Genomic DNA, 144,179 nt, shown 5'->3' with positions numbered 1-144,179 from the left:
GTTAAAAATACTACAATTTTTGTTTTATAAGCCTATATTCTCTTATTCTATGTACAGAGAAGATGAAGACTAATATTTTTATGTTATTTCATATGACCAGCCTTCATATATTTGAAGACAAGTTTGGAAGCAAATCTGCACTCAAGTTAGCTCTCCAAGCCAGCTGTCTTAGAAGAGGGAGAAGATAGAAAGTTGGAGTCACTGAAGGAGGAGAAGGAAAGACAGAATCAATATTCCCCCTTCTTCCCATCTCTTCTTCCCCCTCTCCTGCTCCTTTCATTCTACCTTTAGGACCCTCAGCAACAACAATAAACAATGTTAGTAAAAAAGCAACTCTATTTTTTAGACATTTGACCTGACCGTCTTTTTCTTTTCACAGTGTTTTAGTTAGCTGTTACTGCATAACAAATCACCCCCAAAACTTAGCTTCTTTTTTGTGTGTGTTTTTGGGGGTGTTGTGTGTGTGTAAGAGAGAGAGAGACAAGACCTTGCTCTGTAGTTGTCATCATTATAGCTCACTATAACCTCAAACTCCTGGGTTCAAGTGATCCTCCTGCCTCAGCCTCCTAAGAGGCTGATAGTATAGGCACAGGCCACAACGCCCAGTTAATTTTTCTACTTTTTGTAGAGATGGGTCTCACTTTAGCTCAGGCTGGTCTCAAATTCCTGGCCTCAAGCAATACACCTGCTTCGGGTCCTCAAAGTGCTATGATTATAGGCATGAGCCGGAGCATTCAGCCAAAACTTAACTATTTAATACAATTAACAATTATTATCTCATAGCTTCTGTGGTTTAGGAATCTAGGTGTGGTTTAGCTGGGTTCCTCTGAATCAAACTGTCTCTAGCTATCAGCTGAGGATATGGGCATCCCAAGACAAGTAGAGCTGTAGAGTCGGTATTTAAGTGTGTTCACGTTATTGTTGCCAGGCTGAAGATCTTTCTGAGCTGTTGGACTAAGATCTTCAGTTTCTCACATGCCACATGGATCTGTCCACAGGACTGCCCACAACGTGGCAGCTTGCCTCTCCTAGGACAAGTGATCCAAGAGTGTAGGAGAGAGTACCACTAAGAAAGGCACAGTCTTTTATAACCTAACCTCCAAAATGTCATGCCATTTCTCTTGCTATTTTTGTTCATTAGAAGCAGCTCACTAAGTCCAACCCACACTCAAAGGCATGAATACTTGGAGGCAGAAATAATTAGAGATGCTCTCAAAGCCTGTCTACCATCATCATATAGCACCACATATCAGACTTAGATCACCCAAGAGATGCAAAACAATAACAGGTGAATTTATTTTGGATGAGAATAAAACAAAATTAACATGATTCAGATGACTAGCTCCACTCATACAAGACCTCTGATGGATCCATTGTCTTTCAAAAATAATCTAATTCAATTATTTTCAAAATTGTTTTCCATCAAAATCCTAAACCCTAGAGAGTGCCTAAGATGTGCCAAAGCACTCAACTATCAATATATCACTAAACCTTAGACTTCCTAAATAAATAGATGGAGAATGAGTTTACAGTTTCACAGACTAATATGTAAAAGAATTAAATTGTCTGTCCAAAGCCACAGGCAAGAACAGATAATGGAATAAAAGAATCCATCTTACCTGAGCGTCTATCCAGTTTCCTATTCATGAGGTGTTACCACACTGCTCTGAGCACAATAAGCCAGCCCATGCAGAATCATCATCAATTTCACAAACCTACTTACGTGTAGTTCATTCTATCTCTTTAACCTCTTTATCCCTTGATTTACTGTAATCACAGAAGTGCTTGTACGCTGCAACTCTATTTGTCAGCAATAACCCATTGAGCTTTTCTCTGCCTTAAGCATTTAACTATGGCACCACCTAACTGTTCTATACCTCCTGTCTTCTACGCCAAACACAACATGTGTTTCCACAAACTGTTGAGCCCACCTTCAAAAAGCCACGTCTGGTATGTTTTTGTTCATTGGAATTCTGGTTCTTTAAGGGGACTTGTAATCTGTTCAGCTTTGATTAAGTCTGTCTTGGTTAACAGTGGTCTAAATGACCATTTCTATCCTGAAGGACTTTGAGCTTCATCTTTAGGTATCAAACCAAATTGTGCCTATTCCAAAGATTCACGTTAGAATTTCCTGTATCACCACAGTTTGTCTCCCTTTCTGAAATCAGATAAAGGGATAGTCTAAAGACAAAATAACAGAAAGGCAAGACACCCAAGTCGTAATTGATAGTTGGCTCTTTATTTAAAATAATGTAAGGACAATTATTGTATAAATAGTATATGTTAATAGTCAATTCTGTTTTATGTCGCATATTTAGTATGATGAGGTGAAGGTTATACCAAATATTTTAAGAGTACTGATCTATTAGTTAATCTATTTCTAATCTATTGCTATTGATTGCTAATCTATTACTATTGATTCAACATTCCCATGGCAAAATAAAATGCCATGCAGTATACATGTATGGCATTTCATACCACATCTGCTTATGCCTGTAATATTGCATATGAATTCATATGAATAATCAGGCATAATAATTCACATGACTTTCAGGGATCTGGAACTCTGAAAAACTTTAAAGAGAAAAACATTTCTAAAAAAAGGGTTATAAAATGAAGATAGATACTCACACAACTAAATTGCATAAACATCACTGGATCCATGGGTTGAGACAATAAAATCTAAATGTATGTAGCTGTGAGTGGTCATAGGAGCATAAATTGTTGTCACTGACAATTAGGCAGTCTGGGACCTGTAGGGAAACTAAATGTGTTCATAGTTTCTATTGTGGTTAGTAATACACAGTAAAGAGCAAAACTGGGCCTCCAGAGGGATTCTGCAAAAGGTTGTAGACAGATGTTCTGAATCTTACAGTCCAACAAGAGTGTATTTAGGTCAAGGAAAAAGGTTGAACGAGGAAAGAAAAAGCAGAAACAGAATTTGTTGTGTGACCCTTGAAGCAGTTTCAATAGAAAATTGTCTTTTCTAGAAAAGAAATGGAATTAGCTCTGAACTACCGTTAAACTAACATCAGAAATCTGCATCTAATTGGAGTGAAATAAAAAATACCACAGCATTTGAGGGTGCTATATGTTGTCCACGGAAAATGAATTCTTTTTAAAAACAGGATTCAATACACCAAAGAGCAGTGTGATTTTCTTAAACTAGGCTTGTTTTATATCTGTTCAGGTAAATTAAGCTTTCTTATAAAAGTCATTTGACTTCTCCTTAATCTTCCTCTTAGTAAAAACCATATAATGATATAGAGATCGAAGTATTAAATAAAAACACAAGTCATTGGATTTATGAAATTTTCTTATATATACAGGGTGTACATAAATTAGTTTACTATTTAAATTGCACACAAACTTTATGTCCACCCTGTATATATTCAAAATTGTTTGTTTCTTCAGTGAGAATAAGAAATATAAAAAAAAGAATCCTATGTAAACTCAGCCTGTATCATGGATGTAATCTTGCAACTCTTGTGTAAAAGGAAACCATCTGGTATTACAGGTATCTTTAGATAGAATTATTTAACCAAATATGTTAGTTAGCAAATATGTTACCAAATTTTTATCTCCTTGCCCCATACCCCAACTTATCACTCTTTTTGCCCCCACTACTCTCCCAGTTCTAGCTTTAAATGTGTGCAAACCTCTCATTCCAAATCAGATCACTATCCTAGACTGTGATTGGCCTCTAAAAATCCTTCAAGGGCTTCTAAGATGGACAGTATTTCTAAAGTCGACATGACCCTTGCCCCTAACTCCCTCCTATCATGAAAAGAATGGGAAAATGGGGCAGCGCCTGTGGCTCAGTGAGTAGGGCGTCGGCCCCATATGCCGAGGGTGGCGGGTTCGGACCCAGCCCCGGCCAAACTGCAACAAAAAAATAGCCGGGCGTTGTGGCGGGCGCCTGTAGTTCCAGCTGCTCGGGAGGCTGAGGCAGGAGAATCACGTAAGCCCAAGAGTTAGAGGTTGCTGTGAGCCGTGTGATGTGTGACGCCACGGCACTCTACCGGAGGGCGGTACAGTGAGACTCTGTCTCTACCAAAAAAAAGAAAAGAATGGGAAAATGACATCAGTTGTGCCCACATAGGAAAGGATCCATGCAGCTCCATAGTAACAGACAAAGAGGCCCAACTCCTACTTGAACCTACTCCCTCATCCATTTAGATCAGTGGACCCAGTGAAGAGTGGTTTTCTATTTCTTAGGTATTACTTCCATGGGATTTGGCCTCTTATAAAAGGAAACTCACATACTCGTCTCAGCCAGAATTATTTCTTCCTATTTCTGAAAGGCACACCAAAGAGTAGCCTCAGAGTATCAAAAGGCTACCACCATGGTCCAAGTGGTCTATTCTTAGAATAATCAAAATATGCTACACATGCAAACTATATTTCTATGAGCCATGGAATTTAGAAAAACTAGGAATCACTTAATATACCTTTAAAATAGAGAAATGATAATCAAGAAAGCCTTTTTATAGCGCTTTGTTATAATGGAGGTAACAACTTAGTTCTTGTTTGAAATTTTTTTGAAAGTGGTGATGAATAAATACATCATATAATGTTAAACAAGTTTAAAGTAAGGAATTTTTGCAATCGATACATAAAGCTAAGGACTGTAAAACCCTCAAATAATTGAGGAAAAAATGAAAGGAAAAGAAAGAAATGACTCCTACCAAACACCACAGTTATTTTTTCAACTTTTATTTTAATTCCCTTGTATGGTCCTACTTTACACATCTTATTGACCAAATTTACAAATTCTTTTCTTTGATAGTAAGAAGAAAGCCCAAGACAAAATCATAGGTAACTGGGCACTACATTGCCTGCACAGTGACAGTATTTGTAAGCTATGGGCAAAAGCTTCTAAGCCTCTGAAATAAACAGTTGTGTGGCTGTTCATTTTTCTGTTGACTTCTGTCTCAGGCTTGGAAATACTCTTAAGACTGAGAACTGTCTAAAAGGACTCATACTCTTCTTGGTCTAAATAACTCTCAGACTGACATTCATGGTGAATTTCTCTTGCCACTTAGCATATCAAAAGAGATATTTTAATATAATTGGTATGATCAATCTATAAGAAGTGGTTAAATGCCTCTTTGTGCCTGGCTCTCTTGCTCTCTTGGCACGACCGGGGAAGGCAAAGACAACAAGGCATGGCTCCTATTTTCCATTTTTTCATATATAAACTAAGCAAATATACAAAAGCACACATGGCAAATACATAAAGCTTCCTCTAGATAAGCATTTGCAGCTTGGCAGTGCACTGAATGTTTTGATATTAATCCATTAATTTCTCCCAACACCCAAGAGGTAGAATATGTATTATCTCAACTGTACTAATGGGGAAAGTGAAGCATAAAGAATTTATATAATTTTGTTCAAGGTTACATGGCTAACAAATGTAAAGCCAAGATTCAAACCCAGGCATTCTGATTCCCCAGATGTGGTCTTACCCAACATGTTATACTGATACTCAAAATAGTTGAGGGTTATATTAACTTACTGAAAAAAGAAGACAAATTAGGGCTAGAGAGATTGCAATAAGTTCCATAAAGAAGGTCAAATAGACTTGGAACTTGGCAAATGAAAAGACCATGGCCAGGCAAGGAATCCTGGCAAGAAGAACCATGAGCATGGAGTGTCCATGGGGGAGTGAAGGAGCCACTCTCACTAGAATGGACAGGAACAAGGAGAAATTAAATGAGATAATTATGTATTTAATAGAATGGAGAAGACTGTGAAAATCCTGGAAAATCATAGTTGAATTCCTCAGAGGGTGAGATTAAAACTGGGTTAAAAGACAATATCTCAAAAATGTATTTGGTCACATTACAACAGAAACGAAGCTTCTTGAGACATGTAGCGATCATTAAATGATCATTTTACTTTTGGCAAAATTGAACGAAGGGAAGGAAATACTGACTTTGGGTTCAAGATAAGTGTATGTTCATCTTTCCTCACCAAACAACAGTTCATTTTTATTTGTACTCAGTCTTCATGAACTCTGTTCACTAGCGATGTATCAAACTTGTATCTAAACTGAAATGTGGTTAGAGCCATGGGGCCTGCCTGGAGGAAAAGCAGGCTGAGGAAACTTTTCTTAATACCACCTCTCTTTGGGAAATCATTCTTAAAGGAAAAGGAGCTGAGAGACAAAGAGAAATTGTGTCCTACTGGCAAAAGGGAGGAGAGAAAGCAGGGGAAGGAAAATGGAAAGACAGCTAAATCCTCTCTGGGAAAAAGGCAATACTAAATATGACCTGGCCAAAACCATAGTGAATCCGAAGATGGCATGAGTGTCTAAATCCATCAACAGAAAAGAAAGAGGGCAAAGGAAGCTGGCTCAAGAACATTGACAGAATATTGGAAGGAGAACAGGGAGCAATTTCATAACCTCTCAATCGTTTCCAACTTCTTAGAGTGTCCCAGAAAAGAAAAAATGTTCTTGATAAGAATGATTTATTGAGCAATTATCTCTTTCTGCCCTGAGCTCTCTGGAACTGGACAACAGACAAGGCTGGTGAATTATAATTGAGGAGTTCTCTGGAAGAACTTCTTCTGAAGGATGCACAAGTTTCCAGTTAGTCACAAGGCAGCAACACAAGCAAACCTGGGCCCCCTCTTTGTTGAATAGGGCCTGTGTCCTAGAGAGTGTCTGCAATTTCAGCTTTCTCTTCTCAGTATCTTTCTCTGTCCAGTCACAAGCCCTACTTATTTAGGATTTTTTTACCATACACCCATACACCATATAATCACTATACTTATCCTCTGCCCCCAAACACCTTGTGCCCTTGTCACATTTTCCAGCCATACTGGTCCTACACCTGACTGTTTGCTCCCCAAACAAATCAGACCTCTACATGTGTGGTTCCATCTTCCCTCCCCTCTCCTGCGGCCATGCTTTCTATTTCCCCATCTTCCTCTTGGCGAACTCCCTATAGAAAGAAGATTTCTGGCTTCAGCTCCCCTAGTAGATCTGTTCGTACCTCAGTATCTTGAGTTTCTTATTCCCATTTCCTCCTACTTCTTGTGATTGCTACTGCTGACAGACACAGGAGGAAGGATTTGGATAGTGAAAAATGCCCCAAAGTCTGTTTCAATCTACCATCCCAAATGGGGTAAGCTTCATTCTTCACCTGCTGTCATGGTTAACTGGCAGCTTTCAGGCACAGGGTGCTTGTCTGGCATCTTAGGCACTCACAGGAAGACAATTTCATGAAGCATGCCTGCAGATTACAAACCATTCAGCTGTATTTTTAGCTGAATCCTTCTGGTGGGGAATAGGTACCAGCATCTTAGATCAGTTCTGACACTGTTTATTTTAAAAGTTTTATTCCTGAGCTGCTTGGTACCTGATTATTCCAGCATTTTCTGCATTCCAAAATTGGAAAAAATGGGTTAGGGGCTGAGTATTTTCAATCACCAGTAATAGGTACCAAATTCATTTCACTAAGATTATAGATTGAATTCAAACTGGAGTCCCTGAAGAAAAAGACTAGTCTTTTATCAAGCACGTTAAAGAAAGCATTTCTTATTTCTGTTAAACAACCAGGAAAGGAAAGATCGTGCATCAGCTGGAAGAGCACTGCAAATATCAGGGTTACCAAGAGTCACCCAGAAACCTTTAAAATAATTTAAAGTGGTGATAGAACAAGTAACACACTGCACATCTATTGATGCAGTAATCCTTCACCCTTGAACCTAACTTGTACTTGCACTAAGAAGTCAGAAGAACTGTTTCTAGTTGATCTACTAAGGCAATTTCCCATGCTTTGTTTGGGAATAGAACTGATGGCTTTCTCATTTAAATTATCCAAAAGCACCCAAAAATGTGATTCTTTGCTGAAATTATCCTCCTTAGAAAAAAAATGGAAATTTTTTAAAGAAATTATTTGTGACTAATAAATGGGTCAAGGTAACATTACCCTGTGAGATCTAAATATATCAACAGTATGTCAAGATACCAAAGTGATGATTTCCTTAATTCTCTTCGAGGTAACCAAGACAATTCTAAGATGTCTTATATTTTATTAGAAATCAAATTTATTAACTATTACCTATCCAAGATCATATTGAACAGATAACTACCTTAGAAACAGGGTTAAGAAAGGTTTGGAAGTGAGTAAAAAAAAAAAAAGTGGGAGGTTTTGAATCATTAACACGTGCACACTGAGATACAAAAACAGCTAAAAAGGCAAAGACAAAATTAAACAGTAATGATGATTTATAGTGAGATACTCTGAGACATGACAGAAGTCTCAGTACACCAAAAGGAAAATCTTGTTTGCTCAAATTATTTGTTTCTTCTGTCTAATGAATGTAATTCTAATATACAAGCGATAACACTGGCATTTCTTTGAAATGTTGATTCAGTTTAATTATGAAAATCACCAAGGTATTTTCTAGCTGCTGCATCACTCCCTGTACTAAGATTAATCACATCAACATCATTCATTTAATCTTCAAAGAGGAAGCAGTTGTCCACAAAAGCCTTCAAATAGCTTCATTAGTGCAATTTTTCAGTCTCAAACACTTAGCTAGCAGCATATGATTGAGAGTAAGGTTGGTCATTATATTCATCTATTTCCTAATCTAATTTTTTTTAATGTTTCTACATTTAATGCAGAAATGTATTTAAGTGTGGTATTTTTACCTTCTCTTTGTTTGGCAAGCTCCTCGTAACATGAAGAAAATATAGATTTTGATTAACAAATTATTTGGTCACTATGGATTCAAGTCATGAAATTTAATGTTTCATTCCCCCTTTTGGGGTTTGTTTAATGTGAAAAGGATTGGACTAAGAAACATTGTGTTTTCTTGTCTCTCATAGACAAAGAAAAACTTAGAACAGGAGAGACATTCCCTCAGTTCAGAAACTAGAATTACTACACTCATTTCAAATAATATTTTTGGTGTTTTTAAATGCAAAATGGATTTTGTATTTTAAAAAAAAGGAATGATCAACCTCACTTATGTTTCTCCATGAAGACTCACTTTTAGCACCATTTCCTTTGTTAAGAGTATTATTAATCCCTTTCCTTATTGGAAACCAATAGATATCAAACTCCTATAAATGACACTGCATTTTTGATGCACAAATCAAATTACAGTATCAATCATTAAAAATTATTCAGTTTCAATCAAAAACATTCTCAGAAAGACTTAAGAGCAGAGCCTGACACCAACAGGGTGTGGTGGCAGTTATTTATAATTATTGTACCTACTCTGAAGGGTTATGAAATGTGTCAGAAAGTAAAATTTGCTAAACCCCATTACCAAGAAGCAAAACTTGCTAACTGGTGCTTTAAACTTTGAATCTTATAAAGGAATGATTTATTTGACTTTTGACTGGTCCACTTGCAGAAATCATTACATTGCAATATTCAGTGACTGTGAAAAGGGGAAAGAAAGGATAAATCATGCAGAGACGTTTTCAAGTTAATATCTGGCAACCACATAATACCAAATTTGTAAGGCAAGATCTCCCCTGCTAGTGTTAATAATGGGGTGCATTTGTAGCTTAGGCAAAGAGTTTGAGGCTTTTGGTCACGAAAACAGTTGATAATCAACTACAATGATAAGATGAAACTGCACAAATTTTGTGTCCACAAATTATATTAAGAAAAGATAATATTTATAATATTGACCTCTTTTAAATTGCTTTAAAATAAAGCTATAAAAAGATTTTATGAAACCGAATTCTAATTGACCCAACATAATGTCAACATAAAATATAAATATAAGATTCAGTACTCATTTCAGTTGGCATTTTTGAAAATGAGCCTAAAGTATCCATTTTAATGGCTAATGCCAGACACTGAATCCACATAATTCAAAAGTTCAGGATTAGGAGAAAGAAAATTAAATTTTACACTTTAAAATATTTTATCTATTCTTCCCAATACATATGTATGTGTGTTTACTGCAGGAAAAAAATAAAAGCCCTTTCGTTTTCAGAGGGGTCAAAAGAACTTTTTATTAAAACAAAAAAAATAAATTCTAGAAGACTCAGCACTCATTTCAGCTGGCATTTCTGAAAGTGAGCCTAAAATATCCATTTGAATTGTTCATGCCAGACACTGAATCTACGTAATCCAAAGTGAGATAAAAATAACAATTATAAATTTGAACAAATGCACATAGTCATATTCTGAAAAAAAGACCTCTTTTTCAAATAATAAAACAAATTTGCTTCTATTTATGTAAAATCTGGCTGGAAATAAAAAAAAATCATAATTTAGAAAAAAATGTTAAACACTCTGAATAACACAGTTTTGTGGACTTTTTATTGTTTCTTTCTTTCTCTTTCTCTCTCTCTGTATATTTTTCAGTATTTACCTAGGGTTGGAGGTGGAAATTTAGGGATGGATAAAAGAGAATCTCATCAAAACACATTATTACTCTATTAACAGTAGTAATATAGAAAATTAAATATTATTTAATAAAGGTATAAAATAAAACAAATAACAGAGCTTACTGAATTAATCTAGATAAGCGCTTGTGATATGTTTCTGGTAATTTCAATTATCATCTTAGAAAGACCTCTCTTGCAATACAAGATAATATTGGGAAATCAACAAACTAAAATAGTCCCAAGGAATAATGAATGTTTATTCCTGTTTGCAAGTATATAAAGAATAAATACAGGTACCTTAACAAAATATGAAGAGTTCAGGAAACAAAAATGATCTTATACAAACTAATACCTAATCTGGTTCCTATTTTGAGCCTCTCAAATTGGTCTTGCTAATGTAAGAATATGCAGTGGCTCTTTTAACTCTGCGAGTAACTGAGAAGCTTCCTTACTCTAAGGAGCTTAGAATCACCTTTCTGACCATCTTTCCTGTCTTCTATATATCCTCATAAAATATTTACTGTTCTTCTGAATGACCACTCTGATTATCCTTAGACTCCTTTCAGATTCCCTGATGATGTCATGGAAATGTTAAACCCATTATGCTAAGTTAGGACCTCCATCTGCAGTGACCTCTTGGCACAAGCTTCGAGGACAGCATGATATTTTTACATAAAAGTTAGTCTTCATTCAAATCCTTGAGGTCTGATCCTGAAAAAACACTGACAGCTCAATCAACCCTAATAAATACTTAACTAGGTCCATGAAAAATAATAATAATACAGTTCCCACCCCCCAAAATCCATTACACATTTACAAGTGAGTCATAAAAATGCCTATTAAACGTACAATTATTTTACCACATTTTTATTGGAAAATAAGCATTTATCCTAATTTACAGGGTTAACCCAAAGGTGCTACATGACATTCCTTTTCATTAAACTATTAGGGGAGTGACAGTGACGGGTCCCAGTTCTAATTATCTTTAATGTAGTGCTTCAGATTGATCATGCATAATGCAATTACAAATCATAATTAAATTAATTTATATTGATTTAAGATTTTATAAGTTGTTAATAACTACGGTGCAGTACATCTATTTCCACAAGCTAATGTTAATATTTTCAAACTGCCAAAGCACTTCTTCCTTCTTAACTCTAATTTCTTTCTCATTAAAAAGTTCACAAACTTGTAACTACTTTATGTTGGTGAAGGCTAACTTCAAAATCCTAAGGGTGGGAGTTTTGAGTATTTATGGAAGGTTTCTCCAAGAAATGGTGACTAATACATTAGTACATTTTTGGTCATCTGCGTTTAAAAGTATATTTATCTCAGAGACACTTTGCCGTGCTCCGTTGGTGCCTTCATGGCTGACTAGTACCGTCCTTGAACTTAACACCAGTTTCTCACTAGGAAGCGTGACTGACTGGCTCAGAAAAACCAAAGAAACCAACCTCAATGCAAAAGTCCTTTCCTCAACATTACGGAGGGGTGGAGGCCAAGGGGAGGCCCAGGTAACAAAGCCCAAGAGTTGGTCCTGCCCAAATTCATTCTTTTTCTTTTCACCCTATCCATATTCAAGCAAAATAATTCCTTCTGAAATCTTTACATCAAAGGGCAAAGTGAATAACCAGGGAGTGGACAATCCACAAAATCCAAAAACATCTCATCCCCCTGGTTTCTTTCTCACAGAAGGAGAGAGGTTGAGAGAAGGAGGGAAGTTAGGCAAGACAGCAGGATAGGTTAACAACTCCAAGTTCCATCCGTGTGATTTTGTAACAGAAAACATTGAACAAATTTGTCGATTCATTCTGACCGGTTCTGTCCTATACTAAAGAAGTTATTCCTTCTCCTAACACTGCAACTGAACGTCCAGCCAGACTCATGGCAAGTCCCCCCCAAAAACACCTTCTGGCCCTTCCTCGCTCTACAAGCCTTGGAGAGTACCATTGTGTGAATTGTTGCTCTCACCAGGAAGGGTGAGCCTACAGCGGAGGATTCTTTTTTTATTCTTCGGTGATTTTCTCTGAATATATTAAGTGCCTTAAGGTCCTACGAGAGGAAAACAAAAATGAAGTAATCAGATTTAGAAGGACTGGCTTGGAATGAAAGTGACATGTTTATGAGAAAGGTTCAAGAATGAGTATTGTAGGTACAGCAGCCTCCCCAAGACCGGTCAGTAACAAACACCTACTAAGCTCCAGGCACACAGGCTGAAAGCAAGTGGAGGCAGAAGTCTGCAGAACGCCCCTGACAGCTCCTGCTGCGCAAAGTTTGCTGCTCACTAGCGACCCCTATAGGTATTAAATGGAAGTGAGCCGACGCAGGAAAGCACCGGGACTGTAGTCCAGCGCAGAGAGCCCATCAGGTGGACAACTCCTTCCGGGAGTGCCGGGAGCGAGGGTGCTACAGCTTTTCCGCCGCCATTCAGCCCAGCCCGCGAAAACGTGGCCACAGATCCCGGAGCAGGGAAGCGCCGAGATGTGCAGTCATCACACGACTGCAAAACAGAGGTCTTAGGGACTCAAAGCGGAATCTGAGCAGGAGAGAAAGGTCTAAGGGAAAACTTAGGAACACTCAAACTCCGCTGGGGTTGGCCCTGGACTTTGAGGGGCGCGGAAAACACCCTCGCACAGCTAGGGCGGCGGCAGCCAGGGTCAGGGGCCCTCCGCCTTGATTGGCCACCTTGGGCATGCAAACTCTGGTACGAGGGGGTGGAATCCTCGTGTTTCAGATCCAGACGAGCTAGAGCAACGCTTCTTCTACTTATCCCCCAGTTACCGAAGGGTACTCACGCCCGGGAGAGTGCCCTCCGCCCGCAGTAAAAAAAGCAAAGGGGCAACCAAAACTTAAGAGAGTAGCCAGGGTCTCATCAGCCCAAGTGTGCCCAATGTACGGCTACCCGACCCTCCTCCAGGCAAGCCTGGCACGCTAGCGAGACTGGATCCATAGGAAACGCCTGGGGATACTGCAGCAAGCGCTCGGTTGTTCCACGTTCCCGCGACCCAAGTTATCCCAGTGTCATCACCAATTGGCAAAGTCAGTTTTCCAGTCTAACTTCTGAAGAGTCTTTTTTATTCAGGCATGTTTTCCACAACTTGTGAGTAGTGGCTTATTCTCCCCAACACTACAAGAGAAACCCTGGAGTGGATTGCTTTTGCCTTGGCCAAAGATTTCTTCAGAAGGACTCTTGAGTTGGAAGAGGTCATTGCCCCAGAGGTTTTCGACAAAAGGGGAGAAGAGAGACAATTGAATATTTTCAAGCAATTTCCAAGCACATTGCTAGACTGGAGTGTACAATTAATTCAATCAAACATGAAATATTATTTTCCTTTACTAATAATATTCACAGGTGGTGATGAGGATTTCCTTGGACTCAAGTTACAGTTTGGCAGTAGACTCAACACTACATGGATTCTGGCTGCTCTGTCTCCGTGATCGGGGGTAATGAAGCCTTAACCTCCAGGAAGTAAAACATTTTCGGGAGAGGAGGAGAATTCATTAATTAAAGAACTATTTTAAGATTTTTTTTTTTAGACTTTAATAAAGTCTTCCAACTTAGGCTAAATTTTAGTGTTTGTTCAAGAAAAGTGGGTTTGCCTTTTTGTGAGTTTTTTATTTTTTCTTGGTTTTATTTTATTTTATTTATTGCATTGGTTTCAGGTTGTTAACTTTCCAAGCAGGAATCACCTTAACATGCATGGATTCTATCATATGTACAATTTAATCACAAGGTATTTAAAATAGACATTTCCATCTAAAATCCAATCAGAAATCAACACAGTTCCTCTAGGCATTAGATGATCATCTCGATTTTGCATTTGTAAACTGGGAGGAATAAATGTGACTTGTGGATACCAAGAGGTCAAGTACGGCTGCTCAAATATTTTTCTTACAAAATGACGGATTTATTAGACAAATAAGTAGCCCGGCTGATGCAAAACCCCCAGTGATTGAATTTTGACGCTAAGTCAACAACAACTCGAACTACATCAGTGCTTCAAGATTTAGTTATGATGGTAGAGATTACTGAACAAATAAGAGCCAGAAATGAATACAGATTTCTGAGGATCTGCCCCTGGCACCCTCTTCTTGACATTCTCCTTCATATGCTCCCCCATTCATACTGTATTATAATTAAAGAACTTGCCTGTGCCTTGAGATCAGGAAAGAACTTTAAAATAATTAGGCATATTTTCCTGTTAAAAAAATAGTAATAAAAAAAGAACAGGCTCAGGGAGAAAGCCAATTGAGTTCCACAATAAATTCCTTCTTGGCCTGAAAGTCACCCAGCATTAGAAGGGAGGGAGCTTGCAAGAGTGGGTGCCTGTCTGTCTTTCATTCCCTCTGTGTGTGTGTGTTTATCTCCCTCCCTCCGCCACTCCCTCTCTCCCTCCCTTCCTTCCTTCCTTTCTTTTCTTTCTTTCCTCTTATTTTCTTTAAGAGATTTCATAACCTACTCTTTTCCTGCCCCAGTTCCCGCAATGATGTTCCCAATCCTCCTCCTCACTTTCCTAGAAAACATTGCTTTCTAGAAGATTTTAGTACTTGGGCCTTAGTATCACACTGAAGATCTGAATCCATGGCTAAATAATTAAATAGCCTGTAGAATTTTAGTAGTACTTACTGTATTTAGATTTCACCCCTCCTGGGTCAGGGGCTGCCCTCACACCTGCCTCTCTTATCCCCGCCTCCTTGCAGCTGGCCAGGGTGCTGAAACTCTTGCTTGAATTTTGTGGGGAGGAAGAGCAACATTTGTGGGGACTTTGGAGGAATTATTTATCTTTGCTCTTCATGAAAAGAGACTGAAATAATCGAGATTACATTGAAACATAAGGCAGTTCATTTCTCATCTTTTCATATGGAAAGGGACAAATCTGATCCTAGTGTCAAAAATCTACCTTTTAGTTATTCTTTGTGTGACTGCCTTATCATAGTGGAATGGTGACTCCATTTCCCCTTGAGCCTTACTAAGCCAACCAAGAATCCCTACACCTTTTCCTTCTTTCAGTCTTCAACTTTCAGCTACAGACTGATTCCCTTTAGTTTATGGAACTGCTTATTTTTCAGGGGCAAATCTATATTTGATTTTAAGGATTTATCTGATCAAGGGCTTGAGACAATTTCTCTTTGTAGTTAGAAATTTGCTTTCTGTATATCCAGGCACAAAGTGCCAGAGGCAAGAACAAGTAGCATGTCTTTAGCCCAGGTTTTCTTTAAATACAGTAATAATTCCACTGTAAATAAGTTTCCCATCTGGGTTTCCCAACCTGTTTGTCATATGCCCTTCCAGTGTATGCATGTACTCCTCATATGTACAAATGTTTTCATTATATCGGGTTTTTCAATCCTCTATTGTATAAGTTGTTTTCCTGGTAAATGAACCTGGAAATCCAAAATTGCTAATCCTAAAATGGCAATAGCATTCACTAAATAGAAAGGAATGTTTCCTAATTATTTTGCCACTTGCCAGGATTAAATAATATGTCCTGCAAATGAAGCTCTTCTACTTGGGAGAGAGGTGTAGTTCTCTTTTCATCTTCTTTGTAAAATACTGACTAGGACCTCTAGTCCAACAATACATCCGTTTACAGTTTGCCTGAACTTGTCTCTGGATTTATATTTCAATATGCTCTTTAGGATGCAAAATTCCTGTCAAATTAAAGAGGGCTCATGTCTTGCCCGCTTCTAGCAAATCACTTGCAGCACCTAATAAATCCAGCTGGGGTTCCTTCCATAGCCTGATGCTGCCGAAATCATTATTGTCCTGCCTTGTTTCATGTCAGAGGCCTCTTCGCCTCATCTGTCATGAAACCAATTTCACTTTATTTACATCCATTTGCTAGTTTAATTACTGTGCTGATGAATAGCCTGAAGGAATTAAGTTACGAGTCTTTGGAAACCCAAAGCGACAGATATATGGGCTACCTTTTAACTACAGGGAAAGAAATGAAGGCTAGTGGCATGCACCAAAATTTAAAAATAATAAGTGCTTCTCCCTACCTAGGTACTCTTGAAATTCAGAATGATTCTTTCTTTATGTATTCATCATCTCCTGGAGGAAATATGGTGTTTTAGAATCCCTCATATTTACAGATAGACTGTAGCTCTCTTCAATGCAATACAATTTTCTACTTTTAAAAAATGTTCTTTTTATGGAAAGAGTCACAGATGATTTTCCAGCCAAACCAAATGATCTTAAGTAGTAATGTTTTTAATTAAAGATGCCTATCAATATTAACCTTTCCCTATAACTGAGCACTTACTTCTATATAAAGACAGATAGGCGCCTTTGTGAAAGTAAAGAATATTTAATACCGCCAATCTAATACACAATACAAAGTACTCCAATTTTGCCACCAATATATTGTAACAGATCTCACTATATAGGCTTTTATTTCTTATCATTGAGTACAATTTGATAATTAACTTCTTTAATGTATATTTAAATCATAAATAAGAACATTCTGCTTTCTCCCTCCTTTACATGTCCAATAATGAGCACTTTGAGTGTATGTTAGTGACAGAAGGCTTGGGGTGCAAGTGAATACTCTGTGCTCTCAAATATATATAAGTAGTCAATCATTTGCATACATATGTTTTTTTAAAACCTAAGATCAAAAAGCTTTTCAGTCATTACATTATCTTACACATTAACTACTGCAGCATAAGCCTACTGATCAAGAATTTAAAAAATTTTAAAAACATTTTCAAGAAAATCATTTCCTAAATTCTATCCTTAATTATAGATTTTAAAACTTAAAATTTTTAATTCAGAAATTAAGTCTTCATGTGGTCCATCATTACTGACTGCTAATTAAACAATAAGTAAATATGCCTGGGTTGACTTTGATTTTATGTTTTCTCAAGGCCCAGATAGCAATGCACAGGAAAAGAATCTAACTTTTAAACCCAAGTACCTACAAGCGTTCCTTTCATTGCTGTTTCTGGTATAATTTCTGACATTTTAAGTTCTGTTTGATTTCCCTAAAAATGATAAGTGTAAGGCACAAGACCAATATATGTATCATTTCGAGAAAGAATTTAAATATTTTTCTGATAGATTTCATACACTAACTCATTTCTACCACCTCTGTGCTGAGCACATAAATACTTCAAAGGTTGTGCAAACTTTGTAAACTCGTTATTCAACTGAAAATTATTTTAAACATTCAAAAGCAGGAATACTTCTGAACAACAGAGAATGAAAGAGGTGGGGATGAGAAATGCTTTCTCATTTCCTTTCCTCCTAAAAGAATTAAACACTCATTTGCCATCCTGTATATTCTGAAGTTTCATTCATCATAAAGCCAGAATAAAGGAAGAAGAAAAAAATGTAAAAATATTGCATTTACTCGCAGAAGAACTGAAGGTGGTGAAAACTCCACTGTCAGTGTAGACGCATATTAGTAAATTATATATTCATTACAAATCCCCCAGGCACTTCCCTTTATACCCTCCTTACATCCCCTAAGCACACAATTTTCCTATTCTCCCTCTACTACTTTTAACAAAACTCCAACATACACACACACACACACACAAATACATAACAAAAGTAACTTTTGGTATCAAGAGAGTCTCGCCTGTAAAAGTTTTGCAATGAGGAAAACTAAACAGTACTTTCCAGGTAAAATTTCCTTCTATTCTATTCAGGAGAACCAGACCGTATGCTAATTCTTTGGTGGACATTTATGAACAGACTATCACTTGAGAGAAAGGAAATCTGTATTGGTTGTCTTTTTCAGACATTTTTATTCTATTTTAATGAAAGAAATGAGAATGTGGGGGGACTGAATGCTTTTTATTTCCTGCTCCCCCTCCCCCATCTCTCATTCTCCCCCTTTCCAAGACCCTCTCCTCCCTTTCCAGCTCTTTTTGATTAATAGATCCATGTGGCTAACGGCCTGACATATGGTGTGCGAAGCAGCTTGAGATAGTACCTTAGGCATCCCCTACGGCCATTAACATATTAGGGGCTTATGTGCAGTCAGACAGTCAGACCTCATCGAGAGCCAGCGTTTTCAGAAAGGCAGCACCCCAGAGCTGTTTGATAGAGAGTTTCAATAATGCACCATTCTTCAATTTTTAGGAAGTTGCTTCTGGTGCTGAAACACTGGGACAAAACCCGGAATAAAGTTTAGCAATAAGATGCAGTTATAGTCAACAGCAACAGTAAAAAATGTGCTTGCATCTGTTTGTATATGGATATACACATGAAGTCACAGCTTCAAGCTCACAAACACCCAGCAGCTCCTGAGTATTATCAGTAAACAGGCAACGTCAGCTGTCTGGGTTTATTTTGTTTAAAGATTTATTTTGCTTAAAGTCTTCTTTATACCCAGAATACTAACAGCACAGTAATAGTACAGTTACTGATAGACATGACTCAATAACAAAAACAAAAAAGACAGCGGAATGTTTAAGAAAGACACTGTTTTGAATCATGTTATTTGATTTTTTTTCCCAGTGAAGTGCATTTTTTTTACATCTGAAAACAAGAAAAACATGAAGGAAACAATGAAATTTAAATTTAAAGAATGCAGAATGTATTTTAAATATATTTGCAAATCAAATCCCTAGAGAAATAATGGATCTTACTCTACAAAATCTGAAAGTTTACAAACAAACAAAAAGTGTTAACAATAACTCTGAAAGATGAGGAAAGCCTCTAAGATGTATGTGGATTTTTCGATATAAAAAATTATGTATACAAATTTTGGGCCAGGGTCATAATATTCAAAATCAAAACGTATGTTCTGATCGAAGCTTGTTTAATTCACTTTAACCTCGGAACAGAAGCTTGAAATTCGAAGCTTGGAATTTTCATTGCACACGTTCTTCTCCTTCCAGCTCCTGCTGACAAACCACTGTACCCCTTTTGAACTGTACTCTAGCTGTTTGCTTGGCAAATAAATGATGTTCCGCCCTATTAAACCATTTAGGTAGTTTCATCTTCGGATTTCTCAAATACAGAGCTAATAAGGAGGTGCTTTGATGCTGTTTTACTTTCAAACTATAGCCCCGAGGCGTTAAAACACGCAAAAGGTAACTGGAAAAGTAAATTGCCACGAGCAAGGTGCACCCTCCCTTTAAAAACCGCTCCTACCCTCTGCAGTGAGCTGCGTGGCAGCCGAAAATCGCACTGTTCTGCGCAGAACTGCGTCCCGTTGGCAGCCCCTAGGGTTCTGTGCCACCATTACCAGGAGGGTGAAGACAGAGGAGGCACTTTAAAGTTTAAAAGCCCTAGAATCCCTGGAGAGAGGGGAAAACAGGAGGTAGAGACCAAAAAGCTTTACAGAAGTTGATTCTAGACAAAAAAAAAAAAAAATCAGGTGGGAGGTGAAGATTAGGAAAGGGCAACGTGCCTCAGTAGCCAGTAACAAAACTTTTGCATTAGGCATGGCGGGTGGTGCGCAGAGCAAGTTCGCAGGCGCTAAGGCTGATTTCAAACCTCGGGTTTAGATTACACTTTGGAGAGAAGACCGTGGCGCTCCTGTTGTAAATACACTTGATCCCTCCCCGGTCCAAACACACACACACACACACACACACACACTTCCTTAGTTTAATATAAGCAAATGAAATAGAAACATATGTTTTATTTAAAACTTATTTGAAAGCATCTGCCTCTCAAAGGCGTCCCACTCCCGTCATATTTAGATACATTTTCCGAAGAAATGCAAGCCCTCGGGAAATACCTCTGTCCAGAGTCAAATGATCCTACCTGCTTTTTTAAATGCCTGCATTTCCATTACTAACTCGCATAACACAGTTGAGCCCCAACGTCAGCTTCAGAGCTCCTGGTCACATTCACCTTTCTCTCTCTCTTTCATCACCACACTTTGGTACAGTCGCATAAGTGATCAAAATTTACATAAATCATTATTAGTTATTAGGATTTGCTTTAAATTACACTGTGACTATCGCACCAGCCCCATCTGCCACCCCTGCTCTCGCAGCAATAGATTGCAGATAAAATAAATGTCCTTACCCCATTAGAAGGTTCCTGTCTCTGTAGCCAAAAGCCAAACAAAAGCAATAAATACCGGGCTTTTTCTCTCCACTATTCAGCTGTGACTCTTTTCATCAGCTCTTCCTCTAGAAAAGCTCAATAGCTGCCTGAAAATATTGCATTTTATACCACCAAAGGGCGATTAATATTGCATTAACTGTATTTAACATTTTTTTTTAAGCGCGAGTAATCTACAATGAGTTAGTTTCTGTTAGTCAGTAAAGGGGTTCCAAACTACTGCAGACCACTTAAGATATTGGTGAAAACGTGTTATTTGTCTCACACGCAGTATTTTTATACACATACATATATATAATGTTAGTGTACCGCGCGATGTTTGAAGTGGAAGAAGCCGTGCTAATGGCCTGCTTAAAGTATTCTGACACTGCCTGGAGACAGCTAGGTCTCTGCCTTCATTAAATGTTTATTGTCAACACTTGGCGGGGGCGGAGAGTGGGAGAATGAGGCTGTTGTAAGTGAATTTCCATGGCTGGAAGTGTCAACACTTTATTTTATTCTAATCTGTGTCTACAAAAGTTTGTATATATCATGTTGCCCTGAGACCAGGCGTCAGAGTTATCAAACAAACTTTGGTTTGTAATTCGTTTTACCTAACCAATGCACTGAGTCTCTCTTCCCCCTCCATTCCCTCTGCCAACTCTCCATCTAGGCTCTCTCTCAGCCCCTTGCATTTCATTTCTCCTGTTCCTGTCCCCTTGGCTTTCTATAACTTAAAGGAGCGACCTCCCGCAGATGAGAGCTTGGGGCACAGTCTGGGACATCCACGCTTTACCGCCCCACCCCGAGTTCGCAGAAGCAGGACGCTGGGCTCAATACTAGTACTTCGCCGGCTTCTCTCAGACCCGAGATTTTCAACCTCAGGTTTACAATTCAAGATTTCACCGAATACCCCGGGACGAAAGCCCAGCAGCCAGTCTTTCTTTTGCTCCGGGTATACTATAAATCCTTGCTGATAAACTCGAATCTGTAGCAGGGCTTTCGTAATGTGTACTTTAGCCGCAAAACAAAAGCCAAGATCGTATATCTACCAATCATATTCAAAATATGTAAACCAATTGTGAAACTTCTGTGGTGTTTAAGAAGACTGTTGACTTAGGCAAGCTGTGCGGAGGGAGTATTTTCAAGCTCTGTGAGATGTTGGTCCGTTCCCTTTTCTCTCTGAATGTCTTCCTCGGCACTTAGGAGTCGGAGCAGACTCGGGAAGCTCCCAATCTGCAGCGGCTGGACTCCTGCCAGCTCACCTAGCGGAGGGTACAAGGCGCGCGCAACACGCATGTGCGGCTCGGCGCGCTCCCGGCGCGCTGAGTGCGCGCCCAGTCGGCCCAGCTCCCTGTGATCCGCACCCGCCGGCCATCCCTGCGCACGCGCGTCCGTAGCCCGGGCCTCCGGACCTTCACCTGCTCTGGTACTCCGAGTCTAGAAGCATCCCGGCGAGGGCACTAGAGTGTGTGGCTATCCCTGCATCCGAGCGGAACTGTGACATCGGGCAGCTAGAAACTCCAGGCCGCGAGTCTCCGGGCAGACGGCGGACGGGCGCTGCTGCAGATCCCAGAGCTCAGCGGCGCACTTGAAGGCGCCGGGACTCCGGGGTTGTTGGGTACGGTGGTGGGAGAATCCCGCGCGGGTGAGGGGTGGGCGGGTCCTCTCCTGGCTGCAAATTCGACCCAATCAGCTCCGCCTGCGGTTTGAAAGGGCACACGCCAACCCACCCACCCCGATGTCCGAAGTTAAGCCGGGAAGACTAGCGAGAAGCAAAAGGCAGCTACATAGGAGAGAGCAGCCCCACGGGGCCGCCTGCAAATTAAATTCCGGAGTCCAAAGAGCCCCGTGCTGCTTAACTTTCGTGGCCCTTCAGGACCTGCGCTGCGCCGCCTGAACAGGGAGTCAGGCAGGGCTTCCTGCCTATCCAGCTGACTTGACAACAATTGCTAAAGTTTTTAATTAGCTTCTTGTTGTCATTTATTTTATTAATTTCCAGAACTCTCAGCCCATGAATTATTCAAAGGGCAAGCCAACCAGAGTGGGGCGGCCGTTTGCCTTCGCCCCAAGTACCGTGCCCGGCTCTGGCCTGCGCCGTTTGCCCGCTGCCCTGTGAGCCAGCCCGGCGCAGGAAGCCACCGTGGCGCGAAGGTTTGATCAAACATTAAATAACGTAATTATTGCGACAAGGCTTATCTCGCAAAGTGGAAAAGAGGCCCTCGTGAGAATTAGAATTCACTGCTATTTTAAAAAAATCAATTAAGCTTGTGGTGTTCTTTGAAACAGCCGGAGAGGACCGTGTGGCTCTCACCGTGGGGCTAAGACTGCTGCAGCAATAACACCGATGGCAGAATGGTACCAATAATAATTGTGGTCATCACCTTTATCGCTCTTAAACAAGGCCGTTTAACAGAGAATGCTAGTTTTAGCCAGGATCAGACGCCCCACTCTCAACTTCACCGACGAAAATACGGAAGCCTATCAACGTGAAAGATGAATCTCAAGTGCGATCAGGAGAGACCAGAGCTACCGGGCAGGGGCCAAAGGCGGGGATAAGGCCAAATGAATCGCCCAAACTCAGGGCGCCCAGTCCTCTCCCTGTGTGGCTACATGTAGGAACCGGACCAAGTCGTCTTAGTATCAAAGAAAGTAAAAAAATCGATAAAATCACGGCAGTGGGTGAAGTTGACAGCAGTTTCAGAACACGAATTAAAAATCTTTTCAGCATTTAGGTGTTGGATCTTGAAGACATATTTGACCTACCAAGGAACAGGACCCCGAGCTAGCACCCGGAAAAGAGAAAATTTAAATAGATGGCATAAATGTGGCAGATGCATTTAATGCTTATTTTTCTTTTGCCTTTCTTACATCACCATCGCCTGGATTTCCTGAGAACCTGAAATGCAAACGCAGCCCAGTTCTCCTTCTCTAACTTATTTCGAGATTATTCTTTTTTAAAAATCCAAGCCACACATTTCTATAATTTCCACCCATTGACTGGTGCTGGAATCCACTAAGAGTGAAGTTCCACTCATCAGAACCAGAAAACTTTCAAAGGCCAAACTATCGCTGAGTGGCGAGCCTTTGCATTCTCTTCAGGAGGACATTCCGTTGTCGTTGTTTATTCTTTCATGAGTTGACAGTTAAAAGCATTTTAGCCTAGTCGTTATTTCTTCCACCCGTATACAGATTCATTCACCAGAGAGTAAAAGCACGTTGTTTTGCACAGTTTCCTACTACATAAAATAGGAAACTCTGCAAAGCATGTATTTTCATGATCTGCTTTATTAGCATAATAGTTATCTTTATTTGGTAAAGATTTTACTTAATATAAAACAATGCTTAAGTTCTTAATACATACATTGATCATCATTATATAATACAAATGTATTTGCCTACAACATTTCCTTTGGGGGCAGACTTTAGAAAAAAAACAAAAAAACCTTTGTACATTTTTTTCATTTGTTCATTCCTGGTTCTCCAACAATGAAATCCTGGTTATAGTTTTCTATAAAATAACGTGATTTTTTTTACAAATGCATTTTATTTAAAACTTTGATGATATTGCAAGTCAATAACAACAGAAACAAATCGATTTAATGGAAGAGATCTATTTTTAAAAATACCTCTAGTGCTTTTTTAAAACATTAACAACTGTTTAAAATCACAGCTTTTTAAATGTACTATTCTTTTTTCAACATCAAGGGTTTGGTTTCACAGATTTGCCGGTGAAATTAAAAAGATTTGGCTAAAATAAGATGATTTCAGAAGATATAATTACAGCTATTAAGAAACTTTGTACATTTGGCATCTGATCTAGTCCCAAGTCACCAAGAAATAGAGAATCTCTGGTCACTCTGGATCAGTAGGTGGCACACTAAATGTTCCAAATGAACAGAAGTATTTGATAAGGTATTTGGATAGATCAGTGGATATCTTCAAAAATTAATTTCCAAGGACAAGTCATTTAATTACAGTATTTTAGAACTGTTTTTAGGCTAGAACGTCACATACACATCTCCAAATGCCCCTGTTCCTGACCCTCAGTTTAAATATTTTGGGGGTGCCTGGATATGTATTTGTTACCTTTCACCACTCTGAATCAAGTGCTGTGGTTTAATAGTTTCTGTAGTTAAAAAAGAAAACACAACCAACTTTTATAAACACAGATAGACAATGTAGAATTCATTTTATTCAGAGCACCACTTTTCACATCAGTAATTTGAAAGTGAATTCTGATTCAGCAAAAAAAAAAAAAAATACATCATTTTCTCGCTTTTTCCTTTGTTCATCCCCCTTTCCAATCCTTCCCCATTTTTTTGTTTGCTTGGGGTTTTTTGTTGTTGTTAAATTATGTTTCATTTGTTGAAGGGCTCTACCAGGATTTGGCCCAGTATAAACACAAAATGCACCCAAATCATAAAACTGCTCTTCTTTCAGTTATGTTTTATTCGTAAGTGTACTGGGACACATCCCTCTATTGTATTTTGGCGCACAGAAATGGTTCTGATAGAAGTGGGAGGGGAGGGAGAAGGTTAAAAAGACATAACCAAGGGGAAAGCTCAGCAGACATACATGAACGTATAGATCAATTTGTGAGACATTTCAGGATTAACACTAGCAGTTTGTAACCACTGTGTGAGTGTGTGTGTTAAATAAAATATTTACAATAATCTTCCTTTTTCTCTAAATACAAGAATATGACAAAAAATGTTGTGTTTTCAGTGGAAACAGGCAGTAGACTGTGAAATCACACTATCCACAAAACGGTCTACCAGAAAGCTAGTCCAGTTTAGTAGTGCTCAGTTTCAAATGCATAGAATGTTTGCCCTGCAAACAATGATATACAATGTAATTAAATAAATAATGCCTAACCAGAGTGAGACCTAGTTGTGTTTCTTTCCACACTTTCAGATCATGCATGATTTCAGTCTTGTTAAACAAGTTTTTTTTTCTTTTCTCATTTGTTCTGTTTTCTATGTTTAGTTATAATTAAAAGATGGTAACAAACCATCTCCACTTGAGAGCCAAAGAGTTATCTTGTATACGAAGCAGGCATTGTACCTAACCACCTTCAACTATCTTCCTCATTTATTTTAATCCATCAGCAGCTTGTAAGGTACCTTGATTATTACTATGAAATGCTATACATGATTTTCTATTTGGGAGACTGATAGTGCAAATTAAAGTTCTTGCTACCCAACATTTATTTGCAGTAATAAATAACTCTTGAATAATAACAACAATAAAAAGGAAATAGTTGTTCTGCTTTTCCCCCCAACATGCAGACCTCTGAAACAAATGGGAGGAGGGAGTGCTTTGAATCTATCTTCCTCTCTTCTGGGATTTAGATAATTTTCTCACAGCTAAGTCCTGCCCAAACATAAAAGAGAAACTTCTCAACACATCAATAATTTCATGTTCTCCAAGAGAGGAGGAAAGGGGACCTAGAAGAGCAAGATGAGTCTTGTTCACTGAAGAAAAATGGGAGGGAGTATCTATCCTAATACCTTTCAACCCACCAGTCTGTTTGAATCAAGGGGGGGGGGTGAGGAACAGTAGGGAGTTTAAAATAACTCACTCTAAAAAATAAATAAAAGGACAACCTAAGGTAAAGTATCTGAGTGGAAGAAAAAGGCTCATTTTAAACATCTGTTTTCTAGATCTTAGATATACCAAAAATAAAATAAAATAAAAATAATAAAAATAAAAAGGAAAACCTGAAGACTGTTTTCCTAAAATATTTTCAAGCCCCTAAATTATACCTTTTAGTCAGCTCAAAGACTGCGCAGGTCTCTTTCTAAAGACCCTCACCCCACGAGGACCAAACCACAGGCATGTAAGATGGCCACTGAAAAACTTTGATTCCATCTAAACCAGCAGTTGGCTCTCCACCCATCCCCTGCACAGTTGTGCCCCCACTAAATTCCCAGGGTTAGAGAGCACCCATTGGAGTCTCACTGGGCTGGTGGAAACAAACAATCAAAGAGGATATGAATAGGGTGGAGGTGAGATTTAGAGGGAATTATTAACTACACAGAACAACTAGCTTCCCTACCTAGAATTTGCCTTCAGGCTCATTGGTTTTCTTTTTCTTTCTTTTTTCTTTTCTTTTCTTTTCTTTCTTTCTTTTTTTTTTTTTTGTGACTCAGTTTGTGTGTGAGGTTGGGGGGGTGGTAATAATGGTAGTGCTCTTTTTTCACTTCCTTGGGGGAAGTGAAGCTGCAGATTATGGCTCACCAGAGTTAAATTTCTAAAGCACTTTCTTTGCTTTTGTTCTGCCTTAGTTTGTCTTGATTTGTCTAGTTTTTGGTGGTTGGTAGGTTTTTGTACATAGTTCCTTGGTCCCCAGGAGATTTTGGTAAGTGTCTCTGGTCAAAAAGTCCATCTCCCTACCCTCCCCGCTTCTCCCCCCTCCCTACCCCCAGAACCATCCTGCTCCTTGAAACCCCTGCTCCAGACTCTGCTTTCCTTCCCCCAACTCCCTGCTCACCCAAATGCTCCCCTCTTCTCCTCCACCCGGTCCTCTCCTTTCTCCCTACCCAGCACCCTGGTCCTCTGGGCTGGGGGACAGTACAGGAAGGGAGAGCAGAGAGGGAACGAAGGAAAGCGCTCGAGGAGGGACTCCCCAAATGCAAGCAGGTAACGGACACTCCAAATCCTAGGAGAGGCAGGCAGAAGAAAGCCTCCTCCCAGGCTCCCCGCTCCTCTTTCTGCCCCACCCGGCACCTCCTACCCCCCTCAGTAAGTGGCGGAGAATTTCATCCGCTTCTGCTTCTGTCTCTGGTTGCAAAACCACACCCGCACCACGTTCTTTTTGAGGTCCAGTTTCTCAGCGATGGCGGCGATCTTCTCAGACGAGGGCCGTGGTTGTACAGCAAAGTAGGCCTCGAGGGAGCGCTTCTCCGGCGCCGCGATGGAAGTCCGCTTGCGCTTCTTCTCGCCGCCGTTGAAGAGCTCTGGCTTGTTCATTTTCTCGCGCTGCGCGCCCTCGGCCTCCTCGAGCCACGCCTGCAGGATGGGCTTGAGCGCTATCATGTTGTTGTGCGAGAGCGTGAGCGACTCGAACCTGCAGATGGTGCTCTGGCTGAGCGAGCCCACTCCCGGGATCTTAAGGTTGGCCAGCGCCGAGCCCACGTCGGCCTGCGTCACGCCCAGCTTGATGCGCCGCTGCTTGAAGCGTTCAGCAAACGCCTCGAGCTCGCGCGGGTCCGTGTCCGAGTCGCAGATGGACGCCAGGCCCGCCGCGCCCACCACCGCTGCCGCCGCCGACGCCGCAGCCACTTGTCCGGCCGCCGCTGCCGCGGCCGCCGCAGCCGCGCCATGGTGCGCTGCGGCTGCCACCAGCCCCGGGTGCGGCAGCCCGGACGGCATGTTCATGGCGGCTGCCGCCGCCGGGTGCGACAGGTGGCCCAGGCCGTGCATGTGTGGATGCGGGTGCGCCGAGCCGCCTAACAACCCGCCGCCTGGGCCGCCGCCCCCGCCCCCCGGGCCACCACCACCGCCGCCCCCTGGGCCACCGCCGCCCGGGCCGCCACCGCCCCCCGGGCCGCCGCCGCCCCCGGGGCCATCGTGGGCGCCACCGCCGCCTCCCGCCGCGCCCGCGCCGCCCGCGCCGGCCATGAGCGCGAGCGACGGCGACGAGATGTGGTCCAGCAGATCGCCGGGCTCGAGGGCTTGGTGGTGATGGTGATGGTGGTGGTGGTGGGCCAGCGGCACGGTGGACGTGGACGTGCACGGCACGCTGTTCATCGTGTGGTAAGTGGCGTCCGGCTTGAAAGGATGGCTCTTGCCCTGGGACACGGCGATGTCCACGGCCGCCAGCGCCTCGGCCCTTGCCAGCAGCGTCTCGTCCAGGCTGGCGAAGAGGTTGCTCTGCAGCTGCAGGCGACACAAACCAAACAAAAACCCACAAAACCAAAAGAGCAAAAACAAAACAACAAAAAAGCACACACAAGCCGGAAAGCACAACATGCAAAGGGCAAACACAAAGCAACCAAAATAACAACAGGGGTGAGGGCAATGGAGAGCGGGAAAGACAGAATTGGGGAATACATTGGCGACAAGGTGGGGGGCAGACGAAAAGGGACGGAAACGTGGAGAGGGGGCAAAAGTAGGGAGAAAAGGGGACACAGGGACACATTCCGGGAACCGGGTTGGGAGACGAAAAAGGAGAGGGGAAAGAAGAAGAAATGGAAATGTAACTCGCAGCTGGGGACCCGTGTCACACACCCGAACACGCAGAGACCGAGGCGTGAAATTAACAGAGAAAGTGGAAGGAAGTCGAGAGTCCTGGCCCCAGCGCTCCCCACTCTGGTTGCAGGCGCCCGACACGGAGGCAGAGGCAGACCGGAACACATTAAGCGCCGCTGTACGAAACGTGCCTCGCAGCGGGATTCCTCTAAAACCCCCTGCTCGCAAATCCCTGCACCGGGACCTGCACACACCAGCACCCGACATGCAGCGTCTCGGAGACAGGGAGGGGGCAGGCGCGCGGGCCGGGGCCGCGGACGTGGGTCGCTTACCGGCGGCGTGGGCAGGCAGGCCCGCCGGATGGCCTCGGAGCTGGAGTGCAGCGACGGGTACTTGTGTTCAGGGAGGGTGGGATGCATGGCAAAGTGAGGCTGCTTGCTGTTCATGGACATCATCTTGACGGCTTGGCATGTATATCCACAAACACTCCGAAAGTCCGAGGGAAAGTGCGCACGCCGGTTCCCCCGGCCTTCCTTTGGAGGCTGCAACCGCAGCGGTGGAGGCGGCTGGCGGCGATCGCGCCGCGGGCTGCTGCTGCTCCAGCTGCTGCCCCGCGCTCCCTTTGACCGCGCAGAGCGCCGCGCGCCGGCCTCGCAGTCCCGCTTCTCCGAGAGCTCTAGCCCCGCGCGCCAACGGGATGTACTTCTCTTACACCTGAGCCCCACTTCTCGCGACCGGCTCGGGGAGCTCTCGCGAGAGCTCGCGGCCCCGCCGCGCTGACAGGCATCAGCTGTCTCCGTCTGTCTGGCGCGCGCCCTCCCTGTCCGCGGAGCCGTGCGTCTGCGCGCGCGCGCGCTCGTCCAGCCGGGACCTGCGCGTGGGAGAAGCTCCTATAGTGACCACCTGCAAGGACAGCGCAGGTGATGCACCTGTAGCTGCCCGGGCATGCGCACTGCACGCCTCACCTTTCCCATCCCGGTCTGGCAAGATCAGAAGGATCAGCTATTGTCTAAGGGTAGGCACTTTAGAGAAAGAAAGACAAGATGCACGTACGCCCCTAAGTATTTTATTTTTTCCCCTCCTGGTCGCAAGCCCTGAATATATAAGCATTACTTGGGCACACCTCCTCTCTGGGATGCCTAACAAGCTGTTATATAATGTATACAGCTGGGCATTTGTATGTTAAATTATGCCCGCGCATTCCTCTGTATACTGTATAAATAACAACACAGAAATGCAGAAGGTGCTGTCTTTTGCTGCAAGAACCTGTTTCTTTTAAGGTTTATAAATAGGTTCCTGGAGAATAATCGCGGTGACAGACATTCGTTTGAAGCAGTCAGACGCTATTGATTTCCATATAATTTAATTTCCTCCGCATACTTTTTTGTTGTTGTGAATATAACTGTGTCAGGCACCGCCAGTGACAGCCACTTAGGAGCCACAAGGAGCGTGTGCTTTCTACTCGGGAAAGGCTGTTGAAATGAAATTGTGCATTTCTCTTATTGTTTGTCTCCTTTAACTGTGTACAAACCCACGTTTCAAACGAGCTCCGGGTGATCTGAGGCTTCCAGTAATCAAAAGAAAAAAATAGTTAACAGGGTGTAGTTGGGATCCTTCCCTCATCTCAGTGTTCTCTCTCTCTCTCTCTCTTTCTTCTGGAAACGCTAGGAAAAAATCCGCTTCAGAGAAAAGAGAATAAGATGTTAAGAAGCAAACTTTTTTCTTTTCTTTCCTTATTTTGGCTTTTTGCCTCTAATCCCTGCTTGCTGATATATTGTTTCTTCATAAGATACAGGATCAAGCTAATATGTAGGAAAACTTGATTCAAAACACGGATTCGAAACTGTTTGAAAGAATAGGTGCAAGCTCAGGTCTGGTCTTTAACTTTTTTTAAATTTTTTTTTTTTTTACTTATTGTGAAATCAAGACATGAGAAGACATCAATAGCTAACCTGTTAGATGGCCCTAATGTAGCAGGAAGATCAAGAGCCTCCCCAGTTAACTGTGGTTCAGGTGCTCAGTCCCCAGGGATGCAGTCCTTGCCCCTGGGTGATAATAACAGCCCAGATGTTATCACATCTGTGGCAGAAGAGCTGGAGAGTGGCAAAGCACTGTTTATTGGCAGCAGAGATCAGATAAACAATCCTTCTGGTCTCACCCACACCAAGGAGGGTCTGTATTTCACCAAAGAACGGATCTCATTTCTATAAACCTAAATTCGTGTTCCCATGGATTTTATCTTTCCTCTGCACCAACACATGTGTATTGAGTATACCCAGTCAGATACTCAGATTCCAAGGAGATCCCACAGGCGTCACCATGGCTTTTTCTTTCTTTTCTTTTCTGTCCCTTGACTCCCTCCCTTTCTTCTAGCTGGAGAGGGAAGTGAGAAGAATGTTCACTTGCTGGTGAGAGAAGGAGCTGAGCCCTGTCTCCATCCATTATGTGGTCCTGTGGGAGCACTAAATGCAACTTTATCTCAACAGGGAATGGACTGACGAGCTAGACACTGCTGGAGGGAAAGAGTGAGTTCTATGGTAGTCATCTCACCAGAGTCCAAGCTTAACCTAATCCTTCCTACACCCACTGCAGTGGTTCCCTGTGCTCTCCCTTGGGAGGTAGGGAAGAAGAGCCCACAGCAGAGGGTTAGGGGCTGGAGCTTACTTTCCACCTTGAGAAAACTGGCCTTTGGGGACCTTATGGGTGTAGGACAGAGAGAAAAATAGTATGCAGGTTTGTGGCCAAGTGGACATGCAGAGACTGAGTGGAGCTCCTGTTATCTTAGGGCACCTCCGTTTATCCTTGGACCCAGTGAAGTAGTCAGCCAAGCCAGAAGTCGGGAGTTTACCATTCCACAAATACTTCCTCCCCAGCTCGCTTTTCTTTGGACACAGGAGTACCTTACCTCCGGGTGAAGGCAAAGCCCAGAATATATGGCTGTTTGCTAGGGCTAGAAATACAAGGGGTGTAGGTATAGAATTTTTCCTCAACCCATGGATTGGCAGCTTATCTAGGGCACATCTATCTTACATGACAGCACCAGCAGAATGCTTGTCATGTAATAAAAGTGCCCCCAACAAATAATACATGCGTGCAGAAAGGAAGAAAGGCCAGTTGGGGAGGGTCAGGAGAAAAAGGCCGAGGGGGTTCAACAAGCCAGGGCTGACTGGGGATTGCAGGAAGATCCCTGAAGTGCTCTCCTCTCTCCTTGGGAATTGGGCAGAGTGTCCTGTGTTTTCCCCCAAGAAGAGCTGTATCTTGATTCCAGCCTGTTCTTTTACAGAAGCCAATTACTTCACCCTGCCCTTATATATTTGTTACCTTATATTCCTTCTTCAAATTCTGGGTAGACAATGGAGGTGAAGTAGGTGGAAAATATGAGTACTTGCCTTCTAGGAGGTGACAATCTATGTGGATGGGGTACCCTCAAGTAAAAGGCATTTATGGTGCAAGTATACCAGGGGTGATTAGAGTTGTACAGAAATGTGGGGGTGGGGTGATGCTCAGAGAGTTGTCCTGCCATATCCCTGCTGGGCCTCAACCCCAGGCTAAACAGTGGGGCACACCAGATCTGCAGGCAGTTACTTGGACAATCAAGCCTCTGCCCACTTACCTCATGACGGGTAAAGGGTGGTGGAACTGAGCTTAGCTCACCCATATGTCACTGCTTTGTTTTCCTGGTTTGGCAACCGCTGTAACTAGTTGGCCCCTGCCTGTGCTAATGATGCCCACATGGGGTATGAGCCTTGGCATAGATTCCTGGGCAATTCTTTTTTCTTTTTATTTAATGACCACCACAGACTACGCCCCCTCCCCCCAATCTCATAGCTTAGTATTTTATCAAGAGAGGAATAATGAATGCACAGCTATTGATTTCCAAGGAATTTCCGCCCCCAGGGACAGGGAGTCTATCATCTGAATCAGAAGACACATTTCTTTCCCTCATTAATTAATTTTCTCCTCCTCTTTGGCAGGCCTCGCTTCACATTTCCTCTGGCAGAGCCCCTTTCCTGAGCTAAGGGAGCACACTTTCATTGGTTGGAGTGAGGATCAGCGGGAGAGGCTCTGTGTTGGGGCCCAGGCTGTCGGGGTGAACTCTCCTCCCCTTTGACCTGTCCTCCCACCCTGCCGCTCGGCAGCTAGGGGAGCGCGTCTGACAGCTGCTGCGCATTTGGGCAAAGTCTTCCTCCTTCCAACCGGGCGTCGGGAACTCAGCAGCCTCTTTTTCAGGGTTGAACCCAAGAGGTTGGTTCCGTTTCGGGGACAGAGGATGGCCCCGAGGAACGCGAGTGTAAATGTGTGGAAGCTGTGCGTACAGGGAGGAGGAGTAGGGGTCGGACCCCACCTGCAGGCTTGGCTGCCTCCAATCCTGGAGGCCGAAGTCGGAGCTCTGCCCTACGAAGACGTTCCTCTCAGGCAGCCGCCCAGTTTGAAAGGAGGGACATTTCACCCAGCAGCCAGCGCCCTGACAGCAGGAGTAGCCTGGGGCTCTGAGTCTGCGGGCTTCAGAGGTCTCTTAGGTTGTTTTTAAGCACAGTGTGAAGGAGGAGGCAGGGGAGGGGCAGGCCCAGGGGAGGAGTTTCCGGTCGCCGAACTCCGGCAACACCCGGGCGGTCCCTGCGCCGTCCGGCTGCACGCTGTCGGTAAAGCAAAATGGAGGAAGGAATAGAAAAGGGAAAGCCACACTTTGGGTCACCTTCCCAGGGCCCTGCCTGGGCTGCTTTGATCTCCAGTCTCTCTCATTGCTGCTCATTACATCTCGGTCCCGAATCTTTGTGACTGCTACTGGGCTCCTGGTCAGTCTCACTGGGGACCCTGAGACCTCCTCGCACACCGTGGAAGCCGCGAAGCTGACCCCTTCCAGCCCTGGACAGCGGTCCTCCGCGGCCTGCAGGGCCCGGCCCAGCCTTAGAGCAAGCTTCCTGGCCATGCCCTCCCTCGCCAGGGCTCTGAGATTTCCCGGAGTCCCCGGTCCTCCCTCCCTCCCCTGTACTGCCTAACCCCAGCAGCAGCTCACTGGCCTCCGCACCCAAGGTCCGGGTGGTGAGATAGTGGGACTGTGGTGACTGAACTCCTGTAAGGCTCCCAAGTTCTTCATTCAGACTGGGCTCCCGCTGGGACCAGCAGAGTTGGTTCTCGAGTAAACCAGTCAAATACAGTTTTCTTTCTTTTGGTCGTTTAATTTAAATGCAATTTCCCTTGGGGACATTTTCCTGGACGTTAACCGCCCCACCCTGAGGTGTCGCTGATGACTTATCGACCCAGAAGAGTCCCAGCAAAGTTCACTGCTGGTTATTCTCACTTTTGGCATTACATCTGTAAATATAGTTCTAAGTACATATCTGCACCCCAGCCTCTCTGTGGACACAAAACTCACCTACCTATGAAAGCCCTATGGGTGGTGCGTGACCACTACGTCTCTGTCCTAATAGTGCCTCGGCCTCCCCTGTCTGCTAGTTGCCAGAACCAGTTTTCCAGCCTACGTGAACAATGTCAGACGGTTTATCACAGCCACAGCCCTTGTGATTTCAGTTCCAACAGGAGCAGAGGCGCCCGCGTCCCGCCTAGGCCCACCCCTCCAAAGCTGGAGGAGCGCTCTGATCAGAGAAGGGGTTTCCAAATCCTGGGTTAAAACAACAGCAGCAGCAACAAAAACAACAAAAAAGGAATGAAACTCTTTAACAGTCACGCCTGCCCAAGACCCCATGAGACGAGATGGAAAGTTGGTCTCTCTCCCTCTCCCGGGCCAGCTGCCTGCTGCCGCTCTGGCCCAATCACACTCACTCCCAGGTTGGAGGGGGCGCTGCTGGCATAAATGGGCAGCACCAGAGCACCCCAGACACTCCAGGCGTGCGGTTCCAACGCCCGAGAGGCAGGAGCCGTTGTCTTCCGCTGGCTCTGCTCTTCCTCCAGGAGCAGGATCCCCCAAAGGGACGGTCCGACAGCCGGGGAGGAAACCGCGAGTCCGCGACACCAAAACCGAGCGTGCGGAGCTGGGTCCTGTCGCTTGGCTCCAACGCTCGCCGGCGCCGCCGGGAGCCGCCCCTCCTCCCCGCCGCCCGCACAAATCAAAGCCCCTTGCGAGGGACTGGGAAATAGTTGCCTTGTCATGTAACACATTGCCCTGATTTATTATAAAATTTTAACGAAATCATGCATATTTTAACAGCCTTTAATCACTGCATGAAAATTTAATTCATGGACTGTAGCGCGTTTAAATAAATGAAGTGTTAATTCATTAGGATTAATTAATTTGTTAAAGGATTGTGTGCAAGGTTAAGGTGGAAAGAAAACTCTTTGTTGGTTTCGCTCCTTAATCGCCAGGTTTCACCAGTGGTAATAAAATGAAAGGAAACCGCAGAGCTGGCTGTTCGCGTGGGGCCTGGGCGGAACCCGCCGAGAACACCCAGAAGAACCAGGGAACTCCCACTGGAAGGGCAAGGGTGGGGCTGGGCTCCTGGGACACTGGAGTCGGGGCATGGTGCGTGGAAGGGGCTGCGGAGAGCCCGCACTGGTGGCGGGAATCCTGGAAGACCGAGTTCGCTGGAATGCGAGGGAGGTAAGGGTGCTCAGAGCCCAGGCTGGCGGGCCAGATTCCCACCTCGCCACCCCGAACACAATATGACCAGGTGGGTGAGGCGAGGTCGCCCCTGCTTATCCTCAGAGGGTCACGCCTCATCTTAATGGACAGATGAGGGGCCATCCCCGCCATCTCCTAAGCCTTCCAGCGCCCAGGGAATCGCTGTCTCGCCATCAGGCCGCCGGACCAGGAGGCTAGGGCAAGCCCCAGAGCCTCTGGGGACTCTGAGAGGAGGCGGAGCAAAATCAAATTTGTAAACTCAGGGGCAGCAATCCGGGAAATCTTTTTTTAAATCAGTAACCCTGACGTTAGGGAATGGTTTCTTCAGCTCCTCTTCTGAGGAAGCAGCTAAATAGGAGTCCCCCTGCAGCATAACCCCTGCTCACAGAAGAAATGTCCTCGCTCCAAACTCTTATTCATCCTTCAAGACCCAGTACGATTAAACACCTTGGTGAAGCTGCCAGACGTCCTTACTGCTCCGTGTTATCCCAACACCGACACGTTTCAACTCATAAACGTAGTAAGAATCAACATGGACAAGAATTACCTCTTTCCTCCTCACAGAAAGTCTCAATAAATGAGAACTTATCCTGGGAAAAGGATATTTACATCCTCAAATTACGAGGGTCAGATAAAGCCCACGCTTCTACACACTGGTTTATTGCGACTCTCATTTATTAGAGGAGGGGGTCTGCTTCCTCTCAGACACGGCAGACTTAGGAATCTACCTTGTTTCAAGAGGTGGAGCTGTAACTGGAGCAATTCTAGACTGCTTCAATCATGCAAAACTGAAGGTCGCCCTAGCTTGAGCTCCAGATAGGTTCTTAAAAGAAATCTGCATCTTAATAGATGCTTCCTCACTCAGAGTGGGGTTCCGAGAATTAAGCAATAAATGTTCACTGTGCATTCTGAGATCATTACTTAAAAGGTTTTCTCTCTGCCAAGGGAGAAAGGGATCAGGTTACATCGTGATAGGCAAAGCCTGTGTGATAGGATTCCTACAAATAGGGATGAAAGACCTTCTTTACGAAGCTATGGAGAACTCTTCTAATCTAATAACGCACCTAACATAAAGTTAATCTCAGTTTGATGGCTTCACAGGTATAAAAGCAAGGGGGGAAAATCTAGTGTATGTATCTCACATTGACTGTTTGAAAATCATACAAGCATATGGAAACAAGAGGTTCCGGAAACATCATGGTTCAAGGCCAAGGTCTTCTCTGGTTGTTTCAAACCAATGTAGACAACAAAAAGGTGTTAGGAAAATGAAACGGATTTGAAATTAAGGGACTGTAAACCTTAGTCTACCATTTTCAGTTTTTACATCAGCTGACTCAACAGAAAAAAAGACTTGCCATTTTTTTATGGAATGAAGATTTTAAAAATTAAAAGTACTAAAGGTCATGATTTAAAAAAAAAAAATAACTAGCTTCCTGTCACATTTCTGTAGCCATAGCACTTCAGAAAGATGAGCAGTCAAAAGTTGTCTTTCTAAAAATATGAACCAAGTGTCTGCTTCCTTATCATGAGTGCATCTTTTCCTAACTAGCCTCAGTGTAATTAACCAATAGGTTAAAATAATCTAAAAGTTAGAGTTAATGTGAGCTCTGTGGCATACATAACGACTCCCACCACTGAGCTTCTGTTTAGTAAATTGAGACCCAGTAACACAGGCAGGAATTAAATGATACTCAAAAAGTGACATGCTAATACTTCCTATATGAAAGCACACTATTTCAAAAAGAAACTTAGGAAAATTTCAAAGCCATTCATTCTTAGGTTTATAAATGTGAACTCTCACATGTAGGAGAGGAAGATCACAAGCCCTGGAGTCACAGAACTGGCTCCAAGATAGGGTTCTACTCAATTTCAGCTGTGAGATCACTAATCTTCAGTTTGTTTTTTTGTAAATTGAAGGTAACAGTTCCTGGTTTGCAGGGCTTTAAAAGGGGACTAGATGAGACAGAAATCAGTTTAGTAAAATAGTTGCTCTCAATGAGAGGTTTTTGTTTTTTTTTTTTGTTTTTTTGAGACAGTCTCACTATGTTGCCCTGGGTAGAGTGCTCTGGCATCACAGCTCACAGCAACCTCAAAGTCTTGGGCTCAAGTGATTCTCCTGCCTCAGTCTCCCAAGTAGCTGGAACTACAGGCACCAGCCACACCGGTTATTTTTTGTTGCAGTTGTCATTGCTGGTTAGCTGGCCCAGGCTGGGTTTGAACCTGCCAACTTTGGTGTATGTGGCTGGCGCCATACTGTGCTATGGGTGCCAAGCTGACTGTCTGTATTGTTAACAGGTATACTTAAAAACCTATGATACCACAGTTGTCATGACACTTGATTATGGTAATATGGTAAAGAGAACACATGAAAGAAAGTATGCATAAAATTAAATCCTGCTCAGATTATTACCTTCAAATGAATAATGGTACAGGTACAGTTAATGTATGAAATACTGTTTTAGGGAGGATGGAGGGATTGTTTCTTTAGATAAGCAGCTGGGAAATATTTTGGTCCAATATTGATGTTCTGTCTGTTGTTAGTAAATCAGGTCATATACTCCAGATATCCACATCACAATGTCAGGATTTATTTGGATTAAAAAGACACATCCTTGTGTACAGACAAAACTAGACAGACAACTTGTGTACAGACAACTGTCTTGGTCCATTTGGGCTACTATAATACCTTAGACTGAATAATTTTTAATTTCTCAGTTTTGGAGGCTGGGAAGACCATTATCAAGGTGGCAGCAGATTCAGTGTCTGGTGAGGGCCTCTTTCTGCTGTAAAGATGGTGCCTTCTAGCTGTGTCCTTGAATAGCAGAAGGAGCAAGGAAGCTCTTCAGGGTTTTTATAAGGGCATTAATCCTAGAAAGAGGGCAGCGCCCTCATGACCTAATCACCTCCCAAAGGTCCCACCTCTTTATACCATTATTTTTTGTCAATATATGAACCTGGGGGGGAGACACACATATAGACCACAGCACCCCTAAATTTACTTTGTAACAGAAATGTTTAAGATTTTCTGCATTCCAATGAGTTTCTAATGTATAATTATCAAAAATATTTATGAAGTGCTAATAGTTTTGAAACTATCCATTAGTTTCAACACATCTGAAAGATAAACAAATGAACAAGTAACTATTGGAAAATATAAAACAAAAATTATGCTTTAAATTAGCTTTTTCTAGTTATTCCTTCCAAAAGTGGAGGGCATGATTCCCCAAATCATGAAAGTGATTCATTATACTTTTATGGTTTCATTGAATCCTCAGTCTATTATAACAAGGGTCAGTCAATTTTTCTGTAAAAGGCCAGCTAGTATTTTAGACTTTGTAGATAACACATAAAAAAATGAATGTAGCAGTGTTCCAGTAAGACTTTATTTAGAAAACACTGAAATCTGAATTTCATATTAATTTTCCTGTGTCATGAAATACTCTTCTTTGAATTAAAAAAAAAAAATTTTAAATCTAAAAACTATTTTTTACTCAAAATCTTTCAAAAACAGGTATAGGTTAGATTTGGTCCACAGACCATAGTTTGCTAACTTCTGTATAAAATCAATTAAAAATAGTAGGTTTTCCTAGTCTTTATAGGATAATTCAATATCTGAGATAAGGAATCATCATCAAAATCAAGGAATACAGTGTTTATGACATCTTTTATTCAATTCACATAGAAAAGCATGCAGTATTAATGTAAAACAGTATGGTATTAATGTAAAATGTTCAGTGCACATTAGATAAACAAGTCATTAGCATACAAACCCATTTTTCAAGGATTATATAGGCATAACAGACATGGTTAGAATAATACACTTTTCCAGAGCCTAAATGAAAAATTGTGCTTAACTCTTACCTATCCTCATCTTCTCAATATTCTCCATAAAGAAAAAAAATTTTCTTGTTGTACATAAAAGATATTAGCCAACTGAAACTGTTTAAAGTACGGATAACACAGCAAGCAAAAATGCTATCATGCATACAGTTTCCACAAAGAACGGTAACATGCAGTTAAAAACAAAAAAAAACACTCCCCTGTGTTATAAGTAGTGATCAAGAACTTGGCTCTGAGTACTTCTGCACCTCTACATTTTGAAAAATTAAGCTAGGATGTTCAGGCTCCTCTAAACCCAATTGTTTCATGCCTTCTTTCCAAGTTATGCTCAATTTCCGATTTTAAACACATATAAAGATGAACAAATCTAAGGTACCTGACATAAAATGTGTATTTTCATACAGTAAAAGTATTCTTTCATACTAGAGAATGTTTTCACAAAAAGCAAAGCACAATTTAGAAAAAAAATGCAAACATATACATAAAACCTAAAAAAAAGTGAATCAACACTGTACTAAGGTTAGAGTGCTATTTTTGCATCATGGCCTTGAATAAAAGTTAAGCCATTACTAATCATAAATAAAAAAGGCAGATGAAATAATTTCCACCCTAGGAAAAGATTTTATTAAAGAGACTCAAATGTTTTATGAGCAGTATGTAGACAACATTAAAAGTTTTCTTTAAGAAATCCAAATTCTGCAGACAACTGAGACTTAGCAACAAGTATTTAACACTTAAATACTGTATTTAAGAGTTAAAAATTAACTGTATTTAACAATTAAAAATCATTGAAAAAAAAAATGTACCCAACCCAGATACATATAACTCATTACAAAAAAAAAAAAAAAAATTCCTCTTCCTAACTTCTCTGGTTAAAAAGACCCCTGCTCCAAGAAGTCTTTTATTTTTTTCTTGGAGTCTTTCCAAAGTAAACAAAATTATTCTGGGTATAGGTTAATCTACAATTCTGACTTGACACTTGACTAAAGATTATCAATTCAAAATTGTATAGAACTTTTATGAGAGGAAAAAAGTAACTTTAAAAACTTTTATTTCTCTCAGAACAAAACCACAAATGACACCTTTCTAATGAGTCAACTTTTAGTTGCTTTTGATGGGCTGGCATTGGAAAGGCTGCTCTGGATTTTTCTTTTTGTTGACTGACTCACATTTTTATTCCTTTTTTCAGGCACAAAGGAAGTAGACCAAGGAGACTGAAGGTGGTTATGAAGACCATGCATCTCTGAGGACATCTTAAACAAGGAAGACCCAAACCTTTGATCTTCAAATAGTCGATGTGAACTACTTAACAAAATACCCTGGGAAAACTCTGTCTGAAACAAACAGCTTGGGGGTTTGGTTTCATTAGTTCCTGGATTAGAACTGGGATGGAGTGAAAAATCTTCATTCATTTCTTGGTCAGATGGAGAAAGGAGAAAAAAAGAAGTGGGTTTCCACTCATTTCCATTTTCTAAGTGATCAGCAGTAGTTAGAGAACTTTTGGAAAGGCTTAGCTTAGTTCTTTCTTCCAATTTGTCAGATTCCCCAAGAAATTCACTGCCTTGAGATGACTTTGACAACCCATCCAAATCCACAGACTTAAAACCGTTATTACATGGGCTCTTGCTGTTGTCTGACTCTGACATCATTGAATCCAACTCAGAGATTTTGTCAAGGTAAGCAGCATCCATTGATGCTTCACTAGATGTTCTTGTCCGATTCATTTCAAAAGAGCGAATAGAATTCAACCTTTTGGATAAACATGAGCCTGGTTTCTCACCTAATTTTGAAGATATTTCTCCAACAGAATTTGCTATTGTGTTCCCCTCTGAATTTTCAAAATCCAAGCTTTGGGCATAGCTTGTAGAACAACAGTCCCAAAATCCTGTCTTTGGGGAAGTAAAACATTCTGATTTGTTTTCATTTTCATTTCTATTTGTATCATCTTCTGAAGAATCTTTGATAGAAACACTTGAAGATTCACAAAAGTCATCAAACACCAATTTTCTGAGATGACTGGAGTGCTTTATGGAACCTCCGGCTTTGACGGAGGAGCTCTCTCTATTTTCTGGAGTACTAAGCTGAAGGCAACTAAGGGACAAAGGAGTACAGGGAGCTGGAAGATCATAAAGTTCTTCGTCTTTGTAGGGTACACAATCACTTGGTTTATTACCCCACTCTCTTTCCAAATAAGTATCCATATGTGTATCTGTCACATCTAACATGATTTCTACCCGTTTCTGATATAGGTCTTTGTTCTTAGAACAGTTTAGCTCTGTATTGCTGGTGCTTTCCTGCCTAGCAGACCCGGTGTCAGAGAGTTTGCTGCTAGAAGCCTTTGCCAGGTGAGAAGAACTCAATGTAGATGAGCCAGACTGCTTATTGGCACTATCACCTGGATTCTTTGATGCCACATCCTCCTCACTACCTTTGCCACCCATGCCATCTGCAGAAAGTGATCTCTGGCAAATGGAATTCATAGCTTCCTTCTCTTTGCCTGACTTTTTCAGCTGTACAACTTGAGATTCTAGTTCCTCTATGTACTTATCACTTCGTTCTAGAGCTTTCTTGAGGCGACTGGTTTCACGTTCATACTGTTCTACTTTGGACTGAAGAGCTGCAACTGTAAACCTTCCAAACCTATAAAGAATGAAAGAATAGTTAATCTTAGAGTTCAAGTTTTCTTCTTTTCAAAACTTAAAAGTACAAATTATTCTACCCCATTCTAATTCCACGTAACAGTGACATTTCAGACTACTCAGTAACTAGGGCAATTGCCATACGATACCTTAAGAAAAAGGTTTTCTCACTTATGTAATAATAAGCATGTGATAGTAATGGCAAAAATCTAATAGGATATTTTTGTGGTTGAATCAGATTAGTGGTAGAAAGACAGAAACACATAGACGATTTTTCTTTGAAGAGCTAGCTCTACAATTCAGCTCATATATGCATGAGAGTTACCCCCTAAAACAATGGCAAAGATTTATGATAACATTTAAACAGTGGTCTACAATCTTGAAATATTTACATTCAATCATTTTCCTATCGTACAGCAATGTTTTACAATACATTTCTTACACAATGTCACCTTGTCAAACATAAAATGCCACTTTGAAATTCAGAAATCTTCGCAGTCCCAGGAGGAGTGGTTTTAAATACTTATTTGGACCCTTTCAATTATAGCCACCCTTGGTCTGAAGCTTTTCCTTGGCCTTTCTGAGCACTGCGCTTTAATTCATTTCAGCTCTACTTATTTTTGGCATTTTACAACTGTATGGGACATCAATCTCATTTCTTCTAACTTTGAAATACAAAGTCAGTGCTTGTGGTTTCAATATACTGCACATAAAAACATGTTTATATTTTCTGAAAGGGAAGATTTTGAAGAGTGACTTAGAACACATCAAAAATTCACTCCTTTTACCTGGGATTACATTGTTTTCATTATTCTGTCATGAATGGGTACTAGGTTCAGCTCAGAAAACAACTTTTGAGTATCTAATACAGGTGAGGTGGTATACTTGGAGCTGGAAACACAAAGATAAAAAGGACTGTCCTAGCTCCAAGAGACATAAAATACCTACCTCAAATTCTGTCTTATCCCCAAGGAAAATTCTATCTTTCAAGAAACTTCTTATGAGGCAATAAACATAAGCCCAACATTCTAAACCCCTGCCCCAATACTTCTTCTCCTTCAAAGTTCTTTTCAAAAGCCTTTTCTTGATCTCTTTGATTGCTTATATATTGACCTGTTCAGGGACTGTTTGTAGGAAGGTACTTGAGAAAGATGACTTCTAAAACTGTTTTCATCTTTGAGTTTGTCTTTTTCTTCCCCTCCCCATTATAACAACCATTAATAAAATTTATTAAGTATTTAAAAAAATTACAAAGGAGAAAAAGGTGCCTACAGTAATTGCACCTTTTAGAATTAACCAAAACACGTCTCAGACTCCCACTTAGCGCCTAGCACCTCTTGAATCCCTAGCCCAATTCACTTTCCGGTTTAGCCTCAACATGATCATGATCCTTGCTCTATTGTCCCTAAAGGAAAAAAGCAGAGACAAAGGTAAATATAGAATCATAAAATCTCAGGATTAGAAAGAGCTTTAAAAGATATGATTGCTGAATACTGATCTACTAACTTCAATTAATTGAACCCCCTGAGAGCACATTCCCTTCAATTTCTAAAAAAACAAAGGAAAAGCCATAGGTATTAAAAAAACGAAAGCAACTACAATACAAAAAGCCTCCTCAGTTTAAAATAAAGTTTACTGCTGTATTTATTTAAGTAAATATAGGAATTTTTCTTCTTTGTTAAAAATGTTTTGACTTACAGTATTTGAAAGAGCTGTAATTTCAAAAGAGAACTTTTTTAAAAAAGTAGACAAAAACCTTTTTTAAGGGCATAAAACAAAAATGTTCATGAGTTCTTGACTGTAACTATTCTGGCATAATCAAATAACCCCCCATGTTTTTAAATGGAAAAACTATGTAGCATGTTTATTTAATGCAAATAGTAAGAAGTGACAACGGTACATTTGCTTACCTAAATAAAATTTTGTTTTTTATAGTGCAATTTTTATAATAAGGATATCTTCAGATGAAAAACCAAATTACTTAAAATCAAAGCCACTTACTAGACTTTAAGTAAGTTAGCTGCCACTAAAGGATGTCCTTGGGAACTCAAGAGGCACACACAAGGAAAAATTAGTGACAAATGAGAAATGTTTGCCAAAATACTAGCAGCTTATTCCAGATTTTAGCATGGAATTTCAAACATAATGTCATTTTAATGTATTTACCCCAATTTTCTTTATTTTTTTTATAGGGCACAGCATTTCTAGAGGTACTACAATACCAAATCAATACATACAATGGACAGAGCAAGCTCCTACTTCATCTTCTTGCTCCAGAATCCATCTAATATATTGCCATTGAATACAGGATGTATCATATAGTAAACTGATAAGAATAGATATTGCATTTGATCTTAGCCAAAAGGCTGAGAAGCGATTGTTTTTAAAAGAAGTTAACAAATGGTTCTTAGTTGAAGTTAGTGATAGCACTAACCATATTTTTCATGTTAATTCAGAGAGAAAGCTACATGAGAACTAAGAACAAAAGGCAAGTAACAAAGCACACGTGAGAGGGTCAAGTTAGTAGAAGTCATTGATAGAGTTAGGCTATTTTCTTAAAAGTCACTGCCCCCAATTCCCCAAAGTTCTATTTCAATACTTTCCAAGTCTATAATACTTTGAGTGATCAGACCTTTTTACCGTTCTAATAAAGGACCTGTTCTGGTGGGCAAACTGACAGAAATGTATACTAAAAGCCAAGGAACTGATCAATTAATTAACCTATCCATATAAATTATTTGTTTTCTGTCTCTCTCCCCCAATAGAGTAGAAGCTCAAGGAGAGCAGGGAGTTTGACTGCCTTATATGCACAACTAAGTCCCCAGGACAATTCCTGGGATATGATAGGCCCCTGTTAAGTACTTCTTGAATAAATATCATTCTCTTCAAGATAACGTCATTGCCTTACATTTAGACAGAGTTGATACCACAGAATATGGTAAAGGTTCTTGGTCCTCTTTTACATGTAAAATATTATGACATCCACTACGATATTAAACATTTAAATATGTTTCATACATTTGACTCTTTACTTTCTTTTTGTTCTCTGACACCAAGGAAAACAACAGAGATTGGCTATATATAGTATAGCTTTTAACCACAAGGTTGAGATTCTATACAGCTTCATCCAAAAAATTTCCATTTTCACTTTACTAAAAAACTGCAAATAGATAAAACTTTTGACACAGGCATTAGGAGTGACAAAAGGAAATTTACCTTATCATACAGAAATAACACACATACACATCTGATGCTATACTTCCATAGAAGGCAATGAGGATAAAAGCTTATTTTTCATTGTTTTTTTTTTTTTTTTTTTGCCAGGGCTGCATTTGAACCCGCCACCTCCGGTATATGGGGCCAGTGCCCTACTCCTTTGAGCCACAGGTGCCACCCTTTCTTTGGGTTTTCATAGTCTTGTATTCACACTAATTCCAGATATTTCCAAATAACATTAAATAAAGCAATGCCAAGGCAAGCCGGAGGAATTTCTAAGATCATTTACCATACTTCCTTTTCCTGAGCAAATTTCAAAATGGAGTATTTTTATAAACATTCCATTAGAGACCAAAAGGCTTTGATTTTCAAAGTAGCAGTGATGGCCAAAGGCTTCATTATGCCAGAGAAAACATTTAGAGCAGTTTGGGAGCTGCAGCTGATACTCAAAGTATATTCCACTAAAATCTATCAAAAGCTTAAGGGATTTTTCAGTTTGCAATGTTTATATATTCTGGATGAGAGAGAAGAATGAGGGTTTTCCTCATCTAAATAGCTAAAGAGATTTAGAATCCCTGTTGTCCCGAAGAGTAAAAGTGCCATTGGTCTGACGTTTGACGTATTATAACTAGAGTAAGAACATCTCTACTATTAAAAAGTTCCTAAGACCACATTTTCTCAGAGCCTATCACACAAGAGGAACAGAGTGTATTAGAAAGAGGTCAGTAGAAAGCAAATGTGAAGAATAAATGCCAGAACTGAGTATCAAAAAACTAAACTTTAGTGCTATGCTGCGGCTTTTTGTGCAATCTTGAGCAATCTACTTTGCTTCTCTGGTTCTCAATGGTAATTCCAACAAAAGGGATAAAGGCAGCAAGCCCAATGGGTGGGCAATACTACCAAATTTCAGAAACACTTCCTTGAAGAACAAGGGACACACTGGGGATTTAGGAATTCCTCATGAATCTTTGAATTTATATCTTTTCCTTACTTGCTCGCTAAGGTAAAGAAACAAAGTAAAAACAATCTTTTTGGTGGTCTAGCCTATCTGATAGGTTATCTGATAGGTTTTCAATGTCGATGTAGATATGTTCTCTAATCTGTCATTCACATAAAAAAAAAAGGGAAAAAGAAGGAAGTGCATTTTGGCTAAAACTTACCAAGAATAATATAATATATAAATGTTAACAGTATTGTCTAACTGTCTACTATTGACTGATGACACTAAGAACAGCAGCAATCATAATTTATTAAGTGTTTACCTGGTATTAAGTATATTATTATATGCTTGATACGTATTATCCCATCTAATCACCATATTAACTTCAAGAAGCAAGACCTATTATTCTTATTTTAAAAATAAGAAGCTTATAAGGAATTAAGCAGCAAAAATAGGATTCGAATCTTAGTCTTTCTGACTCCAGATACCATGTGTGAAACCATATTAAGTAACTAAACACGAGATCCCTTATACTTCATTATCAAAATGCAAGCTAGATTTACAGAGCAGTCTGTATTCACAGTAAGCTGGCTACCACTGTTGTACTACTTAGTAGTACATATATTTGCTAATAAAAAGAAAAAATTATAAGACATACAGATACATATGCACAAAGTCAATATTTACTAAACTACTATTTTCTTTTAGACACAAGTTCAAGAATATCTTGAAACTTTCAAAGATCATTTATTAAAATGGCCTTGTAGGGAAGTACAGCACAGACAGACCACCCTGGGAAAGCCACTTTTAGCAGAGATACGAAGACTAATTCTGAACTTAAAATTCTACATTTAATGTGTGAAATGTAGAAAGTACACGTGATCAATTTGTCTGCCCCATGCACAATCAACAGGCATCTTCAACCACAAGATGTTTCTTATATGGAATGAAAAAAACTGCAAACACAAAACTTTAGGGCCTTGGCCAGGTGGGGTGGCTCACACCTTTAATCCTAGTATTCTGGAAGGGTGGAGTGGGTGGTAGCTCCTTGCTTGAGCTCAGGAGTTTGAGATCAGCCTGAACAAGAGTGAGACCCTGTTTCTACTGAAAATAGAAAAAAGTAGCCAGGCTTCATGGTGGGCCACTGTAGTCCCAGCTACTCAGAAGGCTGAGGCAAGATTATTACTTGAGCCCAAGAAGTAAGGTTGCTGTGAGCTATGATGACACCACAGCACTCTACCCAGAGCAACTGAGATCCTATCTCATGTAAAAAAAAAATAAGTAAATTAAAAAATTAGGGCCTAACCATCACAGAGGTTACTTGTCTCAGGATCAAATTGTGAGGAATAAAAAATATCAGCTTTGTTATGTTGTATGTTAGTTTTATCACAAAACAGAAAGTGCTTCCATAAATTTTCCCCTTAAAGACAAAGCTGACATGAATAGGGGAAATAGTCAAAGATATAGGTCCTGTAATAATTTCTCCTCCTTTCATCTTCTGAAAGTGGTATTTAAAAATTAAGCTAGAGTTTGCATTGCAAGTTTTCTTTTCTTTCTTTTTTTTTTGCAGTTTGGCCAGAGCCCGGCTTGAACCCGCCACCCCTGGTATTTGGGGCCGGAGCCCTACACTTTGAGCCACAGGTGCCTCCCCACTTTGTAAGTTTTCAAATAGAGAGCAGTGTTTATATTATACCTAAAATAGTTCATATTATTAACACAATTTTTACGGGTTTTTGAATGTTTATTTTATTAAATTAACCATACATTTGTAGTTAAAAACTGTGGTTTTAAAAATTCTGGCTGGGATACCTAAATATTCTTAAGAGAAATGCTGCTGGGCAGCATTTGTGAATTGAAGAGGAACAGGTAGTCCCTTTTGTGGTGAGTCTCTAATAAGGGCTAACCCATACGGTATAGTGTCAGCAGGGTTCATAAGGAGAAATACAGAATTAAACTATATTCCATGCTGCCCACTTTCCCTCCCTGTTTCTCTGATGGCCAGAACTTGGTCTCTGACTCAAGTTTGAAAATTACAGCAGCATCCATTTCAAAGGCTTCTTTCTTTCTCTCTGGGCAGCAAGTTGGGCAACACTGCTCAAAACAGGATGACTAACTATAAAGTACTACTTTCTCCGCATTGTCTGTGAATATAGAATACTCTTTTTACTGGTGGAGTAAACTCCACTTTATTTGATAAATCGTTGCATTTTTATTCCATGCAGAAATGCCCTAATTTTCTGCCTTCCTCAAAAAGATTGCCCTTAAAATTTGAATGATATCAACAGAAATCCTAATCTTTTATGGGGAGAGAACATTAAGACATGCTATTTCATATCTTTTTACAGTTGCAAGGGGAATAAAGGACTTGTATCTTTTCTCAAAACATAACAACCTTGACAACAAAATCTCAATAGCGCAAAAGACTGCAATAATTCTTCAGTGATAAAAGCATACTTAAAAATATTTAGACTAGCATTTGTCTATAAATTTTTCACTTCAGCTAAATTCTTTTCCTTTTTCTCTCTCAGCATGAGAAATAATCTGGAGGTAAATAAAGCAAAACAAAAAACTATGATCCAGATACCCTGTAATTATTACTCAGATGACAGTTATTAAGGACAAATGTGTGCTTGGGGGCTATGAAAAAGGAAAACAAAGGAAGCAGAAATCATCATCCCTTTTCTCAAGCAGTTCATAATCTGACAATCTTATTGCTTAGTCATTAGCATACATTGCTGGCTCCTAAAATAACTTATCAATACAATAAAGACAAGTTGACAGAAAACTGTAGTAACTGTCTATCCCCAATTAGCTGAATATCCAGAGAAGGGCTCCTTGGGCAGCTGAGGGGCCTGAGCACAACTAGCTGTCACAGTCTGGCCCCAGGGTATCATCAGGCTCCCCTGACAATCTACAAGTTCCCCTTCTGGGGAAACCAAAGGGCATAGCAGAATCAGTCATCAGATCACACTAGGGTCAAATACCAGGAATCACAGGATTTGTCAGAGCAGAATCATGAGAGACAAAAAAAGGCCAGAATAGGTCAAGAGACAAGAGCCAGAGCCAGGAAGACCAGCAGAGCTGATGAGGAGGCACAGCGTTAGAGAGGTACTGTAATGTCTTAAGATACAGATTGGGAAAAGTAGACCTGTCAACTATAACTGGGCCACAGCTTAGAATCAGCAGAGAGACAGGTAAGTGTAGAAAAATCTGGTTACAGGAAAGAGACATGAACAAAACATCCACTACTGAAATCAGGCAAGCCCTAATATTACCTTCCCCACTTCTTCATTTTAACTCTTAACCTCTGGCATAATTGAAAGAGGAAATCTTCAGGAAATCCTTTGCTCTCTTTGTTTGGAGAAAGTTTCCAGAATATCTGATTCCCTGCCCTCTTACAACCTTTGTATTTTAAGCCTTAAGCAAACTCAAAAATCTTAATACCTTGGTCAGTTACCTCCAAGATGTAGCACAGAATATTAGAATATGAGGACCCCTTCCTTCCATCACGCCCAGATTAGATAGATACACACACATGTCTATATGTACTTTGTTTAAATATACATATATATGCATTTTGAAAAATACATCTTAGTACCAAGGAACTGTCCAATTAACTTGGCACAAAAATCATGAAATTGGTCAACAAAGTGATCATTAATACAATAGGGTATAAGAACAATCAAAAGAACAAGAGGAAAATGTTCTCTTTGGGGAAATTATGGAGGGCCTCACAGATAAAGCAACAACTGAGCTAGATCTCAAAGGACAGGTAGGGATTAACCACATAGAACAAAAAACACAGAGGCTAAGCTGGAGGAGCAGAGAGAAATTGGGTAATGTGTGAATGTGGGCCCAATGAGAAATTCAGCATAGTTGCATCAGAGTACGTGAAGGGGGAGGCCAGGGAAGTGACAAAAAGATTAAACTGAAGTCATAAAGACCTTTTTATACTCTTCTAAGTACCTGGGCTTTAATATGCAGACAATGAAGAATCAGTCACAAAAGGTAACAAAACAAGGAGAGTGAGATGACTGAATTTATATTCCAGAATTGAGGCAGCAATACAGCTGCCAGATGCTTGAGAGTGCCACATAGAAAAGAAAGATAAGCACTTGGAAGGTTGCCACAACAGGCTAGGCGAGAAATAACATAACATGGTTCTAAACTACTGGGAATGAGAAGATGGGTTGCAGAGACATTTCAAAAAGGTAGGTTAGAGGCAACATACTACAGAACCAGCTGTGAAGTGAGGACAAGGGGTAGAGAAACCTAGGAAGATTGAGGTTTTTAATCTTAATGCAATTAGGACAGGGACAAAACAGGAGGATAAATTATCTTTTGGGTGAGAAAGGGGGAAGGATAATGGATACAATTATTTAGACACAGTACCCCATCCCATCTCCTCCATTTCTTTTCTTTCTTTTTTTTAATGATTCAGTCAGAAAGTTATTTATTTAGACAAGCTGTGGTTGCTCAATACAATTCTTTGGCTAACAGTACGAGGCAGGGTGAGAAAAAGGTATAAAAATAAAGAGAGGGGCTCATTGAGAAGCCCACATTCCTCAGCAGAAGAAAATGCTAGTATTCAGGGATCAATGAAGGTAAGATCTGAGACAAAAAAAAAAAAAAAAAAAAAACGAAGCAGCATGACACATGTATATAGACCACACCACAAGAAAGGTGAAGGCCGCAGGATGAGACAGCTAGGAAAACTGCAGGAAGGAGCTAGGATCCCAGTTACAAGAAGGAGCTGGAATCTTGAGTTGCATCTTGAATAAAGGGAGGGAATCCGATTTGCAGGAAGGAAGAAGGCATTTTCAGCAGAATATACAGCTAAGGGAGGAACAGGGAATAGGCCTCTCAAAAGGGCCTCCACCAAAGGGTTTCTTCTGGGTGATCAGGAGCAGGCTAGACTGAGGGCACACAATCCCGTCAGCCAGTGCCATGCTGATTTACTTTAAAGGTAACGGGGCTATAGTGATGCTTAGAGTAGAGGAATGATGTGACTTGAACCATAAATTTAAATTTTCATACAGTTGAAATAATCCTTGGAGAGGTTAAAAGTCTACTGCCTCACTTTTTAGGTGAGGAAACCGAGGCCCAAAGAGGAAAGATGCTATGCCCAGCAGTCCCGAGGTCCTGTGCTCCTTGGTATGTCTTAGTTTTGAGGATGAGTCCAGGTCTACTCATCATTGCTGCCTCCTCCTGGCCCAGATTCTGCCTCTGCCCTGCTCCTGTCCCACCACCACCTCTTCCCTTTCTTTATGCTACATATTGTGTCAAGGACTTAAGATTATTTCCATTAGTCCTTACATTAACACATTACCCATATTTTACATAAAGAAAACGATGACTTCAAGAGGTTAAATTATTCAATGTTATTTATTTATTCATTTAATTATTCTATTTATTTATTCATTCAATTACTCAACACATATTTATAAGGTACCTTGGGGCACTGGGGTTTTGGACATAAAAGGGACTGGCAGCAAGGTCTTTACCCTTGTGAAGCTTAAGAGTTTAGACTGGAGGAGACAGACAACAAGCAAGTCAAGCAAATTAAATGAACGAGATGATTTCAGACAGTGATAAGGGACATTTAATTCATTTACCCCTCATCATAGCCTATTATTATTGGCTATGTAGTATTATTAGCCTCATTGTATAAAAGACAAAAACTAAAATACAGAAAAGTTAAATATCTTTGCCTAAATCACACAACTAGTAAGTAGAGAATACCCGGTCAGTCATAAAGAAGTCTCCAGGACCTGTGCTCATAATCTCTAAATACATTCTACTATTTTGCTACACCAGTATTTCATTATTATGGTCTTATAATAAGATGAATAAAGGAGTAGAAAGTGCTGAGTGGGAAGTCCTCTGTAGAATGATCAAGAAAAGCCTCTCTGCACCTGACAACTGATCTGCAAACACATAAAGAATATTCTCAGTGGAGGAATCAAATCCAGTATGTTTTAGAAATAGAAGAAGGCCCATAGAAGTGGAGGAAGATAAACTGGAGAGGTGAGAATCAGACAAAGTGGAAGAGAAAGGTACAGAGTAGCCATTGAAGAGTTTGGATTTTATTTTAGAAAAACACTGGATAGTTTTAGGCAGAGGATTTAAATATTCTAATTTTTATTTTCTTAAATTTTGAGTACAGTAAAAAATGAATTGGGTAGGGAAAGGAAGGACAGAGTAAAGTAGGGAAATTTGAATCTAGAAGTCTGTCTCCAGAGCTAAGCTCTTAACCACTGTGCTTTGTGGTAAATTTAAGGTATACAATCTCTGATAAGGATATGAAATAGATAGATGGAAACATGAACGTGCAAGGTAGGAGACAAAGTGACACCAAAAATTAAGATTTCATTTTGTAATCTCTGATACACAGTTAAAAAATTCTTAAAGCCATGGGATAACTGATTTTTAATGTTTCAAGAAAACATAAAGCCAAAAAAAAAAAAAAAGCACACGCTAGCTCATAATCTATGAAGTCTATTCTTTCCTTTGCAGATCCCTCCTTTTCATATTCCAATAACAGAGTATTTAGCAAGGTGTCCAACCTGCAGCCCGTAGGGCACATGCAGATTATTTGAGGTCTATTTTGCTTATCTATGGTATCAGATATTGTGAAAATTATGCATGGACCTTTTCTTTTGCTCATCAGCTTTCATTAGTGTTTGTGTTTTTTTTTTTGTAGAGACAGAGTCTCACTGTACCATCCTCACAGCAACCTCTAACTCTTGGGCTTACGCGATTCTCTTGCCTCAGCCTCCCACGCAGCTGGGACTACCAGTGTCCACCACAACACCCGGCTATTTTTTTGTTGCAGTTTGGCCGAAGCTGGGTTTGAATCCGCCACCCTTGGCATATGGGGCCGGCGCCCTACTCACTGAGCCACAGGCACCGCCCAGTGTTTGTGTTTTTAATGGGTGGCCAAGACAATTCTTCCAAATATGTGCCAGACAAAAAAAAAAAAAAAGCTGGATACTTCTGAGCCTTTATCCTTCCCCCAGAAGGAGCTGAGGCATGGGTGAAGATTGGTCCATAATGACATGCCTTGAGGTTGCTGTGCACTTAAATGGGCTGCATGCAGGGAGACATTATCAAACCCATAGACCTCACTAAAAATACAATGACAGAACACATAACATCTCTGCATACATATTTATAGAAAGAAAAGCCATTAATCCAATTATAACCAAGCTTGATAAAATGACCAAGTTATAATCCAATTATAACCAAGTTTGACAAAAATCAGTTTTGTACATGGAGCTTTATATTCCATACTATTAAGGTGAGTTAGTAGCTTAGGGCAAGAACAGCTGCTCTGCTAAAGCATAATAGCTGGCAATCTGGCACAATCTCTGCCTAGAGTGGGTAGAGTGAAAAAATGGCAAAAGTGAACAGACATGGGAGAGAAGATAGGGAACTTTCAAATGTTTTTCAAGTCAATTCTTCACACCTCTTCTGAGTTAAAAAAAAAAAAAAAAAATCGCTAAGGAACTCCTAACTCCATTAAGGACAAATACATTCACATTTTCTGGCACAGTTTAAGATTTGTTATTGAAGTGAAGGGAATTTGGGAATACAAAAAAGTCCAATACTGATGTGTTCCCTTCAGCCTCTTTCCTTTCTTGACATTCTTACCACATGAGATGTGTGTGGCAAACTTCACATTGCCCACTAAATACTCAGACTGAAATAGGCCTTTCTGCTTAAAGAAGGGGGTCGCTGTAGTGGAGTAATGCTAACCTGCTTATTTAATAGTGGAGTGATGATAGTCAAAATAGAAAGATATGAAAAATTCCATAGAGGACTTTTGCTTTGATGAATTTGAGGAGGAAGCTACTGTGGATACTGAGCAGTGGCTACTATCAGAAAAGACACTGGAGGTGAAGGGACCATTCAGCATTCCTAACAGCACAAGTGGTTTCCCCCTACTCAGAATACCTTCCTTCTCTCTGAAATCTCTACCCTTTAAAGGTGGACTCAAGTCCTGACTTTTTGATAAAGACTTTCCTTATTGCTTCAACCCACTTGTCATTCTCTGAACCCATACTGCAGTCTCTGTCATTTGGCTCAGTATCTGTTTGTTTCACATATTTTCATATCTTCCCTCTGTTGACTATAAATTTCCCAAAGGCAGGGACCACACTTTCCTGCTTTTAATTTTTTATTCTAACAACTTTAAGCATTCACAGAAGTATACAGAACAGTACAATAAATCCCATTTACTCATCACCCACATTCAGTAATTATCAAGAGTTTTGGTTCATTTTCTGTGTATGTATATGTATATCATTTTTATTCTTTTACTAAAGTATTCTATAGTCTATACATTTTAGTATGTATTTCTAAAAGAAATATGGTGCCATAGACTGTTCGTATACCTCCCAAAATTCTTATGTTGAATTCTTATGTTGTATACCTCTTCCCTAGTGAGATGGTATGAGGCAATAAGGCCACTGGAGGTGATGCTATTTAGAGGTAGGGCATGGCTTTAAGTCATGAAGTTGAAGCCCTTGTGAATAGGATTAGTTCTCTTAAAAAGAGGTCCCACAGAGCTCCTTTGCCCCTTCTGCCATGCAAGGACAAAGAGAAAAGATGACTGACTGTCTATGAACCAGGAAGCAGGCCCTGATAAGACCTGTTGGCACCTTGATATTGAACTTCCCAGCCTTTGGAACCATGAGAAAAAAATTTCTGTTGCTTATAAGCTACTTAGATTATGGTATTTTGTTTAAAGTAGCCTAAAAGGACTAAGATAAATGGGTGTTTTCTAAGTAACAATGATACCTAAATAAAATTAACAATAATTCCTCGGTATTATCTACCACCTACTTCATATTCAAATTCACCCAATTGCCTCAAAAACATCCTTTGATAGTTTGTTACTAATCAGTATCCTACATAATATCTACGTACTGCATTTAGTGAATATATCTCTTAGTTCTTTTATTGTAAGCAGCCCCCTACCCTGTGCCAATGATTGGATTAGAAACCCAGTCATTTCTCCTGTTGAGTGTACTACAGTCTTGATTCATCCATATGCTTCCCTCTAGTCTTATGTGCTATGTTTTTCATTAATTTTCTCTATAATAATGTATTAGGAGCAGAATATGAACCAAAATTCTACAAAATGCAATGGCTACAATTACTGTGAATACACCTATAGGCCTAGCTTAAACAGGAAAAAGGACACAATTATACAAAATAGTAATTATTAGCAGCTGAGATTATGTGGTAAGGGCAGGTACAATAAAATAAATTATAGCAAGGGAACCTAACCTACTTTAGGGGTTAGATTAGAGGGAACATTTATTTTATATATTTCAAAGCATCTAGTACAGTGTTAAAAAAGAAAAAAAAATCAGCATTTGGGGTTGGCAGGTAGTGTAAGTTTTCTTCAGAGGGTAGTCTTGCAAACTAAAGGACATATCACTACCTCATGGGCTCTGAAGATCAAATTCAATTTTCTTAGGAGTCCAAGTTAGAACAAAGTGAAGGGGCAAACAAACAGGTGGTTTCCTCTAGGTGAAATACATTAAGAATTCAGGAAATGGCTATACGATAAGGCAAAAGAAAAAAAATACTGCATTTACTGGACCACCCGTTTAGATATTAGAATAATGAATTTTTACAAGGAACAGAATGTATATTACTGAAGAACATGCTTAATAGGTCATCTGCCACACTGCTCACGAGGGCTTTTAAGTTAAAGCTGAGGAAGGAAAAATGTCCAGGTGCACTTTAAGATGGGATATAATAGAGGCTAAAACAATAGAAAAACCGTGGCAGAGGAGATCAATGATAACTCAGATCTTCATTGAAAGAGATTATTGAGCTATTTTTAAAAGATTATAAAATATACCACTTTTATACGATACTAGCTACTTGAGGCCAGTGTAAATGTCTGAGTCCTTCTTCCTTGTACTATATTTAGTCCAGTTTGTGGGGAATATAATGATATTTGAGTATCTTGGAAAGAAATATATTCTGCCATGGACTGACTTGTGCTCCTCTCCTCAAAATGTATATTTTGAAGCCCTACCCTCACTGTGACTATATATAGGAGAAAAGGTCGTTAGGAGGTAATTAAGGTTAAATGAGGTCAGCAGATGGGGCCACAATCCAAAAATATTAGTGTTTTTTTAAGAGGTAGAGAGACTAGAGGATACACTCTCTCCCCAGCATGTGACAACATAATCAGAAGGTCAATAAACCAGAAAGAGAATCCACATTTGAACCTGACCCTACTGAACCTTGACCTGGACTTCTATGTTCCAGGACTGTGGAAAATACACCTCTTGTTTAAGCCATCCAGTCTATGGCATTTTGTTATGGCAGCACAAGCTGACTAATACACCTTACTGATTTTTATCCCTCTCTAGTTCTGCTCAACTTGTAGGATACATCAGAGACCAAGGCCAAGTGTATAAAAAAGTACATACCTTGACACCTAACCAATTAAAAAGTGAAAAATAATTAGTCAAGGCATTTCCTAAACCAAGTGAATAAAATAGAATAGGTGACTGTTATTTATTTGCATTTATTTGTAAACTCTTGAAATATCTTGTTCTTTTCCATAAAAATAGGAGCTCTCCTCAGGTAAACCAGATATTGGTATTTTCAGCCGTGGTCAGCTTCTCTCTGACTCCCACTAAGGTTTGGTGATGCAGAGTAAACAAAGCTATAAATCAAATGCAATGCATTTAATACCTCAATGCTTTGCAAATTGATCTAGAATAGGGGTCAGCTCAAATCGCTTTTCAAGTGAAATTGTTCCCTTCCCCTGAAGGTTTAAAAGATGGTAAACCTAAAGTTATATTGGATTCAGATGTGTGACTGCTTATTTGTGAGTAGACAGAGGCCAGGTTTCCTCAGGTGAGTCTTCAGTTATTTATCTGGTTAGAGCCATGGATATTTAAAAATGCACATTCTTGTAGCTGGCATTAAATCTGAAATCTAGTGGGCAACTTGTCAAGAAATAAAAGCTACGAACAAAATAGCTTTAGTTCCATTCAGCATGTTGTGGGAAATGGCTAATGGACAAGCATTACTATGACTGGCAAGGCGAGCTGCCAATAAATGATAGGAGTTGAGATTTAAACCACATGACACCAACACTTCCTAAGCTTATTTCACTAATTTGTCAAAGTAGGACATTATCTGAAGTGAAAGAAAAACAGGTTTGGAGAGCACAGGGGAAGGAACTACTTAAAAGTAAAAGCTATGCTTCTTTCTCTATTGGTTAGTTATCTCTGTCTCGAGTAATTATGGTTTAAGTCTACCATTTCCTGATACCACACTTGGTTTTACTGAGGGCAACATTTCCTCCTTTTCAAATGACAAACAACTATTTATAGTAGGATAAAATTTTCATTGTTTTCTTATTCCTGTATTGTCTTTTTCCATTAAAAAGAAATGAAATCCAATGGTTGGATGGAAAAAATGCTTAAGAGTTCTGATGTGCTATCCCTCGGAGAAGCTACCTGACCTTGGGGGCCATATTATTTTCTCATTTGTCTTTTTCTTTTCCTATAAAAAGAACTTCATGTGCTGTCTGCCATCTTTTCTTCAACTCTTAAATCCCAACTCTATCTTATCTTTTTAAATAAATTAACCGTTAAGTGGATCGATACTTGCAAGCTCTTATCTTGCATAAAGGAAGAATAAATTTACTTAATTGTATAGTTTCAAATTAGTCCAAAATTGAATGAACAATGCCCTAAATTCTGTTTCAGATAGGTTTTTCAGTATACTGGTTAACAGCACAGAGACGTTGGGACTGGACTACCTGACTTCAAATGCTATTTCTACCACTTACTAGCTGTGCAGGTTTAGAGAAATTAATTTAATCTTTTATGCCTCCATTTTCTCATCTGTAAATAGAGAATAATAATAGTTCTTCATCACATGTTGTTGTATCTAGCAAGGAGAAAGCACTATATGAACGTCAATTATTACTAATATTATCTCAGAAAATAGCTAAAGGACACTACCTTAATTTCACTATTTGTTAGTTCTATTAAACAGTTATACATGTACATAATAACAAGTGTATGTTTGCCTGTGTTAGGTCACATAAAAACAATCTTTTTGTTAATAAGATAAGGGGAAAAGGTAAGAAGAAAATAATTTCTTCAAATTAGCTTTAACCAACCTAAGATTTTTACCAATCACACAAAGTATATACCTGACTTTTAGAGGCAAGACATTCTACTTAAATCTGTATGTTTAAATGAAAGGAATCAAATAAAAATATACACTATCACAGCAGCCTAGTTTAACATACTGTCATAATCTGAAGTATTTCTTGGTGGGCAAAATACATACTTCTGGGGTGATCTATTATCAACTTCAGCCTTTAGTCGTAAATTCTCTCTTACCAGGCCACCATTTTCCAATTTCAATTTTTTATTTGCCTTAAAAAAAAAAAAAAAGAGTTGAAAATAATTAAGCACATGCCAAAACAAAAGTACTTTGTAAAAATTACAATATGAGTCATTTGTAATTTTGAGTGATAATATCAGAAAACTGAGTAAATATAACATCGCCTTCAGAAACTTAAAATCACTACCAGAAATGACTTCTGAAACTGTGAATATAATCCATATTCCATAAGGCACTTTCTAAGTCTCCTATCCAGGGAAATAAATGAAGTTATGTTAGCTCAGAGTCATTAAGGAACCACACTAATCCCAAATATGCTTTTCCTTTTCTTTTTCACATACCCTGAATACTCTAAGCCAGGTAACATACCATTAACAAGTATTTGCAAACTAATTCTGAAGAATTAATTCTTGAGTTATGAGACTGATTTCTTGGCCACTATTTAAAATATATATATTTTTAGTGATGTTTAAATATATATGTGTGTGTATATATACACATATATATACATATATATATATATTTTTAGTGATAACAAATCTAATATGATTAAGCTACTTATTTGCTTTCTTAAAAAAAGATTTACCAATGCCCTGGCTAACAAAGTCTGGGGTCTTTGAAACTGACCTAATATTTCCTAAAAAATTTCATGGATTCTCTCGATTAAAAACCAGTCTAAATATGATTTTCTTTCTTGACTTATAAGATACCTAAAAATTACCTATCAAGGCACTGGTTGCTGGAAAATCCAGAAGCTCAGTATTGATTTTGGACAGCCTAAAAATGAGTGTGCTTAAATTTTAGAGTCTCCTTAAAAGCTATTTTCTTTAGATTCCCTAGTCATCGTATTTATGTGTTCCAAAGAAAAATATGACTCTGTGGACTAGAAACCAACCTCACTTACTGGTCAAGGGAAGTTCTTTGACTGGAACATTTATAATCAAAGTGAATTGGTCACAAGATCCACTGTCAACAAAATAGGTTTAAACCAAGAAGATTTTATAAATATATTTCAAAAATTTGACCTAATGCTTTTGACAAATTTCTAGAACTTTTTTTGAGACAGTCTCTATATGTTGCCCTTGGTAGAGTGCCGTGGTGTCACAACTCACAGCAACCTCAAACTCTTGGGCTTAAGAGATTCTCCTCCTCAGCCTCTCAAGTAGCTGGGACTATAGGTACCCGCCAAAAAGACTGGCTATTTTTGTTGTTGTTTAGTTAGCAGGCCTGGGCCAGGTTCGAATCCACCAGCCCTGGTGCATATGGCTGGCACCCTAATCACTGAGCTATGGGCACTGAGCCAAATTTCCAGAACTTCTGACTACATTACTTGCCCACCCACATAAAAAAGCACCATAATGATCAAAAGCAGGTAAAGGACATCCTTTTGGGCATAAAGCCTACCTCACTTACTTAGGCTCATTCAGGTTCCCTTTAGGCTCTAAGCATCTGCTAATTTCCATGGTTGCACACCAACTCAGCATTGTGGAAGATTAATCCTTCAAGTGACTAATAAATATTACTGGCTCTCTGAAGATATTAAATAAAGCCATTTACTTCTTCATATATACAGACAATAAATTAAACTTTCAAGCATAGCACAATAAGGAGAGACACTCAGTGAATGCTTTTTGATGATGATGACAAGCTTAACTTAGAAACTCATTTGATTTTCCTTCACCATCCCTGCCCCTACTACCATACTGCTCTTTCAATGTCTCTCACCAGTTCTGTGGCCCTCTAGTACTTCTCATTATTGATCTCCTCAACTATAAGAGGTATTTTCAAGTTCAGGAGGGTTATGTGAGTTCTGCCTACTTGCTGCACCTAATTATGATGAAGACTTCAGCTAACTATTCTACATTCTCAACTGACTAGGCCTCATGATGGTTCAGAACTCATCTAACCCAGGAAACATCAAAAAAAAAAGAAAAGGTCAATTTCACTCATGCTAAGGAGTCCTTTAAACTTTTGTACTACAGTATTTGATTTATAGTATGTTATTATCTTGTACTTCACATTTGAGTTTTGTCTCTGCAGTCCATAGCCTATTATCTTATGCCATCACTAGACATCCAAAATGGGCTTATTAAATATCCTAAATAATCCTGAAGTCTCAAGGTCCCTTTGGGTATTGAATTTAATATGTGACAGTTGAAAGAGTGAAGAAAAAGTAACTGTGCTTGGGTGGCGCCTGTGGCTCGAAGGAGTAAGGCGGTTCAAACCCAGCCCTGGCCAAAAACTGCAAAAAAAAAGTAACTGTGCTTTACATATTCTTTCACAGACATTCTCCAAACTACACTTATCAGCTCAGTGTATTCTCTATACAAGGCCTCATGCTCTAAGAAGCATTTATTGCCAAAAATTTAAAAAGAAGTTTAATAACCACAAAAGAAACCATATAGTATAGAGCTTACTATGTGGTTAGGAGAGGCAGGGATTTAAAAGAGAAATGGCAGAATTGATAAAAATTGTAACTTCCTAGTTGGCCTGCCTTTTAATGTTCTTTTGTCTTCTAACAAAGCAACAGAATGATGTTGGCCATAAAGAAACTACATGCTTCCTCTGACTTTGTAACAAACTCAGTGCAATTATATCTGTAGTTTCTTTTTTCTCTGAATGCAATTAAGTTCCCTTTTTCCTCTTATCTTGGCTTTTTCTGAGCACAGACAGCATTTATTTCATATGTGGGCAATGGCTTACACCTAAGTTGCAGAATATTTCTGTTATTTAACCTCACTGAGGAACTGAGAACCAATATGCAGGGATATTTCTTTAAAATATCATACGGAAAAAAATAAATAAAATAAGGAGCTCATTAACGATTTCAGGAGGCAGGATTTAGTAATTCCGCACAGGAATGGTATTTTAAGGGAATGCAGATAGACTGAATGGGTTGTTGTAGACCTAAGGACTACAAAACCATCTCCAATAGTACTCCACTGTGGATAAATTTGAAGTCAAGCTAAAGGCTTGTCATTTGGGTCAAGAGAACACTAAGACCCTTGTTTGTAGAATCTAGTACTGATGATGTGGATCTTAGCTCCTTTCCTAAACTGGAAAATCCTAAAGATTTGCCTTTTTCATCTATGCTCTATCTTGTCAGATAGATGAAGAAACAATTGGAAAAAAAAAAAAAAAGAAAAGAAACGAACTAGCCTCATAAGCTACAAATTTCTTTTATATGGAATAGTCTAAAGCTTCTCCTTGCTCTCTGGGAATTAGTCATTAACCATTTAATGATCTATTTACAACTTACGAATCAGAGAATGGCAGTGCTAGAAAAGATATGGTCAAACATTTTCCTTTTATAGGTAAGAAAATGGGTATGTGTTTTTATGCACAAGGGGGAAGTTACTGACATAAGCTTTAAAAAACTAAGGTAAACCACAAAGAGGGGGAAACAGAAACACATCCTTTAAATTGATGTTACCCTTCTAGAAAAAGATGCAATTTCATACAGAAGCACTCGAGTCTCCAATTATAGTCACAAATGCAACCACTTGGTATTTCTTGGCAGCTAATGATATTTAATGAGAAAAAGTTTTCTACTGCATATAAATGTTTACCTAGAGATTCTGTCCTTCCCTCACAAATCATATGATGATGAGTCAAGATAATATGGCTATTTATAATTTTGAAGGTGCTTGAAATATAGAATTTTTAAAACCAGCATAATAGATTTTTTTCAAATACAACTTACCTCCTTTAACTTATCCACATCATCTTTCACCTTTTCATAAATTTCATTAGCTGTTCTGAGTTTTTTCTTCCACTCTGCTACAGTTTCTGGGTCAATTTTACTTGAATTATCTATCACCAGATGTTTGTCTTCATTTTGGTTGCCCTGGATCAAGGTTAAAGGATCCAGAATCGTCTTGATCTGTGACTCCAAACTGAGATTTTTACTCTTAAGCTCTTCTACCTCCTTCTGCAAGCAATCTATTTCATCCTGAAAAAGCATCACACATCGTGAGGCAGATAGAGACATGTAACACATACAACACGCTAAACTGAAGACAACATGTTTTTGAATTTTATATTCAAAACTCTGTAGATACATAGATTCTTTATGCATAAGAACAGTTTTGTAGGGAGAAAGTCACATATAATTCCCAAATGTAGTCTGATAAACATTAGCATTTATGCTGCTTTCATGTGAATACTTGTGGTTTTAAGAAAATGCTAGATCTTTGATTTTATTTAAGATATCATCCAGAAAACAAGAAAAGTCACATGAATTCCCATAGGGAAGTAGATTCCATTTCAGAAGAAAAATCAGGGGCACATATAAGTGCTTTACTGAGGGAAATTACAAAGTACAGTAGACCCCTGATATCACAAAAATTTGGTTCCAGGAGCCCCATGGACACCAAAGTCCAAGGATGCTCAAGTCCCCGATATTTGCATACACATATAACCTATGCACATCCTCCCTACTTTAAATCATCTCCAGATTAATTACAATATTTAGGACAGTATAAATTCTTTTTTTTTTTGTAGAGACAGAGTCTCACTTTATGGCCCTCGGTAGAGTGCCATGGCCTCACACAGCTCACAGCAACCTCCAACTCCTGGGCTTAAGCGATTCTCTTGCCTCAGCCTCCCGAGTAGCTGGGACTACAGGCGGCCGCCACAACGCCCGGCTAATTTTTGGTTGCAGTTTGGCCGGGGCCAGGCTTGAACCCGCCACCCTCGGTATATGGGGCCAGCGCCCTACCAACAGAGCCACAGGCGCCGCCCCAGGACAGTATAAATTCTAAGTAGATAGTTGCTATATTGCATTTATTTGTATTATTTGTTATTTTTATTTTTCTCAAAAAAAACTTTAATCCTTGAAATTTGAAAATTGAATCCAAGGATGAGGAACTTCTACAGATATGGAGAGCTGACTGTACAGAATTGCCATTTATTTATCTATAATAGATGTCACCTTAAACTGAGGTTTATTTAACATTCTATTGTTAGAAAATAAGCTCCAATTAGCTTAATATGCCAATGACCCTCCAAAAGATTAATCTGATTAGTATCTAAGTATGATAAATACTCATTAAGTGTGTAAGAATAAGATTTTATAATTAATATAACACAGATAGTACTATTTACTATTTTAAGTTACAATACATTTCTTTTCAAGTTAAATAGCATTATAAAATTTAAAAATCACTATATTAGTTTCAGTTAATATATTAATTTATAAATAGTGTTTATATATTCATATATGTAGAAAATACATATAGTAATGAACATTTATTCAATCATCTATTTATGCCCCACTGCACTTCAAAAAATTTTTGAGGCAGCTGAGGTAGTTTCTATAGTGTACATAGTTTAACTCAAAAATATTTTGAGTCAAAGAGGAGATCAATAATATCCCCCCTTTGGTCAACATAAAATGACAACTGGGCTTAAGGTGTACTACTCAAAAGTACATGTATTCATTAGCATAAGTTTATTTGGAAAACTTACATCACTATGTCAAATCAGCCTGCTCACCCACCTTTAAATAGTAATTAGGAAACAGTATATTTTACACTAAAATCTAAGTTATTAGTCAACATAAGGTATAGTATATACTCTGACAGAATTGATCAGGCATATAATCATGGGTGAAATTACAGGAAGAAACAAATGATGAATGCAGGCATCGGAATGACTTTCACAAGAGGATGTTCTTTATCTCTCAACTTCCTGAGTGTATATAAAATGACATGTCTGTAGAGGTACAATTTTAAATTGGAAAAAAAAAAAGAAATATTTACTTCCATTTCTTTTCTCTAGAATCTTAATTTCCCTCTTCCTTGGAACGTTAAGAAAAAATAAAAGCAAAAAACTCACTTCTTCTATTTAAAATAGAAAAGGGAAAAAGAAAAATAATTTATCAATAAGGTATTTTTTAACAGGCAAAAATAAGGTCTCATTGGATGTTTATTCTATGCAAGCCTGCAATAGAAGTAGTTCAGTTTTACCTTGAATTCATTCCTGATATTTTAATTACTGTTTACCTCATATTCTTTGTGTAGTAACTCAAGTCTAGTTTTCCGAAGGTGCTTCCTGACTGTATGGCTTAGCATAGGTTCACTTTCACTTGTTCCTCCTACAGGAAAGAAAAAAAAAAAACCCTAATTTTTCATTCTGATTTGGGTAAAATGAAAGTGAACCTTTTTCTTATGTCTTTATAAAGTCTCCCAGTTTAATATCCACCCTTTTCTCTTATATACTTACTTAGGGCTGCCATCTAGGCCTTTTCTCTACCCTAATTGTTATAAAAGATAAATATCAAATGCCATGTAAGAAATACCTTCAGTAAAATACCATATTGTATTTACTTACCTATGTATCTTTTTATAGCAAATTTAATGGATGAAAAGGCTGTATATTATTAATTACCATATTTGAACTACTACAAATTCTGAAAATTAGATAACTGTTAAAAATTTAACCAACAAATTATAAAAATATAGATTATATAATATATATATGTATAAATTGTAACTAAAGTATTTGAGCAAGCCTGGTCACTGATAACACACTGGAAAGATAAATGTTTCTTTTCACTGATTCTAACAAGGCAGATACAATGGCTTATAAGTCACAGCACTAATTGTATGCCATGACTTGTTACAAATACACTCAAAATGAATTCTTCCTGAGAGCTCTTCATTTATGCTGTTGTTATGGTCTTTGAACTTCTCAGCATCACGACAGCAAATGCATTTTACAGACGTTGTTTTTCAGGATGTTCTATCCAAATGCAAGGAGGGATGAACTATTTTGCTTGAGAGACGTTATAAAACAACACTTAGATATGAGTGAAAACAGGAAAAGGGATGTGAAGAAATGCTGGGGAGAAAATATTCAAATTATCTTATCATATTCTGCAAGATCTCCCTTCTTGGTGAAGTTCAAAAACCTAGAACTAGAGACAGAGAGGTTAACCCAGTAGCATGCAACACAGCATAGCATTATTCTACCAGACTTCACCGAAGTTCCCAAGAGAATCAAATCTTGGGAGTCAGCTGTGCTTCTTCCTTTGCTCTCTTATTCCGAAGTCCTACTAGTTCTTCTTTTGCTCTCTATATATTCCTCTCCATTTCTTTTGTAAAAATCATATTTAAGTCCATTTTCCCTAATTTTGGACTATTACAATGACTTCTTAAGTTTTCTAAGAGATGTTTTCTATACTTGGCTAATTATAGACTCACTTTCAATTTTTCCTAAAGAAAAAACAAATTAAAATCACTTCAACTTTTATAATCTAAAAGAAACAACTTATATGAGCAGAATAAAAACCAAACACAAAAAGGCTCTTTAAAGGTTTTCTTTCTCAAGGATCTTCCAGATCAAGTTTTATCTCCTCTTTCACCCATATTAGTGTGACAATAAATGTTTTATTTACACTTAATCCAGACTCACATGCTCCCTTACCTGGGCAAGAGTCTCCTACTTGAACTACTCATATCTTATCTTGTCCCTATATTCCCAACTATATATTAGCACCCAACTAATATTCCTAAAGCACATTTTGGATTATACCACTCCCTTGCTCAAAACCATTATGCCCACTTCACCCTTGTCACACATGGAGCAAATCCCTGAAATTTAGTTGTCATTTAAAGTTCTTTACACTAAAGTCTCATTTATCTTTTTACTCTCGTTAGTAATCAGAACCAAACTATACTACTGATCATTTCTAAAAACATGCTTTGTGTTTCCTATGTCTATATCTTAGTCCATGCTATTCTCCCTGTAGGAAATGCCCTGCCTCGTCCTTAAATATCCATTTTTTTTTTATTGTTAAATCATAGCTGTGTACATTAGTGCAATCAAGGGGTACAATGTGCTGGTTTCATATACAATCTGAAATATTCTCATCAAACTGTTCAACATAGCCTTCATGGCATTTTCTTAGTTGTTGTATGTAGACATTTGTATTCTGCCTTTAGTAAGTTTCACCTGTACCCATTCTAAGATGCACAGTAGGTGTGGCCTCACCCATTACTTCCCTTCCACCCTAACCTCCTTCCTCCCTTCCCCTTCCTTGGCCCTTTCCTCATAGTCTTGTGTATAGTTGGGTTACAGCCTTCATGTGAAAGCTATAATTTAGCTTCATAGTAGGGCTGAGTACATTGGATACTTTTTCTTCCATTCCTGAGATACTCTGCTAAGAAGAATATGTTCCAGCTCCATCCATGTAAACATGAAAGAGATAAAGTCTCCATCTTTCTTTAAGGCTGCATAATATTTCATGGTATACATGTACCACAATTTGCTAGTCCATCCATGGGTCGATGGGCACTTGGGCTTCTTCCATGACTTAGCAATTATGAATTGGGCTGCAATAAACATTCTGGTATAGATGTTACATTGTGATTTTTGGTCTTCTGGGTATAAACCTAGTAAAGGAATTATAGGATCGAATGGCAGGTCTATTTTAGGTCTCTAAGTATTCTCCAAACATCCTTCCAGAAGGAATGTATTAGTATGCATTCCCACCAGTAGTGTAGAAGTGTGCCCTTTTCTCTGCATCCACACCAACATCTCTGGTTTTGGGATTTTGTTATGTGGTCTACTCTTACTGGGGTTAGGGATATCTCAAAGTAGTTTTGATTTGCATTTTTCTGATGATTAAGGATAATGAGCTTTTTTCATATGTTTGTAGACTGTGCGTCTGTCTTCTTTAGAGAAGTTTCTCTTCAAGTCCCTTGCCCACCCTGAGATGGGATCACATGTTCTTTTCTTGCTAATACGTTTAAGTTCTCCGTAGATTCTGGTTATTAGACAAACATTATCAGAGGTATAACCTGCAAATATTTTCTCCCATTCTGAGGGCTGTCTGCTTGCTTTACTTACTATGTTCTTGGCTGTGCAGAAGCTTTTTAGTTTGATCAGGTCCCAGTAGTGTATTTTTGATACTGTTTCAATTGCCTGGGGAGTCCTCCTCATAAAATATTCACCCAGGCTGATTCCTTCAAGAGTTTCCCCTGTACTTTCTTCAAGTACTTTTATAGTTTCATGTCTTAAGTTTAAATCTTTTATCCAGTGAGAGTCTATCTTAGTTAATGGTGAAAGGTGTGGGTCCAGTTTCAGTCTTCTACAGGTTGCCAGCCAGTTCACCCAGCACCATTTGTTAAATAGGGAATCTTTTCCCCACTGAATGTTTTTAATTGGCTTGTCAAAGATCAAATAATGGTAAGTAGCTGGATTCATCTCTTGGTTCTCTACTCTGTTCCAGACATCTACTTCTCTGTTTTTGTGCCAATACCACGCTGTTTTGATCACTATCGATTTACAGTACAGTCTCAGGTCTGGTAGCGTGATTCCTCCTGCTGTGTTTTTATTGCTGAGTAATGTTTTGGCTATTCGAGGTTTTTTCTGATTCCATATAAAACGAAGTATTATTTTTTCAAGATCTTTAAAATATGACAATGGAGCTTTAATAGGAATTGCATTAAAATTATATATTGCTTTGGGTAGTATAGACATTTTAACGATGTTGATTCTTCCCAGCCATGAGCATGGTACTTCATGAAGCCCTACTCAATGTTCATAGCTCAACTTTCTTGGGTGAACTCTGAAGGGATTTTTTTGGCTCTTGGCATCTGGTACTTTTATTTCTAGTGCACATGCACAGTCCCTACTAGAATCAATAAGGCTGTAAGGGTTATTTTTCTTAGCATCGCTATAGTGCCCCATCCCCCTCAGTTGTTTCACATACGTTATACAAATTACTCATCCATCTCCTATGATGCTGTCCAGATAACATCATTGAAAACAGTCTATTTCAGTCTTCACCAAAATATACATTATTTGTGAATTGTTTCAAACCTATTCCTATGGTTATATAGAAGAGGCCCTTACCGATAATCTCTTTGCAAGGATTTGCAGGAGTGATTGGGACTCTGCAAGCTGGACACTGGCTATTATTCTTCAACCACAAATCAATGCAAATTGAACAAAATACATGGTTGTTGATGCATATGACAGGCTGGCGAACCTTTGGGAAAAAAAAAGATTTCTTTTAGTACAGGACAACAGTCATAACCAGAATGCTAAATGGTTTAGTTTAGAGCAAACAAATGGCTTCTCTAGAAGTGGCAGAGCAGGTATTTAAGACAGAATATCTAGGATTCTAAAAACACCACTTCTGTGGACCACATTGTTTCTTATATATGTATAACAGAGACACTAGCTGAGACAGTTGGTTATAGAGAGTGAAACTTCTGACAGGGCAAATATACTTTATAAATAAGGAGACTAACGCATGAAGAAATTAAGTAGCTTGCTTGGGGTTAACTGAATGTTTTGATTTTGGGTAGTGGTTTTGTCAGGAGGAAAACAAAAGAAAGAAGTTGCTTTGGTTTTCTTCTTAGTATTTATACCACCTCATATTATTTGTTTATTTACATATTTACTGTTTATATACATTAGAAATGGAAGCTCCATGAGAGCAAGACCTTCTTTAGTCTCATTCATTCCTAAATCCCTATTGCCCAAAGGACGGTCTGTTAATAGACACTCATCAAAAGTTTGCTGAATGAATTAATTGCTATTAAGACAGTACGTAGTATTCAATTAGGTGGGGAGCTTATCAAAAGAGAATAATGACAATATTTTTCAAATATTACAAATTTCACAATAGAAACAAAAACAGCACAGAAATGCTTAGGCTTTTATTTAAATCTTCACTGTGAGATTTAAAACATTTTATAGCCATTTTCATTTCTTCTTACTTTCAAGATTTCCATGTCCTAATAGTAACAACAGTATCAGTGTAGAGCCCTTCTGTAGTAGGGACTAGAAGACTAGAAGATTAAGCAGTGTTAAGTCGAGGGAGAATGAAGAGACAAAACTATTACATACCACTTTGCTCAGAGAAAATGCTTGTGCTGCTCTGCCTGCCTCAGAAAGATACTGTGAGTATTCATTAATTTCAAAGAGGTTCCTACTCTTCATCAAGAAATCATAGATGCATGGCTATTCATGATGGACAGGTAATCATTTGAGTCTCACAAGGAGCTCTATCGCCTTAGTCTTGACTTCCCAAACATTTTGGGTGCTCCCTTGATTAAGAATACTAACCCGAGAGAACCAAATAGAGAAGATAAATGAGGATGGATTTAAACTTCCTCTTAGAGAAACCTATTTCTAATTCATTCAGTTTGACTGGTTTGGTAAGATTCTTTTTGTTTTTAAGGGGCCATGAAAGCACAGTGTCTCAAACTCCTCTTCCAAAGTGCTCCTACCAGCAGCCAGGAATGAATGCTTATTTGTGAGGTATTCCTGGTCACAGTATCAAGTGGCAGACAAGCCTGAACTTTCTTTGCAGGTATCTTTGACTTTTCTTAAAAATATATGTGATTTGGAAGTCTGGGCCATAATATATTCATGTATGCTTTAATTCATCTTCAGGTCATAAAATACATCAAGAGCACAAAATCTTCAAACTACCAGGAAGATATTGCTAGACTTTATCTGTAGCTTTCCCCAAACACACACACACACACCACAGTCCTGCAAGTTAACGTATACCTAGAAGTTAATGTTTACCCCCAAAGTTAACGTATACCCCCAAATTAAGAAACTTCAGTTAAAAACGGAATAGTTACCTCCTTAGATTGGTACATACTTTTAGAGTGATGACTATTTTTGTAAAGTCATGAACTCATCTAAAAATAGACAAAAGTCTACACTCAAGACATAAAACCATGCATACTGTATAACAAGATTCAAGATTCCCCCCCAACAGGATCTCCCTATTAGAAATACATTTAAAAGCAATGAGTATTTTCTATGTATTTGCTCCCGCAACAAAGGTTACTCTAAAAAACAGTTATGTGCAATTCAGTGAGTGGTCGGTGTCATCATTTACTAAAGTGGCAAAGACAGAGGAAGACTAAGTGTCACACATACTAGAAATCAAGAATTCTGTTTTGGCCATGTTAAATTTGTGATGATGATAAGCCCACATTAAGTGGACAAGTTTAGCAAAGCAGGTTTTGAGAGACACTGGCATAAAAGATACAGGCATTTGAAGCTATAGGACTGGAAAAGATCCCCTGCACGGACACAACAGCTAGAGAAAAGAAGGTGTTCCAGCAAGAAGAGGAAGAAGAAGAACAATCAGCAAAGTAAACTGAGAAGGAAGTGGCGTGTGATGTGAGAAAGGAGAATATGGCATCACAGGAGTCAAGAGAAGAAAGTTTTTCAAGAGAAAGACAGTGGCCAGGTACATAAAATATTAATGAGGGACTGAGTTTGATGTGTACTGAGATGTGACTATGGGATTTAACTGATCCGAAGTCACTGTGATCTGTTACTGACAAGCACTGCTACAGTGAATGGTGGGTATGGAAACCTGACTGGAGATTGAGAGACAATGAAAGATGAAGTGAAGACAGAGAATAGAGGCAAATCTTTCATGTTTTGCTGCAAAGCAGAGAGCATAAAAGTGAGACCATGGTTAGAAATACCAACAGGAATGATATGGAAAATAAATTAGTAGCGGAAAAAGAGTAAGGGCATTATAGTCATAGACAGCAAACTGGTTTGGTTACCTAAGAAGGTAATAGGGAAAGGGGTTCCAAAGTAAAAGGGGGAGATTTTGCCTTATCCAGGAGCCAGGATCTGTATTCCTTTGTAACAGAAGGAAAAACAGGGGATGTGAGGACAAATACAAAGGGGTAGAAAGATCTGCTTATGGAAAGATGTCTCAGGTGCTTATATTTTGTCGTTAAATGAGGTGAGGTTATCAGCTGAAAATGAGGAGATATAGACTTGAGAAAATATGAAAATAAAGCAGTTATTTTGAAAAATGACAAAGCAAATTTAGTAGGGCCATGTAGCTACATTGCTGTACATTGTTGAATTCCTATTTGAGGCCTGTGGTTCTGAATGCAAAGTAAGATCAATTAACATACAGTGTATTTTCTTATCAATATTTAGCTGCTCATGTTAGGTAGGAAGAGTTGAGAGGTTTGGTTTACCCAGAGTTGGAGTTTACTAAGATGGGAAGGAAAAACAGGGACTGATGATAAAAAATGACCAAGAATAACAAGGAAATACAGTGATCAATGTAAATGATAACAATGAAAAAATGATGGATTGACAGACAGGTCTCAATAAGGCTGTAGTAATGCTGGAAAGTAAGTATGATAGAAACAGGATCAGAGTGAGATGCTTATAGTTAAGAACTGGAGGTGACACAATGGCTTTTTCTAATGTTTTGTCCTAGGTCATCTTATCTGATGTGTTCTTTTTCTCTCTTAATCTCATGTGTCATATGGCATTACTATCTGTTCTATGCTGACAACCCTAAGGTTCCCTCTGTAAGTGGACCTCAGTATGTGGCAGAGCTTACGCAGACAAACTGGAGATCAATTCCAGTTCTGCTATTTACTTAGCCGTTTGATCCCCAGTTTGTCTGCAGGCATCAATTTCTTCCTCTGAAAATTATGGCTTAATCTAGTACCCTTTTCATTCAAGTGTTAAGATTAAATAACGGATTAGTACAGATAATTCCCTAGAAATTCCTTAAAAAAAAATAATAACCATATCACTATATCCAAGTGCCCAGGAGCCAAATTCCATATAAGGATCCTGCAGCTGCCTCAAACATAACATGCCCCAAATCAAGCTTGGCTTCCTCCACACTCATTCCTTCTTCTTGTACTCCTTCCTGTCTGAAGTTAATGAGATCACAACCTTTCCACTTGGGTTAGAACAGCTAGAGCAGTCTATGACTCATCGTTTTAACTTATCCTCACCATCCAAATTGTCACCAGATGGTATTATATATCAAGTCTAAGAAGCCACAGATTTTAAGATTCATCAATATTTTATGTATTACAAAGAAAAAAGAATGAAAAACTATCAAATTTAATTGTAAGATACAACTAGATTTCAAAGATGCTGTAATTTGAAAAAAAAAAAAAAAAGTACATCTCAGAGTAGCCAAAACATGGCAAATCTATCTCTAAGCATTCTTTTACCTATTATTTATCTTGTTATCTTCACCTAATAATGAGTTTGAGTTCTCACTGCTTTACCTTTAATTTATTCAATGACAACCTTCCAAGCTTCCAAATGTTCACTTCAGTTCACCTTTCACACTTAGGCCTGAGTTACCACTCCAAAATATGGATCAGTAGCTTATACTGCTCTCTTGCCAAATAGCAATGCCTTTTCTCAGCTTATAGTCTTAAATACAGTGCTCAAAAAACATAATCTAGTTCTTAAACAGCCAATTCCCGTTATCTGCCATTTCACTATCTACCTCAACCGACACAGATCTATTTGGTATTCACCAAAAAGAATACAGATGGTGGGCGCTTCCTGTGTATGGAGATCCCATTTCTTAGCTTGACATGTTCTGCTGGTCTCTCTACCCACCTCAGACAACAAGATAAATAAATAAAATCTCTCCCACCTATGAAAATGAAGATCAAATGTTACCTTCCCTGCAAGGCTTTCACTTATCTTTTTTAAAAGTAACTGAGTCCCAGCTGCTCGGGAGGCTGAGGCAAGAGAATCGCGTAAGCCCAAGAGTTAGAGGTTGCTGTGAGCCGTGTGACGCCACGGCACTCTACCCGAGGGCGGTACAGTGAGACTATGTCTCTACAAAAAAAAAAAAAAAAAGTAACTGAGTCTTTGTCCAAGAGGGTACTTCTTGTTCATTTATTCAATGTTCACCTCTTTCTTCACTGTACTGTACTTAGGAAACTGTTTATGTCCTGTCTTTTCCTTATTAGATATCAGGTATCATGGGAGAGCGCCAGTGTCTTGCTCATCTCTGCGTCTACCTACAGTAGTTGGTATAATGTCTTGCACAGTGTAAAATTAATAAAAGTGAATTTTGATGTACCAAAATGAAAGGCTCAGATAATATACCCAAAAGTTTCTAAAGCAAAAGGTCAATGGCCAATGCCAAACTGTGAAAAAGCAAAAATTTAACCTTTCCATTAAATATGCCAAAATGACACAAAAGAACAACCACAAGCAGACTATTTGGCTCTGTCTGCTAAGTGCCATTAGCAATGTCGCCTACCAGAGAATCTTTTCCCCTGTTCGATGGCTGGCATTATCACTGGCACTGTGCTGAGTTTTTGAAAGAGTTGGCTAATTCATTTCTCTGAACCAGGTATTTATCAGATGATGATTTCTAGAAATCATTTATCTTAGGAGAATAGAAATTTATGAAGAAGAAAGAACTACTAAAACATGGTACTTATTATGTTATTTGATTATAACCTGAAGTAGCAAACAAAATACAAAGAAGCTAGCTTACTCTCAGTTCCTGTCTGCCACAGACAGGAACCACACACACATACTTTTCTTTAATAAGATCTTCTTCTTGGACTCTGTATCCAATTCACTCTCATATGAACTCTGTGTCAGTAAAACAGTACTCTAACAAAATAAAAATGCAAGACAACAATGGCAATGGTAAGCAACATATACAATTTCAAACTCATCTAGAGTAAGCATGTTAAAGTGATATCCTGAAGAAATGTTCCTTGAGGCTGGTGAGGAGGGAAACGGAAAGAAGAGAACAAAAAGTGTAAAAAGTAGGTTTTTCTCACTGGAATGGGCCTTACAGGGCAGTCCTTGGTGCAGAAAGATTAATGCTATAATCTATTATTCTACACTGCCATTTCATTACTTTTATTTAAAGATATCTTAAGAGATGCCAATCTACCACCAAAACTCCTTTCTTAAAAAAGCAGATAATACTCGGGAAGAGTCAAGCCTAATATTGCAGTCCTTTAAAATCCGCATCCAAGAATCACCTAACCAGAGTTACACATTGGTTTAAACTGTGGCACTACTCACAAGTAAAAATTTTTTGTTTTAGGGGACTGTCCTGTATATTATAAGATTTTTAATCTGCAGCACACTGGGGGCTGCTTGCTAGATGCTAGTAGTGCCTCCCACCCCATAATGTGAAATATCTTCAGACATTACCAAATGTCCCTGGAGGGTAAAATCCACCCAGCTGAGAACCACTCGTCTAGGATATTTACAGTAACCTTCCTAATAAGCTAATAGGGTAGTTAGTATCACATCCCTTTTCAGTTGTGGAAACTAAGCCTCAAGGTTATCAACAGCAGAGCCAGCATTTGTATTCAATGTGATTCAACTGCAAAACTGCATGTTTTTTTTCACCCATGAAACAGTTTTTCCTTCCTTGGAGCAGAGTTAGTAATCAACAATGGAAGAGTAGGAAACAGAAAACATATGCCTGAAAGAAGAGAGATCCTGGGCATTGATGGAGGTGATGAGATGGAAGAGGCTACTGAGGAGCTTTACTAACTGGTCTGGCAATTACACTTAAAATTAACTCCTCTGCCGTTCTGGCACCTTCACTAGAGACAAGAGCCAATCATACTTTTTAAAAACTATTATTCTTTCTTGCACCTTGTCAAAACTTTATAGGTTTCTCTAATGAAGACCTAGAAAGACTGTGAAAAGGAATTAGTGTTCCGAATAAAAACGATTGCCCTGCTATTTCAACCTTGGTAATTAAGAAACTTTTCAAAGTAAAATTCCTGGATTGCTCTTGTTATGTTTTAAGAAACCCCAGGCCATAATTTTTTAATACCAGAACTTTAAAACTGTGAGCCAAGTCATTTAATGCCTATTAAACTGGGTTCCCTTTCTTATCTAGGTAAAAGGAGAGATACATCTCCCTCCTCCTTCATCTCTACCAGGAGTATTTTAGGATGAACTATAATCTTATTTGAGAAATAAATATGTCAGCTATTACCTACCAACCCTGAGAATTTCTAGGATATATTAACATTTTTTTTAATTAATAATATAATTTTATTATATTCTATGTTAAAAAGAAGTATATTGCTATACTGTTCTGTCTGAAAGTGAATGCATTCTTCAAGCTTATTTTAATTCGAAAAATAGAGAAAAATGTAGAACTGGTACTCCATATGGACTTTTCCCAAAGCAAATTACATGTGACAATTATGTGCAAGGCTGGTTCTTAAAACCACTCTTGAGAACCGAGAGGCAATCAGGACTCAGATATGGGCTTAGTGTGCTGAGGCGGATGACTTGCTATATATCAATGGGGATGGGGCCTCACTGATGATTTGTTCTCATATGTTCGGTTGTCATGTTCAGTTGTCTGGCTTAACCAGACATGCAAAAACCGAAAACTGCCCCTCTCAACATTGGTATGAGACTGTTCAATGAATTTCATCAACATAGAGTGACAACTCCTTTAACTTGCATTATCCCAGTGCCTATCTTTTCAACAGTTTTAATCAATGATATGAGTGAAAAGCAAAGTAGGCATACCCCAAAGAAGAGATCCTTTTGACAGTATTACTACGAGAAAGTCAATACGGTTACTGGATACTTCAAGAGAGACCAGTACCCTTAAATTGTAATGAAGCTGACTTCATTTCTGCTTATTTTAGCCAGGCAGCTTGCCCATAATATTAAGTACAAATCGTAACACTATGAAGCTCCACAAAGCTTGATTGCCTTCCAAATGAAAAATATTTTAATTATTTAAAGATTTCACTATTATGTGAAACTATTTTGGTCCATCTATATCCCACCCCCAATCTCAATTCCTTCCCAAATGCTTCTTCGGTTAATTTATGTTTACCTTGAAGTGGTATCAAAAACTGTGCTCATGCTCAAATGAGGAATACCTAATATGATACATTAATGCTGAACAGCATTCATTGCTTGGCACTTCTCTTGAGAACTCCCTTGATCCTTTCATAAAATTGTGGGTCACATGTGGTTTTCACTCATGACAAAATTTGGTTTTCCAGCTTGATTTCTAATTGAATAGAAAAACCCCTAGTATTATCTAGAAATAAATTGGTCTATGGCAGGATGGTTATAGTATTGAAATGTCATTTAACTCAGTGATCCATGATCTTTTTGGCACTAGGTTTAACAAAGACAGTTTTCCATGGATCAGGGGGGTTGGGAGATGAAGAGGGTTTCAGGATCATTTAAGAGCATTACTTTCATTGCACGTCTTGTATCTATTATTACATTGTAATATATAATGAAATAATTATACAACTCACAAGAATGCAGAATCAATGGGACCCCTGAGCTTATTTTCCTGCAACTATATGGGCTCATCTGGGCGTGATAAAAGGCAATGACACTCAGAGTACATTGTTTATGTTCTCAGCTCTACCTGAGATCATCAGGCATTAAATTCTCATAAGGAAAATGCAACCTAGGTTACTCTCATGCACAGTTTATGGTACAGTTTGTGCTCCTGTGAGAATCTAAAGTTGTCACTAATGTGACAGGAGGCAGAGTTCTGGCAGTGATGCCAGGCATGGGGAACAGCCGTAAATATAGATGAAGCTTCATTCACCTACCATCTGTTGTGCAGCCACAGTTCCACCTACCTGTCCATGACTCAAGGGTTGGGGACAAAAGACTTAACAGATATCCTGGGCTAAATCATTACTATATTTCTGCTTGAGAGCTCACTAATCCAAGACATGGAATGAAATTCAGGAATAGGCAAGAAAAATATACATAACTGAATTTCCACAAAATTGGTACCTAACTGCCTCAGGCCACACAGAACTTCTACAATATCAGCAAAGTTGCTAAAAACACTATTGGGCAAAGAAAATCCACCTTTTAACAATGAAGCAGAGAAAGAGGTAGTAAATGCAAAATATCTAAACATTCCAATTTTAAGTGTATTTATATTCAAAAGACAAAACATCAACGGTTCATACTTAGGCTCTCTCCTTCCTTCTTTTATGTCCATTTCCCCATCTCCATTGGCATCTCCTCTTATCTATCTCTTCAGATTTAAGCCTCCTCACCACCTCTTTCATGGTAATATGGACTTTCTTTTTTTTTACAGTGATCTACCAGGAATAGTGGCCCCTAATTCTTTTGAATAATCGAATGCTGACTGTGAGATGTGGGAATAAATGGTGAGAGGGTGGCACAAGAATAATTAAGAGAGGGCGGCACCTGTGGCTCAGGGAGTAGGGCGCCGGTCCCATATGCCAGAAGTGGCGGGTTCAAACCCAGCCCCAGCCAAAAAAAAAAAAAAAAGAATAATTAAGAGAAAGGGCTAAGCACAATGACCTTAAAGCTGTTCTCAGAGTTGGTTGGAAATGCTGCACGTCAGGGAGATGGTGGTAGCACTGGGGACATGATATTTTTAATACTCCACAAATACGGTATGTGTGGGACAGTGAACAGCATAAGCAAGATCAACTTGGTTTAACTATACAAAAGGCAACAGTCACATGGTACCAGTTAGAAACCCTGGTTATGCTGTGACAATTTCTAGAACAAACAGGTCCCATTCATTGGGAATGCAAATCTTCAATTCAAAGTGCAATAGCCTCACAAAGCAACTGGGAAGAACAGTTCCTGGAAATGAATGTTTGCTCAGACTGAAGGCCTACCTCAGGGCCCACAGTAAAGGCTAACAGTGAAATATTATTATGTAGCAGACTTTATGTTAAGTATTGCACATACTTTAATTAATCCACCAGAAACTGCAAAAATGGGAGTTGAAACCATTACTATTTCCATTTTTACAGATAATGAAACTGAGGATCAAAGGGGTTGAGTACTTTGTAAAGGTTTTATGACTTTTAAGTGCTAGAACCTAGATTAGAACCGAGGTAGTCTGAATGTAGAACTCAGGCCTCAGTCACCGCACCTGCTTCCATAGCAGACAGAAAAACAAATGCCTGTTTACATATTGTTAATCTTTTCATTTTTTATTTGATTTTTATTTTAGAATAAAGTTAGCAAATACAGAAAAAATAAGCCCCATCAAAAGCATCTGCTGTCTTAGATGAGTTTAGGTGAGTGCCTTATGAAGTATTCTGAAGTATTCTACTTAAAACGGAAATGATGGCAGAGCTTCAACCACAAAAACTCTAAACCTCAGTATCCTCATTTTTAAAATGGGAAAACCAGGCCTGTCTCATAGCAAGAACAAACAAAATAATAAATGCATACAAGACCATTTTGTAATCTACACTATATTCCATTAGGTATCATTTTCTTTTAATACAAAAAGCAAAAGTTTGGTAAGTCTAATAGACTATACTGTCAACACAATTGCAAATGACGGCCTATTGACTGATGGTAACTACGTATGATATGCACTAAACTAAAACCAAGGGAAAATTACTTCCCAAAAATATTTTTCTCAGCTTTTAAGGTTAGTGTTGGATGAAATTCATACAGAAATTAACAAATACTTCCAGGAAGTTTAAGTTAGGAGTCAAATGTAAGGGAGTGTAGAAATTAGAAACATCACTTCCTCTTCTCCTAGCCAAGAATGTAGGCAGGGGTAGCAAATGCCAGCTCAAAGACCACTCTTTACCAGGCCGCCTTTCATCTCTCTTATCACAACTGACTGGTTCTAGGGAGAGTAATCAATTGTTTTTAATCCTTACTTCCTTCTACTTCTTAAACTCAAACACACAGAACCTCAGAGATGATCGTATTGGCTGGTACTCAAAAGTTTGCTCTGCAACATTTGTATTTTTCAATTCTAAGCCTAGGCTGTCTTTGCAGTCTGCTCCTGGGGGCAAACACCTACCCTGACACACCACAGATAAAATATGGATATGGTTGTGCACAGTACCCCCCCACCCCCACTTATCTATGCAATAAAGAAACAAATGCTCTTTTTTTTTTTTTTGTACAGTGTGACAAGAGTCTCACTGTACCGCCCTCGGGTAGAGTGCCGTGGCGTCACACGGCTCACAGCAACCTCCAACTCTTGGGCTTACGCGATTCTCTTGCCTCAGCCTCCCGAGCAGCTGGGACTACAGGCGCCCGCCATGCTCTTAACCTGAAAGGGCGAGACAAACGGAAATGCAAGAGGAGACAAATCAAGATACCTTTTTCTAATTCTATTTCAGAACTTTATTTACCTTGTTCCCCAAACACATCAGGCACCTTCTGCATCACAAACAGGGTATTCTATCTCGCGACTGATCCATTCTTAAAGACCAGACCTCTTAAACACCAACCAGGAGCACGTACAACTTACTTTTCAAATTATGAACCCACACCCAACGCCAGCCTCAACCCTGGAATAAAAGGAAAGGATCTTGGAAATGGAAAGACTCAACTCGTAGCACTGCTGGCCCCAAGACATGAACACTCTTGAGATTACACAGGAGACTCAGAAACCTTAGACGACGCTCCCAGGAAATGTATTTTAATGAGCTTCACTCCTCGCCACGCGGGCTTGCACAGGGGTGTAAACATTGCTGCGATGCGGTTCTGATGGGGCCTCCTTTGAGGCCGGCGTCGGCCCGTGTCAGGCCGCCGGCGGTGACAAAACCGCCTCGCCGCACTCGCTCCAAACCCCGGGCCGCTGTCAGCCTCATCGGAAAGGCGCCCTGAGGAACCCATTAATCACCGCGCGCTCCCTCTCTCCCCCAGGACGCAGCCTCCCGTCGCCTGAGGAGGACGCGGGGTAGCGTCTTCCCCCATCTCCGCGCCGCACGCCCCTTCCCCGCCCCGCACGGAAGTCCGCCTTCGGCTGTGGCCGGCGACTTCATCCCCAAACCCTTTCCTAGTTCTGTCCGCAATCACCTATTACCTTCCCCAAGCAAATGTGGCACGTGATGGGCAGGGTGAGAGACAATGTAACGTTCTGCACAGTCTGAGCCATGGCAGCGTTCAGAATCCCGCCAACACGGAAGTCCCGCCGAGCGCGGCTTGTTGCAGCGGCTGAAGACGCTCCAGGGCCGTACGGCGGCCGGGCAGAGCCAAATCCGCTCGGGAACGGAAACGAGAACGCGCTTTCAAAACGCGTGGTCTCCCGAGGCTTTTCCCTTTCTTTAAAAACAATACAAAATAACTTTCCCTGGTGAGGGAGCGGAATGTGGTTTACTACAGGTATTGAAGAACTTGAAAATTTAAAGAAGCATTATAGAGGAAGATACAGAAAGGCGATTTTCAAATTCCCAGATCTTTTTCTGGGGTCGGGTTGAGGAGAGAGTTTTTCGCCTGGAGATTAAACCTCACGCAATTCATAAAACACAGCGCAGTCAAAACACGAAAGAAAAAGATGTCTATACATTTCAATTTTTCAAAACAACTCTGCCCTTTTCTCAGCTCCCTTTCCATTCTTTAGTGATAGAAGATACTCCCAGAGGGCACAATAATTCACTTAAAACACATAGTGATTGTCTCCCCAACTGTGTCCAAGACAATCGGGGTACATTTAATCGCAGCTTTTCTTGAAGACACGCTTTCACTATTGGCCTGTCTGTGATTCCTGCTTAAAGGAGGTTTAAGTTAAATTGGAGCCAGGGACTCTGATTAAAACCTTACGTGAGGGAGCTACGAACAGTGTGAGTCATCCACTTGGGCAAGGCATTCTAAACGTCTGCATTTCAGGTGCGTGATTGGATGTGCAATGTACCACTGTGTTGTTGAACTTCAAGAGAGAATTTTTGAGGTTATAAATTAACATTTCCTACCATGGAAAAAGGAAAGTCTAAAAGAATTTTAAATACCGTTTAGCAGATTTGGAATCTAGCTGCAACTTTAAGTGAGAGACAGCTGATGTGATAAAGTACACAAATACAGGCTATGAGTTGGGAGATTGAGAAACAAGACCATTGGGATAATTTTTACTAATCTTTCTGAAAAAAAGAGGCAGCATGATCTCAATAAGAAATCTAATGGTTAAGAGCAAGAGGTTCTGGACCTGGAGTTCCTCTTCTTGTCCTGGACAACTTCCTAGCTTTGTGGTTTCAGGCAACTTATTGTGCATCTTACCTTCCTTACTGGATTGTTTTGAGCATGTATATGAAGATTAAATGACATCAATATATGCTTACTATCATGTCTAGAAAAGGATCAGGTACCAATGTGATTGGACCAGCTAGAAGTTCACTCAGAGAAGCCCAAAATTGGCTCACAAGTAACAGTGAGGATACTTCCAAAGAGCTCAGTAACTTCATTTCTTGGGAATTAGAGACCATCTTGCGCTTGGAATTGGAGACTAGGTCAAATATTTTTAATGGCTACTTTTTCAGAATGCTTCACATGGGCGGCGCCTGTGGCTCAGTGAGTAGGGCGCTGGCCCCATATACTGAGGGTGTCGGGTTCGAACCCAGCCCCGGCCAAACTGCAACAACAACAAAAAAATAGCTGGGTGTTGTGGTGGGCGCCTGTGGTCCCAGCTGCTTGGGAGGCTGAGGCAGGAGAATCGCGTAAGCCCAGGACTTGGAGGTTGCTGTGAGCCCTGTGACGTCATGGCACGCTACCGAGGGCTGTAAAGTGAGACTCTGTCTCTACAAAAAACAACAACAACAACAACAACAAAAAACAACAGAATGCTTCACATATAAAAGTCGTCTGGTTTGGCTCTTTCCTTGTTATTTGAAGGCAAAGCCATTTTTTATAAGAGGTCCAGAATTCACATTTTGCCAATGCATCTCAGCCTCCCAAGTAGCTGGGATTACAAGCACTTAACACAACATCTGGCTATTTTTTTTTTTTTTTAATGGAGATGGGATCTCCCTCTTGCTCAAACTGGTCTCAAACTCCTGAACTCAAGCAATCCACCCACTCTTGCCTCCCGGAGAAGTCAACTTTTTTAGATTTCATGTGCAAGTGAGATAATGTAGCATGTAGTATTTGCCTTTCTGTGTCAGTTTATTTCACTTAAGATAATGTCCTCTAGTTTCATCTATGTTGTAGCAAATACAACATAGGGTTTCTTTTCTTTCTTTTTTTTTTTTTTTGAGACAGTCTGACTCAGTCGCCTGTGTAGAGGACATGGCATCATAGCTTACAGCAGTCTCAAACTCCTGGGTTCAAGCCATCCTTAATCCTCAGCTTCCTGAGTAGCTGGGAGTACAGGTGCTGCCACAACTGTCCAGTTAGTTTTTTTCCCTCTATTTTTAGTAAGACAGGGTCTCACTTTTGCTCAAATCTTGAACTTCGGAACAGACAATCCACCTGCCTTGGCCTCCCACAATGTTAGCATTACAGATGTGAGCCACCATGACCGACTTATTGCTTTCTTTCCTTCTTTCTTGTTCTTCTTCTTGTTCCTTCTTCTTGTTCCTCCTCCTCCTCCTTCTCCTCCTCCTTCTCCTTCTCCTCCTCCTTCTCCTCCTCCTTCTCCTTCTCCTCCTCCTTCTCCTCCTCCTTCTCCTCCTTCTCCTCCTTCTCCTCCTTCTCCTTCTCCTCCTCCTTCTCCTTCTCCTCCTTCTCCTCCTCCTCCTTCTCCTCCTCCTCCTTCTCCTCCTCCTTCTCCTCCTCCTTCTCCCCCTCCTTCTCCTCCTCCTCCTCCTCCTTCTCCTCCTCCTCCTCCTTCTCCTCCTTCTCCTCCTTCTCCTCCTCCTCCTCCTTCTCCTCCTCCTCCTCCTTCTCCTCCTTCTCCTTCTCCTCCTCCTCCTCCTTCTCCTCCTCCTCCTCCTCCTTCTCCTCCTCCTCCTCCTTCTCCTCCTCCTCCTCCTTCTCCTCCTCCTTCTCCTCCTTCTCCTTCTCCTCCTCCTCCTCCTTCTCCTCCTCCTCCTCCTTCTCCTCCTCCTCCTTCTCCTCCTCCTTCTCCTCCTCCTTCTCCCCCTCCTTCTCCTCCTCCTCCTCCTCCTTCTCCTCCTCCTCCTCCTTCTCCTCCTTCTCCTCCTTCTCCTCCTCCTCCTCCTTCTCCTCCTCCTCCTCCTTCTCCTCCTCCTCCTCCTTCTCCTCCTCCTTCTCCTCCTTCTCCTCCTCCTCCTCCTTCTCCTCCTCCTCCTTCTCCTCCTTCTCCTCCTTCTCCTCCTCCTCGTTCTTCTCCTCCTTCTCCTCCTTCTCCTCCTCCTCCTTCTCCTCCTCCTCCTCCTTCTCCTCCTCCTTCTCCTCCTCCTCCTCCTCCTCCTCCTCCTCCTTCTCCTCCTTCTCCTCCTTCTCCTCCTTCTCCTCTTCCTCCTCCTCCTTCTCCTTCTTTTTTTTTACAGCCAAATAGTATTCCACAGTGAAGAAACTATGTTTTTTTTTAAAAGCTTGGGTCTTACTGTTGTCCAGAAGGCATGCAGTGGTGTGATTATAGCTCACTGTAACCTTGAACTCCTGGACTCAAGCAATTCTCCTGCATCAACCTCCTGAGTACCTGGAATGACAGGTGCACACTGGCTAGTTTAAAAAATTTTTTTGGAGATGGTGTCTTGCCATGTTGCCTAGGCTGAAACAATCCTCCCGTGTTGGCCTCCCAAAGTGCTAAAGTGCTGGGATTATTGGCTTGAGCCACCACACCCAGCCAGACACTTCTTTAGAAGACTTCCGTTACTTACTGACTCAAGTTCATTCCCTGTAAACCATTCTGGTGATTTGTCTCATTACCTGATCTCAAAGATAAATTTTAAATCCCAACCTGCCTTATAAGTAGAATATTAAAATCTAGAGTCTCTGACATATCTTTTACATTTAAAAGCATTGTCACTGCTTCCCAGTGCAGTATTAGTGCTCTGTTGACACATTGTATTAGAGTTTATTGTGTGTTTGGCCCCACAACAGACTATGTTTCTTGAGGTCAGAGATTGCATGTAATTTATCTAGTATCTGGCACTACACGACTATTTCACAATAGTACTATTTCCCCTAGCTACAGCCTACCTTTATTATAAACCCAGGCTACTTTATGTTAAACAACGTTTTTACTCATCACCTCAAAACAGAAGACTCTTTTGCTTTTTTAATAACTGCAAAAATAATGCAGGTTCATTTTAAGAAAATTAAACAATAATGATGCAGACTCATTTTAAGAAAACTTAAAAGTATATAAAATAATAAGTAAAATTCCCTCCATACTTTTGCTTCACTTCTCTATCTTGTGTGGTAATCTCTGTTAACATTCTAGAGTACATCCTTGCAGACGTTTTAATTCTTTATTTTTTTTTTTGAGACAGAATTTCACTTTGTCACCCTCTGTAGAGTGCCATGGCCTCATAGCTCACAGCAACTTCAAACTCTTGGGCTTAAGTGAATTTCTTGCCTCAGCCTCCCAAGTAGCTAGGGCTACAGGCACCTGCCACAGAGCCTAGCTATTTTTAGAGACAGGGTCTCGCTCTTGGTCAGCCTGGTCTTGAACTCATGAGTTCAAGCAATCCACCTGCCTCAGCCTCCCAGAGTGCTAGGATTACAGGTGTGAGCCACTAGCTGGCCCCAGATCTTTTAATTCTTATATAACTGTATGCATAAGCACAAACAAGATCATAACATAAGCTATCTGCTTTGTTCACTTAATGTGACAACAAACACACACACACACACACACACAATCTTATTGGCAATCCATGTTGATTAGGATTCTTTCTTGGTCCAGGTTAATTTCAGGCCTTGCTTTTAACAATGTAAGTGGTTTAAGGCAAGAACTACATTTCTCTCTGTGAAGGCCACTTCCCGTTTATGCATAAATCATATTCTAAATAGATGTTTGGGCCAAATAGTTAAATGATGCCACCATTGCTTTAATAGGAAAACAATGAACACACAGCTCATGGCTCTCTGTTTGATTTCTGTCTCAACTTCTTGGTAGCCTCATGGGGAACCTTGTGATCTGAGGAGTTCTATTATACATGACACCTAGAAAGCCTCCTAAATCCTTAAAATTATAGACTTTTAATACTAGGAAGGTTCTTAGGGGTTGTTATGCAGGTCTTTCCATACAGAAAACTACCAGATAATAGTAGAAATGGAGTTAAATCCTAGATTATATTTGATGGACTCTCTGAGATTGTTGTCCTAATGCCTCCATGTAAGTGCGAGATGTATTATTATTAATAAAGTAGTTCAGTAATAAAAAGTCAGTTATAATTGAATTTCTTTTCTAAGAAAAACATCAAATAGCTATGGAACACCTTTTGCCCCATGTTTAAATCAGATTCATTTTGATGATAAATTATTTAAAAGCAAGTTTAAAAAATATAAAATCTTAAGTGCTATTAAAAATTGATTAGGAATGCATTATTCTTTCATTGACCCAGTTCAGATTATTTTTTTATTTTTTTGGTCAAAGCTAATAAATTTGAGTAGATGTTTCAGACAGACATTTTGTAATCATTTGGTCATCAGTCAATTAATCACAACTTCATAAATATTGATTTCAAATTACATTTATTTTTCATTCCTGAAAGACTATTTTTTTGTTTGTTTTAAATTTATACACCCCCACCTGGATTGTAATTAACACTGAGAAAACTCATAAAAATTTTATTAAAAGTAATCAGAGGTGCTAGCCCAGTTGCATGTAAGTCAGGCATGGTACCAGTCTCTGAGAGGCTGGAAAATCTGGGCTAAAGTGGCTCACAATGGTGGCATGAAAGAAAGATATTCTTTCTTTGCAGAGAAATTTAGGTTTTCCCATGCACAGTAGGTTTTGTTTTTATTTTTGATTTACTGGAACAGGTCACAAAGCTGATGGAAGTTAGCATTCCTTCATATGTATTTGTATTAAAAACATTAAGGAAGAATTAACTTAGACAAAGTTCTTTCCCATGGAGCTTACTTTTCAGTGGGAATGTTATGCTGCAATGGCTTAGAACTAAACTTGGCCTCTGAATAACAGTGGAGGTTGTAATGCTGAACCCACACATCAAGTTTGTATGTAATCACAATCCAGAATAAATAAATAAATGTAATTAGTTATTTATTTGTTCAATTCACCAATATTTATTTTTATGTGCCAGGCACTATCTAAAGGCAAAGTACACAGCTATGAATCAGACAAACAAGATCTCTGCCTTCATTTATTCATTTAACAAATATTTTATTTACTACTAAAGATGTGCCAGCCACTGTGCTATTAATGAGCCACTTTATTAATGGAACAACTGAGCCCAGCACTTCTATTCTATCCATAAAATGCTTATTTCTACAGTAATTTCTTTTATGGATGCTGTTACTGTCGATTAGCCCCCAGCTACTGTGACACAGCAGGTTATAATTTTAAATATTTTAAAATATTGCAAATTGGGTTATTGTTTTAAATTAGGTCATATAAAAAAGAATATTTTAGTTCCACCTAAGGCTTCACAAATGTTTGTTGAATGTTAAAGAATAAATGAAGGAAATATTGCCTTTGCAAATATTGTAATGGGAACCACCAAGACAGAGGGATTGTGGGATTTGCCAAAGTTGTAGAATAGGGAACCCAGCTGTGAGATACAGACTTACTTTCAACTTTACGTTACCAATCAGAGCACATTCATTTTTCTTCCTGTCCTTATTTTTAGGGGGTAAACAGAAATTTGAACGTGATGCTTCTCCAGTGGAACCCAAAGCTACCCCTTGTAGTAAAGCTAATAGTTCCATCATCCTATTTATTGCATTCTGTCTGAAGGTACTTCTCCCTTCAAAGCATCCTGCACCTGGCCATTCTCAGCAGCTGTCTGGAGCCTTTCCAAGTTGCTTCCTTGGAAATAGGGCTCAACACCTCTGTTATGCACTTAATGCACCTGGACGTCCTCTTAGCAGTTGCATCACTTGCTACAAGTGCTGTTTAAGGTATGGCTTCATTTCCCCAAATTGCCGTCCTCAACTCTTTGATCCACGGTTTTCCTTTTTTCCCTCTCATACCATTTGCAATGACCAAGTCTCAAGTTTCATCTCCTATATAGTGCTTTTTCTATTGCTCTCGCCTCCTCATAAACCCCTTGCCTTTCAAATCCTTTATCACTTAGGATTTCTGTCTCTCAACGTTGTACCTCACGTATTTATTCTAGTCTAAGTGCAGGAAGGCAAATATATTAATAAGCCCCCAGAAACAGGAAGTTAATTCTTGCAGGAGTAGAAAGAGAGAGAGAACTCACTCAGTCAGCCACCCACAGAAGCATATAGACCTGTATGGGTTTCTATCGTTTTGAACTATCTTTCCCTAACCGAACTGAAGGTCCTGAGCGTGGGAATCCAGTATTAGTCATGCATGACACCGTGCTGAGTTCCTGGTGGGGTTCAGCAAACAATAGCCGGTTGGCAATAAATCCCTTTTTAGTGCTATGTCTCTATTTCTTTCTATGCCTGTTTCCATCCCACCATTTAAGAATGCATATTAATTTATTAAAGCCATTGTTCTTTTTGGATGGCACAATTCATTGCCTATTTGAAATCACTGAGAGTTCTCTTTTCCTCTGCCATGGTGCCTGAGAGTATCTAAGGTGATCCCTGCTCCATCAGTGCCGGCTCCACAGTGGAGCCATAGAGCAGAGTCCCCAGCTGACTCTTGATAGGCAAATAGCCTCAACAAGAACTATACCTTTAGAGTGATAAACGACTAAGACGTGTTACCATGGCATAACCTACTCTCCTGATGTCACTTTGGGGGATATGATTTATTTTTTTTTCCCTTCTACTTTTTGGTATGGATTGAAAATTATCCTCATCTCCCAAATTCATATGTCAAAGCCCTAACCCCCACCATGACTGTATCTGAAGGCAGAATCTTTAGGAGGTAATAGATAAATGAGGTGACAAGGGTGAGGCCCTCATCTGATAGGACTATGACCTGAAAAGAAGGAGACCAGAGCTCTTTCTCTCTGAGTTCAGAATCCAGAACTGTGAGAAAACAAATTCCAGTTATTTAAGCCTCCTCATCTATGGCATTTTGTTATGGAAGCCTGACCTAAGACACTTCTCTCTCTTATTTATGTATCTGCTTATACTTACTTATACTTTTTTCCTATTTATGATTTTTCATTTCTGCCTTTGTGATTTTCTTAAACTTAAAAAAATTACTTTTATAATCATAAAAGTTTTAAGACTAAAAAAAAATCTCCTTTAAAAGCATCATCCTCATATCATATGTTTTAGTGGATGGCATACCTAGGTTAGGTTTACAGTGAACTAAATTCAAGGGAAACCCACATGAAAACCTAAATTCAATTCAATTTCATAAAGATGTATTGAAGACCTACTGTGTCCAGCCAAACCTCTAATAAGTGCTGTACTTAAGGGCCTCACACAAATCTCCTGCCTCTCTCTGTGCAGTTATAATCCACACCATTTCTGTACTTTATGAACTTAAATGATGACTTGCAGAATTGTTTTAAGTCTCCTCTCCTTGAGATCAGTGTAGCTGTGGGAAATTGTGTTATTGGTCACCAAAGTCTGTTTCTCCTACCCTATCTAGGAGACAATTATATTTACAGTCCCACTGAGGCTGGGCTCAATCCTGTGGTTTCCTTTGCCTGATGAAATGTGAGTGGAAGTAGCCACACCTCTCCATGCTCACGCTTTGCGGGTATGTGCTTGCTGCCTCTTTCCCCCTTTTCATGAGTGCTGAAGTGTTTCAGTAAAGGCTGCTCTATAAGCCTGGGTCCTCCAGTGAAGACAGCATACAGCAGAGCCTCAGGCTACATGCAATAGACTTGAAACATAAACTGGAAGGAAGTCTTTCTTGTTATTAGCCACTGAGATTTTGGAGCGTTTTTTTCCAATAGCCACAAATCCAAGCTGTTCTCACCACTAAGTGCTCGTTTGTGTGTGTCTGTACCAGACAGTACAGGCTGGCTTTTTCTTGGAAATATATGTGGTAGACACAGAGAGAAACCATTACAATCTTGTCCCTCTTGCAGGGAAGGCTGTCAGCAGGCATCCTGCAGCTCTCTGTCCCTGCAGGTTTTGCCTCAGCTACAAAGAGTCTTCTGAGTCAAGGTTGTGTACTTCCTGGGATGGCACGCATCTGATGACCCATAGAGGCAGGGATATAAAGGCCTGGCTGTTCGAGGACATCTCCGATGGGCCTTTAGCTCTAGAAGAGGTGTCTGTGGGCCTGCATGCTAGATTGGCTTTTTCCTTTGCCCAATTCTACTTCCTTCTCCCTCCTCTCCACTGATGTGGGTCGCAAGGATGTTTCCTGCCAAACCTCCTGCATGTTCAGCTCTGCCTCAGAGTTGGCTTCGGAGAGAGCCCACACTGCAGCAATGTATCCTGATCTTGGTGTATGGTATGGGGGAGTGCACATGTGTGCATGCATGTGCTCATGGGAGTATGAATGAACATGTATGTTTAGTTGTGTTATGAATTCCTGGCTTCATGGACATCCCTATTATTATATGGAGAGACAGCTGTGCTTGAGAACAATAGGAAGGAAGAAAGGGAAAGAATGAAAGAGGGAGGAAGGAAGATAAATATAAAGGAAGGGGACAGAGGGAAAGTGAAAGAGAGAGACTGAGAGACACTATGAGCCTGAAGTACTTTTCTCTGCCCATGTCCCAGATTCTGAATTTGTGTGTTGACACCAGGGTTTTATTTCCCATTTCTCCATATTTTCACTGAAACATCCTATCCCGCCTTATACGTGCTCTCTCTGACCCCCATATTAGGACAGCCTAAACACATTTTATTACTGCTTATACATTTGATTCATGGTAATCTCAGCGTCAGCCGTCCTGGGAATCAAGGAGGTGGAAGGTGACCCTGTCATGGCACCTCCCCTGCCCGTGTGATGTAGGGCAAGTCATTGCCCCTCTGGGCCTTGTCAGCTGCATGTCAGGGAGATTGGGCAAAATACCCTTTGAAGGATATTTCATGTCTTTAAAAAACCTAAAACTTTGAATCTAATTGCTAAATCTAATTATAGCATACAAACAACTACCAAATACATAAGATCTTTATATGGTTCAAGGGAGACTATATGTAGCTGAGGAATTCCAAGGGACCAGCAGGACACCCAAGAAATCTGTGGGATGATTAGATGTGCTGGGAAATACTATAAACAGTGCCATAATACTTCATGGGTAGCATTATTTCGGTGAACATAGCTTGCTTCAGGTTTTGCTGTCAGCCTTGAAAGTCCTGAAAATGTAATCTTTTGTTTTTGTTTGTTTGTGTGTTTTTGAGACAGAGTCTCATTCTGTTGCCCTGGGGAGAGTGCCTTGGCATAGTACACTGCAATCTCAAACTCTTGGGCTTGAACAATCCTCCCATCTCACTTTTCTGAGTAGCTGGAACTACAAGCACCCTCTGTGATGCCCAGCTAATATTTCCATTTTTAGTAGAGACATGGTCTCACTCTTGCTCAGGCTGGTCTTCAACTCCTGAGCTCAGGCAATCCACCTGCCTCAGCCTCCTAGTGTGCTAGGATTACAGGCAGCAGCCACCACACTCAGCCTCAGAAAATGCAATACTTATCAGATTCAATCTAATCAAACTCACCAGCACAGATACATTTAAGAAGAATGCAAATTCATGCATTTACAAAGCGGGAAACTTCTTTCCTGGGACTTGCATCTTTTGTTTGGGACCATTACTTTGGAGCAGAGGAAAGTGGGGATCTTGAAGTCTGCTGTTTTCGCACTGTGGAGAACCCTAGAGAGACACCACTAAGGAAACTTCTCTCAGAAATGTATCCACTATAGGTATAAGTAGAACTTTCCAGACATCAAGAGAATGGGACCCTTTTCTTTTTTAAAATTTATTTTTAAAGCAAATATCATTATTGCAAAATCATTTTGCAATAAAATAAAAAATAAGAAATACATTATTGCAAGTATCATGCTGTACTTGGAAGATTTATATTTAATAAATGCAGTTCTTCAATACAAAATATAATGCAATAAAATTGCTTTTGCGTTGCCCAAAATAATAATAGGATTCATTATAAAATATCAAGCCCTGGAGTACTATAAGCAGTGTTGTCTTGTAAAAGTTTTTTTTTTTAATTTTGTTTTTTTTTTCAATCCATGGGTTACATCCCCATCTGTGGGTCATGAAACTCTGGGTAAAGAGTACAATAATCAAGAGAAGTTGTAGCACTCCAATTTGTACAAATAATCAACACAGTGAAATGGGCATAAATGTATTTATGATCTATGTACAAGAGACTTAATAAAAAAAAAGTTAAAAAAAAAAAAAGAGAGAGAAGTTGAAAAAACTCCTTCACCTTTTCTCTCCCCTGCTGGGATGGGTGGCCTGAAAATTTTCATGCTGAATTTTCTTTGTCCCTGGTCCAGCCTGCAGGGCTATAGTAATTTGTATTGACTCTCTCTACTTTTCCCATCCTCTCCCCTCATCCCCATCTGTCCTCATTGCAACCAATACTTTAAGAAGCTTTCTGTAGATGAAAATGGAACCCAAATACACAGCGAATTGCATGTGGTAATGGTACGTATTATTTTGTGCTGACTGTGACATGCAATGGATTTCTTACTGTACTTTATACTAAAAAGTTTGAGAACTAGTATCTTAGGACACAAGTTTAGGCTGAATGATGGATGCTCTTTTTTATATCATCAGTGTGTCTCTACAATGAGTATTTATATTCTTTTCGAGATAATGTTAAAAGTCAAAACTTGGTTCATGTGATAAATGTAAGACTTGGGCCAAATGAATCTTCTTGTATTCCCCCATCTACTCGCCCCAAGCAAAAAGGTATTTTACTAACCCAGAGGTGGCTTGATGAATTCTTTATTTTCTCAGCCTCATCCCTTCCTATCTTTACTTCTCCATCACAGCATACACATTATATATTTTCAAAAATTAGTCTGAACTTCATTGTTCTGACATTGCAAAATCTGAGTGGGATCATAAGAAAAGTCTGACTTTTATTGTAATTCCTTTCTCAGACACATAATTCTCGCAATGTTGCAAAAAATAACCCAATGAGGGTTATTTTGGTGGTTATTGTGGTTCAGCCCAGCAGACATTTCTGCAAAGTATATTATGTGCTCCTTACAGCAACCCTGTAGATAGCTTGCCATTCTCCCTTCTTTATAGTTCAGAGAATTGGGGTACAGAGAGGTAGAAAATTACATAGCTATAATGCCATGAATCGATTTTCTGACTCCCGTTTCAGTGGCTGGTCATTCAACAATCTTTTGTTAAGGATGTGCTTTGTCCTAGAAATCGTGTATTAGGGAAGCTGAAGGATATTAACCTAAATGAGACATGGCGTCTGTCTCTCTAAGAGTTTGACTCACTCTGGGGCTGTAGATACTTTTAAACTTAATTAAATGTAGTAAGATATATATAGATGCATAACAGCCGCCACTTTAGAGAGGACTTACATTCAGCCAGGCATGGGGTTTGCACAGTTCAGTGATAACCCTGAGGAGAAAGTCTCTTTCAGGGTAGAGCTCAGGTAAGCTTTTCCATCTCTGGGAAAGGATGGCTAGAATATCCACCAGCAACCACAGATAGCAAGGCCGTTAGAACACAAGGGACAGCGTGTGCAGAGAAACTGGCTAGTGAGAGAGTGCCTTCCGTCTCAGGGGTGCATATAAAGGGAAGGGAATGAGAACTATTCCAGGGTTTTTATCTTGGGCAATTAGGTGGGGGACATAGACAATTAGTAATTTTTTTTCCATTCACTTAAGATTCGGTATTATGGTGCATGATCTTACTTACATGTGGAATCTAAAAGAGTCAAATTCATAAAGTGGAGAGTAGAATGGTGATTACCAGGCTTGAGGGTGAAGGGGAATGGGGAGATACTGGTCAAAGGCTGCAAGGATGCAAATTTCATAGGATGCAGGAGTTGTTGACATCAACTGCACAGCATGGTCACTATAGCTAATAATGTAGTTATTGTATCCGAAGTTGCTAAGAGAGTAGATTTTAAATGTTTACTCCACAAATAAGAAGTATGTAAGGGGCAGTGTCTGTAGCTCAAAGGAGTAGGGTGCTGGCCCCATATACTGCAGGTGGCAGGTTCAAACCACAGCCCCAGCCAAAAACTGCAAAAAAAAAAAAGTATGTGAGGTAATGATATCTTAATTAACTTTAATCATTCCATAATGTACATGTATATATCAAAACATAGCATTGTATCCCATAACATGTATAATTATTACCTGTCAGTAAAGACATATAATAAATAACAAAAAAAGACTACTGTGGCCTTACCATAGATATTTATTGTCTGAAAGAATGAATACTTTCCAGACTGTAATGTTGATATTTGTCAGGAACAAATTGCAGGAGGAGCTGATTGAATTAACATAATTTGTTTGTTCCAAGAATTTAATTTGGTGCCAGGCAGGGTGGCTCACACCTGTAATCCTAGCACTTTGGGAGGACGAGGTGGGTGGATCACCTCAGTTCAGGAGTTCAAGATCAACCTAACCCATAGCCAGACCCATCTCTAAAAATAGCCAAGGCACTGTGACAGGCACCTGTATTCTCAGCTACTCAGGAGGCTGAGGCAAGGGGATCGCTTGAGTCCAAGAGTTTGAGGTTGCTGTAATCTCTCTACTGAGGGTGATAAAATGAGACTCTGTCTCAAAAAAAAAAAAAAAAAAAAAAAAGAATTTAATTTGGAAAAGCATAATACATCATGGTGTGCTTTAATATACACATTTATCAGTGAGGAGAACTCTTGTTTTTTTATGTAAAACCTATACCTAAAGATTAATGAAATAGGAGAGCTCAGTTTTAGAGTGTTTGTGTAGATATGAAAAACTTCTGTAGGAGGAAGATTATGGTAAAGTAGTCACCAGAAGAATGATAACAGGATATAATTGAAAATGCATTTTGAATATGTTGATGTTTGAATAGCTCCATCCCCCCCCCCCTTTTTTTCCTTTAGACAGAGTCTCACTTGTTGCTCTCGGTTGAGTGCCCTGGTGTCACAGCTCACAGCATCCTCATACTCTTGGGCTCAAGCGATTCTCTTGTCTCAGCCTCCCTAGTAGATGGGACTACAGACGTCCACCACAATGCCTGGCTATTTTTAGAGACAGGGTCTCACTCTTGCTCAGGCTGGTCTCAAACCTGTGAATTTAGCAATCCACTGTCCTCAGACTCTCAGAGTGCTAGGATTACAGGCATGAGCCACTGTGCCCAGCCTACCTTTGTCTTTAAAAAAAATTTTTTTTTTTGTCATTTCAGCTTTTATTTGAATGGATCTGTAAAGGATAAAACATTATTGTTTTTTAAAAGTACCAAAGCACAAGGCTCTAGGATTCAGAGTATGTGGAAAAATTTATAATTTTAACCTTGTGCTAGTGTGCTTTTTAAAAATCTTGTATTTAAACTATGTTGTGCTTTTTAGGGAAAAAAATGGAAGTGATGTTTGAGTAAAGGAAAGCAATGCAGGAAAGAAATGTATGCACTGTATTTTTGCTGTACTTGTGCTGTATACGTGCACTCCCATTGTCTCCAACACCTGCCTTCATATACCAAATAACAAGCACTAGTGATTCCATGACTCAGAAAGATCTTGAGCTGGCTCTGACATTCTTAAGGATATCAAAATATGCTGGCCAGGTGTGGTGGCTCATGTATGTGATTACTGAACTTTGGAAGGTTGAGGCAGTGGAATGGATGAAGGAGTTTAAGATCAGGCTGGGCAATATAGCAAGACCCCATGTTACAAAAAAATAAAAACATTAGTTAGGCCTGGTTGGGAGGCTGAGAAGGGAGGGTCATTTGAGCCCAGGAGTTTAAGGCTGCAGTGCACCACTACACCCAAGCATATGTAACAGAATGAGACCCCCATCTCTTAAAAAATATTATGTCAAGGTCAATATTACTGTTATTTTATCTTTCATTATATTATTTGAATATTGGTTATCCCTCTGGGTTATGCATTGTTTCTCCCATTTAACCTAAATGTTTAATTAACTATGTTTTAATTTGCTATGTGTGAATATTTGTGGAAAGGGGGTTTAACATGCACATTTGATTTTGTATCTGCTCTCCAGCTGTGGGTGTAAACATAGTATTTAATAAAACATCCCTTCAATGTAAAATGACTTATTTAGATGCCCTACTACCGCCTTGTTTGCATGTTTGCTTCTACATTAGTTTTTAAGATAGTTGGTAGGAAAAAGATGTTTCTGTAGTTTAAGAAAAAAATCTACATGTGGTGTTGGTGTATGGCATCAGTGAACTCTTTCTGTTTAATTGGTCCAAGTTCTGATCTTCAGAAACAAATGCTTGATGTGGTAGAGGCATCTCTGGGTAACTAACATTTGCAGAGTATGCTTTCCAGTTCTCTCTGAAGTTGCAATCTACAGTAACACTACTGTAGTAATACTACAATGGGGTATTCATATTAGAGAATCTATCCTTCTGGAGTTCTTTCTCTTCCTAGTCCCACTTGGAAGGAATGGTAAGAGATTTGTTTTTAGGGTAGTGACAATGACTAATTTCTTGGATTCCACTTACCAGATTGAAATCATTATAAAGAGCTCTAAGGACATATGCATTAGAATGTTTATCGCAACTCAATTCACAATTGCCAAGATATGAAATCAAACCAAGAGCCTATCAGCACATAACAGGATTAATAAACTGTGGTATATGTATACCATGGAATAGTGTTTAGACGTTAAAAAGATGGAGGCTTTACATCTTTTGCATTTTCCTGGATAGAGTTGGAGAATATTCTACCTAGTAAAGTATCACAAGAATGGAAATGCAAGTATCTGATGTACTTAATACTAATTTGAAACCAGTAAAGGAACAAATTCATGCCCATACAAGACAAAAACACAATTAAACTCAAGGGGGAGGAGGGAAAAGGGGAGAGGAGGGAGAAGGGGAGGGAGGGGATTAGTATGCTCCTACTGAATAGGCACAATATAAGGTATATGGTTCACCTCCAGGGTGAGGGGCAGGACTATGATTTGGACTCTACCTAGCAAATACAAGCAATGTAATCTAATCATCTGTATGCTCATATTAATCTAAAATAGAAAAGAGCTGTAAGTTCCTTTAATTCACATACAACCCTATGCAATTATCAATCTTTTACTTTTGAGAAAACTGAGACTCATTCACTCAGCAAGTAAACATGGATTGTGTGCTAAATACTAATCTAGCTTTGGGCACATAGCAATGAATAAAATAGAAACAATTTCCTCACTTTCCTAGACTTGACTTTATTCTGGTGGAGGATCAGAGTGGAGATAGACTAGATACCGGGTGGGTCCTAGAGCCTGTCCTCTTAATCACTGTGTTTCAGCAGTATTTTTTTTTAAGGGAAGCACAATATACAGTGCCATTTGAACTTGCAGCAAATTATCACAGAATTTATTTAGTGTTTACTATAAATAGGTTAATGGAAATAGCACAAGACTGAGACTCAGGCACTGTGGTTTCAACACTAATATTTCGGGGTAAGTTCCCAGGCTACCCTAACATCTAACTTGATGATGGCTCTGTGTACCTAACACTTTAAGTTGAAAAATGTACGTATTCCAGAAGCATGACTTTGGAAGAATATGATAAACCTTGTGTAAGACTTTGTAATTTTCAAAGCAATTTTAACACATTATCTAATTAGCTCATCATAATGACCCGATAAGTAGATTGGAAAGAGGGTTCTCCTTTCAGCTTTGCATTTGAATAAACCAAAGCTAAAGCACTTGCACTGGGATGTGGAACTAACAAACACTGGGGCAAAAACTCAAATCCTTCTCCTTTCATAAATTCTAGCCCACTTGTCTCTTTTCGGAGGATGAGATTGAGCTTGTTAGAAAAGAATCATTTATTAAGCTCTTACAATATATAAGACGTTATGAACTAAGATAAACCTAATATATACCTTACTCTTACGGGGGTCTGTACTTGTCATCCAGTTGAAGGGGAATATTTCATACATTAGTAACTTCTAAAAAGGAATAAGATGGCAAAAACCTTAAGAGAAATTCAAATATATCGCAGTAGGAATTGAGAAGTGGGAAGGAGTATTTTAAGTATACATAAAAAGCTGAGTTTCATAAGATACCATTTTAGCTGATTGCACATGGAAAGTATTCTAGGTGGAGGTGATAGCATAGGCTAAGGTAGAGAAATAGTGCAGCCTTAAGAAACAATCCATGTTTCAGTCTAGTTGCAGCATAAACTGGGGGAAGAGCAGAAGCAGAGAGGCCAGTGAGACAGGCTGAGGCCAGTGGTAAAGGTCCCCATGACTTTGCTTGGTAAACTCTCAGGAACCATTGGAAATTTCTGAGCAAGGAAGTATACACATCTAAAACACTAACCTATCAACAGTGTATGAAATGGATTGGAAACTTATCTTCTTTGGACTGGAAAAAGCAACTTATTCTGTGTGACGCATGTAATAAAGGCTATTGAATATACTTTGCAGTACATGTGATGATCAGCCAGGAATAAGAGAAATGGATCTCTGTGGAAAGGTTTCCTGCAGGATAATGGTTGCATTTACTGAGGGGAGGTTTTGGTGTATGGGTCAAAGATGAAGATGAGTGAGATTATATCTCTCACTCCCATCAGGGCTCTCCTTGTTTTAGAAATAAAATGACATATGCCGAGAGACAAGATGGCGGACTGAAGCCAGCTTTCAACAAAGGCTCCCGTCCAGAAGGAGAGTTAAGGGACAGGAATTTAGTAAGTATCCTGGTGGACTTGAGCCTCACCAAGAGAGAAGGCTGAAGAACGCACATCAACACCGCTGAGGCAAGTTGTGATCACAAGGACGCAAACAAAAGAACGCTCACTTCTGGATATTCTGAGGCCACACCCCCTGTCTCCCTGGGCAACCAGAGGAGGCCACCTGTGTCACGACTCACAAACCCAGAAGCCTCCAGGGCGGGGCCGACCCAGAGAGGTGTTCAGACGCAATTCTCCAGCAGCAAAGACGTTTGAACTCAAAACAGCCCGTCTCCTGTAGGCGACGACAGGAACAGAGACAGAACCTCACAAAGTTGTCTGTTCTGTTCTGTTCTGTTAGCAGCATCCATCAGGGACGGGGCTAAGCCTGAGTGAACACCTCCTTCCCATCACCTGCATCAAACACTCAAAGATGTCAGGCCCCATCTCCTCCTGCTAGATAGCGGCAGTCTGCGGGGGCCTGGCAGACTTCCTCGCGATTCAGGCAGGTGCAAACCCCTGGAGTGTCTGTTCACTGCAGGCAACTGGGTTAGCCATCTGCAGAGATACCAGTGACTGGGTCCGACGGAGGGGCAAAGTGGGGAAGGAGACGTTAACCTTCCCAGACTGCTCTGTTTGCGGGGTGGCTCCTCCTGACTCCACGCTGCACTGGAGTGAGCTGTCTCAGAGGAGTCACCAGGCCCCTGTGATCCAGTTCCCAGAGACCTCTTGAACCCTTCCACCTGAGACAAGTGCCGATTGAGACAGTTGATTCGGACCTTTTGAACTGGGCTAATAGACTGAGGACTTTTCAGGTGGTGCCCTGGGTGTGCGATTGTAGGAAGGTTTGATTCTCCTTTTCCAACTGGGGCCAGAGGTGGGCAGGCGGGGTGACTTAATTGCTGATTTTTCCACACAGCTGAGACTTCAAGCCAGAGTAGAAGTTGTAATAGGATAGAACAGAAACCAGCTGAAAACAAGACAGAACCACTTTGCTCCACCACACCAGACAGGGCCCCAGTTTCTCAGGCCACAACACTGTACGGGCCCTCGATAAAACCCCAGGGGAAAAACCAAAGGGAGTAAACCATGGGGCGGAATCAGCGGAAAAACTCTGGTAACATGAATAACCAGAATAGATCAACCCCCCCAAGAAAAGATACGGCAGATGTGATTGAAGATCCCATTCATAAACAACTGGCTGAGATGTCAGAAGTCGAATTCAGAATTTGGTTTGCAGACAAGATTAATAAAATGGAATTAGGAATTCGTGGAGAAATTCAAAAACTGTCTCAAGAATTTAACGAATTTAAAGACAAAACCACCAAAGACTTAGACACACTGAAACAAGAACTTACAGCCCTCAAAGATATGAAAAATACAGTAGAATCCCTCAGTAACAGAATGGAGCAAGCAGAAGAAAGGATTTCTGACATTGAAGATAAAGTCTTCGAACGCTCCCAATCTCTCAAAGAGGAAGAGAAATGGAGAGCAAAAACGGATCACTCACTCAGAGAGCTCTCAGATAATTCGAAAAAACATAACATAAGGGTTATAGGAATTTCGGAGGCTGATGACGTGGCAGCCAAGGGCACAGAGGCCCTTCTACATGAAATTATGAAAGAAAATTTTCCAGACATGCCTAGAGAATCTGAAATTCAGATAGCAGACAGCTTCAGAACCCCAGCACGATTCAACCCCAAAAAGCCATCTCCCAGACATATCATAATTAGCTTCACTAAAGTTAACATGAAAGAGAAGATTCTCAAAGCAGCCCGGCGAAAGAAAACTATAACGTACAAAGGTAAGAATATTAGAATAACTGCAGATCTCTCTGCTGAAACTTTTCAAGCAAGAAGAGGCTGGTCATCAACTTTTAATCTCCTAAAGCAAAAAAACTTTCAACCCAGGATCTTGTATCCAGCTAAACTGAGTTTCATCTATGATGGAGAAATTAAATACTTCAATGACATTCATATGTTGAAAAAATTTGCCATAAGTAAACCAGCTCTTCAGGATGTTCTCAGACCTATCCTCCACAATGACCAACCCAATCCTATACCACAAAAGTAAACTCACTCAGAAACTTCGGATCAAACTCCAACTTCCACACTGGCGAAAGGATTAAAAATGTCCATTGGACCTTTGAAAAACTCGATACCCAAAATTCCACCAGACTTATCCTTACTCTCCATCAATGTGAATGGCTTAAACTGTCCTCTAAAGAGGCATAGGTTAGCTGACTGGATACAAAAACTTAAGCCAGATATTTGTTGCATACAAGAGTCACATCTCAACTTAAAAGACAAATACAGACTCAGGGTGAAAGGATGGTCATCCATATTTCAGGCAAATGGTAATCAGAAAAAAGCAGGTGTTGCAATTTTATTTGCAGATACAGTAGGCTTTAAACCATCAAAAGTAAGGAAGGACAAGAATGGTCACTTCATATTTGTTAACGGTAATACTCAATATGACGAGATCTCAATTATTAATATCTATGCACCCAACCAGAATGCACCTCAATTTATAAGAGAAACTCTAACAGACATGAGTAACTTGATTTCCTCCAGCTCCATAATCGTTGGAGATTTCAACACTCCCTTGGCAGTGTTGGATCGATCCTCCAGAAAGAAGCTGAGCAAAGAAATCTTAGATTTAAACCTAACCATCCAATATTTAGATTTAGCAGACATCTACAGAACATTTCATCCCAACAAAACTGAATACACATACTTCTCATCAGCCCACGGAACTTACTCCAAAATTGATCACATTTTAGGTCACAAGTCTAACCTCAGTAAATTTAAAGGAATAGAAATTATTCCGTGCATCTTCTCGGACCATCATGGAATAAAACTTGAATTGAGTAACAACAGGAATCTGCATACCCATACAAAAACATGGAAGTTAAATAACCTTATGCTGAATGATAGCTGGGTCAGAGATGAGATTAAGAAAGAAATCACCAATTTTTTGGAACAAAATGACAATGAAGACACAAGCTATCAGAACCTCTGGGACACCGCAAAGGCAGTTCTAAGAGGGAAATTTATAGCACTGCAAGCCTTCCTCAAGAGAACGGAAAGAGAGGAAGTTAACAACTTAATGGGACATCTCACGCAACTGGAAAAGGAAGAACATTCCAACCCCAAACCCAGTAGAAGAAAAGAAATAACCAAAATTAGAGCAGAATTAAATGAAATTGAAAACAAAAGAATAATACAACAGATCAATAAATCAAAAAGCTGGTTTTTTGAAAAGGTCAATAAAATAGATAAACCTCTGGCCAACCTAATCAGGAAAAAAAGAGTAAAATCTCTAATATCATCAATCAGAAACAACAAAGACAAAATAACCACAGACTCATCAGAAATCCAAAAAATCCTTAATGAATATTACAAGAAACTTTATTCTCAGAAATATGAAAATCTGAAGGAAATAGACCGATACTTGGAAGCACGCCACCTTCCAAGACTTAACCAGAATCAAGTGGAAATGTTGAACAGACCCATATCAAGTTCAGAAATAGCATCAACTATACAAAACCTCCCTAAAAAGAAAAGCCCGGGACCAGATGGTTTCACGTCAGAATTCTACCAAACCTTTAAAGAGGAATTAGTACCTATATTACTCAACCTGTTCCAAAATGTAGAAAAAGAAGGAAGACTACCCAACACGTTCTATGAAGCAAATATCACCCTGATCCCCAAACCAGGAAAAGACCCAACAAGAAAAGAAAATTATAGACCAATATCACTAATGAATATAGATGCAAAAATATTCAACAAGATCCTAACAAACAGAATCCAGCAACACATCAAACAAATTATACATCATGACCAAGTTGGTTTTATCCCAGGGTCTCAAGGCTGGTTCAATATACGTAAATCTATAAATGTAATTCAGCACATAAACAAATTAAAAAACAAAGACCATATGATTCTCTCAATTGATGCAGAAAAAGCTTTTGATAATATCCAGCATCCCTTCATGATCAGAACACTCAAGAAAATTGGTCTAGAAGGGACTTTTCTTAAACTGATAGAGGCTATCTACAGCAAACCCACAGCCAATATCATATTGAATGGAGTTAAATTGGAATCATTTCCACTCAGATCAGGAACCAGACAAGGCTGCCCATTGTCTCCATTGCTTTTCAACATTGTAATGGAAGTTTTAGCCACCGCAATTAGGGAAGAAAAGGCGATCAAGGGTATCCATATAGGGTCAGAAGAGATCAAACTCTCGCTCTTCGCAGATGATATGATTGTGTATCTGGAAAACACTAGGGACTCTACTACAAAACTCCTAGAAGTGATCAAGGAATACAGCAGCGTCTCAGGTTACAAAATCAACATTCATAAATCGGTAGCCTTTATATACACCAACAACAGTCAAATTGAAAAAGCAGTTAAGGACTCTATCCCATTCACAGTAGTGCCAAAGAAGATGAAATATTTGGGAATTTACCTAACAAAAGACGTGAAAGATCTCTATAAAGAGAACTATGAAACTCTAAGAAAAGAAATAGCTGAAAATGTTAACAAATGGAAAAACATACCATGCTCATGGCTAGGAAGAATCAACATTATCAAAATGTCCATACTACCCAAAGCAATATATACTTTCAACGCACTCCCTATTAAAGCTCCACTGTCATATTTTAAAGATCTTGAAAAAACATTACTTCGTTTTATATGGAATCAGAAAAAACCTCGAATAGCCAAGACATTACTCAGAAATAAAAACAAAACAGGAGGAATCACACTACCAGACCTCAGACTTTACTACAAATCGATAGTGATCAAAACAGCATGGTATTGGCACAAAAACAGAGAAGTAGATATCTGGAATAGAATAGAGAACCAAGAGATGAATCCAGCTACTTACCGCTATTTGATTTTTGACAAGCCAATTAAAAACATTCAGTGGGGAAAAGATTCCCTATTTAACAAATGGTGCTGGGTGAACTGGCTGGCAACCTGCAGAAGACTGAAATTAGACCCACACCTTTCACCATTAACTAAGATAGACTCTCATTGGATTAAAGATTTAAACTTAAGACATGAAACTATAAAAATACTAGAGGAGAATGCAGGGAAAACCCTTGAAGAAATTGGTCTGGGTGAGTATTTCATGAGGAGAACCCCCCGGGCAATTGAAGCAGCTTCAAAAATACACTACTGGGACTTGATCAAACTAAAAAGCTTCTGCACAGCTAAGAACACAGTAAGCAGAGCAAGCAGACAGCCCTCAGAATGGGAGAAGATATTTGCAGGGTATAACTCTGACAAAGGTTTAATAACCAGAATCCACAGAGAACTCAAACGCATCAGCAAGAAAAAAACAAGGGATCCCATCGCAGGCTGGGCAAGGGATTTGAAGAGAAACTTCTCTGAAGAAGACAGGCGCACGGCCTTCAGACATATGAAAAAATGCTCATCATCTTTAATCATCAGAGAAATGCAAATCAAAACTACTTTGAGATATCATCTAACTCCAATGAGACTAGCCTATATCACAAAATCTCAAGACCAGAGATGTTGGCGTGGATGCGGAGAAAAGGGAACACTTCTGCACTGCTGGTGGGAATGCAAATTAATACATTCCTTTTGGAGGGATATATGGAGAACACTCAGAGATCTAAAAATAGATCTGCCATTCAATCCTGTAATTCCTCTGCTGGGCATATACCCAGAAGACCAAAAATCACAACATAACAAAGATATTTGTACCAGAATGTTTATTGCAGCCCAATTCATAATTGCTAAGTCATGGAAAAAGCCGAAGTGCCCATCGATCCACGAATGGATTAATAAATTGTGGTATATGTATACCATGGAATACTATGCAGCCTTAAAGAAAGATGGAGACTTTACCTCTTTCATGTTTACATGGATGGAGCTGGAACATATTCTTCTTAGTAAAGTATCCCAAGAATGGAAGAAAAAATATCCAATGTACACAGCCCTACTATGAAACTAATTTGGGACTCTCACATGAAAGCTATAACCCAGCTACAACTTAACAATAGGGGGAAGTGGGAAAGGGGGGGGTGGGTAGAGGGAGGGGAATCGGTGGGATCACACCTGTGGTGCATATTACAGGGGTATTTGCGAAACTTGGTAAATGTAGAATATAAATGTTTTGGCACAGTAACTGAGATAACGCCGGAAAGGCTATGTTAACCACTGGGATAAAAATGTGTCAAATGGTTTATGAAGTGAGTGTATGATGCCCCATAATCATATCATTGTATACACTTATGATTTAATAAAAAAATTAAAAAAAAAAAAAAAAAAAAATGACATATGCCCTTTGAACAGCAAAGTGAATAAGTTGGAGTGCCCCCCTCCTGTGTGAATCCAAGGGTTCAGAAGGATCTGGAATCAACCCAGGATAGAGATAGGGGCCAGGTGTGCCTTCCTGGGCTGTGCGACTTAATCTGACGGCAAGTTAAGGCCAAAGGGACTACCTATTACTACTCAGGGTTCACAAAAACATGACTCAACTCTAAGGAGAACACCAGACTTTGTGATTTTTCTCAGTAGCATTGAAACTTAATCATCATTAGATTTACAGAAAATAGATAAAATAAATGAGACCAGGTGGCTGGACAAAGTACAGAAGCTCAGCCTGAAGCAATGTTGCTCTGCTGTAAACAGCTGGGAAACAGCTGCAACTGACAGCCCCCACTGGCCTGCTGCTGTTAGTGACAGGCGTGCTCAATACCCAGGGAAGTGACATGCAATCTGCAAAGTAAGGACTGGGGCACAAGACTCTGAAGACCAGGCCTGAGATAGAGATAAGAAGGCAGGCCTCTTTCTGCTAATTGATTTGTCGTAATTCACTCACCCAGCAAGGGGAAAAAATCAGCAGACTACCTTTCTTGCTTTTGGAAGGAGATCAGGAGGCCCCACTTTGAAATCCTTAGGTCTTATTTGTGTATGCCATTGCTACGTACACAGAAACCTTTCTACAACCGACAGACTTTAGTCTATTAGTGTGTTTGAGTTTTTAAAAACTGCCAAAGTGTTGTTGAAAGTGGTTTACCATTTTAAATCACCACCATCAGTGTAGTATATGGGAATTCCAGTTGTTCTACATCCTTACCAACTATTGGCACAGTCAGGCTTTTATAAATTTAACCATGTTAATAGGCACGTAGTGATATCTCCTGCACTATCAATGTGCATTTCCCCATAGGATTTTTTTATGTAGTTATTGGCCATCTATCTTCTTTGATGAAATGGCAGCTCAAATGCTTTTGCCCATTTTTTCAATTGGATATTTGTCTTCTGTTTTAGTTGTAAGAGTTCTTTATGTATTGTAGATACATATCCTTTGTTAGAGATGTGCTTTGCAAATATTATTTCCCAGTTTGGGGCTTATCTTTTCATTTTCTTAACAGCCTATTTTGAAGAGCAAAAGTGTTTAATTTCAATGAACTTTCCTCATTTCTTTGATTCTTGCAAGTCTAGGAGTGAGGTATATTCTTTTGCCTCACCTAGGCTGATATTTGAGCAGAGCTGCATCAAATTATTCCCTAGTTTAGTTAAGGAATCCCCCTTTTGATATGCTTGCAATTTCCTGATTTCTGCGGCAAAGAATTAGAGTGAAGGAGTATCAGTTAAGGCGGAGGCCACATAGGAACTACTATTAGGTCTTATGTTCACGCCAGACTGGCATTCAACTTAGTGCAAAGGACTTAGAGAGAGTTTCTTTCTCTTCTATTAAATGGATGGAAATTTTTTGACAAATATCTTCTTGGAGTCTCTTTCTTCCCCCCCACCTTCCAAAATATGACTTATGGAGAAAGCTGGGAAAGACTTGAGTCTGAGCCATGTGACTTGTGATAGTAGATTTCCTTGAAGGACCCCTCAAGTGATTTTAAAGTATTGAATACTCCATTTGATTCATCACCCAAAATTTTCAAAGGTAACAAGTTTACTTTTTGACTGATCATTTAATTTCATTTTATCTCATTTCATTTCATTTACTTACTTCTTTGGAAAGAAAGTCAAGGTAAACTTTAATTTCCAGAGAGACATCTAGAATACCATTTTTTTTTTTTTTTTTTGAGACAGAGTCTCACTTTATCACCCTTGGTAGAGTGGTGTGGCATCACAGCTCACAGCAAAACTTCCAACTCCTGGACTTAGGTGATTCTCTTGCCTCAGCCTTCTGAGTAGGTGGGACTACAGGCACCCACCACAATGCCCAGCTATTTTGGGGTTGCACTTTGGCCAGGGCCAAGTTTAAACCTGCCACCCTCTGTATATGGGGCTGGTGCCCTAACCACTAAGCCACAAGCACCACCCATAAATACCTTTAATAAAACAATATTTTGTGTTCCTTTAAAAAGGGCACATTTCTAAAAATGTGTTTCTATGTCAAAATCATCTAAGTAAAAATAGGTAATTATTTCCAATGCCATACTTACAGATGAGATTCTCTAGTCTGTAGTCTTTATGCAATTCTTTTACACACCCATATTTGAGAACCATGTGCAGAACTATCTTTCCTTCCACCTATGTTCGGTTATATAATATGATTGGTGGCCTCTGTACTGGGGCCAATGGGTTTAAAGGAAGGCAAAGTTTGTTTAATCTAAATTCTTTTACAATCAAGATTATGTGCTTCTAAAGAAAGTGTAAGAAAAAGAAGAGATACCCATCCCTTCCCCTGGGAAAGAAGGAGTTAACTTGCAAGATGCTAACTAGCTGGGCTGGATTATTACCTGCTCTAGGCAGGAAGGCACCTAAGTCTACTGGCTGCAGGCAACAGAGTCCCTAAGGGGTGTGGGGAAGAGGCCTCTATGGTTGGCAGGCATTGTTTACTGCCTGTTCTGTGGGGCTGAGAAAAGCGAATGTCATTTATTGAAGTCAGGAGTGGGGGAGAATAGCAAAAGTCACTTCTTAGAGTCACAGTATTTGGTTGCAGAGATATAATGCAGGTTCAACGATGGCTTTTTAATTTTTTCCAACAAAGATCTTCCTGTAATGATAACCATTACATTAGCACAACACTTAAAAGGAAATGGCATTTGTCATGAACTATAACTAAACTGCAGGCAAGTAAAACAGGCCCTCATCTACCATGTAAGACCTTCTAAAGCCAGTAGAATTTTCTAGCTATATTGGACATATATAGTCCTTTCCCACCTCCTTATTATATTACATGTATTCTCCCCTAACTCTTGTCAACATTTGATTCACCTTTCAAGGATACACTTAAACACCCAGCATTGTCTAACTGCACCCCACCCACCATGCCCATCCTCCAGTTTTGCCATATATAACTCCTTACCGTCCCCAAAATGCTAGACGCTGTCCAACATCTGTTTCATTGTAATCATTTTGTTCATTATCTAAAAAATATTTTTTCTTTCCTACTATTTTAATATGATCAATCTTTTAAGATCAGAGCAAATCCCATGTCCTTTTCAAATTCTTGCCTGGCCATGGAAAATCCCCCATTATTTCTGTCTCTTCTGCTACTCTGAGTCTGTAACTCTTCTTTGGCATTTTCCATAATTTGTATGATTTGTTATCTTTTTCATAAATTCTGTCTTCCCAGCTAAATTATAATTTTCTTGGAGGCTGTAGTCTTCAACTTCTTCATATAAAAAAGCTATATAAAGCTGTCACAGAACTCTGGCAATTCTGCTATTTTCTGGTGAAATTCAGTATATGAAGAGAAGATTCTAGAGGCTGGAGTAATAAACACAAAGTTACATTCTAATGCACAACATATCGACACTCTTGTCATATCTGCACTTCTGATATGTCACCAGAGGGGGAGGCAAGGAATCTCATGTACATCTTTGCATTCCTAATTGACAGTAAATTAATATTTGTTGAATTAATGATTAGAAAGAAGCTTCTTATAAGATTAAAAACCATAATACACTCCAACCTCATAACACTCTTTTCTTTTCTTTCTTTTAATGTGCTTTTAAAAATTGTAATACAGATAGCTAGAACTGCTTAAAACTGGATGTAGTACTGAGCATGTATCCAGCTGTCTCACACCTTTTCATGCCTTTGCTCATGCAGTTTCCTCTGATAGAATGCTCAATGTTCTTTTCATCTTTCTTTACTTGGCCAATTTTAACTCATTCTTCAAGTCCAAGCTCAGAGGGATCTCCTCTGGGGAATCTTCTCAGAACATGTAGGAGTTGTCACCCTTCCACTGTATTTCCAGAGTAACCTGTACCCACCTCTATTTCAGCCCTTATACAACAGTGAACTGTTCTGTTCACATATCTGTCTCCCTTGTTAAACCACAAACTCCTCCAGGGCAGAACTGTGCTTTGGTCTGACTGTTATTTCTCAATCTAACCCTTACACATCCCCCCACCTTGCACAGAGTCTGGTATGATATCATAGGCATTCAATAAATGAGACTCTCACCCGGGAGTGAATTCTCCCCCCAGGGTTCATCTGGCAGTGCCTGCAGATATTTTCCATTGTCATAACTGGGACGGGGAAGGGTGGCTACTGGTATCTGGTGGGTAGAGGTCAAGGATGCTGGTAAGTATCTCACAATGCAGAGGACAGCCCTCACCTCTCCAGAACAAATAGTTATACATTCAAATATTAATAGTGCTGAAGCTGAGGAATTTTGACTTAAATTGTGATACGAAAAAGAGTTGCTTGCTGGAAGCAGTGCAGTGCTTTGGAAATTTTAGAGAACCCGTTCTCAGCTCTCCATTATTTGTATTTCAGGAAGACTTTTAGATATGCATTAACAGTTGGGAATGAACATTTAATAATAACACCTTCTGATATGCTAGTAAAATGGTTTAGTTTCTAAGTGTGATCAATGTTGGAAATTAGAAGTTAAAAGCTTTTGTTCATGCAGGGTTCTGTTAGTTTACTAAAAACCTCTCTTCACACCTCTGTGAATTAGTTGCAGGTGAATTTAAAAAGATCAGATCTTTGTATGTGAAAAATCAATACCACAGGGAATCAGAATAGCTTCTCCTGGTCATTTATGAACTGAACTGGGGAACTTTGTGAATTTTATGTACTAACGTAGCCACACTCCCACATAAAACTGCAGGGGGGACTGCACTTACGCAGGAGAGACTCTGGTATGTAACTGCACACAAACACAGATTTCAAATGACTTCAACTCACCTACTTAGACCAAAGAGGCTGTCAGTTAATTTAACAAACTATCCCTGTTCCCTGATCTTTGGGCCATAAAAATTGTTCATCTGCTCAGTCACAGGCCATTTAATTTTGGATGTTTCCTTGGCAGTTGGTTACAGTAATTAGCATTCCCTATATTGTGGCAGCTTCCCTGAAGCTATGCTAAGTAGGGTTGCACTTTTGTGTGGAAACATAAGCTGGGTTGTGCAAATGAGCCTGGCCACCCATCTTAGAGACAGAAGCCCTAACTACCGTCTTCTTGGCTCGGGGTGCCTTCCAGGCCCACCTGCAGATCTTATTTACTGATTATTAATGACGAGAACTGTAGGCAGCTGTGAAAGGCACAGCATGGCAACTCAAAGCTGCAACTCAAAACTATCCTCTGTGGGACTGTAATTTTCTTGAATGACACCTGACTTCATTTTAATTTCTTTCTTTGCTCCAAATGCACTTGTGCTGGAGAAATGCAATAGAAATTCAATGAGCTACATGTTTAATAGGCAGACTTGCAACATTTGTTGGTGCATCTGTTAGTTTCCTGGCAGAAGTGGGGCATTTGGAGAGGAAATACACGTTTGTGTTTGATCCAGAGTTGGCACACAACCTATGAGGAGAATGTTCAGCAGGGCCCCTGGAGAGGTACCAGTGAACAAGGTTACCTGGTGGTTCACTAGTTGCCAGTCTATACAGATCATATATGAATTTAAAAATCAAATTTGTTTGAATGAATGTTAATCTTCAAACAACATCAGCGTTCATGCTTAGGAGATCAGATTTTAATCTCAATTTAGAGGAACATGGTATTGCGCATGAAAGTCTATAATGAATTGGCCTCATTAGGAATGAAATCTGGATTAAGTTCTTTGAAATGCCCACATCTGCATTTCAGTTTGTACATCTGCAGAGTTTTGGTTTCCTGGGAAACCATGCAAGAGTTTGTAAGAAGGGTTCACCACACATTGTTTTATATCCAGGGTGATTTTATTTCTCTCTCTAATACACTAGAAAGTAGTATTTCACCAGCGGAATTCATATTTGCATGGTTAATTTTCAGATTAAGTGGATGAACACCTCGAGTGTTAATTAAAAATGGGTTATGCTGTTTTCTTCTCTTTGACTGATGCTAATGCAAATATGGGGCTTCCATTCACATTTGTTGCCTTCTTGTCTTTTACTGCAAAGCTGAATTGTTCAAATGAATAAAAGCACCTTGAGTTGGAAGTTTGGTGGTAAAGAACTTATAAATTTTATGATGGATTAGCCATTTTTCTGTCTCATTTAATCATCATATTCTCTAAATGTGGTGAACTTTGTTAATTAAAAAATGATCTACATAGTCTAGGTACAATTAATCTTTATTTGCTTAGGTTTTAAGGTAAAATAAACATTACAAATAGGAAAAAAGTCACTTCCAGCATTTGGTGATTGTGCATGCAGTAGGTGATTCTGATGGACGCGATGAAAACAAGGAATAAGCTCACTAGTGTTGCTGTTTCACTTTACATTTCTTAATAAGGCTACAAAAGATCATTTTCATAAATGTGAACACAAGCATAAAAACATAGTAACAATGAATGGGAAAAAAGAAACTGTCTCCAGGTCTGGTAATTTCTCATTTCGTTTGTTACAAAGAAAAAGTAAACAAAAAAAAAATAGGCCTGTATTGACCAACTGAATAGTCACAGCAGGAGAAGCAAGGAGCAAAAGGATTTCAGGACCCTATTTAAGAAATTCCTTTAGACCACATCACAAGAGCTACAGTAGGAGAAAAAAGTGGTACACGTTATCATTGTCCATGGTGCATTTCTGTTAGAGAGGTTATCTTTTAAAACCATACCAGGAGAGAAAAGCTACAGTCTGCTTCCAATTGCCTGCTACTACTATTCATTTTTTTTTTTTTTTAAGGTAACAAAAATAGTCTTGCTTTTGATAAGGGAGGAGGAAAGAATGTAAATACTTGTCTAAGAGTATTGTGGTGAATGGCCTTTGGAAAGCTTTATTGATAAGCCCAACCTCAATTATAAATGAAGGGAAAGGCAAAGTGTTTGTAAAGGCAGTCTTTTTATTGGGGTCTCCCAGCAGGTTATTCTGTTCAATGTCCAAAATGAAGCAAAAAAGTGAGGAATTCAGAGCTACTAAAATTCTGTGCTTCATTTTACCATCTTCAATGATAGAGAGTTGGGGGGCATAAGTCTCTCTGGAGAGTGAGCAATTTCTTAGGTGATTGTAAGGAACTTTTACTTCAGCCAAGCAGATTTTTCGAGGGGAGTCAGTGGGATAGGAAGAAACAAAATTCTGAGTGTTTGAATTTCACAAAGTTATTTTTTGTATGGAACAAAAATGCATACAGGACAGCCTGCATAACTGGCCACTGCCTTATGTTGAGCACCTCCTTAAGGTGACCTAATTTTCACAGACCAGCATGTGTCACATGCACATTTCAGTACAGCAGGCCTAGTTCCTTACGTTGACCACCTCCATATGTTTACCAGTTTGTTACAGTCCTTTGGTCAACTTACAGAGGTTCTACTGTATTTTGATCAGTTCTTGTTTTTTATTGATGACACTTCATAGCTCCTAATGGCAGCTCAGCAAATTATATCGAAAGTGATAAGAAAATAAAATGATGGCAATTATCATGAAGTCATATAATGTGCAAAATAAAAGAAATTTTTAGCATCATCAAAACACAGAAGATACATTAATAAGGAATTAGTATCTTTCTAGGAAATAAGTGAGACATGGCGTTTGCTCTATTGTTGCTTATATTTAAAACAGTGGCCTGGTTGCTCCTTAACCCTTTCTGTGCTACTTGTTCTGCATTGCTACTGACTCCAAGAAAGTAAGGCACTGGTTGTAAGGTCATTAATGCCTGATTTTCAAAAATTCTCTGAAACTGATACCTGTAACTGTAATTCAGAGGTAGGAGGGCTATCGAATGCCGTAAGGGTGGCATTCAGTTCGGGAAATTATCCCTGTGAAGCCAAGTTAATTCTGTGGTCCTTCTGAATATTCACATCCAGTACTAAGTGGACTTAAAATGGAGCTGAGGAGGTGTTTGTCATTCATGAATATATTTGGAGTCTGATGGTGATACTTTAGTTGGTGTAAACTTAAGGGGGACTTAGCCAAAAAGATGATCTGGAACAGGTTTGATTTGTTGGTCATATTAAAGTGTACCTGGGATTTGTTCTAAGCAGATACGGTGGGCCCAACACATCACGAGATGACTGCTATGAAAGAAGAAGTTTTATCCTGGTAACAGGAGGCACAGCACACAAGGTCATGTGGGGAAGCACCTGGGCAGGCAGCAGGCAAAAGAATGAGGGGAAAGCTTGGCCATCAGCTTTGATCGTGGTTTCTGTGGGAAAGGCAAGGCAGAGCAGGATGGACACCTTGGGACTCTGAGTGTGAGTAATTTGAGTGGTCTCTGGCGTGTAGTGTAGTCTTTTGCTGTCTAGTACTTGGCCCTGGGGCAGGGGAAATGTTGACTTGGTGTCTGAGGATTAGCTAAAGGAGGTGGCCAGGGGTATGGGCTTAGATGGGTTGGTTTGCACGTGAAAGGTGTGTAGTAGGTTGTTAGCTATCTCTAGGAGTTATTAGTAGTTAACTCCGGGAGGGGCAGTCTCTTCTCTGGTCTCCAAGGCCACCAAGATGTCAAAGCCTCATGAAATATAAAAAAATGAAAAACATAACTAATACACTGGCTCTGCTTCAATCATGAAGCCCAGTCCCATAGGGCTGAACTTAAATCAAAGGTGAGATCTTGAGAGTGAGCATTCATCTTTCAAGCAGAAGGGGTAGTGGGAGCTTGATAACAAATGGGAGGTTATTTTAAATGTTTGCCAAATGACACGCAAGGGAATATAATAATTGTTATTATGTGTTGATTCATTATTCTGTGCCAGATAGTATATGTTTTTATGCACTTTGCGTATATTATTTGACAACCTTACAAGGTAGGTACTGTTTACTTCATTGTAAAATGAACAAACAAAAGATTAGAAAGGTTTAGCAATTTATTTATGGTTACTTCACCAATAAATAATAGAGCAGGGATTTGAATTCCGCCCCAACAGCTGAGCCCAATGTACGTGCTTTGAACCTCTACACCCAGACTCCGACATTTCAGAGTAGTAAAAATAAAATAACAACAGTAAAGATAAAGAGACTGAAAGCTGAAAGCATTTTAGTTTCACAAAGAAAGACTATTTTTTAAAAGGGGTCAATTTTAATATACTATCCCAGCAATACAGAGAACATTTTAAAACGTAAAAAAGACATAATCTCAGAATACAAGGAAACTTGTTTCCAAGGAAAGAAATACATCTTTATGAAAACCTACTGTAGTGCCCTTATTTTTCTCCCATCCCAGGGGATGGTCTCTGATGGGCATGGGTGTTTGGTGCAGTCCTGAGTGGTGAGAAAGGGCCCAGACACCTGTTGGCACTGGTTGGGATCTGGTATTTGGGATCTGTAACTGTAATTAAAGGAGAATGAAAGGGATTTAAAGAAAATATGAAGAGAAAGGGATGGATTTGGGATCCTGTTGGAGTGAAAGACAAAAAGAAAAATGGTTTGCGCATAAGATAAAATTTAGCAAAGCTGATGAGGAAAAAAGGTGAGGAATGATTGAATAAGGACATGAGAACATTTTGCAAAAATGTCTGGTGACCAAATGTCCTAGATCTTCATTAAGGACAAAAAGAGGACATCAGCTAAAATAGCAGCAGGGAGGTAATAAATCAGACATAAGGAGCACATGATAACTATAAGGTTTTGAAATATTAGAATTAAGAGTAAGAAGCTTGATTCTGACTCCTCAGCCTCATTAATTCTTGCTGTTGACCAATATGAATGGTAGGATTCATTTGTCTGATCCTCTCATTGCTATTTAGAGCTGAAGCTGAGTCCTAGGACAGGTCTTTTTTACTTGCCACCTTGCATTTTTCACCCTGATAAGATGGTTTTTATATTTCCTTTTCAGAACTATCTTCAAAATTGAAAGTAGGTACTTTCTTTCTTTAAAGTTTCAGAAGACAAATACTGCGTATTGGAGAGGGAGATACCCTACGGAGGTCTCAAGTTGGCCTTTAGAAATGACAGCAGTGTTATCCCTATAGACATATAGACTAATACTAATCTACCTATGACTGCAATATTATGTCAATACATATGTAAGTCAGCAGCTCAGAAAATGACTTGAGGGTGGAGGTGAGTATGAGTTTTATTGATAGAGGCCCAGCAAAGTCAAAGTAAAGTCAAGTACAGTATGTGATAGTTTGGCACTCTGGAGATCAGAATTCTTTTTTTCTTTTTTTTTTTGAGACAGAGTCTCACTTTGTCTCCCTAGGTAGAGTGCCTGGCATCACAGCTCACAGCAACCTCAAACTCTTGGGCTTAAGTGATTCTCCTGCCTCAGCCTCCCAAGTAGCTGGGACTACAGTTGCCTGCCCCAATGCCAGGTTGTTTTTAGATTAGAGACAGAGTCTTGCTGTAGATCAGGCTGTTTGTTTTTTTTGAGACTGAGTGTCACTATATTGCCCTCAGTAGAGTACTGTGGCATCACAGCTCACAGCAACCACAAACTCCCTCGAACTCTTAGTCTTAAGCAATCCTCTTGCCTCAGTTTCTCAAGTAGCTGGGACTACAGGTGCCCACCACAATGCCCAGCTATTTTTTGTTTGTTTGTTTGTTTCAGTTCTCATTGTTTTAGCTGGCCCGGCCCAGTTTTGAACCTGCCACCCTCGATGTATGTGGCGGTGCCCTACCCACTGAGCTACGGGTGCTGTCCATCAGGCTGGTCTTGAACTCCTGGGCTCAGGTGATCCACCCACCTGGGCCTCCCTAAGTGCTGGGATTATACTGTACCTGAACTGTATATCTTTTTTTTTTTTGCAGTTTTTAGCTGGGGCTGAGCTTGAACCCACCACCCCCGGTATATGTGGCCGGCACCCTACTCCTTGAGCCACAGGCGCTACCCTTTCCGCCCCCACCATATATCTTCCTTTGAAAAACTTAGAATAGGTACAGGCAAAACTTACTAAATGCAGAATACAAATATTTTCATACAAGAACTAAGAAAATGCCATGAAGGCTATGTTAAACAGTTAGATGATTATATACGAAACCAGCACATTGTACCCCTTGAGTGCATTAATGTACAAAGCTATGATTTAAAAAAGAAAAAGTACTTTGGCAAGAAAGGAAAAAAAAAAAAGAAAAACTTCCGTTTCTGTCTTTTATTTACTTTTCAATGGGGTTGTTTTATTCTTGTGATTTGAGTTCTTTGTAAATTCTGAATATTAGCCCTTTATTGGATATATAGTTTGTAAATATTTTCTTGCATTCTGTAGATTGTCTATTTACTCTGTTGATTATTTCCTTTTACAGGTTTTACATTCAATTTACTTACTTTGGTTATTGTTATATTTGCCTTTCAGGTCTTAGTCATATGACCAATGTCTAAAAGACTTTTTTTCTACGTTTTCTTCTAGAATTTTTATTTGGTTTAATGCCTTACATTTAAGTTTTTAATCCATGATGCATTAATTTTTACATGTGACACTAGATAGGGAGGGGTACAGTTTCATTCTTCTGCATGTAGCGATTCAGTTTTCCCAGTACCATTTACTGAATGGGGCTTCCTTTTCCTGGTGTATGCTGTCTGCTTTCTTAAAGACCAGTTGGTTGTTAAGTAGATAATTTCATTTCGGAGTTTTCTATTCTGTTACATTAGTCCAGTTTTCTATTCTGTTGCAAGTCTGCTCTTGTACCAGTGTGATGCGGTTTTGGTTATTGTACACTTGTAGTATAATTTGAAGATAGGTAATAGGATGCCTCCAGATTTGTTCCTTTTGTGTAAGATTTACTTTGGCTATTTGGGTTCTTTCTTGGTTCCAAATGAAGCTTAGAATTATTTTTTCTAGATCTGTGACATATGACATCATTTTTTTGCAGTTTTTGGCTGGGGCTGGGTTTGAACCTGCCACCTCTGGCATATGGGGCCGGCACCCTACTCCTTTGAGCCACAGGCGCCACCCCCCATGACATCGATATTTTGATGGGGATTGCATTGAATCTGTAAATCACTTTCAGTGGTATAGACATTTTAATGATGTTGATTCTATTAAAACGTGTGTGAGCATGGGTTTTTCCATTTGTTTGTGTCATCTATGATTTCTGATTTGTGTACATTGATTTTTTCTTTGGCAGTTGTTGGCTGGGGCCGGGTTTTGAACTCACCACCTCTGGTATATGGGGCTGGCGCCCTACTCCTTGAGGCACAGGCACCACCCTGTACATTGATTTTTTAAACTGAAACTTTGCTGAATTTGTTTATCAGTTCTATAAATCTTCTGATGGAGTCTTTAGGGTTTTATAATTATAAAATAATATCTTAAGCAAAGAAGGATAGTTTGAACTCTTCTTTCCAAATTTGGATGCCTTTTCACATTAACCTCCAACTCTTGGGCTCAAGTGATCCTCTTGCCTCAGTTTTTCCATTTTGGGGAGAGATGGGGGGTCTCGCTTTTTGCTCATGCTGCTCTTGAACCTGTGAGCTCAAGCTATCCACACACTGTGGCCTCCCAGAATGCTAGGATGACAGGTGTGAGCCACTGTGCCCGGCCTTTTCTTCCTTTCTCTTGCCCGATTCTCTGGGTATGACTTCCAGTGCTATGTTGAACAGAAATGGTGAGAGTGGGCACCCTTGTCTCATTCCAATTCTTTCAACTTTTCCAGATTCATTATGATGTTGGCTGTGGGTTTGCCATATGTGTTGTTTATAATTTTGAGGCATGTTCCTTTTTATGCCTAGTTTGTTGAAGGTTTTCATTGTGAGTGTGTGCTGGATTTTATCAAACGCCTTTTCTGCATCTATTGAGGAAATCATCTAGTATTACTTTTGCTTCTGTTTGATGTGCTGTTGAATTCTGTTTGGTAGAATTTTATTGAGGATTTTTGCATCTATGTTCATAAGGGATATTGGTCTGTAGTTTTCTTTTTTGTTGTATTCTTTCCAAGCTTTGTATCAAGATGATACTATCTTCATGGGATGAGTTAGAGAGAATGCGCTATCTTCATGTTCTGAAATAATTTCCATAGGATAGGTACCAGTTCTTTTTTGCAGGTCTGGTAAAATTTGGCTGTGAACATGTCTGGTCTGGGACTTTTATTGTTGCTGGACTTTTTATTATTGCTTTAATCTCACTGCTCATTATTTATCTGTGCAGCATTTCTTTTTTTTCCTGATTCAGGCTTGTGTTTCCAGGAATTTATCCACTTTATCTATGTTTTCTTTTAACAGTTTTTTTTGTTGTTGTAGGTTTTTGTAGTATTCATAGATACATGTTATATTTCTGTGTGGGAATACCCTCAATTTTTGGCTCTAATTGCTCTCAACAGCTATAACCCAGTATGGGTAAAAATCAATGCACACAAATCAGAAATCATAGATGACACAAATGGAAACTATTTAATTAATTTTTCTAAGCATGTCTTAGGATTCTCTGTGGCAGTAGCCTCTAATTTGGAGTCTATCTCTGGTATTTTTACGCTCCACATCAGTATTTCCCAACCACAAAAATCACAAAAACCACAAAAATCAACCCAATCCTTAGCTGCTGAAAGTTCTGTATTCACCAGAGGCTCCAGAGAAAACTAACTTTTCTAATTATCAGAGGCTTCTACTATTGCCACCATGCAGCAGAACTCTTGTGGACCAGAAATTCCTTTTTTTTTTTTTTGTATTCTTTCCCCTTGGATTAGAAATCTCTCAGAATAACCACTCCAGTCTCTTGATTTTCAGGATCCAAACACTACTCCTTTGTCCATCCTCAGTCTACCTGGAGACTGTTGATACCAATAGTTTTAGAAATCCTATAGCCCACTAAATTGTGTCTGATTCCTATTCACTTAAAATTGAAGATTCCTAAAGGAAATAGAAAAACTGGGGGAAGGAAAGCAGGTACAACATTCATTTATCTCAAAAATATCATTTGTGCCCAGAAAGATTCCTCACAATTGTGGATATTACAGAACTTGCTTTCCCGAGTAAGAGGTAGAGAGTGCAAGAATAATCCTGATATCTTCTGATCCCCTGTCAGAGAAAAAGGTTTGGTCTCTTTCCTGAAAGGCATTATGACAAAGTAAGTAAAAGCAAAAACCTAGATCCTGAAAGTATGAGTTTGAGTCTGGCTCCAACACTTTTCAATTCTTTGTAAGTTACTTTAACTTTCTGTTTCTCAGTTTGTTTTTTTTTGTCTTTCAGATATTAAATGGGGATAATAAAGGTACCTATCTGAGGAGGTACTTTAGAGGAATTAAATAATATTTATACATGATACTAATATTTATAAATAATAATACTTATACATGAATATAAACACCATAATTAATAATTGTTACATAATACACAATGATTTATGGAATAATAGGGCTCTTAAAGTAAGTGTATGGTATGTAAAAAGCTATCATTTTTGAGGTAAAACATGGTATTTATTGTTCTTTTTTCAAGACAAGGTCTCTGTCACCTGGGTTAGTATGCAGTGGCATCATCATAGCTCATTGCAGCCTTGAATTCTTGGGCTCAAGCAATCCTCTTCTCTCAGCCTCTTCAGTGGCTGGGACTACAGGTGCACCATGTGTAGATAATAAATTTTTCTTATTTTTGTAGAGATGGGGTCTTGCTATTACCCTGACTTGTCTTGAACTCCTGGGCTCAAGCAATCTTCTTGCCTTGGCCTCCCAGAGTGCTAGGATTAGAGGTGTTAGCCACTGTGTCTGGCCTACCTCTTGCTCTTAATCCAATTTCTTTAATTTTTGAGTCAGCAGGAAAACATCCTCAATTACAAGCATTGACTATCACTTTTAGATCTTAGTTGTGGTATGAATTTTTACATCATGAAAAATAATTTATGTATTTTAATACATATAAAATACTCCATACATATCCTAGTAATAGGGTAGAAGAGGTTGTCAGAGTTTAATAAGCAGAAGACATTTAAAAACCTGCTTCTAATCTTGTAATTTGGGGATAAATTAATGAAGATAAAAAATAAAATGGATTTGTTGATAAACTTATTATTGATGTAAACCCAATAATAAGGATTCAAAAAGTATTGTAAAAGATACTTTGCCACCTAATTCAGACCTTTGCATTTATGACTACTTTTAGTACCATTATTTGGGGGTTCAGTCTAAGTTTTTGATTTAGCAGACCTCTAAAGCAAAACATTTGCCTGATATAAAAGTGAATATTTTTGTATATTAGGTTGGATGCAGCACAGAATCAATATTTAGAGTCAGATGATATCCCAGTACCAGATTTGGTGGCTGCCATCTATTATCCATTATATTTTCCTCACATCATGCAAAGAATACTTATTATTTGCTTACACTATTATACTTAACCTGGGTTCTACTGTGATTAAAGGCAGAGATTTAAGTTGTCGATAAAGGAGAGTTAATATCTCATTGTCTACATCACCAGTTTGGTCTATAGCCTTGCTACTTAAAATGAAGTCTGCAAATCAACAGCATGGGTATTGCTTGGAGTGTGTCAGAAATATGGAATCTCAGACCCTTACTAAAACGTATTGAATCAAATCTGAATTATAATAAGACCCCAAGGTGATTCACATGCACATTTTTGAGAGCCACTACTGGTCTAGTGCAGTGTCTTTTAAACATTTCTGTGTAGTTGAATCATCTAATAAGTCTTTGCCCAGGCCACACTCCATAACAAATAAATCAGAATCTCTGAAGGTGGAATCCAAGGTCTAAACTTGTTAATATGTTGTTTAGGATATTGCATTCTCATTTGTAAGTGACATATGTTTGTAATTTCCCTTTATAATAATATTTTTTCCAATTTTAATATCAGGTGTATTCAGATGAAGTAGAATGATTTTGAAGTATTTCTTCTTTTTCTGTTGTCTATAAGATTTGGCATGATCTGTTTTTTGAAATTATCTTTTATTTTTATTTATAAATATTAGTTGTCTATTTTTTGAGACTTTGGAAAAAAAGAAATAATAAGAAGAAGTTAACTGATGACTCCATACTGAACCCCAGAGTCAAAGCATTCTATAATAGACATACTCCTATTTGACAATGTGAATGTTATTTTTTTGCATTATTATAATTATTGCTCAATATTTCGTTGAAGCAATTGTCTGATTTCTTTTCTGAATGTATTTATCTTCATTCATTCTTTACGCGGTTTTTGTTTCTAGTCCTTATCTTAAACATTGTTATTGTTATCAAATTTTAAGCCTTTTTGATTTGTGAAGGCAAAAAGTAGAAATCAAATAAACACACGTATATGTAATAAATGAAAATAAATAAAATTCAAAACCCCTCCAAATAACTCCAAATGTGCAGCCACATTTGAGAACCAGTCATCTAAAGCCAGCTGAGAATTCTTCCAAGAGGAGCCCCCCTCTTTTTTTTTTTTTTTTTTTGAAAACTTTCAATTGGAAGTTGGAGTTTCTGAGCAAGAGAGATTTTCTAACTTAGTTGGAAGCTGGTGAAAGTAGACACTTTCTCTGTGGAACTTAAGATCCAGGCTCCCCAGAGACTTAGCTGTTTAACTCCGTATATTTCCATGACTTTAAAGTGCTCCTAAGATAGGGTAAGTTAGGGATAATATCCCTTCTAAACTGATTGGTGTTTCACACTTTCCTTTTTTTTTTTTTTAATTTATTATTTTTTTTAATTAATTTTTTTTTTTTTATTGTTGGAGATTCATTGAGGGTACAATAAGCCAGGTTACACTGATGGCATTTGTTAGGTAAAGTCCCTCTTGCAACCATGTCTTTCCCCCATAAAGTATGACACACACCAAGGCCCCACCCCCCGTCCCTCTTTCTGCTTTTCCTCCCCCCCATAACCTTAATTGTCATTAATTGTTCTCATATCAAAATTGAGTAAATAGGATTCATGCTTCTCCATTCTTGTGATGCTTTACTAAGAATAATGTCTTCCACTTCCATCCAGGTTAATACGAAGGATGTAAAGTCTCCATTTTTTTTAATGGCTGAATAGTATTCCATGGTATACATATACCACAGCTTGTTAATCCATTCCTGGTTTGGTGGGCATTTAGGCTGCTTCCACATTTTGGCGATTGTAAATTGAGCTGTAATAAACAGTCTAGTACAAGTGTCCTTATGATAAAAGGATTTTTTTCCTTCTGGGTAGATGCCCAGTAATGGGATTGCAGGATCAAATGGGAGGTCTAGCTTGAGTGCTTTGAGGTTTCTCCATACTTCCTTCCAGAAAGGTTGTACTAGTTTGCAGTCCCACCAGCAGTGTAAAAGTGTTCCTTTCTCTCCACATCCACGCCAGCATCTGTAGTTTTGAGATTTTGTGATGTGGGCCATTCTCACTGGGGTTAGATGATATCTCAGGGTTGTTTTGGTTTGCATTTCTCTAATATATAGAGATGATGAACATTTTTTCATGTGTTTGTCAGCCATTCCTCTGTCATCTTTAGAGAAGGTTCTATTCATGTCTCTTGCCCATTGATATATGGGATTGTTGGCTTTTTTTCATGTGGATTAATTTGAGTTCTCTATAGATCCTAGTTATCAAGCTTTTGTCTGATTGAAAATATGCAAATATCCTTTCCCATTGTGTAGGTTGTCTCTTTGCTTTGGTTGTTGTCTCCTTAGCTGTACAGAAGCTTTTCAGTTTAATGAAGTCCCATTTGTTTATTTTTGTTGTTGTTCCAATTGCCATGGTAGTCTTCTTTTGGAGCCTTTCCCCAGGCCAATATCTTCCAGTGTTTTTCCTATGCTTTCTTTGAGGATTTTTATTGTTTCATGCCTTAAATTTAAGTCCTTTATCCATCTTGAATCAATTTTTGTGAGTGGGGAAAGGTGTGGGTCCAGTTTCAGTCTTTTACATGTAGACATCCAGTTCTCCCAACACCATTTATTGAATAGGGAGTCTTTCCCCCAAGGTATGTTCTTGTTTGGTTTATCGAAGATTAGGTGGTTGTAAGATGTTAGTTTCATTTCTTGGTTTTCAATTCAATTCCAAGTGTCTATGTCTCTGTTTTTGTGCCAGTACCATGCTATCTTGAGCACTATGGCTTTGCAGTACAGACTAAAGTCTGGTATGCTGATGCCCCCAGCTTTATTTCTATTACTAAGAACTGCCTTAGCTATACAGTTTTTTTTCCATACAAAACGCAGAATCATTTTTTCCAAATCTTGAAAATACGATGTTGGTATTTTGATAGGAATGGCATTGAATAGGTAGATTGCTTTGGGAAGTATAGACATTTTAACAATGTTGATTCTTCCCGTCATGAGCATGGTATGTTCTTCCATTTGTTAGTATCCTCTGCTATTTCCTTTCTGAGGATTTCATAGTTTTCTTTATAGAGGTCCTTCACCTCCTTCGTTAGGTATATTCCTAGGTATTTCATTTTCTTTGAAACTATGGTGAAGGGAGTTGTGTCCTTAATTAGCTTCTCATCTTGACTGTATACAAAGGCTACTGACTTGTGGACATTGATTTTATATCCTGAAACATTACTGTATTTTTTGATGATTTCTAGGAGTCTTGTGGTTGAGTCTTTGGGGTTCTCTAAGTATAAGATCATGTCAACAAAGAGGGAGAGTTTGACCTCCTCTGCTCCCATTTGGATTCCCTTTATTTTCTTATCTTGCCAAGTTGTATTGGCTAGAAATTCCAGCACTATGTTGAATAGTAAAGGTGACAGAGGACAACCTTGTCTGGTTCCAATTCTGAGAGGAAAAGCTTTCAGTTTTACTCCATTCAGTAAAATATTGGCTGTGGGTTTGTCATAGATAGCTTCAGTTTTAGAAATGTGCCACCTATGCCTATACTCTTCAGTGTTCTAATTAGAAAAGGATGCTGGATTTTATCAAATGCTTTTTCTGCATCTATTGAGAGGATCATATGATCTTTATTTTTGCCTCTGTTAATATGGTGGATAACGTTTATGGACTTGCATATGTTAAACCAGCCTTGCATCCCTGGGATGAAGCCTACTTGATCATGATGAATGACTTTTTTGATGATAAGCTGCAATCTATTGGCTAGGATTTTTGTTGAGAATTTTTCCATCTATATTCATGAGTGAGATTGGTCTAAAATTCTCCTTTTTGTTTGGGTCTTTTCCTGGTTTTGGTATCAGGGTGATGTTTGCTTCATAGAATGTGTTGGGGAAGATTCCTTCTTCCTCAATTCTTTGTAATAATTTCCGCAGTACAGGAATCAGCTCTTCCTTGAAGGTTTGATAGAATTCTGGAGTCAAGCCATCTGGACCAGGGCATTTTTTGGTTGGAAGATTTTTTATTGTTTCTTTGATCTCAGTGCTTGAAATTGGTCTGTTCAGGAGCTCTATTTCTTCCTGGCTAAGTCTAGGGAGAGGGTGTGATATCAAATATTTATCCATTTCCTTCACATTGTCAAATTTCTGGGCATAGAGATTCTGGTAGTATTCAAAGATGATCTCTTGTATCTCTGTGGGATCAGTTGTTATTTCCCCTTTATCATTTCTGATTGAGGTTACTATAGATTTTACTTTTCTATTCCTCGTTAGTCTGGCCAATGGTTTATGTATTTTATTTATTTTTTTCAAAAAACCAGCTCCTTGTTTCATTAATTTTCTGAATGATTCTTTTGTTTTCAATTTCATTGATCTCTGATTTGATTTTGGATATTTCTTTTCTTCTACTGAGTTTAGGCTTAGATTGTTCTTCTTTTTCCAATTCCATAAGATGTCTTATAAGATTGTTGATGTGCTCTCTTTCTGTTTTTTGAATGTAGGCATCTAAAGCGATGAATTTTCCTCACAAAACTGCTTTTGCAGTATCCCACAGGTTTTGGTAGCTTGTATCTTCATTGTTGTTATGCTCAAGGAAGTTAATGATTTCCTGTTTTATTTCTTCCTGCACCCATCTGTCATTCAACAGAAGATTGTTTAATTTCCATGCCTTTGGGTGGGGTCGAGCGTTTTTGTTAGAGTTGAGTTCCACCTTTAGTGCCTTATGGTCTGAGAAGATACAAGGTAAAATTTCAATTCTTTTGATTCTGTTGATATTTGTTTTGTGTCCCAGGATATGATCAATTTTGGAGAATGCTCCATGGGTTGATGAGAAGAATGTATATTCTTTATCTTTGGGGTGGATTGTTCTATATGCGTCTATCAAGCACAGTTGTTCTAGGGTCTCATTTAAATCTCTTATATCTTTGTTTAATTTCTGTTTAGAGGATCTGTCCAGCTCTGTAAGAGGAGTGTTAAGGTCCCCTGTTATGATGGTATTATCAGATATCATATTGCTCAGACTGAGTAAGGTCTGTTTCAAGAATCTGGGAGCATATAAATTGGGTGCATAAATATTTAGAATTGAAACGTCTTCTTGTTGTATTTTTCCCTTGACCAATATAAAGTGACCATGTTTGTCTTTTTTGACTTTAGTTGCTTTAAATCCACATGTCTCTGAAAATAAGATTGCAACTCCTCTTTTCTTCTGAATTCCATTTGCCTGAAAAATTGTCTTCCAACCCTTGACTCGGAGCTTTAATTTGTCTTTTGAAGCCAGGTGTGTTTCTTGCAGACTTCAAATGGATGGTTTGTGTTTTTTAATCCAGTCAGCCAATCTATGTCTCTTCAGTGGAGAATTCAAGCCATTAACATTTATTGAGATAATTGATAAGTGTGGTAGTATTCTATTCGTCTTATTTTGTGAGAGTCCATTGCTTAGTTTTATCTTTTGCATCAGTGTGGACGTTAAGTTCTGTCCTTTAATTTCTGAGTTCTTACTTTGCTGCTGATCCATTGTGGTGGTCAGTGTGCAGAACAGGTTGAAGTATTTCCTGTAGAGCTGGTCTTGTTGTGCCAGATTTCCTCAATGTTTGTATATCCGTAAATGTTTTGATTTCTTCATCAATTTTTAAGCTTAGCTTAGCAGGGTACAGAATTCTGGGCTGGAAATTGTTCTGTTTAAGTAGATTAAAGGTAGATGACCATTGTCTTCTTGCTTGGAAAGTTTCATGAGAGAAGTCTGCGGTCACTGTGATGGATTTGCCCCTGTAGGTTAACTGATGCTTACTCCTGGCAGCTTGCAGAATCTTTTCTTTTGTCTTGACTTTGGACACGTTCATCACAATGTGTCTTGGTGAAGCTCTGTTAGAGTTGAGGCGACCTGGGGTCCAATATCCCTCTGAAAGCAGTGTGTCAGAATCTTTGGTGATATTTGGGAAATTTTCTCTTATAATATTCTCTAGTATGGCTTCCATTCCTCTGGGGCCTTCTTCTTCCCCTTCTGGGATTCCTATAACTCGTATGTTGGAATGCGTCATAAAGTCCCATAATTCTGACAGTGAACGTTCTGCTTTCTCTCTCTTCTTTTCTGCCTCTTTTACTATCTGAGTTATCTCAAGAACTTTGTCTTCTACCTCTGAAATTCTTTCTTCTGCATGGTCTAACCTGTTGCTGATACTTTCCATTGCATCTTTAAGTTCCCTAATTGACTGTTTCAGTTCCTTCAGCTCTGCTATATGCTTTTTATATTCTTCATAGCGTTCATCTCTTATTTGATTCAGTTTTTGGATTTCCTTTTGGTTATTTTCCACCTTATTTGCAGTTTCCTTCATTGTTTCCATCATTTATTTCATTGTTTTTGAACATGTGTATTCTAAATTCCCTTTCTGTCATTCCTAACATTTCTTTATAGGTGGAATCCTCTGCAGTAGCTACCTCATTGTCCCTTGGCAGGGTTGTTCTGGACTGGTCCTTCATGTTGCCTGGAGTTTTCTGCTGATTCTTCCTCATGAGTGATTTCTTTTATCTGTTTCCTTGCCCTAATTTTCCTTTCACTTCCTCTTGCTCTTTAAGTTCTCATGCCTGTGGACTAAGGGTTCAATGAGTCCTTTTAGTACAGGACCAGAAGGGTGAGAAGGTTGAAGAGCAAGAAAGGGATGAAAAAAAGGAGGACCGAGTGATAAGACAAAAAACAAATAGAGAAAGGAGAGGGGGTGTGTAAAAGAAATATTGACAAAAAAAAGAGAGGCACAGAAAGAGGGAGACAGAGCAGTATAGGTGTACAGTAGGGTACTGTGACACAACCTTTAAAAAAACCCACCTTCTGGGGGTGTCCAGTTGTGTGGTTCCCTTGAGGTCAGCAGCTCTTTACTAACCTGATCTGACACAGTACCCCACCTCCACCAAGTAAAGAGGAAAGACAAAAATGCTATAAATCAAACCAAAACAAGGGAACAAAAAACTTTACAGGATAAAATTGGATGAAAAACCAAATAATAGTGGTAGAAACACTAGCAAAAATGAAGTTCTAATTATTGAAAAAAGCAGCAATGGGAAATTATAATTAAACTACAAAAATTGAGAAAGAAAAAAGATCTGTACGGAAAAGGTTGAAATTAAAAAACAAAACAACATCAACAACATCAAAATAAACAAAAAAACAACCAAACCAAAAAAAAAAAAAAAAAAAAAAAGCACAGCCAAAAACAAAGCAATATATATATGTTGTTGAATATTGTCTGGGCAGCACGTGGTCTTCTGGGGTATGAGATTTTAATCACAGTTGTGATACGACTGGAGGGTGCTGATTTCTCAAACCCCAACAGGTAGATACCCTAAATCTCTCTTCAGCCCACTTAAAAGGCACTTTGAACTTGTAAACTTGCTGAGCAGAAGCTTTCCCAGGAAAGTGCTTGTTGCTGGAATCACTGCAGAAGTGGCTATCCACTTACCCAGTGTGCCAAAACCAGTCTTACTCTGCCCCTGATGGTTAGGGCTGCAAGGTGGCTCAGACCCAACCCTTAGGCTACTCAGTTGCTAGGTTACCAGCACCCACCCGGATTCTAGCTCTGCGACCCTGAGGGTGGAGCTTGCCGGGGCAGATCACTCACAATGGCTCTCTGTGGCCCACAGCCATACACTATTAGCTCCGTCTGGCTCAGAGGCTCAGACTGGGGCCCTAGACAACGGCCAAAGTTCTCCGCACTCCTGCTCAGGCTCTCCCCAAGGCAGTTCAACTGAGTGCCAAGTCCAAAGACACCAAAACAGTTCACAGGTAAGGACTTTCTGGTTTGCAGTCTCGCTGCTACCAAACTTACAGTTGCGGGCAGGTTTAGACCAATCGAACGCTCGCAAACACTTGCCATTTTCTCACTGTTTTAGTCCTCCTCTTGGGGTCCAGAAGCCTCTCGCTGACTCCCTGTATCCTCACAGGGGTGATGATAGGCAGATCCCACTGGCCAGAGATGCCCGGACTCCTATCTTCCCAGACTCACGGTGCCCAGATGCAAGGAAGCTGTTACTTGGCTGCAATCTTCCTCTCAACCTGGTGTTTGACACTTTCTAATGACTGTTACATAAGGTAGAAGAGTGACAAGACGTCATTACCGTATTGTAATGCCCAGGTTTATCAGGCATCTCTCATTGCAACCCTTGTTGTTTTAATTTATAGAGATGGCAGCTCAGAATCAGTGGACGGTACCATGTGAGCAGTCTAGTGGGAGAGCCTCCACTCTCAGTAATCAGTTTGGAGGCCTTGGCTCAGCATCTGGGTGATGGGGCTACATCCTAAAGAGCATCAGTGGTGCTGCTTTGAGAAAGACCTATGGCCACACAGTTCCCTAAGTTAATTTTTTTTTTTTTAACTGCTGGGGAACTTTCCTAATTTGCATTGTATCTCAGTGACCTAACTTTAGGCAAACACTTGCCTGCAGTCAGGCATGTGGTTTAAAATAGAACTGTGTATTTAATGAATAACAATTTCTACACATGTATTTTGGTGGTATTTCAGGCAAGCAGCATTTACAAGCTTATGATCCTGTAACAACCAGGCTGCAGGAGAATGGCAAAGGAGGTAGACGAGGTAATGCTAATGGTAACAGGGCTTCTCCTCAAAGCCTTGTGGACTTTCTGCCTAACACCCCTCTTGTTCATTTCATCAATGTGATTATAGCCTTTTCATTTTTTCTTTTATATACTCACTTGTGACTTGGATCATTAGCACATGCCCTTTTCAACAGGGGAGGTTAACTTGAGGTGAGACAGAAACAGCAGGAGAATATGAACTCGTAAAGACTCCGCTTTCATGGTAACCTTGCAGCTTGAAAACAGACATAGAAAAATAGAGACAATATCACAAATTAGCAAAGGTATTGTTGATTTGAGTTTTTGCAAATAACTACCTGGATGCAGCCAATTTTTAATGTAGAAAAATGGCCTTAGTGCTTTGGGGCATAAAACGGAGCCACCTGAGATATTTAAGTTTAGGAAAAACAACTATTTAGCATGCATAGTTGCTACTTTTTCTGCTGTATTTTAATGTATGCAAATATAGTTTATACTGTAACAATAATCTCATGGCAGGTCTGAATGAAGCAAATACAGGTGTCACTTTGATGCTATTTTGATTTGAAATTATGGCTAGAATTTTATGATTGCATTATGTGGCCATATCATACAGATAGCATGGGGGACAGTATTGATTTTTTAATACTCATTCTAAAGTAAAGTATTGCATTCCAAGTGATATGATTAGGCAAAGTACTAACATCATAAAGCTCTCTATAATATTTGTTTTTTATGTATTTTTGAAAATAAATCAATATTGAATTCTGTTGTTAGTTTACTGTATGCAGGTATATTTGAGTATTATTTAACTTAGTTGTAAAGGAAGGAGGCAGAGCTCTTGATCTTATATAACCAACTCAAAGTTTTTTTTTCTACAGTCATTAACATTTATTTTAAGAAGTCATAAATATCTGTTGCTCTTAACTTGATTATGAATTGTTTTGTGGATCTATCGTAATTATGTTGTGAAAATCCACATTACTTGGAGGTAGTTGTGACTAAAGCCTGCATATTTGCAGTCTTGCTGAGATAGTTTGATGTGATCACTCAGAATTATTGAATGTCCATTATGATAGTATATAGAGTTCTTTAAGTTATAGAGGAATAATAAAAATTAGACTATTGACTGTATTCTAAAGAGAGAAAAGAGGAAACCACCATTATGGAGTATTTATTTTCCACCAAGCACTAGGTTTCCCCAAATAAGCCATGCAATGGGCCCTAATGCAGGTATTATTACTTTGTTTATTGATAGGAAAAAAAGAACCTTACAAAGGCGTTGTTCAAGATCACATAGCTTGCAGAAGTCAATTACGGATTTACACTCAGATCTCTTTCATATCCAAGCCTTGCATTTTCCATTACAAAGAAACAAAGCACACATTTAGTCCTTTGGTTTTCAGTGCACACATTTAGTCCTTTGGTTTTATAGACTAAAATTTAACCCAATATAACTACAGATGAGAATCAGCCTGAGTTAGAGTTAACTTAGGAGGATTTTTTGGAGAGGACTTTTCAAGCACCTTATGCATTATGTATGTATTGCTGTCACCCCTGTCTGCCTGGCAAGGTTATTTTTCTACCATTACTCTCTTCTGCACTGTAGAATCTTCATCCTAATTCTAGCAAAGCTGAAGTTTGACAGTTTTCTTGAAATTACAGAAAAGCAGTTTCTATTTTTGGCATTTCTTACGTAAACATATTTTTCGATTCATATTACAACTTTCTAAGATGTGAACTTTTAAAGCAGAAAATCACTAATAAAAAGTAGATTGTTTATTCTTAAGGCAAAATGGGATAGCACTGAACTAACTGACATCTATACGAGGGATAGCTCCATTCTTTCTTCATAAATTACCCACCTCAACAACTGTGAAGTGTTCATATACTTGGCTCATGTTACGTGGATTTCTCGCAAATGCTAGTACACAGGTTCTTACTATTAAAATAAGTCTTAATAGTTGTGTTTACAAGCAACAGAGAAAAGTAAGACAGACAAAATAAAGCTGGGCAAGATTTCCCATGCGGTGGCTTCTTCCACGAGATATTGGTTTCAAAATTATGCCACTGCTATTCCAGGCTGGCACTGTTTGCTGTGGACGAGAATTCTGTTTAGTAATAGGAACAGTAATACCTTCTATGTGGAAGCCAGTGCTACATTTTTGTATTTTTTGGTAATATTTGTTTTCTGTTAAATTAAATAATCCTATCTTTAGTTCATATGAAATATAGAGTTTATTAAGGCAAGCTTTCTGTCCCTATTTAGGATATGGTCTCCAGCTGAGCACAAATAAGTGGATTCTAAAGGAACTAACAGTTTGCCTTCTAGACAATGATTTGGGGGTCTCTGAGCTCTTTGGCTGATTATCTAAACAACTAATCCATGAATCATCACTGATACTGATTTGAGAATGGTTTCATTGTACTTTACATATTAAGATATAAGCTTCTGATTTTTTTCCTTGAAAAATAATTTGCTGATTTATCCCTTTTGAATTCATGGCATGGATCCTTACAGAACAAAATTATTTAAAAAATTCAGTATTAAATAATCTCCTTTGAGTCAACTGAGAAATAAGCAATAAAAATTAAGCATATTTTGGGGTGGTGCCTGTGGCTCAAAGGGGTAGGGTGCCGGCCCCATATGCCAGAAGTGGCGGGTTCGAACCCAGCCCCAGCCAAAAAATGCCAAAAAAAAAAAAAGAAAAAAAAGAAAAAAATTAAGCTTATTTTGTTTGGGATGGATGCTAGTTCAATATGAGTGCAATGGCATAAACTGTTTATTTAAGCTGCTATTAGCTAAAAGTGGTCCGTGAAGAAATATATCTTTGCACTCTTAAATGCAAAGATATATTTCTTCATGGACCACTTTTAGCACAATTATTTTAATTGTGAAAACTCTTAAATGCAAAGATATATTTCTTAAAGGGAAGGTATATTTCTTTGATGTGGAGCCAGGCCACTAAACCAAGAGCTGGAAAATCTGGATTCTATTCATAATTCAGTTACTGTCTAGTCATCAAGACCCTGAGATATATTCTATGGGAATACTTACCTCCCAAATATGTGACTAAACGAAGTATTAAGAAACTACTGCTTAAAATAATGCCCTGGCATGTTTCATTTTATGAAACTTTTTTTTTTTTTTGAGACAGAGTCTCACTCTGTCTTCCTGGGTAGAGTGCCATGGCATCATCATAGCTCACAGCAACCTCAAACTCTCAGGTTCAAGCTATCCTCTTGCCTCAGCCTCCTAGAAGGTGGGATGACAGGCTGCACCACCATGCCTGGCTAGTTTTTCTATTTTTTGTAGAGACGGGGTCTCTCTCTTGCTCAGGCTGGTCTTGTACTCCTGAGCTCAAACAATCCACCTGCCTGGGCCTCCCAGACTGTAAGATTACAGGTGTGAGCTACTGTGTCCAGCCCCCATTTCCTGAAACTTTAATTACATCTGGTGTATGGACTTTGCATCTACCCTTCAAAATTACTAATATTCAGTTCATCTTTTTCATCAGCAGATTTTTTTCTTCTTAAATAATACCTCAGCTTCTAAAATGTATACTTTTTCATGCCGTGTGAATGTCCATTTTTTTTTGTTCCAGTTCCAGTTCATGCCTTACTATTTGCAATGATATTAATGGTTCCATTCATTTTTTAGCTTCTCATTTTTTAGCTTTGACAGAAGGTCACCATTTCTCCACATTTACATTTTCCCGGTCTTATTTTTCAAAATTTGTATTTTAAGTTTAGTTTCATGTTGGGGCTCTCCCTATACTGTTTGTTTCATTAAGAAAATATGTTCATATATCAGTGCTTACTTTTAGAGGAGTAGGGTCCTGTAACTGACATTTACAATTTAAATAAGATTTTCTGATATCTAAAATGTAAGACAGGAAATGAGAATCTGGGAAAAAATTTGTTTCAGAAAGGGATGAGAATCAAAAGAAAATAATAAAGGTAAAGAAAAAAGAGAGAGGAGAAAAAGCAAAGAAGCCTTTAGAAGCGTCATTCTTTACCCATCAGAATCTGGCATCTTTGACATTATTCTTCTGTCTGGGACTCCTATGTAGAATCTCTGTTCTGTTTTTAAGCAGTCTGCAAGGATAGTGGATGTGCTCAGCTGTTATATCTGCCATGAAAAGGGGCAAAGCAAAAAAGGAATAGAGATGATCGCACTAATGTACACAGCTATGATTTAATAATAAAATAAATTAAAAAAATACTGTTGTTCACACTGGAAAAAAAAAAAAAAGGAATAGAGAGCTGCCTGGCCTCTATTTCTGCTCTTTTGACATGTGTAGTCTTCCTTTCCAGGCTTGAGAAGAGGCCGTAGGTCAAGACAGGCATAACACTATTCCTGAACAAGTTCTATTTCTTGGATCCAGATCTTGAATTACTGGGGAAGGAAAGACACACATTCAAGAAATGTTTTTTTTTTCTTTTTTTTTATTGTTGGGGGTTCATTGAGGGTACAATAAGCCAGGTTATACTGATTGCATTTGTTAGGTAAAGTCCCTCTTGCAATCATGGCTTGCCCGCAGAAGGTGTGGCACACACCAAGGCCCCACTCCTCTCCCTCCTGAGCTCAAGGGATGTGAGATGATTTAAAGATGAAAAGCTCCTTAAGAGTGATTTCTTTATCATTATTACTTAGTCCTTAAGACTAATCTAAGATTTCTGTTGACTTGTTTTCATTTGAAGCACCAACCCCTGTAATGTTATCAGAAATTCTCAAACATGCTCTAGTTTTTCAGTTATAATAAAATACTCATCTTTCAAAAAAAAAAAAAAAAGGGATGTGAGATGGGTACGGAGTGATCCAAATCCATCTAGAGGCTTAGAGAGGGAGAAACCCTGAATCTGCTCAGACTTTTAACATGACCCTAAGAATGCTCAAGTGCAGAAGTCATATAGAAATTTCTCTCACTCTAACCTCACAACGACTTACATTTTAAAAACAGCTTTATAATTGAAATGCTAGAAACAGTAGAGATTTTAAGGGTTCAATTCAATGAGTTTTAACAATTGTATAGACCTGTGTAAACACTACCCATGAAAAGATAGAGATAATCTCCAACATTCCAGAAAGTTCCCGCATGCCCCTTTCTAGTTTGTCTTCACCCTTCCACCCACTCTGGACTCTTCTGTAGATTAGTTTGCCTGTATTTGAATTTCATGCAAATGGAATCTGATTTTCATCTCGTATAAATAGATGTGTGGCTTCTTTCACTTAGCAATGCTTTTGAGGTCCATAATGTCATTGTGTGTATCCATATCCCTTTTTTTATTGTGAACTTGTAGTCTGTTACGTGGATGTATGTCAATTTGTTCATCCATCATTCTGTTAATAGGCTTTTTTTTTTTTTTAAAGATTTTGGCTACTATGAATAAAACTGCCAAAAACATTGAACAATATTCCTCCATCCTCCACCCCTATTCTTCACTTATGTTTTTATTATTTTTTCATTTCAAGAATATCAGTGGAATCATAACTTTTGTAACTTTTTGTAGTCCATACATAACCTTGGTGACTGGCCTTTTGCATTCAGCATGATTTTCAGGAAATTCATCCACACTGTTGTGTGTGTCAATCAACTGTTTCTCCCTCATGTTGAGTAGTATCCATCGTATGGATGTACCACAATATGTTTTCCAGTTTACTAGTTCTAGAACATCTAGATTGATTCCAGTTTTTGGCTATTGTAAACAAAGCTACTATGAACCATCGTGTACAGGTTTATGTGTGAGCGTAAGTTTTTATTGATCTGGGAAAAATTCCCAAGACTTAAATTTCCAGGTCACATGATAGTTGCATTGCAAATTTAATTACGTAAATACTACCAAACTGTTTTCTACAGTGGATATACCAATTACATTCTCACTAGCAACGTGTAAATAATCCAATTTCTCCATCCTCATCAGCATTTGGTTGTTATTTTTTATTTTAGATGTTCTGAAATGTCCATAGTGATCTCTCATTGAGATTTTAATTTGTACTTCCTTAATGGACTAAACTAGAATTTCAGTCATGTTGAACTTTTTAAAATGTGTTTGTCATCTATGTATTTGCTTTGGTGAAATGTTGATTCATGCCTTTTGCTCATTTTCTCATAAGATTGTTTGATTTTTTTTTTTTTTTTACTGTTGAGTTTTGAAAGTTTCTTATAGCCAACTGTGATGGCTCACACCTATAATCCTAGCACTCTGGGAGGCTGAGGCAGGTGGATTACCTGAGCTCAGGAGTTTGGGACCAATTTGGACTTGAGCAAGACCCCATCTTTATAAAAATAGCTGGGCATTGCAGCAGGGGTCTGTAGTCCCAGCTACTTGGGAAGCTGAGGCAAGGTGATGATGACTTGAACCCAGGAGTTTGAGGTTATGGTGAGCTATGACACTATGGCACTCTACCAAGGGCAACAAAATGAGACTCTGTCAAAAAAAAAAAAAAAAGGAAGGAAGGAAGGAAAGAAAGAAAGAAAGAAAGAAAGAAAGAAAGAAAGAAAGAAAGAAAGAAAGAAAGAAAGAAAGAAAGAAAGAAAAAGAAAGAAAGAGAAAGAGAGAGAGAGAGAGGGAGGGAGGGAGGGAGGGAGGGAGGAAGGAAGGAAGAAAGACAAAGAAAGACTTTCTTATATATTCCACACTGGATCTTAGCCAAAAGGCCAAGAAACAATACCTTCTATATTCCAGATACTAGTTCTTTATAGAATTTGTGTTTTGCAAATATTTTCTCCCAGTTTGCAGCTTGTCTTTTCATTCTCTTAATAGAGGCTTTCACAGAATAAAAGTTTTAAATTTTAGTTAGGTTTAATTTATCAATTTTTCCTTTCAAGAATCATGGTTTGGTGTCAAGCTGCTTGGTTTTATATCCTAAAGATTTTATCTTATCTTTCTTTTTCAAAAAAGTTTTATAGTTTTGCATTTTGCAATTAAGTGCATGATCCATTTTGATTTAGTGTTGTATAAGGTGTAAAATTTAGGTTAGGTTCAATTTTTGTTTCTATTTTCTGTTTTTTGGTCTACAAATGTCTAGTTGCTCTAACACCATTTATTGAAAAGGCTAATCTTTGCTCCACTGATGCTTTTGCCTCTTTATTAAAAGTTAGACGCACATTTGTGTGGGTTTATTTCTGAGCTCTCTATTCTTTTCCATGAATCTATGTGTCTGTCCCTCCATTAATACCTCCCTGTCTTGATTATGGTAGCTATGTTATAACCCATAATATTGAGCTGAGTGATTAATTCCATTTTGTTCTTATTTTTTAAATATATATTGGCTGTTCTAGTATCAGTGCCTTTTCAAGTAAATTTCATAATAAGCTTGTGTATGTCCACAAAAATATAGACCAAATCCCCTTTCTGGAATTTTGATAGAAATTGCATTAAACTGATAGATCAGTTTGGGGAAGAGTGGCATCTTTATTATGCTGTCTTTCAATTCATAAACATAATCTGTCTTTTCATTTATTTGGCTCCTCTTATTTATGTCATCATTTTGTAATTTTTAGCACACTGATTGCATACTTGTTTTGCTAAGTTTATACCTAAGTATTTTATTTTCATTGAAGTGACTGTGTGAATGGGAATTTTTAATGCAGTTAGCTTGTTTCTATTCCACCATTATACTTTATGTGTGTTGGGTGAAAGGGGCACATAACTTGTGTTTTAGTTTGTAGGATGTCAGACCAAGAGGAACTGTATCTTGATTCTGATGGGGAGGACTAGCATCCTCCAGAATTCCTGGATGTTAATATAAATTTGGGCTGGTCTCAGTGGCTCAGGCATGTAATCCTAGCATGCTAGGACACTGAAGCAGGTGGATTGCCTGAGCTCAGGAGTTCAAGACCAGCCTGAGCAAGAGTGAGACCCCATCTTTCCTGAAAAACAAACAAACCTAACCAGGCATTGTGGCTGGTGCCTGTAGTTCCAGCTACTTGGGTGGCTGAGGCATAAGGATTGCCTGAGCCTGAGGTTGCTGTGAGCTATGATGCCAGATCACTCTACCCAGGGTAACAGAGTGAGACTGCCTCAAAAAAAAAAAAAGGATAAATTTAATAACTTCATGAAATTTTTGGTCTGTCTTGGAAATACATAAACATGTTTTACTTATGTGATAAAAGGAACACATAGATTTGAGGGTTACCAAAGAAACTGTCTTCTAATATGTTGTTATTCTTTTTTTACACAGTAATAGAATTTTTATTTAGTTTGAAATTTGCCTAAGTAATGACTTCATTTCCAGCTTCATTTACACCTAGGTGTGGGCTACAACCAGAAAACATACATTCTCTTAGATTTTTTTCTTTATATTTCTCAATATGATTAGATACTTTACCAAAATTGTGCAATGAAGTAGAAAACTAAGATTGTACCCATATATTTTTACTGAAGATACAGTAGTCTTTTTATAATATTAATATTACATTTTGGCATTTGGCAAAGAGCCTAAAATGTACCGATAAGAGCTAGAACCAAAGTGCTATGCTAAATGCTATAAGTGGAAAACAATATTTTAAGAACTTTTTTATTTTTTGCATTCAAGGCACATTTTAAAAAAACAAATATCAAGTCTATGGCACATGCAATTAATTAAAGGAAAACGATGAAAGAGATCAGCGCAATTCATTTGCAATAGTGGTTGCTCAGCAGACCTCTGTGAATTGAATGACTGAGTGCAAGATGAGGTTTTACTAGATTTCCCTTTTTTGTTGTTGCCCACTCAGCCCCTTTTTTGGCTGCTGCACTTTTTACTGCTGGTGCTTACTCTTGTTCTGGCTTCTAGATGCCTGTGGCTGTGCGTTCACCAATGTTAAATAAACAGTCTGCATCCTCCAGCTGCATGCCCTGCTTTTTGAGAAATATCTGTGGCTTTATTGCAACAAGTACTAATGAAATTTGGTCCAATTACATCAACTTATTAAATATTATATGAATAACGTTGCCACCACCCCTGATGTATGTTGTGATTCGCTCCCGATTCGACTGACATAAATAGCCATTCCCCCAGACAGATAAGCTTTTGCAGATGGCTGCCTCTGTTCCTCAGCTGGCTGCTGTTTCCCCAGAAAGCTGACTTGGCTCCACAGCCACAGAAACTACAGTGTAACCAGGATGCTGATGAAGAACAAGCCTGAAACAAGGCAGAAAGAGAATCATTTATCACAGGATAAAATTCCTTCCCATTTGCAGGTGTAGGGAGGAGATGCAGGATAATTTCAGGAACAAAGTTCATATGACAGATTTTTATTGTTTTGCTTAAAAAAAAAAATGCAGGGAGGCACCTGTGGCTCAAGGAGTAGGGCGCCGGTCCCATATGCCGGAGGTGGCGGGTTCAAACCCAGCCCCGGCCAAAAAAAAAAAAAAAAAAAAATGCACCAGAACTTACATAACTAAGAATCTTACTTCTAGTCAATCCTCTTAGTAGCATTTACGTGACTTTCTTTTTCTTTCTTTCTTTTTTTTGAGAACTTTCTTTCAGAATGTGCCTTCATTATATTATTTCACACATCTTCATTGGAGCCTTATCTTGCTCCTTTTAGGGCAGCTTTGATTTTTGGAAATGGCCAAAATTCATCTAAAATTCCATCTATTGAGTAAAATTATCAAAACAACAACAACAAAAACCAAAGGGAGATGCCTGGATGTTTGATAATGATGGAACTGGGACTCCGAAGTGATAAAACTGATTTTTATTTGGATTTTGAACTGGCCTAATGAGCCAGCAGTTAAAGGTAATGGCAGCTTCATTGTTTATATAGTTTTAAAGGTTTATAGTTCCTGAGGTTGCTTTTTTTAGGGCCAAAACTCATTTGTAGGAATATATTCAGGTTGCCTACTTAAATGCCAATTACATTATCTAAATTTCCTCTTTCATGTCTTGTCAGGAAATTGTGGGGTTAGCCTGATCTCACTACATCCTTCTGCTGCTAAATTCAGATCGCCTCTCATATAGTTTGTTCTCTGTCCAAGGGACCTGAGAAGACCCTTTTATGACATGGTCTCATCCAGTCCCTGACGGACAAGACAAAATCTGAGCATTAGAGTGATTAATTACCTGGGTCAGATCGGGTCACCTGGCTGTTTCAGTGGTTTTCTTTTCTGGAACATTTTAGACATGTTATTTTTTACTTTGTAATCACTTGATGAAATCCAAACTCAAATTTAGTCCCAGGCAATATTCTATTATTTACAAAGAATATAGACCTTTTAAAACAAATTAGATAAAATGTTAAAAAGCTGGCTCAGCTCAACTTTTAACCCTTTTTAAGAAAAGCAGTCTAGATGCTTACATTATGAAATGTAATTATTTGATGATAATAATGGGACAAACAAGAGGGAGAGGGAGGAGAGGTAGACCAAAGAGGAATAAAGAAAAGAATTCTGGAGACATTAGCAGATAAATACTTGCTACACATCCTGAGTGTGTGGTGCATGCTGGGACCTGTGATTGGTATATCCCTTGTATTACCTTATTCAATTCTTGTAATTACTATATTAGGCAGCTATTTTTCACCCCATTTTTGGGTTAGGAAACTGAAGCATCGTGCTTAAGATCACACACTCAAAAGAGGTATAATTTGCCTTCAAACCTTTGCCTTTCTAACTACAAAGTCCATTTTCTTGTTCCTATGTTTTGCTAAGTCCATACTTTGGGTATAGCTGTAAAAGGTTAAGTTGACCATATTGCAGAGTAAAGAAAGGAAGTTCTCACTTTCTTCACTTCAACTATTACTGAACATTTAGAACTTGGTTAAAGAAGTAGATATTATATGAAACATAAAACATGTAATACTGTGTGGGTCCCTGGAAAAGTCAATTAATGAAAAAAAAAAAATAGCCTGGCCTGCCACATACTCTCTTGATGTGAGTTTCCTTATTAAAGACTAAAAGCATTTTATAGTCAACATTTCACATAATCTAGAAAGCATTGATGGGAGGTTATCTTTACACAACATTGCAATACTTTGATATCCCCATTCACTATGCCATTTTGGCTGTATGATACATTTACCGTATAGTCTATCTTCCTCTAAGGGCTTTCTTCCAGATCAAAAAAGATGGAGTAGCACGGATTATTTTGGTATGTACACTGCTCCTTCTCTGAGGCAGAAATGTTTGCTTTTCTACAGTAAGGTCACTGGGAGACTAGTTCCACACATAGAATTTCAAATGTAGCCTTTGTACTCCATTTCTTTTGGCTAATTTACATATTGTTGCTGTATCACCTGTTTGCTTTGCAGAGAACATACGTTCAAGTATAGCAGGAAGTTTGATTTTGCCCAATGACAACGGCTGAAATATTTACAGTAGAAGGGAAACTAGATCTAGGTGAGAAAGGTTTCTTACATGATTCTCTTTCTCTCTCTCTCTGAAACAGATTTTGAAAACATCAAGAGGAATTCTTTGTTTTGCTTCATTTGATTCTTTCCTCTGCATCATCCCTCATGGTAATATTGCTTGCTCTTTTTCCTCCTTTTCCACTTTTTTTGGCTTATTTTATAACATCTCACCGTATTTTATTGTTAAATTGATTGTCTAATCGTCAGTTTCCCCTACTAGACTGTAAACTTTCTCTGTCTTGTTCAGAACTATACATGGCATAGCTAAGCACTGACGAGCATAGAGTCTGGGATGAATGAATGTTTACTGAGCAGTTGACTTCAGGGCTTTCTTTATGAGATCACTAGCACTTTTCCCTCAATAGTCAACCAGATCATTTTGTTATGAACATATGATATCTCATTCTTGCAATATAATCATCTGAACGCTTGAAGATATTTTGCAAAGAATTTACCAAAAAAGACTAAGATATGCTGAGACATTTAGGCAGGAAAGGAGCTTCCACGTATGCAAACAGCTACCAGCTCCTCCCTGCCCCCCCCCCACCTTACGGAGAGATTGAATCTTCTCCAGCTTAAATTTCTCTTTGCAGCTGCTTGCCTGTGGGGACTCTGCAAGCTTCCAAAGCTGTGCAGCCACGAAACTAGAGGGACTATTGCCCACAGGGAAACTGAGGAGCAGTACTGATTTTTGCAGCCAGTGCCACTAGAATTTGTTTAGATTTTAGTATTATAATCCGGAAGCTGCACACACCCTCAGAAAGATGCACATTTAAGAGAAGGGGACCAGAGAAAAGCCTACTCTTTAAAAATTTGAATTAAAAAAAGACGATTATATTGAAGACAATGTCCATTCCTAGATGTACAACTTTATCAGCTTTTTAGTTTCTCTTTTACATGTTTCAAATCTCTTTTCCTTTTTGGGGGGTAGAAAATGAAAGAATGAAGAAAATTTAGAAATTTTATTTATTATAATTTTTTCTTAATCTGAGTAATATCAAGTATCTACTTATATATAATAAGATTGATATAGATGAGTTAGCCTAATGTAGGCCAAATTTGTTATTCAACATTATAATACGGGCTTTTCAATTTAACACACATTTGTCAACCTTTTTATTTATTTATTTATTTATTTATTTAGTTTTATTTTATTTTGCAGTTTTTGTCTGGGGCTGGGTTTGAACCCACCACCTCCGGCATATGGGGCCGGTGCCCTATTCCTTTGAGCCACAGGCGCCACCCTGTCAACCTTTTTTTATAGATAACGAAATGTGAGTATGTAACCCATACAAACACACTAAATATTTAAATAAAGCTAAAAGTGAGATCAATTGTTTAAGCTATACGCACGCAAAAAATAAACACAACAAAATTATAGACAATATAATTTTTAAAAAATCTGAGTAGAAGAATGAGAACAATTTGTGGAAATTGTCTCCCTTTAGTCTCCCTTTTTCAGGGCTTGTGTTACTATCTTTCTTCTAAAGTCTGGCTGAGTCCATGAGCTGTCAGCCTTATGGACCTGAGATGTTTGGAAATTCAGTAGGAAGCGAAAATTTCAAATAGACTTTGCACCATCCATTTCTTTAGGCAAATGGTTGTTTTTGTGTTGCCAACTCCATTGGTGATCTTTTATTTCTAGGAATATTTGGAAAAGAAGTCCTCAGAATTCCTTTTTTCTTTTTAAATTAACTTAAATAAAACCAAGTGCATTTGCTGTATTATAATCATAGTTTCCTAAAGACGTCTTAGGAGAATGAAGAGTTCATAATGAAAAGTGTTAGGAAATATTTGCCTTTCTTCACTTTCAAGATAAAAACAAAGCAAGAAATAAACAGTTTCTAGTTTTAGAAAATGGAGGGAAGCTAGAAATAGTGAAAACTTCAGCTTAGAACATCATACTTGGTATTCATAGTTTCTATGTATTTGACATGGGGATAAAATGATCCAAAGATGTAAACATTGGGAAGTAATAACATTGCCTGGATGTATATAGGTGTCATGAAGTTTGGGGGACACATTTAGGTACAGACTCAATGAGTTGGTTTGTGCTTTAAGATTATCTCATTCTGCTTGTTTGGCCTACCATTGCTGGGTTCACCTGGGTTTATTTAACAGAAATAGATACATTTTCAGTCTTGTGTACATAGGGCTAACCCAAGCTAGATTAGCGTGACTAGGAACACAGTAGACAAAGGACTAACATGGCCGTTAAGTGATACCTGTGTGGCAGAACTGAGAACGAGTTTGGTTGGAAGACAGTGGCAGCAGAAAGACAACGAGAGAGCAAAACCAGCCTAATCAAGAAGAAATTAAACAGGGTAGAAGGGGCTGCTACTCTTGTATTGTGATTGGAAGTCCACTGAGTTTTTCTTAAGAACTATCAACTTGAACTTATTTCACCTTGTGGCGCTGAAACATTCTGAGGCCACGGAACACAGGCTTGGTAAGTTTGGATGATGTGACCAGATCTGAAGTAGAGGATGATGTTACAGAAAGCACACCTGAGTGGCAGGTCATCGCGGATGGCAGTTGGCAGCGCATGAGCATAAAAGCCGATCACGTGGATTTCCCGAAGGTCATGAAGCACTACAAGACATTTGCAAGCAGTAGATAATACCCCTTTAAAATTTTTTTCACCCCGAAGAATCAATTTAAGTTCTATATTTTAGACTCTTCAAATTCTTTAGAACTGATCTCGGTTTCAACACATATGTTACATACTCTTTGGACTGAACAAGTAACGCTTTAGTTTAGTTTATGTTTTCCTTTAAATTTGGTGTGACTGCATGTCTTATCATGAGGTAAACCTGAATTATTCTTTTAAAATTTAATAGTGGCTCGAAAATATATCATATTAAACTGAAAACAAAACCAGATAGTTTTAGCAAATGCTTACTGGCCTTTAGAGAATTTGTTTTGGCATCCAGATCAATTTTCTTCTTAATTATATTATTTTTGTGCCACTTTAAGATCAGCTGGTTTTAGATTTCCAAGCAGCCCTAGTCTCGTGAAGCATTACTTTTCAGATCTATTTGTCACCATCTTTACGTGATGAGGTGCAAATAGTTCTCTCTCCCTCTCTCTCTATTCTTTCTCACACACACGCCTGTCAGTTCCTAACCAATAGATCCAGCACTGGCTGGAAGTAGTCATACAGGACATGTTTGTTTCCTTATCTTTCCTAACATTATTTTTAATGTAGAAGTAGATGTATTTTTCTTTCTTTTTTGTAGAGACAGAGTTGCACCTTATGGCCCTCGGTAGAGTGCCTCACACAGCTCACAGCAACCTCCAACTCCTGGGCTTAAGCGATTCTCTTGCTTCAGCCTCCTGAGTAGCTGGGACTACAGGCGCCCGCCACAACACCTGGCTATTTTTGTTGTTGTTGTTGTTGCAGTTCAGCCAGGGCCAGGTTTGAACCCGCTACCCTCGGTACATGGGGCTGGCGCCTTACCGACTGAGCCACAGGCGCTGCCCAGTGTTGTATTTTTCTTTCACTAATCCAGTCTTATCCCTGGAAATGTATTCTTTTATTCACACGCTAAACTAACATTGATTGAACATCCACAATACAAATAAGCAATGTCCTGGGGATAGGTGTACAAACAAGAAAAATGGCCTCTGTGCTCATGGAACTCATTGTCAAGTGGGGATATAGAAAGTAAGCTGAAAACCAAGATTCAGTGTGCTAAGTGCTATGCCAGATGCTTGCAGGGGCTACATTATGAACACAGAGAAGAGCCCCATAACTTAGGGTAAGGAGCGAGATTAGAAAAGAAAAAGGTTGGCTGGGCACCCATAGCCCGGTGGTTAGCGCACTGGACCTGTGCATCGGGGGTGGCAGGTTGGAACCCGGCAATGGCCTGCTGAACAAACAAACAAAAAAGGTCATGATTAAGCTGAATCCTTAAAGGATGATGAATATTAAATTAAGCTGGAAGGCCTGGAAAAGGTATTTTAGACCAATAGAAGAGCATCAGCAAAGCAGTGGTGGAGCCCAGGGGTGGGAGGAGACAAAATAGAAAAGAGTCTCCCTGTTGGCCTTGCATGCCATGCAAAAGAGTGAAGAATTTAACTTTAAGGCAAAGGGGATGTGTGGGTGGACACTGAAGCATTTCAAGTAGTGGTAAGGAGATATTTCCATCTTAGAAAAGCCCTGTGTGGGTGGTGGGAGGAGGAAGCTCTTCCTTTGAGAAGGTTAGTGAGGTGAAATGCAATAATTTATCAGAGGTAAGAAGCCAAGGTTCTCACAATGAGTTGCAGATAGATAGGTGTAAGGGTTACTTAGGAGGAAGATTGTATAGGACTAGGTGGCTGATGATATTGTGGAAAGAAAATCTGAAAGATGGTGGAGTTAAGAATTCTTTACAGGCCTGGACAACCAGCGGTGTCATTTACTAAGACAACAATATAGAAGAAAAGGATTTGGAATACAAAATCCTAAGTGTTGGATCTGTAGGACTATGGAGCATAATTGGAGTTGTCCAAGAGGCAAGTCATGTGGAGTGCAGAAGAGACACGTGAACTGGAAAGAGGTGGGGTCCTGAGAAGAGAGGAGCTATTTATAGCCATGGGTGTGGTGGAAACTCCGGTGAAAGCAGAGGAAGTTGAGAGCACTAACACTCCCCGATACTGTATTACCTGTTATGTGATCATTCTCTAGGAATGGAACTTTGGTAGCTTGTGTGAATATTTAATCCCCTTAGATAACAAACAAACCAACCAACAAAACAAACATCTAGCCGATATTTAAATCAATTCTCATATTGGTTATTATGTCTCTGTGCTCTTGCTCTGTTTATGTTATTTTTTAAAAAGATGTGACTAGCTGAGCTGTACTTTCCTGGCAGTAACAATGCACACGTTACTGCATTAGCTTTATGGTTCCTTTCACTGGGTTAACCAATACTGTTAAAATTCACTTATCTTCAGTGATTATTGTTGCTCCTTTTATTTCCATTACTGACGTATGTTTTTCTCTTCCCCTAGCAGAATATGAACATTGTGCCCACGTTCACAATATCCAAGATATTGGAAATAACCTAAATGTCCATCAGTGGATGAACGGAAAATGATTCTGCCTTAAAACAAGAAGGGAATCCTGCCATTTGCAACAACATGATTGATTCTGGAGGACATTATGTAAGTGAAGTTAGCCATACACTGAAAGACACATATTGCATAGCATCATTTATATGTGGATTCTAAATCAGTAAAACTTACAGAAGCAGAGATTAGAATGGTGATTGCCAGGGAAGTGGTGATGTTGATCAAAGAGTACAGTGTTTCAGTCACACAGGATGAATAAATTCTGGGGAATCTAATGTACAACAGTGTGACTGT

The 144,179-nt window shown here is 39.1% G+C and overlaps 2 protein-coding genes and 1 non-coding gene across 3 annotated transcripts; all 3 read right to left on the bottom strand.

Annotated features, from left to right (window-relative positions):
• Positions 1-26,857: 26,857 nt before the first annotated feature.
• POU4F1 (POU class 4 homeobox 1) lies at positions 26,858-29,258 on the bottom strand. The gene is made up of 2 exons (XM_053563848.1): positions 28,910-29,258; positions 26,858-28,265 (listed from the first exon to the last, which is right to left on the bottom strand). The coding sequence occupies exons 1-2, from the start codon at positions 29,030-29,032 to the stop codon at positions 27,126-27,128; spliced, it is 1,263 nt and encodes a 420-aa protein (XP_053419823.1). The 5' UTR covers positions 29,033-29,258; the 3' UTR covers positions 26,858-27,125.
• A 10,732-nt stretch (positions 29,259-39,990) lies between these two features.
• OBI1 (ORC ubiquitin ligase 1) lies at positions 39,991-79,903 on the bottom strand. Its single transcript, XM_053563847.1, has 6 exons — positions 79,790-79,903; positions 68,053-68,188; positions 64,197-64,288; positions 61,895-62,143; positions 58,135-58,223; positions 39,991-41,637 (listed from the first exon to the last, which is right to left on the bottom strand). The coding sequence occupies exons 1-6, from the start codon at positions 79,859-79,861 to the stop codon at positions 40,092-40,094; spliced, it is 2,184 nt and encodes a 727-aa protein (XP_053419822.1). The 5' UTR covers positions 79,862-79,903; the 3' UTR covers positions 39,991-40,091.
• LOC128567151 (U2 spliceosomal RNA) lies at positions 43,825-44,014 on the bottom strand. The gene has a single exon (XR_008374800.1). It is a non-coding gene; the product is annotated as a U2 spliceosomal RNA (small nuclear RNA).
• Positions 79,904-144,179: the final 64,276 nt, after the last annotated feature.

The sequence above is a fragment of the Nycticebus coucang genome, chromosome 15, assembly GCF_027406575.1.
Source record: "Nycticebus coucang isolate mNycCou1 chromosome 15, mNycCou1.pri, whole genome shotgun sequence".
NCBI classification, from domain to species: Eukaryota; Metazoa; Chordata; class Mammalia; order Primates; family Lorisidae; genus Nycticebus; species Nycticebus coucang.
The sequence above is the reverse complement of the archived record's forward strand: the minus strand, read 5'-3'. Positions and strand labels throughout refer to the sequence as shown.

Excerpts from the sequence above, each read along its gene's own strand:
- OBI1 (XM_053563847.1), bottom strand. The coding sequence starts at position 79,861 with ATGGCTCAGACTGTGCAGAACGTTACATTGTCTCTCACCCTGCCCATC. Across the intron at positions 62,144-64,196 it reads TACTACACAAAGAATATGAG|GATGAAATAGATTGCTTGCA; the intron begins GTAAACAGTAAT and ends ATGCTTTTTCAG. Across the intron at positions 41,638-58,134 it reads GATAATAGATCACCCCAGAA|GTTTGGAAGGTTTACAGTTG; the intron begins GTATGTATTTTG and ends CATTCTTTATAG.
- POU4F1 (XM_053563848.1), bottom strand. The coding sequence starts at position 29,032 with ATGATGTCCATGAACAGCAAGCAGCCTCACTTTGCCATGCATCCCACC. Across the intron at positions 28,266-28,909 it reads CCTGCCTGCCCACGCCGCCG|CTGCAGAGCAACCTCTTCGC; the intron begins GTAAGCGACCCA and ends TGTCGCCTGCAG.